Here is a 114,707-nt window from a genome sequence, read left to right on the forward strand (position 1 = left end):
ACTGCCCCTCCCAGGGGTACCTAACTCCTAAATTTACTGGGACCTGCCTTTCGTATACAAGCCAGCCACCCCCTTTGTCCAGCTTACACATCAAACCCCTATTTCCCCGGCCTGGACCATCCCAGGTCAGGTACCAGGCAATAGAGAGAGCCCCAACTGCTACAAAACCTGCTGGAATTATTCAAACTGTTTGCCCTGCCTGCCTGGCCTCCCCTAGAAACCTGGTAAAGGCTGTGGCCCATGCCTGCTCTTCCTGCCCGAATCTGGAGCTCTCCCCTGTGGCTCCGTGTGGCATGGCAGGCCCCCTTCTCCTGGGAAATGTAAGTCAAATTATTCCTTCGGTGGCTTTGGCCTTTTCTCATGGGCACGCAGTCACCTCCCTAAATTAAAATCCCGCGGTACGAATGAGACCATCTCAGAGTTGGTACATCGTAACTTCCACCCAGAGTCCAAAGCAAGTCTGACAGCACTTCGGAGCATGAATTTTACTCCTCATCTAGGAAGAACCACAAAGGCATGTGTGGCAAAAGCTTGATATGGAAGCAGGTAAGGAATTGGAAGCAATGATGTTTCCTGCCACAAGACGTTATCACCGCCACATTTTTTAAATGGTAGCTAGGAGCTAGTCCAATAAACCATCTTTCTGTGATCTATACAGGGGAATGTATATAACTTTACTGAGAGCATTTTAGAATCTAAATAAATGGAGACATCGACCATGTTATTATACAAAGTCCCAAAGTGTAAAGATGTCCATTTTCCCTAAATTAATGTGTGATCCAAAGCAAATTCAAGCTAAGAAAATTGGGGGTGCGGAGGAGGGAAGAGCAAGATGAGGAGTCTTGGCCTGAATGGCAAGATTTACTGTTAAACTACAGTGATTAAAGCAGTGTGATGTTGTTACAGGGGAAGACAAAGGCAAAGGGGCAGCTCAGACAGCCATGGACTTATGAATTTGTGGGAACATTCTATGTCGGCAGACACTGCCCATAAGTGATACTGGTGAGTAGCTTAACCGTGTTGAAAATTGAGATTAAAATTTAATCCTACTTCATATCACCCATAGCATCAATTCTACACATGGTTTAAAGCACTTAGTGTGAAAAATTAATTTTAAAATGCTAAGAAAAAGGCATAGAAAAAGATGAGTCTGGCCTTAGATTAAGAAAGCATTTGTTTTTAAAATAAAACCTTTTAACCACAAAGTTTAAAATTTAAACTTTTAAAAATCAAATGGCACCACTACAGAACAAGCCACAGCTGAAAGAAAATATTTCCAATTCATGTAACTGAAACAAATGAGTCTTCAGCTTATGCAACATCTTTAAATCAACATTTACAACTGAATAAGAAAGTAAAATAGCCCAAGCAAAACTTTGGCAATAAGTTAGAAACAGACAGTTCACAAAACAGACAGGAGGAGGAATGAATGACCAATTAAAATACAAAAAAAAAAATCCTTGGGCCTCCCCGGTGGCGCAGCGGTTGAGTGCTGGGTTGTGAAGCTGCCGGCAGCCTCTGCGGCGCAGGTTCGATCCCCGGCCACCAGAAGAGGGTCCTGCATGGCTCGCAGACCCCTCCTGCCGCATGCTGCTCCCCTCAGCAGTGTACTTCGGTCCTTCTGCCTGCTCTGCTCCCCGCTCTGGCTCTGGTGAATTCTCTCACCCTCCCGCGCTTCTGACTGTACCCAGTGCTTGTATAAACAAAACAAACAAACAAACAAACAAACAAATAAAACATGCCTCTATAAAAAAAAATCCTTTAACTTATAATAATTTGAGGAATGCAAATTTAACTTTAATGAACACATTTTAAAAGTTTTCAAATTCTTGATGAAGACAGAAGAGAAAAAATCTAGAACAAAAGGAAAGCTAAACTATGATCTAGGTTAGGAGATTAATTAATTTTTCATTAACTGGTTAGACATGCTGAAAGTTCTAAAGCTCTTATGAAAAACAATCAACCAAACAAGAAAAGTTGGGCAAATTCTGACATGGAGGAAGGTTGGTCTTATGGGAAATGAACATATATTTTAAGGCAAGAATAATTAAAAGATAATACTGGGGCCTCCCCGGTGGCGCAGTGGTTGAGCGCTGGGTTGCGAAGCTGCCTGCAGCCTCTGCAGCACCGGTTCGATCCCTGGCTGCTCCCCGGCCTCCGGAGGAGGGTCCCGCATGGCGCGCAGACCTCTCCTGCCGCCTGCTGCTCCCCTCAGCAGTGTACTTCGGTCCTTCTGCCTGCTCTGCTCCCTGCTCTGGCTCTGGTGAATTCTCTCACCCTCCTGCGCTTCTGACTGTACCCAGTGCTTGCATAAATAAATAAATAAATAAATAAATAAATAAATAAATAAATCTTAAAAAAAAAAAAGATAATACTGGCACATTACTAAGTAGAACAATGGAACAAAATTAAAAATCCAGAAATAGACTCCATATGGCTGGAAATATAGTTAATGATAATGGTGACATTACAAATCCATGGAGGAAAGTTGGATTATTCAATAAATGGTATTAGAACTCTGGGGTAACCATCTGGGAAAAAATACTGTTATACCCATATTTCATACTTTATGGCAAGATAAATAACAAATGAGTCAAGGATATAAGTGACAAAACAGAAATCCTGAAAGCACTATAAGAAAATATGGAAAATGTTGGTTTTATAGCACAAATCCCAGAAGCCATGCCATATGTATCTGTCAGAGTCAAATTAGGTGACAGAAACCATACAGCAATTTTATTAGCAGGAGGTTAATATAAAGAATTTTCAACTACATAAAACTGCTGAAGGGGTAACAGAAAATGATGTGCATGAAATAATAAGAAAGTCTTATATACTGGTCTCTGCCCCATCACCCCACCCCGTTGGCCCCCGTTCCAGACACAGAATTCCTTAAACCCGTGTAATCCCCTGAGGGGTAGAGGTGCTGGGAGCATCTTTTGTTCTACTAGTTGGTCTTTGACCCCTCTTCTTGGTCCAGAGCTCCTAAAAGCCTGGAATTTCCTGAGCGTTAGGAGTGATAAGGGTGTCTTAGCAGAGCTCCTAAGTCCCGTGGAATTTCCTGGGGACAGTAGTGTCTTTTGCGCTAATAAGGCAAATCGTGGTGGGCTCCTTGACGGGGACCAAACATGAGTGGAACTTGGAACTTTCAGCCCTAATCCCTATCCTCCGGGGAGGAAATGAGGGCTGGAGATTGTAGCCTATGATGTGATGAAGCCTCTAAAAATTCCTCAAGTACAGGGCTCAGGGAACTTCTGGATTGGTAGAGGGCAGAGCGCCCCAACTCCTTAGCAACAGAAGTTCCCACCCTCAGGACTCTCTGGACCTTGCCCTCAGTACCTCTTTGGCCATTCTTCTCCAGTCTTTCTTATAAACTGGTAAACAGAAGTGTTTCCCTGCATTCTGTGAACCACTCTAGCAAATTAAGGAACATGAGGAGGGGGTCATGGCAACCCCCAAATAATAGCCACTTGGTCAGCAATTCAGATGACCACCTGGACTGGTCATTGTCACCTGACAATTGGAGCTGTCTTGTGGTACTGAGCCTCACCCCTGGAGCTGTGCTTACTCCAGGCAGTCAGTATCAGAGTTGAGTTAAATTTCGGTACACCCAGATGTCATGCATTGAAAATCAGAGAACCACTTGGTGTGGGAAAATACACACATTCGATGTCAGAAGTGGCGAGCGTAGTAGCAGTAAAGCAAACAGTCATTTTCTTTGTGTACATAATGGGAAAAATAACAAATTTTATTTTCAAGCAAACTAGGCAACATATAATCCACATCTCTAAAAATGCATAGAGGTGACAAGAGCTGCTCAATGCACTTCGTAATCTTTCCAAATGTTGTGAAAGCCCCTTGGGGTGGAGCAGAGAAGTAAAAAGCAAAACAGCCAAAGGGGAACAGGTCTCAGAAGCCACCAGCGTGAAGACTTCCTGTAGGTTAGAGGCACAACCTTAGGTGATAAATCAATGTCCCTGCGTGCACCAAGAGCTGTGAAAGTGCTCTTCGGGGAAGTGAAACAACCTAGTAACAAGCAACAGGAGACAAAGGCTGGCACAAATGTGTTCCTTGAAGCAACCTCCAACACATACGTCAACTGGGGAAATTCAAAGGCATCCAGCATGAAGGCAAAGAGAAAAGTGGCTGGAAATTACTGCACAGCTTACCACTCACAAAGGCTTGGCAAATAAGCTGCCGTGAAAGAAATGAAAAGTCTGTCCAAACATTTGGCCATTACTTAAAATGATTTAACGAAGAAATAGCCTCAGTGAAGGAGGAATATAAAAAAGAAATATGTACTTGAGGGCAGAAACAGCGAGAAGGCAATCAGAGACAATAATACTTGCTCTTGTTTTTTTGCTTGTCCGGTTTTGTTTTCTGAAGAACTTTTATTGTTTTTATGTACAGCAGATGCAGCAGCCTATCCTCACCCAGCCTTTGCTTCTTCTCTTGCTTGGTCTCTGGTGTGAATTTATAGGCCAGTTTAAGCTGCTAATTAGTTATTTGGGGGTCCAGGTCCCAAGTCTGGATGGACTGGCTCACAGCACAGGTGCTCTCAGCAGCACGTGGAGAACGGCCCTCGGCCACGCAGCGGGATGGAAGGGACATTTGATAAAGCGGGTGAGGTCCCTTTTGGGTGGGATGTCCTGGCTGGTGCCAAAATTCTCGGTCCTCTTCTCAAACAAGGGACTTAACACTTCCTGGCCTCCTGCTTCTTCACAATGGCAGCAGCAGGGCCTTCCCCTTGGGCCTTTTTCCTTTTGGTATCTTGGGTAGCTGCAGGAGAGAGTGATCTTGCATTTTTGTAGAACTCAGAAAAATGGCCCAAGAAGAGAAACAGTACAGCAATCCAAGGCAGGAGAGCAGGAGGGGTTATAAATAGAGCCCACAACACAGTAAAAGAGCCAGGGGGTAAAAATGCTATATGGAGAAGGGGGAAGTGAGGATGTAACAAGCACATACTCCCCAAAGAAGAAAAAGGAAACAATGGAACTGAACAAATAGTGCAAGAAAATGTTCCTGAAATAAATTAACATTCTGTGTACTGGAGAAATTGATACAAAATGATCACTGCCAAAACATATTAGATGCTAAAAATACTTAATCTCTCTTCCTCTTTCTCTTCCTGTTTCTTTTCCTTCTCCCTTCTAATCAATTCAGTCCAAAGGTCATTTGCTGGCACCAAGCAAAGCGGGCATGTATGTTGGGAGTGAGGGAGAGCACTGCTCTCGGAGTAAGAAAATACCAGAGGCTGAATGTTTGTGTCAGCCCCAGATTAGGGTTGAAACCCTAACCCCCAATGTGGTGGGAAATAATGGGAAGTAAGGAGGTCAAGGGAGGGGACCCTGAAGAAGAATTAGTGCCCAATGAGAGGGACACAGGGAGCTTCCTGGCTCTCTTTCCGCCATGTGAAGACACATCTGAAAGTTGGCAGGCGCCAAGCTGGAAGAGGGCTTGCACCCAAAAGGAGCCAGGTTGACTCCCTGCTCCCAGACGTCCAGCCTCTAGGACAGTCAGACATAGATTTCTGCTGCTCAGAAGTTGCCGGAGTTACCTTGCACAGCGATACTTCGTAGCAGCAGCCAGAACTGACAGGGACCTGTCCTGGGATGCTGCAGGGGGTGGGGGGTGCATTGTGGGGAATAACTGACTGGCGCAGGTATCAGAGCCCAAGTGGGGTAAGGATGCCAACCTGGACTGAGAGTGAGGGGCTGGGCACACTGTGTTGGGGCCTAAGAATGTGAGGATGGGGTGTCCCCTGGTGGCACAGGCGGTTGAGCACAGCACTGTGAAGCTGTCCACAGCCTCTGCAGCGCAGGTTTGATACCAGCCGGCCGGCAAGAATCCCACATGGCGCAGCAGGCCTCTCCTGTCTCGCCCGCTGCTCCCCTCAACAGTGTATTTCATCAGTCTGCCTGTTCTGTTCCCCACTCTGTCTCTGGTGAATCCTGTCAGTCTCCCGCACATCTGGCCTGTACCCCAGTTCTTGTATAAATAAATAAATAAATAAATCTTTAAAAAAAAAAAAAAAAGAACGTGAGGATTGTATCAGCACAGGGTGGGAGGCAGCCTGCAGGGTTAGGTAGCCCGACCCTGCCCTGGGCATGAGGAGCAGTGCAGGGTAAATGGTTTTCAGGCTTTTCTGCCCTCCCACCATTAGCATTGCCCTACCTGGTCGGGCACCTGCAGTTGTTACATGTTATAAGCTATCTTGTTTATTTCTGTGGGCCATGGGAGGAGTTTTGAGATAGTAACCAGGAGAAGCAGAAGCAGGAGAGAGGAGGGGATCAGGAAGCCAGAAGAGAGAGAGAGAGAAGGCCAGAGTGAAGACTTTCTGGGGGCTACGAGGCCTACACCCCTGCCTGGCACCCCTGCCTGCTGTGTACCTGATTGCTGCAATACATGTACAGCTCAATAAAAGCCTGAGAAAGCCACCCAGGGCTCCAGGACTCTCCTATACCCCATCTACACAGATCATAGAAACCTGCTCAGTGCCCATCCTTGCACTACAAGCAGCTAGAGCGAAGGGGCCAGTGACACTCAGTAAAGCTCAGAAAGGGCAGGTTGTCAGGGCCAGTTGGTCGGTGACAACAAAGGCAGGTGAGGAACCACGGGAGGTAGAGATGTAAGTGGAGAATAGCTACCTGCCCCTGCGCTAGGGAAGCACGATGCCCGGTTCAGTACAGCACGGGCACTGCCCAGCATAACAGGAGGCCGAAGGCTGCCCTGACCATGAAGTTGACCCCAGGGCTGCCCATGGAGACCAACACAACTGCAAAGACAAGGTGTCAGCTGATCTGGGACACGGTGCTTCAGGTCAGTTGCCCTCCCTGCCAGCTGCCCCTCCCCCTGGCTCTTGCTTGCCATTCTCTCACTTGCATTTTTCGCTCCCTCCATCTCAGGTGTTCAGTAGACACCACTTCCAGTTCGAGGCAGGTGCTCTGGGCCTCCTACAAGAGCTGATGATAACAGCAGCCCTGGAAGGTGGAGCCAAAAGATAAGCAGGCTACTCTAAGGACCTCGGTCCCAGCTCTGTCTGGCACCTTAGTGACTCAGACCTGTGTCACTGCAGGGAGCTGTGTGCCCAGGACAACTCAGCCATGTTCCAGAAAGGGGAATTTTTTCATGCAAGCGCCTATACTCACTCTCTAAAGCCACTGGTTTAGATTAGTTGAAGAGGATTCTGTACAACAGGTCCTCAAGTAATGTCTTCTCTTTCAATCTCATTTTGTTATAATGTTATGAGAAAAAGAAAATCTCAATGGATGTTGAATAAAACGACCCTATTGAGGATCTGCTGTCATTTTAAGTCATTTCACTTAAAGTCACAGTTTCCAAGAACCTCTCCACGACATCAAGTGAGAAGTTACTGTACTTAAAAAGCAAAGGCCGGGCCTCCCCGGTGGCACAGCGGTTGAGCGCTGGGTTGCGAAGCTGCCCGCAGCCTCTGCAGCACCGGTTCGATCCCCAGCTGCTCCCCGGCCACCGGAGGAGGGTCCCACATGGCGCTCAGACCTCTCCTGCCGCCCGCTGCTCCCCTCAGCAGTGTACTTCAGTCCTTCTGCCTGCTCTGCAACCCGCTCTGGCTCTGGTGAATTCTCTCACCCTCCCGCGCTTCTGACTGCCCAGTGCTTGTATAAATGAATGAATGAATGAATGAATGAATAAATAAATAAATAAATCTTAAAAAAAAAAAAAAAAAGTAAAGACCAAGCAATTGAGGAAGGAAAGACAGAACTCTTTGTCATGAGCAGATAGCAAGAGGTGCTCCTTCCAGGCCAGATAGCACGGGGCGAGGTCACAAATAGGAAAGTCTCAGCATTTAGGGGGAAGAATTCGTGGACATGACCAGGACAGAGAGGCTTGCCTCGGTCACTTCACACTTCTACGGCATGAAGACACTACATTTAATGGCAGATGGACATTCTCCCACAGTGCTGTAACTGGAGGTGCTGCGGTGGTGGACATGTTCTCCCTCTTTCTTAACACAGTAACACCAGGTCCATGTGGCTACTGAGCACTTGAAATGAGGCCAGTGCAACCAAGGAACTGCATTTGTGATTTCGCTTAATTTTAGTTGATTGAAATACTTAAACAGGCACACGTGGCTTGTAGCTGTCATACAAGACAGTGCAGCTCTCAAAAATTTGTTGATTGCTGGTGCACGGTGAGGGATGCTGGTAGCTGTCAATTGTCTCAAATCATCTAAAAATTATCCCTTTGTTAAAGGACCCTTCTTAATTTGCATACATCAAAGGCATGGGGCTCTGGAGTGGTGTGTAGGCAAGTTAAGGAACTCAGCTGCCAAGAGTGGTCCAGATGGTGGTGCTGAGTGGGCAGAGCAGATGAGAAACCACTGGCAGGAAAGTGTTCCCCGGCACATCATGGCAGGCTGCCATCTCGAGTTTTGAAGGGGGCTGTGAATGGGGAGTTGCTAAACAGATAGCACTGGATCCCAAAGGCATTGACTTCCCCACTGACCCCAATCCTCCAGCAACTTCCCCCAAACACCTGCCAGATGGAGGCTGAAAGAAGAGGCGTTTTCAGACCAGCACCCCTGGGGTTCTAATGCACAGGAAGTAACTGAGCGAGGGGGCCAGCAATGGGGAAAGAGGACTCTTCATGGGAAATGAGGGGGTAGAATGAGCTCAACAGGAAAGGGAAATTATCGGTGTCTGAGGTTAAAAGAACCCAGCCATTTCTGAGACCCCTCTAGTGAGAATTTATTCATGTGTGAACAACATGCTTTCCCCTGTTCCTGCACACCCCTCAGGAGATAAAAGGCTCTAGAAACTGTGAGCCATAAACCTGGGGGGAGATGGAGGGAGGTTGACCCCATAGGTGAGTGGGACCTGCGCCCAGAAGAGCCAGGTGGAAAGTAAAGTTAGTGAGTTTAGAACAGCCAAGGTCATTGTCGTGGCAGGATGGCCACTGAACAGTTTTCTGATCAGGCAGACGGGTAAAGGAGAGTCCTGGAGCCCTCGGTGGCTTTCTCAGGCTTTTATTGAGCTGTTACATATAGAGCAGCAACCAGATACACGGCAGGCAGGGGTGCTGGGGAGCCAGGAGGCCGGTAGGCCTCCAAGCCCCCAGCGAGTCTTCATTCTGGGCTTCTCTGGCTTCTTTTGCGCCTTCTCTCTCCTGCCTCTCTCCGGCTGCTGCTTCTCTTGGTGACTCTCTCAATACTCCTCCCATGACCCACAGAAGTAAACAAGACAGTTTACAACAATGTAACGACTGCAGGTGCCCCATCAGACAGGGCAATCCTAATGGTGGGAGGGCAGAAAAGCCTGAAAAACCATTTACCCTACAGTCATATGGGGGCTTCCTGGTCTAAGAGGCCTGGAAAGGCTGAGGCCTGGCCTGCAGTCTTCTCACGCTTGTCAGGTCCTATAGCTTCAGCGGGGGTTGCTGTGAGGCCACCAGCAGGTTGTCACCCCTGGTGCAGGAGGGCAGCCCTGCCTGTACCCGTCTGCTCTCAGCAGTGGGTCTGGGGGACAAAGAGCAGCACCTCAGGACCAGGCACTGTGTTCACGAGCCCTGTGGGCTGCTGCCCTCACCATGAAACAGGAATCTTAGTGCCTCGTAGGAATTTTTCTTACATTTTTTAATGTATTTCACTTAAAAAAACACTTCAAAAAATTTTTTTTAATTGATGCAACATTGCTTTATGGCATGATATAAGTTTCAGATGTGCATCATTATAACTCAACATCCCACACAGGAAACGTCTCTGACCCAAAAGTCCCCACATCCATCAGCCTGTGGATACAGATTCCCTAAGTCAGGTCTCCTGCTCTTGTTCCCACTTGCCCATTCTGAGCTCCAGGGCCCTGACATTTTCTCTGAAGTATTTTGGGAGGTTCTCATGTGTTTGCAGACCAGTCTGTCAGCCACAGTCAGTATCTGCCCCCCCACCCCGAGTCCTCCTCCAGGTGGTCCTCTCTCAGCCTCCCCGTTCATGCTCCTGGAGTGAGGGCACCTCAGCTCCTCCCCAGGGGCGCTGCCCCTGCTCAAGACCTTGTCTGTCCCAAGAATGGCCTCTGCCATGTTTCCAAAGTGCTGACAGGTGCAGAGGTGCTGGGCTCCAGGAAGAAACGTCCTTGATTTTGTGAAATACTTTACCAACGTAGCCCTGGGACAATCCGGCTGTTTCACCCAAATATCCAGACCTCAGACACCTGTCACTGCCAAATAAGGTCATTTTTTTAATGAAAAATCTAATTTCTAATAATAATGAGGACTTCTCCCTCCCACCTCCTTCTCTGTGAGTTGGAAGTCCAGTCATGATGCCTCCCTGCAGGCATTTGAGGCCCTGGGATACTTTGCTGTCTGTGATTTACTGTCCTGTCACTCAGCAGCTTCCCCAGCCTCAGTCACGCCCCTGGTTCCCAGAGGCTGCCAAACGCCAGCCTCTGGCCAGGCCTGGAGCAGGTCCAGGTTCTCTTCACAGCACTGTTTACAAATAGGCCCTGAAGAAGTGTGCTGAACTCTGCTGAGAGAGTTCTTACATATATAGAAGCTGAGATTCTGCCATCCATAGACATGGCTCCTCCCTCTAATGGCTCAGAGATAGCGCCCCCAGAAACGCGATGATGTCCTTCTTCCCGTGAGAACAGCTCCAGACCCCACTGCGCTGGTCTTTGTCACAACTCAAGAAGGGTTGCACAGGCCAGCGGAGAGCCCCAGAGTCTGGGAACCAGATCACCTCGCCTTTGTGTGTTCTTAGCCTCACCAGCTGCTTCAGATGTCCACCCAAGTGTTCATGGGGGGCTTTACCCCCTCTGGCTGCCAAGGAGAAGACAGTCATCACTCCCGGAGTCCTGTGGAGATCTGAATGGCTCCAAGGCCAGTGCCACAGGGTGAGTGGGCGAGGCCAGCCTGCAAGTCCTCAGGGTTGCTATGCCCTACGGATGTTGTGTAGAGATCCCACTGCCCTCCAGACCTTGACACCCGGGAGAGCCTCTGCCAGAGTCTGCATGGCCCCTGGGTGTGGTGCCCAGGCTCCAGTGTCAGTGGCTGATGTACCTTCTCAACTCCCCACATGACCGGCTTATAATACAGCCTCTCCTGTCTCTACCTGAAATGGCCTCACCCATAGCCAGCACCTCCAAGTACCCTGCCCCAAAGAAATATGATTTGTTTCATATTCCTACTGAAGAAGTGGTCTTCCTTTACCCCAACAGGCCACAAAGCCACTATTGGGGCAGGCTCAGGGCAGCCAGAGTAGACCCTGACAGCAGTGGAGTCCAGAGCACAGGGCAGTGGATGGCGATGTCCTTCCATTCCTCAGGTGTTAGCAGCAGGCAGAAGGGCGGACTAAGAGGGCCTCTGGGTAAGGCGCGTGGAGAACACCTCCAGAGGCTGCACAGTGCCTCCTCTGTTGCCAGCAGCCTTAGTGACATGACACAGGCAGCCCTGATCCCTGCTGGGGCTGGGGGGTGGGGTGGGGGGAACTCCAACACCTCAGCTGCCTTCCCCAGGGAGAAAAATGAAAGACTCCAAACTGAAGGTGCTCTGGGCACTCTCCTGAACCCACATTTTGTGTGGCAACAATGGCAAAATGGCAAGTTTAATGGTAAAATGACAAAATACAGACTACTTTGAAAATCTCCTTTTCCAGGCAATATATAAAGCAAGAGATACTAGCAAGAGACCCCCTCCCTGCTGCCCTGTGGTCCATATCGCAGGAATCTTCACCTTTTAGAATAGTCCTCTGAGGCTTAAAAGCATGCATGGCACACAGATGGCACTCAGTAAACCTTCACCCAGTGAGTAGATGACCGGAAATCCAGGCCTTCTTACCTGTAGCTACTGGCCTCATAGCCAAACAGGCAGCTGCGTCTCTATCCTCTGTGAATAGGGAAGATGTTCATGCCTTCGGAGTCCAGGCTCCTCGAAGGACCTCTATGGGACCTTCCCGGTGCCCTCTGCACAAGTCTCACTCGGCATGAACAGAATCAGGTCTGGAAGGCCCCTGTGATCCTCTCGTTTTTACTAGTCTGGGCAGAACCTGCCCTCACTCCCGTCAGACTGGTTTGGATGGCTTCATTTCTCAGGACCTGCACTCCTAAAGACAGTGTCATAAACGCCTCACAGTGTCACGTCTCCCACAGCTTGGCCTCACTTTCCCGGGGGCAGTGAGGCAGATCTAGATGGTGCCATGCAAGGGGCAGCACCCTCCATAAACCTGTCTCCTCAAGGGACAGGAGAAAATCCCTATCAAAGGTTTCCCCCCTGATGCTTCGGCCATCATGAGCAGACACCGCCCGTGAGGAGCTTCACTCTACACACACTTCCCTCAGGCCTTCCCCAGGTCAAGCACTGTTCAGGAGCCGGGAACATGAAAGCCCCTCCCTCATGGACTCACTTCCTCCCTCTATGTCAGCTAAACTACATTGTCAATAATTCACTTTGGGCCACCAAATTGGGGGGGAGGGGAGAAGTCCCTATACTACGCAATTCTCAATTTTGTGTGGCAACAATGGCAAAACGGCAAGTTTAATTGTAAAATGAGAAAATACAGACTGCTTTGAAAATCTCCTTTCCAGGCAATATATAAAGCAAGAGATACCAGTAGATTCTCCTTGACAGCATGAAATGATGGAGATTTATATTGGAGTTTAAGAGCATAATTTGATTCTTGGACTCACAGTCTTAGTCACCGCAATGGCATGCTAGTCATCTTCTGGGGTTGTGGAGGTGTGGTGTGGAGGAGACAACACAAAGTCTCCTGAGCCACTTTTCCTTGCCTTAGAGGTGTCAAAGTCATAGATCTCCCTGTCTCTAGAAGCCACCTTTTTATCTTAAACCAAGCAAAATTACACTCTCCTCAATGCCCAAGTGTGAGGAGGAATAGATAGGGCTTCCCCCTGAGAAACCCAAACAAGTTGGGAGAATCCCACCCCAGACGAGGTATGGTCACATTCAGAATATGAATATTCTGTCTCTTTAATATTCAGTTGGCCTCTCATCTAAGGCTCAATACAACACAGAAGATGACAGAATTGGCTTCACACACAAACATTCCAAGGATACAATACAAACAAACCCATGACTTATCCAAGCTAGATTTACTATCCAACACGTGTCACAATCTATCTACCCATTGTTTTACTGACTGTCATGCAAAACAACAGGTAGTTGAGGTTTAGCTGACAGTAGTGTGTTTATTTTGCACAGGTTTTAGAGTAAGGAAGTGGAATTCAAGCCTGCAGGAGCCATGTTCTCCCTCAGAATACCACCAGAATGACAGAAAGAAATTGCGGGAACTACTTTTTGAGATTTGAAATAAAAGCAATCAAGAGAAGCTCTACATGAAACAAGGAATTAAGAATATCTAAGAAAAATTTTCCTCATAATATTGAAAACAGGAAATGGATAGAAATCAAACCTCCACAGACATACTTAAGGAATAGGGAAGGAAGAGAAACGAGGGTCTGGCAGCTATGCCCGGGCTTCTAGGGAGCTTGCTTTGCTTTGGTGTTGAGACAAGGTTTACCTGCAAGTCTTGAATAAATGCCTTCACTCACTTTTGCATTGAAACATAGACATGATAGATTGATAGTCAGCTTAGGTGATAATAAAACATTAAAAGGAGGGGAAAAAATGATGACTGGAGAGTAAAGGAAACTTTGAAATCAAAACACCATTGTATTGTGGCTGAAAATTGAATTAGTAATATGGAAAAAAGGTTTGATTTAATCATGGTGAACTTGGAAGAAAAAGACAAAGATATTGAAGCAATTAGCAAAGAGATGACCCAGAGGGAGAACAAAGATGTTTCAAATAAGGATAATGATTGTCCCTGAAGTAGAGAATCTGTCCCAGGTCAGTGGAAAGATATTCAGAGATATTATACTGAAAATTTCCCTGAAAAGATAAAAGAAGTTAATTTTCCAAATATAAAGGTTACATTGTAATATCAGGAAAATCTGTTAAAGTCTGACTGACAGAGATATGGTTAAGACATTGAATTTCAAAAGTATGGCAAAAATTCATAAGTAGGTTAAAAATCAAATCAGCCTCAAGCTTTTCCTTCAGACTCTTACAAAAAAGCAATGTCCACAAAACAGCAAGGGGGAAAACAGCAAGACCAAGAATAGTTGTTGAGCAAGGTCATAAAACAGGAAGGCATTTTCAAGCACGAAATAACTTTAGAAATATGAAGCTATGATGAAAGATTGCAAATACACACAAATTCTTTGTAATTTCTTCCCTCAAAAGGTTGAGCGTTTCTTCATCTTTTAAATCTGAGCTGGGCTTATCATTTGCTTTGGCCAATGACTTACAGAGGAAGGGACATCACATGAGTTCTAAGCCTAGACCACAAGAAGCCTTGCAACTGCCATTCTCACTTTCTGCCACCATGTGAACCAGCCTGAGCTGACCTGCAAGAGGGGTTCACAGGAGCATCTGCTGACCGCAGGGGACCAGAACCACACAGCCCCAGCTAAACCACCAGCTGAGGGCTATTGGCTAGGTGAGCCCAGGAGTCACTAGCCCAACCTCCCTAGTGAAGTGGCTTAACCTACCAACTCCCAGAGTTGAGATCTAGGGAATGATTGTTGGGGGTGGTTTGTAACCCAAGTAAAAGTTGACTGACACTTGACAAAATCCATACATCCAAATCAAAATGAAGTCAGAACTGGAGATGCAATGAACAATAAATACATCCAAATACCAAAATTACAGAAAACCAACAGGGAAACGATGGACCAAAAAAATGTCAATATTATAAAACCCTGACAAAGTGAAAACTAAAATAAGCAAAAAACTTAGAAAATACAAGAAAGAGATAGACATGAAAGTATGCCAATTATTCCTCTTAGCTGGGAATTCAGTGCTAACCAAGATTGAAGTCTGTAGTTTGAAAGTTACTCTGGCCTATTGATGAGTCTTACAATTTTTCTTAACCTCTGAGTGACCTGTTATGAATTAATCCCTCGTGCCAGGAAGAAACGTGCATCTGAGCAGTTATTTCCATTATTCTTTTTTTTTTTTTTTTATAGAGGCATGCTTTATTTATTTGTTTGCTGGTTTGTTTGTTTGTTTTGTTTATACATGCACTGGGTACAGTCAGAAGCGCGGGAGGGTGAGAGAATTCACCAGAGCCAGAGCGGGGAGCAGAGCAGGCAGAAGGACCGAAGTACACTGCTGAGGGGAGCAGCGGGCGGCAGGAGAGGTCTGCACGCCATGTGGGACCCTCCTCCGGTGGCCGGGGAGCAGCCGGGGATCGAACCGGCGCCACAGAGGCCGCGGGCAGCTTCGCAACCCAGCGCTCAACCGCTGCGCCACCGGGGAGGCCCTATTTCCATTATTCTTTTAGTTAAATTCAAGTAAGAATAGATTCAATACTGTATTTTTTCAGTACTGTATTATTTCAAAAATAGCGTGCACAGATTGACACTGTTCCTGTGACTGTCACTCTCTGTGTTGTTCTCTACCCATCTTTCTCTCTATATTTATGCACGTGAGAGTGGTAGTCACCAAGTACCGATGTTAGTATTGCTGTGATATTAAACTTGGGATGACAAACTTTTCTGTATTTTTTTGAAATTTTTACAAAGGTTTTTGTATTGTTTTAAAAAAGCAACAAAGACGAAAAATGTTTATAGGAAGTTTTACAAGCAGCCCCAGTGGAAAGGGGACGTTTGCACAGGGACTATAAAAGTGGCCTTGAGCTCGAAGATATGATCTATCTAAACTGGTGGTTCTCAAAGGCTGCACATTATAACCACAGAAAAGCTTTTTAAAAATATCAACGTCCAGGGCCTCCCCGGTGGCGCAACAGTTGAGCGCTGGGTTGCGAAGCTGCCCGCAGCCTCTGCAGCACCGGTTCGATCCCTGGCTGCTCCCCGGCCTCCGGAGGAGGGTCCCGCATGGCGCACAGACCTCTCCTGCCGCCCGCTGCTCCCCTCAGCAGTGTACTTTGGTCCTTCTGCCTGCTCTGCTCCCCGCTCTGGCTCTGGTGAATTCTCTCACCCTCCCGCACTTCTGACTGTACCCAGTGCTTGTATAAATAAATAAATAAATAAATAAATCTTAAAAAAAAAAATCAATGTCCAGGCTTCAGCCTGGACCCATTAAATCAGAATTTCTGGAAGGGAGGCTGGAAGCAGATACGGTTCAAATGTTCCCGCAGGTGATTCTGATGTGCAACTCTGGCTGGGAACCACTTGTCTCAACAGGCCATACAGACACATTCCTAAGATGCAATGTGTGTCGTTGGAAAATCAGGACACTCATTCCATTCTATGCCCCCTTCAGCCCACAGGAACAGTCTAGGGACTTGTTTACTAAGAAGGAGAGATAGATACTCTGGGCAGGCTTACTAGCACAGGCTGGGTTCATTTGTGGTCATCAGATGCCTGTTAGCAGGAACTGGGGCAACACACTTCCTTGTTAACATCTGGAAGGAGAGAGAGACACTGGCTTTTTCCCTCAGATACTCTGAATTCCCCCAGAAACTCTGAGTTGGCACCTTTTTAGGGCTCACTGGCTCAAAATGGAAAAGGCGTGCCCATTACAGGGCCACTTCCTATCAAGTGAGATGGAATTATTGTGATTGGCCTACCATTGCTTCTTAAACTTTATTGTGTCTTGTAGAAATGCAGATTCTGAATCAGTAGGTCTGGCAAGAGGCCAAGAATCTGCGCTTCTAACAAGCCCCCGGGTGATTAAATAGCTGTCAGGCGTCAATGACAACATCCACCTTAAGTATCAAGCACACTGGGTATTTATAGAATCTGGGGAGGGCATTCTTTCCTGGTAGGTAAATCTGCAAGAGAAGCCAATTATAAGCAGAAGGTGCTTGATGAGCAAGGCCAGATTACAAAGCATATGTGAAGGCACAGAGCAAGAAGCTGCCACGGTGCATCAGGAACCAATTGTTGGAGACAGACAGTGTCACATCAGTGAAGGGCTGGGATTTATTCTATGCTCTGCAGAGCACAAAACTCCTGAGAGCTTTTCCGTGAAAAAAAGTCTTCTAGAGTGAAATTTATTTGGGAAATGTTACTATATGCCTCACTTGGACATTTACAACACGTGTTTTGATTAAAGATGTCAAGGTGTCTGGTAGTGTAGGTGTCTTGCCAGAATGAAATAATGCCTTATAGGCAGAACAGGGCTATGTAATTTGTGGAAACCAGTGTGAAACGAGGAATCCCCTTTTCCAAAAGTGATGACAACTTTCTAAATGGTGACAGCTGAACATTAAATCAGCTGAGGATCCCTGCTAAATCTTGGGTCCCTGAAGCTGACCCTGCTCATGGGGATATTGGGAGCATTAACTGAGACAACATATGATAGTACTTTAGTTCTTGGTGCTAGACACAAAATTAGTAACTGTGGTAGACACACAGCATTTAGTTAGGACTCTTGGTTATAACAGAACCTCAGGCCATCTAACTTAGGCCAAAAAGCAGAATTTATTATAAGACCCAGGATGTTTTTCAGAACTAAGGGCAGAGGGGCCAGCAAGGTACAGAAACACAGGGGACATGAAATATTGTCAGGCTGCTTTTTCTCTATCATTACTACCCCATGTGGATGGGGTCCCTGTCCACATGGCCAAGAGCCCACAACCTTCCCAGGGGGAGATGGAACTCTTAGTCCCAATTCTATTTTCTGAGGGTAGGCCTCCTTTGGCCCAGGCTAAGCAACTGTGTATACAGACTCTTCTGCTAGTATCAGAAGATAAATGGGGTAGCAGAAGGCAGGCAAAATATGTATCTCCTAGTATTTACCATATTTACTCCATCACAGGACATTTGGTTGTGTTTTTTTTTAAAATAGTTTTCTTTGCTGTTCATTTTTGTACAATATTTGATTTCTCCCCTCACGTGTAGTTCCATAATTCTCCCACTACCTCAGCACCCGTGACTATCACCAAGTCCCTTGTCCTCTTCTCTTCCCTGTTTTGACCCCTCTCCCGCCTCTTCCCTGCTGTATGCCTTAGATCTATGGTTTCCTGAAAGTTTTGTCTTTTTCTTGACTCTTTGTTTCCCTGTATCCCCTCTATAAGTGAGACCATTTTTTTTTTTTTCCTTCTGGCTTATTTCACTTAACCTAATCCCTTCCAGCTCCATCTGCAAATGGCAGATCATGGAACATTTCTTAAAGGAACATCGATTATCACTGAACAAAACACACTTGGGAAATGTGTGGGTAAAGAGAATGCAATGGAATGACTGAAGAAGAGGTGTAAGTACCAGGAATCAGATGCCCGTTTTTGATGGCAGTGAATAGAAATGCTGGGAGGCAGCATATAAGAAGGCTAATTGAGAGCCTACTACAGAAAACTAGACCTGGAGGCAAGGACCGTTATTAGTGGAGACACAAAGGAACTATTTCCAAAAATATTTATGAAATAAAAATATACAGGCCTGGCAAGTTACCTATATATAGGGAGAGGTGCACAAGAGCAAGAGACAGGGATGGGTCAAAGGACTGATTCGGGGAACTGGACAGTGGCAACACCAAACTGTTAGAGAACGCAGTGGATGGTGCTCACAATCAACTTGGTGGTAGAAGGTGGAACTTTCCAGACTCCATCTATCCCCTGAGGTCCTGGGGAGGGGGAAAGGGGTAGAGCTGGGGTTTCCACAGTTTTTAAGCCAGTGGGGTTGATGAGAAAGGAACCAAGCTGGCTCTTTGGCAGTTAAAGGGCTGGGGCATCAGCAGTTAAAACTGCTGGTGATGGGGGCGCTGTCTGTGAGAAGCCATCAAGTTACCATGTGTGACTTTGGCTTGGACCTTGATCTCTGCTCTGAGGACACTATCTGGGATACCACAGATGGCATCTGGCCATGTGCCAGTGTATGCATTCTCCCTCTCAGCTCTCCCTTTTCTCACTCCCTGTGTAAATGAACTCTGTTATTTTGCTTCTCACCATGTGTTTGCTATGGGGTTGTGTCCTGCACACAGGCGAGAACCCCCCAACTCCTCTCTTCCTTTTGCTCTGTTTCAGGGGTTTGGAGCAAGCTCAGTTTCAACATTTGTTACCAGGCGGTACACTCAAATGGAAATATCCAGAAGCCGGAAAATTTGGGTCAGAGGTAAAGGCTCGAGAGGGGTTTCAAAGTCATAGACTTTCTGGTTAATCATTAAAAACCGAAAAGCTCATGAACTCAACACATAACTATTCAGTGCCTTGCTATGACCCAGGCAGTGGGGGGGACACGCAAGAACAAAACACACAGGGCCCCTGTCCTGGAGGAGTCTATAGTTGCCCAGGAAGACAGACTACATTCAGCAAAGTAATTACAAGGCCCTGTTTTCGGAAGCGCACACTGTCAAGAGCAGGCTTTGTGCAGACCATGGAGAAGTCAAACCCCGCGCCTGTCCTGCGTCTCTCAGATGTGTGCCAGGGAGGGCCACGGGCTGGGCCTCAACTCTTGAATTCCCACCATCCAAGTCATGGGTCTGGCCAGCAACTCGTGGGCTCGGGGTCCCCAACAGCAGCGGGGTGTGCGGGGCGCGCGGGCAGGACACGCGTGGCCAGGGCGCTGGTGCGGCTCGCTCGCCAGCTGAGGACCAACCGAGTCCTTTTGTTTCACCCCAATCAAGCACTGCGACCCGCACCCCGTTAAGCTGGCTGCCCCCGCCCAGGAGACGACACTAGACGCAGGCCGTCCACTGGAGGGGTCGCCTTTACACCCAAAATGGGGCTCCACGCGCCGCCGGGGGAGCGTGAAGGTGACACCCAAAGGCGAGCCCCGGGGGCGGGGTGCAAGGAGTCCACCGCGCTCGTGGGCGCTGACACCCGCGCAGGCCGTTGGGGAGAGCCACGAGCCCGCCACCCGGGGGGAGGCGGGCAGCGGGCGAACTCCGAAGTCTAGGCCGCCTGCGGGGCAGACAGAGCCGCGCGCAGCGTTCGGAACCACCGCGCCTGCGCCGTCCGACGCGGGCGCGCGCTCCCGCCCGACGCCGCCGTGGAGCCCGGAACCAGCGGCGAGCCCGCAAGGGGAGGGCGGGGGAGCGCACGCCGGAGGGACGGCCCAGAGCGTGCGCACGCGCAGAGCTCCCGCCGGCCGGCGCCCGGAGCGCGGGAGAAGCGGAGGAAGCCTCTGAGAGCAGCCGCACCTCGGTGAGCGCCCCCCTCCCTTTTCTCCCGGAGTGCCTTGCGCGCGCCCGGTGGGCGGGGGGGAGGGGAGGGGAGGCGGCGGTGGCAGCCATGTTGTTGTGAGTCTCTGTGTCTCACCCTCGGTACTTCGGCGGTTCGGAGGAGGAGGGGAGGAGAAGGAGGAGGTGGGGTGGGGGGGAGGGAGGTAGGTGGAGAAAGAAGATATTGCCGCCACCGAAGGCGGAGGAGGGGAGGACGGCCCAGAGCCACGCCGCCGTGTGCCCAACGGTCGGTGTCCCCGGCTGAGGCAGCGCGGCCGCAGCAGCCCGTAAGTCAGGGGGCGCCCGCCCCTCTCCCCGGGCCCCGGGCCGCCCCCCGGGCTTTGTGTGGCGGCCTCGGCGGGGGCGGCCCGCGGCGGGAAGGCGAGCGCGGCCTGCGGGGTGCCCGGGCGGCCGCGGCCTGGGGGCCGCTCGCACAATGCGGGGGGCGGGGGGCGCCGGAAGGGGGTGTGCGCCGGCGCGGGGGGGCCTCGGGGCGCCGCTTCCTTCCCCCCCCCCACGCGCCCCTCGCGGCCGGCCCGCGGGGCGCGCTGGCGTCCGCGCCGTGGGGTTGGAGACGAGCTGGCCGCCCCCGGCCCGTGGCCGCGGGAGGGGGAGAGGCCGGTGGACCCCGAGAGGCGTGCGAGCTGGAAGTGGGTGAAGAGGGGGGGGGTCGGTCTGGGGAAACCCGGGAGGGGGTGCTCGGGGCCCGGGGTGTCCAGGAAAAGCTCGCCGTGGGCAGGTGTGGGTGCGAAGGAGCGACCTGGGCTCGGCTTGTTAGGCGCCCGGGGTAAGGGATGTATTTTTGTTACTGGGGCAGATTTCGATACTAAGAAAATATGTAAATTAAGCCCGAAGAAAGGATTACACGTTTCAGATATCTTCGCAATAGTTTTGCATTTGAATCGGGCCAGATTTGGGGGAAAATGAAATGGTTTAAAATTTTATCCACAAACGCGCTTGCTTCTGAGCACATAGCGAGGGGGGGGACCCACTTTTTAAAAGCCTTTTATTCTAATATAGTTGGACATGGAGGGGGGTGAGTATTGAGGACATAATTAGGTGCAACAAGACAATCAGGTCAGTTAAAATCAGGACTTAGTACTTAGGAAAACTGGTGACAGATTTTATTTTTTATCAAGGTTTTTAGGGGAACCTTTATTAGAAAAACGGCCTTTAAATGTTTAAGAGAAGTGTAATTAATACCTGTAAAGGTATTGTATGTCAAGAAAAGAATTTGAATAAAGGGAGTTACCTAAGGATTTTTAAAAGCTTGTTTACTGCTTAGATTCGGGTTTAATAGGTGACTCTTCACCATGTGACCTGGAGTACTGGAGGATGGTTTAAGGAATTCTGGCTAGGAATCCTGTTAAGGTATAAATATTTGTAATAGGCTAAGTTTCTGTCCTTATTCTTAGTCTTTTAAGAATAACCTGCTTTTAAAAAAATGATTTGTTTCAACTGCACTGTCATAAATAGTTGCTGACATTTTCCTTATTGCAACAATGTCTGTAAAAGGCCAATTTTGGGTGAAATTGAGTTGTTTAGAGTTTTCGTTTGGTGTCCTTGAGGGCAGTTTTTGCAGACAGAGAAGGTTTACTGTAGTAGAAAAGTTAAAACTGTGTGTTCCGGTTTATTAGCCTTTTAATTCCGTTTTCTTATTTGCACAAGTCTAGGTATTTTACCTTGGATTTAGATTTGCTATTAACAAACATCTTCAAGTAATTTAAACTGTTTAATTATAATACATGGTTATCTCAATTTGAGTCCAAAGTTCGTAGATGTTTCAATATTTAGTAACATTTCAAGTTTTTCTGAAAAGCCTGCATTACCCTGCTGCCATTTTTAAATTGGTCTTGTAAGGTTACCACTTTAATGGGCCAATTTTTCTTAGGCATTACAAGTATATAAATCAGATAATTCAGTCTTAACACAGATACTATTATTAGGATGTTGTTTCTCTTAAACCATCCAACTTGTGTATAAATCTTTCTGGTGTTGAAATATAATTTGTCCTCCTGAGTACTTACTCTTTAGCAGAAGTAATTATGATCAGAGATTTGGACCAGGTGTAACATCTAAAGCCAGTTCTGAGTGCCCAGACTCTCCTTTTTATAGACACTGACAGGATCTTCATAATTTTAAGTGGGTTGCTCCAGTCTCTCGGACTCAAGAGCTACATCCTAATTCAAAAACCTTTGATCTTGGGTTTCTGAGATATGAAAATATTCTGTATTTTTTCATAGTCTTAAGACTTGTGGATATTGAGCATTTGTATCATAATGCTTTGTCTGGCTTGCATTTACAGTTTAAGGCCATTTTGTCGACAGGTGTGAATAAGATAAAAATTGCACTGGTTCAATCGATTTGTGATACATTAGATTTCTTGACCTTTTAAGAAGGAATACATAATCTGACTTGCTCCTCTTGTCCTCCCTCCTCATTTCTTTCCTTTGATGAATTTGTAAGAAGGAGCTATCAAACATGGTCTGCCCCTTTCCTCCCTCCCTCTCTCTTCTGGAGTCTGCCCCCTGCGGAAAGCACTTTGTTCTGCTTCTGCATGAGGCCACCAAGGATAGACTCTGCCCCTTTCTGAAGGAGGACCATGGTTGTCCAATGACTGAGTTAGGATAATTATGGGGTGTGGTGTTAGGAAGCCTAGTTGACCTAGGTATAAACTATGCCTGCCAGTGTAACTTTATTAGTAATAAAATATTTGGATTGGTATCATTCTAACCCCTGTTTCTCCCACCATTTTTTTCCTCCAACCTTTTCATTTAGTTTAATAGTGACCTTTATATTTAACAATATAAATAGAAGGCATTTTTCATTTAAAATTGATTGCCTTTGTAGTGTAAAAAGTGAATCTACAAAGAAATACTTTCAAATGAAACACGAGTTACATAGAAAGGTGCATGTTAAATTCTTCTTTCCTTCAGAGTTTCAGCTAGCAGTGTGTTTAGAGACATAAAGGTGTTTTTTTCTTAGTGACTTTTTCTTCCAGTAGCTCAAAAGATCCAACTCCTTCCTAATGAAAAATTAAAACTTTGCTAATAAAACGCAAGTGTCACCTTCAAGAATTATTTCCATTTGTAATGAAATCGCAGAAGTTTTCATTGATACTTTTTGAAGAAGCTTTATTTGACCCTTGTCTCCTTTTTGTGTTTTTCTGAAGCACCTTAAAGGATTTTTGGTTATTCAAGCCTCTTGGCAAAAGAATTGTTTTATTAGTATATACCACCTCTGCAAATTTAGCGACTGTAATGCCAACAATTTTCAGTTTACATATGACAGATTTTTACTTAATTACTTCTTTTCCTGTTCTCTTGTGGATGGATTTTAGAGTACTGTATATGTTATGTGCGTGTCCCAGGATTTCACTGTAACTGCTTGCTACAAAAAAAGGGGAAGAAATGTGAGAGCAGAAGGGATAGTAGGAGTGTCAAAATATTGTGATTGGTTGCAAATGGAACAGGGGGAAAAAGGCAGTTGTCATTATTTACCTAGGGTAAAATGCATATTTGTACCATTAAAAAAAAACTCAAAAAACCTGCTTCCTGGGAGGATTTTGGTGAAGTTAACTATAAAATGACACTGCAAAACTTCCTGTTCAACACCTGCCTAGGAGAATAAAATCTGCAATTGGGAAGGGAAATGGGGGGTTATATAAACATACACATGCATGTGCGCGTGTGCGCGCGCACACACACACATACAGAATACTGAAACACCAATAGATTTGTAGAGAACCTAGTTTAAGGGCAGATTTTAATTGTTTTTATTGTGGTAGGTATGTCAGTAATAGCAAGTTGTAGGTCTGAAAGTAGCGGTCTTCTATTGTAGGCATTATTTATGAAAGATTTGTTAAGGGAATCAGTGGAAGGTAGTCTTAACTGTATAAGATGCAACAGGTTTTATTCATTCAAAACAAGTATGTTTTTATTCACTCATTTAAAGAAGGTAAATTAGGGTAGAGGTATACTGATCCTAAGTATAGGCCTTTGCTAGGCTGTCAAATCATAGGTAGAGAAAAATATGGTCTTTATGATTTTGTTGTACATATATATAAGAAGTACTTTAGTCTTCCATTTTGGTGGCTGTATCATTGCATCTATAAGGCATTTCATCTGCATTGTTGTTTTAGCATAATAAATGTAAGAAACATTTTCTGTGGGAAAACTTGAATCATTAAAACCAATTCAATGTAGATTATTTCAAATTTTCCAGAGGATGATAGCTCCAGGTTTTGCCTTTAGGTGTTTTCTTGACCCACCTTTCAATTGAAGTCTAATTGCTTTTTGTCCAAAGGGAAACAGAGCCTGCCCTAGCAAAAATAGGGAGTACTCTAGGATCTTGCTAATTCCTAAGTTTGAGAAGATATTTATGGAGTATTCTTTGAAGATCATTCGTTACTCTGCATATTGTATCCTTTCATCAAGATACATGATGTATCCTTTCATCAAGATAAACTACAAAAATCCTGTACATATTTTTTTGAGCTTTGCAGGCCTATGTCATACTAGACTGTCCATAATGGTGGTGGTATGTGGGCCTTAAGTTTATAATAAGGGCCTCCCCGGTGGCGCAGCAGTTGAGCGCTGGTTTGCGAAGCTGCCCGCCTCTGTGGTGCCAGTTTGATCCTCAGCTGCTCCCCGGCCACCGAAGGAGGGTCCCACATGGCGCGCAGACCTCTCCTGCCGCCCGCTGCTCCCCTCAGCAGTGTACTTCAGTCCTTCTGCCTGCTCTGCTCCCCGCTCTGGCTCTGGTGAATTCTCTCACCCTCCCGCGCTTCTGACTGTACCCAGTGCTTGTATAAACAAAACAAACAAATAAATAAAACATGCCTCTATAAAAAATAAAACCTATAAAAAAAAGTTTAAAAAAAAAAAGAAGTTTATAATAAGGTGGAGAGGAAGATAATTAAATTCATGATTACAGTGCAGTATGCTAAGGACCACAGAAGTGGTGTTACAAAAAGTACTATAGACTGACCTAAGGAGGCATGGAAAAGCCTTTCCCCAAGAAGTAAAGCTGGGTCTAAAAAGTCTTCGGGAAGTTAAGTAGTCAAGAAAGTGGTGAGCACATGACATTCAGCCAGAGGACTTAGTATGTAGAGGGACCCTGATCCCGGAGGATGGCAGAGCTTAAAATGGGGGTAAGTAGGATAACTGGAAAGATAGTTTGGGGCCCACCAGATTTAAGAACCTTATCTAATTTGGACAGTCCTGAGGACTTTGGAAATCCAAGACTTAGACCATATCGTCCTGGAACCTTTACAGAATTGTTGTGTTATTGATATCCCTGTGTTGTGCTATAAGTTAGGCTCATGATTTTTCTTATGGAACTGACTATAAGATGATGAAATCTTGCATCTGTTAAGCGATGTCATCGAAGCTGCTTCTATTATAAATCTGTAATACCGCATGTAGTGTGTTAACAGTGCTACATGATATAAGAAATTTCTTTTAAAGCTTAGTGCTAGAAATAGGGTTGCCTCTAAGGAATTTGTGTGTCTTCTTTCTATGGATGAAAATTGTATAATTCCCCCCCCCCCTTTATCTTTTGTCTTCGGAAATTAAGTTTAAAGTTTACTATTTCTGTCATTCATTGTTATTTCCTTCCTTAAGATTAGTTTGCTTATTGTGTCTATGAAATACTTTAGTGTGCCATCTTCCAAAAATTTTGAGTGAATATAGAGTATGTTTATTTACATTATACTCAAGAATCTATTTCTACCACAGACCTTTTTTTTTTTTTTTTTTTTTTGGTCTATAAATTAATACTTCTGAAACTAATATAGATTTGGTTTCACTTTTAGAAACTGCAGCTAAATGCTTGGGTTTTTGTTGCTGTTTTTCAGGTAGTGACTTAGAATTTCTTTTTAAATTTCAGTATATTTAGAAAATTCATTTGATCATCACACTTAAAGGTTACTGGGAAACAGAATCATCAGTTCAAGGTTTGTTCTTGAGTATTTGAAGAAGTTTAAAAATCACAGTTTATACTGATCACCTAAATGATTCCTCTAATTTAATTAAAAGATTTGTATGACTTGTTTTTCATCAGACTGTTCAGAATAGTCATAGTAAACTAAACATACAAGCATTTTGAAACTTAGTTAAAAGTCATAAGTTATGTCATAAGTCATGGGTTTTGCTAGTGAAAAGTTACAAAGGTTGAAATGGTTTATATAACTTGTTCATTTTCCTTTGTTTTCTTAGAAGTGACTAGAAATACTGCTTCTCTGAATATCTTGTATTTACAGCAGAAAGTTAAGATACTTTGTTAAAGTTAAGTAGCTTTACTTGTAACTTCTCAGAACCTTTATTAGGCTAAAGATACAGAATGAGCTCCAGAATTAATGTCCTGAGCTTGCAGATAGACAAGTAGGTGCCGTAGCAGCATATCTTAAATATATCGGACAAAACTTATCGTGATTTAAGAACATACTTTGAAAAATTCTCTTCCAAAGGAAAAAAAAATCCTTTCAAAACTTTGTTAAAGTCTGCTGCTAAAATGGTTATTACTTTTTCCCAGATGTCTCAGACAATGCATTCAATGACTTCCTTTATTTAGTTCTTGGTTGCAACCTAATTAATATTTAAGTTATTTCTCCTGGGTGCTACATTTTAATTGATACTGTATAATGATTGAAAATAAGCAGATAGCTGAGACTAGCCTTGAGTTGTTGGATATTCTGCCTAATATTAATATGATTTGAAAACAAGGTCATTTGTACTATATTCTGTAATAAAGCCTCTAAATGTAATGCTTTTAAACGCTATTAATATATTGGTAGAACCTTAAAAAAAAGCTTATTTTGTTGGCTTCAGTGAGCCTTACAACACTGAAAAACACAAGGATAAAGAAAGCCAGCAGTGTCTCTTCCTCTACCAAAGTTATGTTTTATTTTTAACATACTGCCCTTCTGTTTTTTAAACAAAAGCAGTGTCATGATAGATCATAGCAACTTGGTGTTTTTATTTAATATTATGGCATTTTACTCTATTAGTATATACAACTTTAATTTTAATAACTTATCATTTTTCTTTTCCCCCAAGCTTTACTGATTTGCATTTTTATACATAACTGTGTAATTTGGAGAGTACTGCCTCAGACCTCTCCATATGTGCACGTGCTGTATTCGTCCTTCACTGAAGCGCCAGTGCCAGCGCCCTGTCACTTTCCTTCCCTTTTTCTCTCCTCCCAATACTCCCGCTGTGTATTTTCACAGTCTAAGAACTGTTTTTGTTGTGTTTTGCCAGTTTAACAACTTAAATTTTTAGCTCATTGTTTTTTATATTGTTCGACCGTTTTTTCTGCGAGTTTAGGTTGTTGAGTTTCTATTTTTGAACAACTAGAAGTAATGCTGCATCAAATATGGTTAAACAGCCCATGCTGTCATGTTGGTATGTAAGGTGTATTCCCACAGGAGTAACAGCTGGGTCAAAGGATTTTTTTGTGCTTTTTAAACAAAACATGTGTTCACTTACTGTGGGTCATCAAGACTTTAGAAAGCACTTATATTTCAATTTCATGTATTAATCTCATTTAATCTTTGCAATAACTATGAGAGAGACATTGTTGCTTGTATATGGTGAAACAGGATCAAAAAGGTAAAGTGGTCTGAGTTTTCACCTAGTTGTAGACAAACATGAAACTATGTAGGTCTTTTGATTGTACTTTCTGTTTCTGTTACACCAAGATGTCTTACACTAATGAAATCTTAGTTGGAAAACCACTAGTGTTTGTGGATGTAGTCCTTAGGAATGGGTGATATGATGATATAAGAGGGTAAATTTTGTACAGAGAAGTGTTTAGCTGGAGACTTTTTTATTCAATTTTTATTTTAATTTTGTATCGAAGTATAATGGAGCACTTTTTTTTTTTTTTTTTAAAGACAATCAAAATCCATGTCCAGACTAATTCAGATAAGTTTTGGGTTGGTAGAAATCTGAGTATTTGTAGTTTTTAAGTTTTCTACATAGATTCTGATGCACCTTGAGCACTTAAGAGCCAGTGGCCCTAAATTGCAGTTCTCATGTCCTTTGGGGGTACATGAAGAGTTTCCCAGATAGTAGTACATTCAGTGTTCTGGGAATCAGTTATGTCCTTGCTGTAAATATTAAGTAGTTGGGCCTGTGTTCTATTCCAAATCTTAATATGTTTTATCTCAGATGGTTAAGCCTTTAGGGCACCAAACTTAGAGTTAACTTCCTTTAGTGATAAATCTTACTCCCTTTACTGTTAGGAATTAAACAGCATAGAACTGGAGCATTTTGGCTTCCATTGAGATTTTCCCAATTCAGATCCGTGGTAGTCTTTTTTTTTTTTTTTTAAACCAGGTCACCTATTTCTTCCCTAACTTATTGTCAAAGAATGCATTACAAAGTGAAAGCAATACTATGACATACTTTTGTTACTGATTCTGAAGGGTCTTTGTCTGACTTTCACTCATTAACCCTGCACAAACTTTGAAAGAGCCATTAATTGGTTTCAAGCTAGGAACTTCTATTGTTCCCTGGGAGGTGTGCAACTGCCCCCATGATACTCCCTAGTTGAGCAGTGGGTTGTCCTTGTTTTATGGGATTGATCTGCCAGGGCAGTGTATTGGCTGGCCAGGGTTCTGTAAGGAGGATTGGCTGATCTGGTTTTTGCTTGGGTTCAGAACCTTTAAGCATCCACAGGTGCTTTACCTAGTCTTAAGTTTACACACACACACACACACACACACACACACACACACACACACACTCAAATATATTGTGAGGTGGTTTTTTTGGGGTCATGTTTTGTAAGTATGATTTGGTTGACGCCACTTTTTATACTTTAAGGAATATATCAGAGTAGGATAGAATGAATCTAGATGACATAGAAAACTAATTACTAACCATTTAAATGATCAATAACTGATTTTTTTAAACCCAAAGTGTCAAGAATGTATGGCTAGAGATACCATCATAGGTATTCGTTATCCATGTAAATACTTGTATATTGCCTTTAAAAACCTTTGCATGTTTACAAATAAGACTAGGGTGAGAGTATTTTTCTTTTAATTGATGCCTAGTTTATTGAAAAGATGTTTTTCTCTTATGTTTCTTTATAAGTCATGATGCATAGCTGTGTTTTGTAAAAATTGAGTGGGAACTAGTCATGATGTAAAGAAGATAAAACTATGCTTACTCTTTTTTCTTAGATGTGATTATTAAGAGTTATATGCCACTCTTTCTCATTGTTTTCCATTTCTACCTGGATTTTTTTTTTTTTTTTTAAGATTTATTTATACAAGAACTGGGGTACAGGTCAGAGGCGTGGGAAGGTGAGAGAATTCACCAGAGAGAGCGGGAAGCAGAACAGGCAAACGGACTGAAGACACTGCTGAGGGGAGCAGCGGGCGAGGCAGGAGAGGTCTTCCACGCCATGTGGGTTTCTCCCTGGCCGGCTGGGAATTGAACCCTTGCTGCAGAGGCTGCGGACAGCCCCACAGCACACTGCTCAATGCGCTGCGCCACTGCGGAGGCCCTACATGGATTTGTTTTCTACAAAAGTAGTATAATAGACTGTTTTTCACCTTGTGTTTTCACTTAGTATCCTGAGCTTATTTTCCCATATGTGCATAAATACATCTGGCTCACGATACTTAATGGATGCATGGTAGATAATTTAGTCCGTTTTCTCCCTCCCCAGCCTTACTATCCATTCTTTTGGTCTCTTTCCTTATTCCTACATTTTATAGAATACTGTCATAATCAGAACTCTTTACAAAACTTTTTTTTTGGTCTTATTTCTGATACAGAGAAATTTTGAAATTTTTTGGAGAAGTTGATATTAATACATTGACAAATACCAAGTAAATGCCATGGGAATTTAGTTAAAAGATTGCTTGAGGTAGGTTTTAATGGAGCAGGTGACTTTAGAGCCAAACTGAGGAATTTGTAGGATTTGCACATGAAGGGAAAGATGGCATAGAGCTAGCCAGAGGACTGAAATAGTGTAAGCCACAAATGTAATTGGGAAGGAAGGGCTTTTACCTTTCCAGACTTGGTAGGGAAAGATGAGCATTTGGAGTCTTGCTACTATCAAATCCTCTGCCATCTTGTAGCTTGTAATACCTAAAGCTATATACAGTACCACTTAAGTTACTACAGCAACCTACTCTTAGATTATCAAATCAGACACCCTTATGTAGTGATGTACTTAGGTGAATGTGCTCGTTTTTAGGCTGGACTCTCACTCCCAAACAATATTTCTTTCTTTTTCTTTTTTTAAAGATTTGTTTTATTTATACAAGAACCGGGGTACAGGGCAGATGTTGGGGGGGGCGGGGAGCGGTGTGAGAGGAGTCACCAGAGACAGAGGAGGGAACAAAACAGGCAGAATGACCGAAATACGTTGCTGAGGGGAGCAGCAGGCGAGACAGGAGAGGTCTGCTGCGCCATGTGGCTTGCTCTGCGGCTGGTGGGGATCGAACCGGCACTGCAGAGGCTGCGGACAGCTTCACAGCGCTGCATTCAACCGCCTGCGCCACAAGGGAGGCCCCAAACAATATTTCTTCTGACATATTTAATTCTTCTAGGATAGACGGATTTCCTGATAGGTATAGTAGGAATGCAGTACCAGTTTTGCTGAGCTTTAGTCTTTATGATCCTTAGCATAAAAATGAGTTATGCCAGATAAATTCTCTTGTTCTTTTAGGAGGCTAGTGACTGATAAAGTTAGTTCAAGGTTTGTGTTCATTTGGGAGTCAGTTTTTAGGGGGAAAAGATTCACATACTACTTTTCAAAAACATGACTGAGGAAGTAATACGTGATTAAATTTATGTAACAACTTGGACCCTAAGTCAAACCACTTGTGGAGTATATCCACATTTACAAGCTGCCGTTTATAAATGTGTTTTCCAAAAAGGGATTTGTCCACATTGTACCTGTGCTTCAAGACCCAGCTTAAATTCCACCTACTACTTCATGTGGCTTTCTATCAGGTTGTTACATGGAAATTTATAAACAATATTGCAGTGTACTCAGATATTTATCATTCACATTCAACAATGTGTGAAATCTTGTTTATATACATATTTTAATTTTTAGAAGAGTATTCTAAGCAAATCCCAGACAACATACCATTTTAAGCATAAATTCTTATTTATGAAGACGTCTAGCAAAATTTAATATCACTTAATACCCATTCTATATTTAAATTTCCCTGAAAGTTTTTTTATACTTGATTTGTTAGAACCAGGATTCAAATGAGGTTAACACAATATATTTGACATTTAAGCCTCTTTATATAATAACCATTCCCTTTAAAATTTCATACCATAGATACATTACAGAAACCGGTAAATTTTCCATTTCCATATTCTCAGTTGGACAATTACTTGTGTTACTTGTTATTTTGTTCTTCTGTCTCATATTCATGACAAAACCAGTATTTAGATTTAGCGACTATTAGTTTGAAATTTTGTGTGTGTGTGTGCGCGCGCACATGCGCACACATGCGTGCTTTAAGGTAGTAATTCTTTGTAAGTGATGGTGCTGTGTCATATGACATCATGAGACATTTCACATCTGCTTGTTCCACTTTTAGGATGGCTTATTAAATCACATAAAATGTTAGTTTAGAAATACTGCTTTGATAAGGGTTCACTTTATAATTCATCTTGGATGTCATTCAAGCCACTTGGTGTTACTTAACTTTTCTAGCATATGTCGTATTAATTTCCTAAGTTATTTGACCTGCTTCTCTTCTTAGGTGCTGCTTAAAAAATGTCAAAAACTAGCTTTGATTGAGGTGGTTTTCATGTGTAGATCTTTTCTAAGTATTTTGTTTTTCAAAAGAAAGCAGTTTTCCTAAACAGTATTTTATTTCCCATATCAAGAATGCCTTGTCATCTGAGAATCTTTGTAAGGACTCAAATATAGAGTAATTATTTGAGAGAGTTGTAAGGGAAAACTGTAATCTTATATTTGCATAAATGTAAATATATATTTGCCTTCTGGAGCATGGGATATCTGAGATTTATCCTTAGATGCCTAAAGCATTCGCACATAGAAATAGTTGATGGTTTTATTTAATATTAAAAGTTCTGGTCCTGAAATAATCTAACTTCTCATCTTAATTATGAAATTTTAGCTAGTAAGAGTTGTTGAAGATTTCTGATTTCTGGGAGTCTGTATGTTGATAACACAAATTTTTTGCCAATTTCATTCAAAATGTAAAAGTTGATTTTTACCTTAACTATAATTGAGTCAGTAAATGCTGTTCTTATGTAGTCTTGTTCACTGATCTTCATAATTTCTATGCAGTAACTAAAGGCAAAGGACTAGATACACTACTGTGTAGAGATTATACAGCTGCACCCTGTTGCACTTAATCAAATAGTGTATGAGGATTTACAGTTGCTTACATTGTTTCACAAAGAAGTATCTCATGTCAAAAGTTTATGCAATACTCCCACGAAGTACACGGACAAATAGCAAATATTGAAAACTTTTCATGCACATTGTTGCTCACCCACTGACCTCAGTGACTTGTCCAGTGCCACTAGAAAAGTGTATGATTCCCTTCATGCTCCCAGAAATAAATTGCTAGGCATTGAGTTATTAGAAACTCCTCATGTTAAATCTTTGTAGATTAATGGTCGACTCTACATACCTAAGCCCGGATTTAGGTTTACCTAAATCATATGGACAGGAAAGGTGATGCTAAACAAATTGATGATATTGGCATGTTTGCAAAGTGATTTAATTATGTTGAAGAGAAAGTATTCTTAAGACGTATAGCACTTGTTTGTTTGCAATGGATGCCACTAATGCGCATGATTATGTTCATTAAAAACAGTCTCAGGAGAGTGGCTACTGAGACTATTTCATAAACAGTTAAATTTACCGTTTGTATGTATTTATGTAAATCAATTATGTTTTTATATAATTTTGTTTTTGTATTGCTGCATAGGGTAGTAGCAGCCTGTAGGAATACAGGACCAGTGGGAGAAGTGCCAATGGGAAATTGCTCGTTTTATTTTTGTGATTGTCTATAACAAATGCCGAAAGTCTCAGAAAGAGCCTTTAAAATGAGCATCTTGTATTAATTAAGTCACTATCCATATATTATTTGATTTCATGATCCAGGTTTACATTTCAGAAAATATGACAGTTTTTACACAGTATCCATTGAGCTTTTAGATGGCTGATCTAGCCCCTTAAACCTCCAAGTTTCATTCCTCCTGTGATCTTAAAATTAACTTCTACTATGGCCATAAATAGAAGTAATTATAATACTGTGATTAGTGTTCTGTGGTGGTAAAAAGTGCTTCCATACCATTTGTTGTAGCTCTGAATGGTTTTTCCACAATTTTTTTATTGTAGGCCTATAGTAATGAGTTGAATAAGGTGTTAGCTAAGAAAATTTAGTTTTCTCAATTATATGACTGTACTTATTAGTGCATATCTCTTGTTCTTTATACAAACTATTTGTAAAATAGTGGAATATGTATTAGCAAAAATGAATCACAGCATCTAACCAGGTTTTTGAGGTGCTTTATGTTTCTCACATAGTTACAATGCTGATTATAAGGAAAAAAGCTGATACTGTTAATTTTAGAATTCAATGAATATTTGTTCTTTTTCTAAGAATCATAATCTCAAAACAGTAACTTTTTAATTTATATTTGCCTCGGGATTGACCATGTTGTGATGTCTTTTATAGTAACAAATTTAAATTATAATTGTTCATTAAAAGAAAGAATATTGGGAAAGTTTCATGATCTAATGGGGGGGGGGATGGCAGACTACAACCTGATACATTTTGGATATATTTTCTTGTCAATTTGAGATTGTATAAGTAGTTACTCTGTTGCTTACCTGAAAAGATTGTTCTGTTTCTCCCTTTGAATTAATCATTTGGGGTAAAATTCATTTCTAAATTCTTGCTTTTCCTTTGCTATCAGGCCATACCAACATTTGTAGTTATAAAGGGTATACATAGCAGATTGGCCTCTTGCAAGCATTTTGGAATCCCATTTAGTGGCTTATGTGTTACCCCCACCCCTGTATGGAAATTATTGCTGAAAAGCTGAGTATTATTTCCTTTCCAGCCCAGTGTTTTACCCCTTTTTTCCCTTTTTTCATTACCTTCCTCATCGTTATAAAATAAATGGTGTCATCCAAAAGCTAAGATCAAGTTTTATTGTGATAGGTTTTTTTTTTTTTTTAAAAGCCTTTCTCCTGGTCATTTAATATAACAAAATCTTCTCTGTTTAAATGTAATCTAAAATCCCCTCTACAAGAAAAAAATGCATGGGGATAAATGAGAAAGTTGAAAGTAAATCCCTGTCTAACTTTGGTTTGCTCAAATTTGAGAGTGAATTACCTGCATTTGATTCTCTGAATAGTTGAGAGTAAATGCATTAGAACAGAGGTCAAAAAACTGTGTAGGGCCTCCCTGGTGGCACAGCGGTTGAGCGCTGGGCTGAGAGGCTGCCCGCACAGCCTCTGCAGCGCCAGTAGGTTCCCTGGTTGGTCCCCCCCCCCCCCCCCAGGGTTCCACAAAACAAACAAACAAAAAAAAAACTGTGTAGCCTTCCAGCCAGATTTGGCCTATTTCCTTTTTTGGTCCACGCTCTAGGATTGAACTTTAGATTTTTGAGTCATCAGAGGAAAAAATCAAGAAAATAATTTCTTTTGTGAACATGAAAAGTATGTGAAATTCAAATGTCACTGTTCACAAATACTTGTTATTCATATTTATTCATTTGATATTGACTGTGACTACTTTTGTGTCACAAAGGTTTTAAAAGCTGTAACAGAAGCTGTATGGCCTGCAAAGCTAGTGTTTAGTGTATGGCTTTTTACAGAAAAAGTTTTTTGACCCCTGCACTAGGGGCACGATTCACCACAAATGTGAGAATGGAGCGCGCTCAGTTACCCAGAGATTTTTTTAACTACCACCTGATGTATTTGGTGGAGCACCAATGGAAACATGGAAGTCACCAAAAAAGGGCTTCAGTGAAGACCCTCCCCTTCAGTGCTTTACTCTTGAATAGATCTTTTTTAAAACTTTATTTCCCATTTTATTCAGATATAAATGATAAACAACTATGAAAACTTCCCTTGTTATGAGAACTTTTAAGATCTATATTAGCCCATTTTTAATTTTTTAAAAAGATTTATTTATTTATTTATTTATACAAGAACCAGGGTACAGGCCAGATGTGTGGGAGGGTGAGAGGACTCACCAGAGACAGAGCAGGGAACAGAACAGACAGACTGATGAGGGGAGCAGCTGGCGTGACAGGAGAGGTCTGCCACACCATGTGGGACCCTCGCCGGTTGGCCAGGATCTAACCAGCGCTGTAGGGGCTGCGGACAGCTTCACAGCACTGTGCTCAACCTCCTGCACCACCAGGATAGGCCCCCATTTTTATTTTTTTTTTAATCTCCCATCACCATCACTCATTACCCACTAACCCTCACTCCCCCCTCCCCTTTCAACCTCAGAAACTTCAGTTTGGTTATCAGTGTTTTCTTTTTAATTATTTTACTTTGTCAGCTCGTCTACTTTGTTGACATATTATTCTTACATATGAAATCATCCAGTATTTGTCTTTACTCTCTGGTTTACTTTAAATTCCTTTATCCTATTCCCTGAGTGGGCACTTAGGTTGCTTTCATGTCTTAACTGTTGCTAATAATTGCAGCAATAAAAGTTATGGGACATGTAATTTTTTTGAGTTGATAATTTCCAGCGCTCCAGGTAGATACCCAAAAGCGAGTCTGCTGAATTGTATGGTGTTTCCATTTTTGACTCTTTAAAATAGGTCCAGATCACTGTACACACAGATCCAGTGGCTGTACAAATGACAGTATCCTGTCCATATCCTTGCATATCCTCTCCCATGCTTGCTTTTGGGGAGTCTTTTTGATGTATGCCAGTAGAGAAAATATGTCTAGTACTTTATGCCTTTTTTTTTAATAAAAATCTTCCTGTTTATAAATTGTAGTTTTATTGTAGATGTGTAATAAAATAGATAAAATTTGATGTGTTCCTGTTAGTGTATAGCCTGAGGGGGAACCCCAAATTTGCGTGCTCAGAAGGGATTCTGCCATTTGCTGCACAAAGGAAAAAACATACTCTTAGCGCCAAAGAACTTTAATTGGATAAGTGTGCACAGAGAAGGAAGAGAAGAAAGGACAATGGTTTTCCAGTAAAACACCCAAAGTTATCCATCTCCTCATGGGGAAATACCCAGCCAAACAGGGTTGGCCCCAAGTGGGGCCACTGTGGCATGAAACCTTACCAGAAGTCTAAGGCACCTTCTGGCAGGGAACCACAGGAAGGGGGCAAAGGGACCAGGCAAGTCTGGGACTAACAGAACACTAAGTACAGATCCAGGGGCGTGGACTGCCGTTGTCAGCCTTCCCGTCCTCGGTGTCTTTCACCCACATCTCTGCCAGGGGTCCCTGTGTGTCTTGACTGCATGTGTCTGCCGTGTCTCTCAACTCCCTGGTGCAAGCCCAAAGCTGAGAAGCAGGTGTGCCCTTTTTCTTCATGTGTGTCTCTGCACCACTGTCTGTCCGCTCCACTTGTCTCTGCCAAGTCGTCTTTAGCTTCCCCTTCTTGCTCCACTCCACCTGCCTAGTCAGGCAGGGAACATCAAACCTTCCCGGGTTGTGGAGATTCCCCTCTGTAACTGATGACTTGTAATGACTGAATTTGGCCTTCTTTCAAGTTTTATTTATTGAAGTGTAATCGACATGTAACGTTAGTTTCACATTGCAAAATGTTCACAGTAAGTCTGGTTAACATCCATACCAATATGTAATTATGTTTTCTTCTGAAAAGCATTTTTAAGATTTACTGTCTTCACAACTTTCAAATATGCTATGTACAGTGTTACTAACTATAGTCACTTTGCTGTACATTTTCACCCATGACTGACTTTATGACTGGAAGTTTATACCTTTTGACTTCTTCCTTCATTCCCCCGCCTACCTCCGAGTCTCTAGCAACCCTGTGAGCTTGGTTATCTGTTGAGTCTATGTGTGAGATCATGTGGAATTTGTCCTTCTCTGTCTCGTTTTGTCCTTCTCTGTCTCATTCTTTATCCATTCACGCATCCATGGGCACTTCAGGTCTTTCCCTTTTCAGTCTTAACATTATATGCATTTTCTTGATTATAAATTCAAATATTTTTCATAGCCACATGGTATTCCATTTTAATACTGTTGTGTCACTGTAGTATTCCGTGGGAAAGTTACGCAGTTTGTAATTTCAGGATCTGTTAGCACTTACTCTGAACACCTTTACATGGATAATGTTATGTTTAGGTTTTATTTTCAAACTTGATTTCCAAAGTTAGGGGAACTGATTCAAGAGTTACAAAGCTATATATATATAATATATATATATTATATATATAATATATATATGATGCTTTCTAAAGAAAGAATTGTAACAGCGTGTCTCTTTGTGTTTCTAAGAGGTATTTTCTTCTTAAAGCCTATTTAAATCTTACAAGTAAACAAACTTGGATATCTGAGGCTCCAAATGGCTCCAAATTAAAAGCAACCTAATTGGAAAGGTCAGAAGTCTGGCTTTTTATATTCGGGTCCCCACTGTTTCTAGTGCAAAGTCAGTTGGGATTCATATCATTCCCCGCGGGGGTGGGGGGTGGGGGTGGGCACTGTTTTAGACAATGTTATCTTTACCTGCTTTCAGAATTTTTGTTTATCTTTGGTTTTCAACATTTTTATTATGTGTGTATGTGTGTGGGTATAGAGTACCCCCGTGTTTTATCTCCAACCCAGTAAACTGTTTTAAAGATACTTTACAGTTTAAGAATTTCCATTTTGCTATTTTTATAGTTTTGCTTTCCCTGCTGAAATTCTTTTCATCAGTATATTTTTCCTTTCATCTATGAGCACAGTTACAATAAATAGTTGCTCTTAAGATCTTTTCTAATTTAAACCTCTGGCTCATCTTGGGATTGGTTTTTGTTGACTTTTCCCATTAGTCTAGATTGTCTCATCCTGTTTCTGCTGTGTCTGGTGATTATGGATTGTGTTCCAAACTTTATGATTTGCATATTGGCTTAGTGGCAAATATTGCATTCTTCTTTGTTTTTGTTTTCCTATGACTAATGTGGTCAGCAATAGACATTTCTGCTTTTTAGTTCTTTCAGCGTTAGTTGGACTGCTTGGAGTCTGACCATTCACGGGTTGTTTAGGGATTGTCTAAAATCTGAACAGAATTTATGTACAGAATTTGGTTGTCTCCATTCTGAGGTCCCCTCCTCAGTTTCAAGCAACTCTGGTTGCCCCAACCTTCTGTGTTCTTCAAGCCGAAGACTGAGTTTTCTCCACAGATGTTTTTTGGTGCCCTGCATCCACGTTGTCTGTCTTCAGGCAAAAAAGCAATTAAAAATACTTGGTGCCAGTCCTTTCTTTTAAGTATTTTCAGTTTTCTTTCAGTTTGTTTTTTAGTTGTTTGTTATTGCCTTCAAAATGTTACGTTTTGTAGCATTCAAAATAGTTACCTACAGGAGGGTGTGGTGAGGTGTGGGAACTATTCCTCTGATTACCAGAAAACATGTGAGGGCTTGTTTTAACTCATTTTTTCATTGCAAAATCTTACACATTGAAGATGCACAGTAAAAGTTTACTGAATTGAAAGAATGTATGAAATGTTTGCTTTGTGAGAACTAGTAGTGCTGTTAGCTAATGTGCTACCTATATTATCTTTGATATGGTATCAGATCTTTTGCCCATTTTGTAATTGTTCTCATTGTCTTTTTAAAGAATTAAAGCATTCTTGATACAAGTTCTTTATCACATGACTTACAAGTATTTTGCTCAGTCTGTGGCGGGGGTAGGGGGTTCTTTTATAAATATCTGGTAGATAGAGCATGCTTTTAATATTGGTGAAGTCAGATTTTTAGACATCAGTTTTTCTTTTACGAACTCTGCTTTTGATGTCAAACAGGAGGTCACACTGTTTTTACATCATTTTTAGAAGTTTTATAACATGAGTTGTTACATTAGGTATGTGATTCATTTTGAGTTAATTTTTATATTAAGGTGTAAGGTATGTGTTGATGTTCGTTTTTTCATATAGACATGCAATTGCTCAAGTATCTCTTGATGAAAAGCTTTATTTTTAGCTTTTTTTACTTTTATATTTAGCTTTATTTAATAGATATTTTTTGAATACTGTGTGTTAGGCGCTGTTTCAAGTCTTTTATGTTATTTAATTCAAGTTTCCCAGCAAGCCATGTGGAAGCTATTGCTGCTTATCTTCACAAAAGAAAATTGAGTTTGCCCTACATGTCCAGAGTTACGGAAGTATTTGTGCCAGAACTATAATTTGAGTCCAGTTCTGTTCCCTTGTAAGCCATATTAAAGAATTGGAATTTCATCTTTAAATCAAAATTAAAAATGTGAAAGTCATGATAATGTTACGGTAACCACTCCACCTTCTTATCTGAAGTCAACAGAGATTTGAAAATGTGTACTAAATAAGATTATTTGAGAGACAGTTTCATTTAACTTTTATTACAATATTTTTTGGTAATCGTTTGCTTTGCTTGTGACTTTGTTTTGTGACTCTTACTATACCTAATTTATAAATTTTACTTATTTAGGTATGTTTGTGTAGGAAAGAACATAGTATATGTATGTAGGGCTTGATTGACACAGTCTGGGATTTCAGGCAGTTTACAAACTGGGAATCTTGGGATATATCCCCTGTGGATAAGTGGGGGGAACCTTCCATACCAAGTGGAAAGAGGACTAAATTACATTTTGGAGATTAGATTTAGGATGGAAAGATAGGAGAGGATTGCAGTATTTTAGGTAAGAGATGATAGTGGTCTGAACAACCAGACAACTAGAAAGTGCATAGATTGAAGTGAGGTAGAAGGTCTATTTCATGAACTGGCGTATTGGTGTATTGTGTCCAGTGAACTGGATATTGATGTAAGAAAGGAAATAATTAAGTTATAAATGGGGAGGAAAGGTGAGTTGGAATTTCCTGTGATACCTTCAGGAAATGGAAAAAAGAAATAACTGGACATTTTGAAGGGGAGTGTCGGGGCAGGTTCTTAAGCATCTCTTACAGTTCTCAAAAGTTATGAATGGATAAGGAGTGAGAGACACATAGGGGTCTATCAAGAAGCAGTTGGAGACTTAGAAAAGTGAAAAGAATTTTAAGAGACAAAGTACCAGTGGAAGACAGTGCTGCAGGAAGGGAGGAGTGCTTTGTAATCTCAACACTATGGCTCGTCAGAGTGAATGGACTGGGGGAAATAATGGGATTATATCAAAAAGTGGGACTATATTTTAAGGCCCTTCAGTTTTAAGACTGAATTTGTAGTGGCTTCAGTCTTGAGTGGTTTCTCCAACAGTATTTAACTGCAGGAGGCAAAGGGTATCTGACTCAAGAACACATTATCACATGAAAGATAAAAAGCAATTTAAATTATTAGTTAGAAATACAAAGATAGAAAAATATGCTTTCACTTGAGAAAGAAAAGGAATTAATTCTTAAGGAAACTCTACTCAGTATTTTAATTACTCTCAAGCAGAATAAGTTATATGTTGCTTTGAAGTAGATAGAACAGAATCACTTAAATAGTTTCAGTGAAAATTTTTATCATGTTACAGATAACATGTGCAAGTAATGAAATGCTGAGAAAATTTGAAAAATCTTAACTGAAAGAAGTAATGCAAAATAACAGTTGTCTGGAACTAATAAAAACAGAATAATTGTATTTTACTACTTGAACTTAATTTTCCATGCATTGTTTTTGTCAGCAAACTACTAGTACAGGTTTCTTTTGGTGCACAGACTAACCCAAAACCCTTGACTCCAGGTTTTTTCCCAACCTGTCATTTGAGCTGTTACTAGAAAAGCCTATTTTCATAGAGAAATCAATTCTTGTTCATCTCAGATCATCTAACATCAGTAATAGCAATATAGTATAAAAATAGTTGATGTCATTTATTGTTAAAATTTTTCTTTCCACTAATTTTTGTTTTATTCAACAGGTCTGATCTGTGGATGAAATGAATCATGATTTTCAAGCTCTTGCATTAGAATCTCGGGGAATGGGAGAGGTAAATATTTATGAATACTAGAATGTATAGCTCTCTTTATTTAAGCCATCTAGATTTATTTTCCCATTAATTTTCTTGAGATTAGTGATTATGTCTTTCAAATGATACAGAATATTTAAATACCAGATTATATAATTCTGTGGTGATTTTCAACCTTTTTTTTTTTTAACCTTTTTTATAGTTTTTAGTGAGATTATTTCTGTATAGTTGATTTGATTGACTTGGTTAGATAATTTTGGTACTAAGCTATAATTATTTGCTCCTTGTCTTGCTTTTTAATATATGTATGCTGTTTACTTTAGCCACGCTTAATTGTTCATGATTCTCTTCCCAAAATCTCTCCTTGTTCACTGTTTTAATATACTTCTAATCCTCCAGTACTACTATAAAAAAGGTTCCTGTCTATAAAGTAAAATTAATTACTTCCTTGTCTGACTTTTCATAGATTTTTATATATACTTTATTATATTATTGGTTACAGTTTGTTTTATATTAGTCTCCCCTGTAGATTGTCAGCTTTGAATGACTAGCATATAGTGGGCACCCTAAAGTTTCAAATGGATTTTATCAGCCCTGTTAATCTGATACTTTCGTTAGGGCATCTCATTTAACCTCAGCAATACATAATTTAAGGTATCAAAAATAATTTAGTTTTCCTTATACCTAATGGATATTTAGAAAACTTCAATTATGAAAACCCTTATGATCACATCTTTTATAGTATGGACTTTGATGAAAGAAATTAACAGTGAACAGACCTAACACATGTAATTAACTTCTTGCTCCTGGAGATTATTTTACTTTGGTAGATTAGAGACCTTCATGAGACTCACTCCATCCAATGCTGTGCTCTTCAGATGCAGGAAAAGAGTCCAGTCACTCCTCTGGGCCACAAGAGGGCACCCTGCAGCTAGCTAGCCCTTCCCTTCTCCAGAACAGCGTTTTCCAAAGCGTTTGTCATTTTCAGAGGACTGATTTAAGGGTGAGTTAAGGTGCTTAAGCTTAAGTATTGCCAAAATAAACTTGTTAGTTCAGTGCATAAGGTAAAATTCTGGGCCCTAACAAAAATTTGAGAGAAGGAGTAATTTTCAGTTAAACAAAAAATTACAACTTCACTACAGTGCTTAGACATTATTTACACTATGGTTAAATAAAAGGAAGCAGTGGAAAGGGCTTTTGTTTGTTTTCTTTGTCTTAGAAAGGAGAATAATAAAAGCAGGTCTGAACGCTGTTTCAGCCTAATCTATGACAAACGATTTTTTTTTTTTTTTAAGAACAAGTCTAGTCATACCTCTACCTTAATTCTAGTTAGACCTCTAACACTTCCCCAATCTCCATTGTGTATATATTTACAATTTGGCTTTTCTCCCTTCCCTTTCTGTTAATAAATAGTATTTGATCAATCAAAAGAATCTTGGCAGTTTAGAAAAAGTCATAATCAGGAATTATTTGAGGGTGGAGGGAGGGCTATCTAAGGTTTTTGGAAAAGTTGGGAAACTGGGTTGAATCATATTAAATGAAATGAGCTTAAATCTAGGCTTTCTTAATGGAAATGTCAGATATGCAAAGTAAAAGTGACTAGCGTTTAGACTACTGGTGGTGAATAGCAGGTCAGCGCATCTATGACCTTCATCTAGTAAAAATGTATTTTTAAATAAGCTGTTATTCTTTAATTAATATTTTTCTTAATCATTTACCAACTAGCATTGTTACCTCTAAGAGATAGCTAGGAAACCTACTCAGGTTTCTGTCTCTGGGTTCTGTCTCCCACAAGCCTTTCTATCTTTCCTCATCTCGCAGGCAGCAGGGAACCTTCTGGGATTTCCTTCTTTGCCTGTCTCTCTCTCACCAGTCTTCTCCTCCTTTCCTGACAGGTGAGGTTTTTTTGTTTTTGTTTTATCCCAGAATTCATTCATTTTAGTAAATTAAAAGCTGCCTTTAGTTTCTGGCTCTTGAGTTTTCTAAAATTGCTTGTTTTTTAATGCAACATTCTTTTTGAATGGGTTGCCCTATTCTTGACTTTTTCTTTAAAAATAATATTTTCCTTATTTTTTTCTTAAGTTGTTATAAATCTCTGATGTATAATGCATTGTATTTACATATAGGACTCTTTTTATATATACTTTTTTGTAGCTTGTGATAGCTTTACTGGCCTTAGAAGGACATTTTCTTATAGTTGTTCATACAGAAATAGGAACAGTTTGTATTCATCCATTCATAAACTCATCCTTTACATTTTTTCCCTGATAACATGTTTCTTGTCAAAAGACATACTGATTTACATTATGTGGTGCAGCTTTAGAAGAACAGAGTAAATCCACAGCAGGTGGAACTCAGCTTCTCTAGTCCAGTGTTTTAAAACTGTATTGCAGGTTGCTGGGGGCATAGTTACTAGTTACTGTTTACTTGTTACGTAAGGGAAAAGAAGCTCTGCCTGAAATTCTGAAGGGAAACAAGGATTTAATACTAAATCACTGAGTTAATTTGCTTTCTCTTGAGAATATTTTCATAACTTAGTGAGACAAATAATTCTCCCTCTTTCTCTGCTCATTGTGTCTAAACAATAATATTTAAAGAAAACATGAAAGTAAATTTATGTACCAGCATTTCAGGTAGTGTAGTGAAGTGGAAAATGTCCTAGAATAGGAAATAGGCGACTTCTGTTTCCTGTCATATCTATCACTAGTGCTGTCACCTTCAGTAAGACTGGTTACTTTGAAGACAGTAGTAACAGTAACTTTTGCATGAATCACATTTATCACTCAGATGCTCTAGCTTTGATCTAAACTATTAGAAATAACGAATGAAAACTAGGCATTTCAAAAAACTAAATCGTGATCATAGTTTTGCCTACATAAAGTCACTGCCTTACCAATTCTATTTTAAAATTTAATCCACTATAATAAACATCATATGGGCTGAATATCATGGTAATTTTGGGTTGTCAGAAAAGTCACGGCGCATATTTTTCTTTGAAAAACAGAAAAAATGCCTCCTGACTTCCCACAACCGAGTATTTGAAACTGGTTTTCATCGAATCTGGTAGTTGTGGCCTAATACTGATATGGGATCATCATCCTACTGCTACTTTTATATGTAACTTTGGAAAATTTAACCTCAGTTGTGTTTCTTTATGTACAATGGGACTGTATTAGGCAACTGTTCATAAGTAGTAGGATTCATGATATTCAAGCTGGCCCCCCAAAAAAGGCAAACAATTAGAGATGAAATTTCTATAATCCTTTAAAATAATCAGCAACTTTGATGTTACTGAACTACATGTTATTTATGTACCTGCTACGTCAAAGATGCTGTTCCAGGCAACTTACGTTATTTCATTCTAGTCTCATAATAACCGACAGTAGCTTTATTATCACCATTACTTTACAGATGAATAAACCAAAAACTCAAAACTATATATGTACTGGCTCCACCACCACATAATGATACTGGAAAAGAAGTTTAAACTCATAAGTATTTAGATTACTTACAATTCTGTTTCCCATTGAAAGTGACATCACCTAATAATGTTTGCTGGTGACAGTAAGAGCTAAGAATGAAGAAGATTGGGAGAAGTAGTAGGAGTTCAAAACCCTAAGAAATATTTTTCTTTTCTTTTTTTTTTTAAAAAAAAAAAAGATTTATTTATTTATTTATACAGGAACCGGGGTTCAGGCCAGGTGAGCGGGAGGGTGAGAGGATTCACCAGAGTCAGAGCGGGTAACAGAGCAGGCACACTGATAAAATACACTGCTGAGGGGAGCAGCGGGAGCACAGGAGAGGTCTGTCCTGCTGTGTGGGACCCTCGCCAGCTGGCCGGAATCGAACCAGTGCTGCAGAGACTGAGGACGGCTTCATAGCACGGTGCTCAACCGCCTGTGCCACCAGGGGAGGCCCAGAAATATTTTTCTTTTAACAAACGTTTAAAATCTGAAACAGAACCATTCTTGGGTCTTTTGTTCTACACACTAGTTACTAACATCTGTGCCCATCTGTTACGAACTTCCATTATATGTAGTGTCACCTTAAATCCTGATTTGTCTGGATATTTATCTGATGTCAGGCATAATTTTTTAATAACACCCCCTTTCTCAAAAATGTCCCAGTTTTGGATAAATTATATAATTTAATTTAAAACATAGTACAGGCATATAGCTGTAAATCTTTCAAATTCTTAGGATTATGTTAATTGGGTTGGTTAAGTGAATTTGCTCATTATGTATTTAAAAAAATCTGAAGTTTAAGTATACCTCATGTTATGAACTTTAGCAGGAATTTTATATATTTATTTTGAATCAGTAAGCTAGGGTATTGACTGTTTTCTTTGGAGATGGAGAGGGCAAGCTGTAAGTGCTTCTTAGAGGAGAGAATTAAAGAAATGGTGGACATTTGGGGAATAAATTTTGTATGTCCACCCGGTGATTTCTGAATTGAAAGAACAGAGGAGTGAGTTGACTATAAATGCTTAGTTGCTTGATTTTGGTTTAGGGCTATGTGAATTAGGGAACTAATATGAGGTGGTTTTGGATAATTTATCTTACAGATCTTCAAGATCTCTTAACCCTTGTTTTCTGTAATGTGCTTCCCCATTTCTACTTCAGTAAAAGATTCTCCAGGGGCAAATCTCTTATTTTTACTGCTGATCTAATCAGTGTCCTGCTTAATTTTTTTTCCATTGTTCTAAGAATTGTTGCCTTTCCCCATATTTAGTCCATTTAAACTTATTCTTGGCCACAAGTTAGTAATTTAGAAGTATTTGATTAAGTGTGTAAACTGTCACAGTTTTTTCTAGAATGTTGGTAAATACCTTCAGTGGAAGTATTCACTTTATGAACATTTAAATTATTTTCCTATCCATGACACCTTATACCTGTTTACAAAATGAAGAGATGTATTCATAGTATAGTCCTGGTTAAAAGTAGGCACAGTGGGTAAGTGCTGGACTTAGATTTCGTCCCTACATTTGTAGTTTACATTTAATAGAAGTGACCTCTGGATGAAAAACATAGAAGCTTACCGAGAAGACATTGGAATAGTCTCCTCATTTCACTACCTCTGAAAATTAGTTTGTGAGGCGTTTTGTCTGTGATAAATGCTTCTATTAAGTTGTCATACCTTTATTTCTGATTAGTTGTTATTCTTTTGATATTAAAGCATTTTTCTTAGTGAAGTATGGGATGAAAAAGGTTATTCAGGAACCATTTTCTTCTGCCTAAATGAGTATACAGTATTGTGAAGTGATTAACTCGTGTTTTACAATGAATAAATGTTCAGTTATTGAAATATATCAGATATGATGTTTTAATATTGTGTTATCCAACTTTACGTTTTGTTTGAGAGTTTTAAAAACCAAAGAAACAGTGGCTCTTTTACTGGCACCTTTGTTGGGACAGATTATCTTTTAAAATATTTTCATTTTACCCTTCTTTTTTAGTAGCAGAAGTTAGTTTTCTTTGAAATAAAAATACTTAGTTTAACAAAATATCTGTATATTAGGAATGTGCCCAGGTTGAGTTTTTCCCCTCCCTTTAAAGCTGTTTTTCCTGGGTTTTTTTTTTTTCCCATTTCCTGTTTTGATCATAGTACTATCAATTCACTTGTTACCCAAATTTTAAAGTTTTATCCTTTTTTATCCTTTCACCACAAATTTGTATTACTATCCTTTATTATTCTCCTATGTGTCTTAAAGTCATTTTGCTTTCTTAATTCTTTCTGCCAGTGTTTCAATTCTTCTATGGTAGCCCTGTTATTCTCCTAAACTGAGCTTCTTGCCGCTAACCTAAACTATCCCTTATTCTCAAAATTTACAACTTGAGTTGTTTTGTAAAAAACTGTCACCTTTACCAAGCTATTCCCCATTGCTTCACTGTAATAGCAGTTTAATCTTTAGGATGTCTTTTTTTTTTTTTTTTCTTTAGGATGTCTTTTCATGATCTGACCTAGATAGCTTTATCAACATCAGTGTTGACCTTCTCACATTTGTTCCTCTATTTCACACCCTGTTCTGCACACTGGTTTTCAGGTTGTGCTTTTGATCCTGCTTCATTCTGTCTTCCTTGCCTTTCATTCACACTTTCAACACCCAGCACACATACTATCTTACTCTCAGACCCACTTCAGGTGTTATTAGGTTACTTGTTATGTAAGTGTGGGTACTCTGAAGTTGAGGCCACCATGTCCTTAAAAAAGCGACCAAGAAATTTACTGTATTAAGTGGAGTGATAGAAGTCTGTAGGTTCAGTTATGAGCATTAAAAGACTAGGCATCTAATTATGTTCTGAAAAAGGTCCGTGTCTTACAAATGTATCTCCAGTCCACCTCCTCTGAGGTGAGCAACCTCTGTTAGGTAAGGTAGAAAGGAGATACCAGAATGAATATTAATATATGATTAAGAATTGATCAGATACACGTTTTGTTTTTTGTGTGTTACCTATGTGTTATATGTTATGTGTTATGCATGGTACAATATAGGATACATAATACAGGACAGTAGTAGGACCTTGAGATTGTTTTCTCAAAAGTATTTTAGGGTCTTTTCTGTTTGTCTGTTACGCCCTCCATTGCTCTCCGGTTTGATTGATAGATTGCTAACATTCAGGACCTTGGAAGAATTGTGACATTAACTTTCTTTAAATAAATGAAGTAAGAATGAAAACATATTTCCTGTCAGGACACTGTAGGATAGAAACTGATCAAGGTCAGTACTTGGAAGTAGAGGAAAATCAGATGTGGACTTTGATTAATCTTAGGTCTGGAACTGTTAGGACCAGTACCCAAATATAAGTGGGAAGTTACTATGGACAAAACAAGTTAAGTGGTTCAGTCTGAATTTTCATAAGCTTTGAAAACTCACATTTATTGGTGGTAAGTTTGCTTTCTCCTATGTATTAGTGCTTTGTAATGAGAATAAAGTTTAAATGTAGTCTTTCTTTTCCTTCCCTCAAATAGCTTTTGCCTACCAAAAAGTTTTGGGAACCTGATGATTCAACAAAAGATGGACAAAAAGGCATATTTCTTGGCGATGATGAATGGAGAGAGACTGCATGGGGAACTTCTCGTAAGTTACTGTTATATGTAGGAGAAATATGAATTTACTCAGTTTTATTAAAACTGTCCTATTCCCCAAACAATATTGAGAGAAAATTTGTAATGTTTTTGTTGAGGATTTTATAAATCATCACATGCATTTTTTTATATAAATTAATTTAATTGATGGCCCACTTACTGGTTAGAACTGTTTGTAACACTAGTATTTTCCTAAGAATTTTTAAAAAATTATCTCTGATTATAAAATTCTGAATTTTCATGAAAATTGAGGACACTTTAATCATAGGAATTTCAGTCTTGAGTTGTATTATATGATAGTGACTGATTTATCCAATTGCAACTTGGTCTGGTTTAATTAGACATCAGCCACACCCAGAAAGGGAGTAGAATTTTGAGTATCTTTTTTTTTTTTAAACCAGAGACAGAGTGGGGAACAGAACAGGCAGACCGATGAAATACACTGCTGAGGGGAGCAGCGGGCCAGGCAGGAGAGGTCTGCCACGCCATGTGGGATTCTCGCCGGCCTGTCGGGATCGAACCTGTGCTGCAGAGGCTGCGGACAGCTTCACAGTGTGGCGTTCAACCCGCGCCACCAGGGAGACCCTTTTGAGTATTTTTGATAACTAACTGTAAGAGGTGGAAGAGAGACTTGGGTCCAAGAAACTGCTAAGGGAAAATAGAATGGAATGTAAAGGGTGTAACTCACAAGAGTACTTTTGGCAATTAAAAGGCATAGTTACAGTCTTAAAATAGTACTGATTATATTTTTTAGGTGTTTCTGATTAGTAAATTTTGAGAGATGTACACATTAAACTATCACCAAGTATTTAACATAAGTTTGTCATCTTATGATTGTGTTTGCTGGAGCTTGCTTAAGCTATGCAAGATGACCAAAGTACTATAAAAACAAGTTTCTCATTGGTAATTATCAAATTAACTATATATTTTGAGTGTAGAAGCCCAGGTATTTCATTCTTCACCAAGCCACTGAAGCATATTTAAGCTCTGTCTTTAAGATTTGTTAATAAGCTAAAATAATTTGTAAAACCCAAGAAGTTAGAAAAATCTAGAAAAAATTAGTGACTAATACCCCTTTATAGTCAAAATTGAAATGAAAATTGTAGTAACTCTTAATTTAGACAAAAATTTCTCCAAGATACTCTGATTTTCTTTGAATTCTACCAATATGTATGTAATATGGTATGCCAGATAGGAGGATACAAAGATAAATGAGATGAGATCTTTGTCCTCAAGGAATTTTTTTTATTAATTTGAATTAATCTGTATTAGAGTAGACTCAATTTAAATTTCTCAATTATCTGGACTGGGATACGTTTTTCCCATAAAAGGCATTTTCTTTGTAAAAACCATGTATGATTGGGCCTCCCTGCTGGCGCAAGGGGTTAAGCACCACACTATGAAGCAGTTCACAGCCTCTGCAGCATGAGTTCTATCCCTGGCCGGCCAGGGAGCAACCCACATGCCCCTTCTTTCTGTCTCAGTAATATCCTGATTATTTTTATTGAAGCACTTTTATTCTGTTACAGTTACCGTCTCTTAAACCTGTAGTTTCTTTGAGGGCAGGGACTGTTTTGTTTGTTCTTGGATTTCCCCATATATAGCACAATGCCTAACATAGAAAAGGTAAGTATATCAGTTTATGAATTTTGTCTATGAATGGGGTAACTGATTGAATGAAAAAGAGAATGACTGATTTCCTGTGGAGATACTGAAATGGAAATGTTTGACTATGGATTAACGAAAACAAGTCATTAAAAAATTAATTGCAGTTAACAAAATGATGACTGACCAATATAATAATTCAGTTCTTCAAGGACTGAACCTAATATTGAGTATATTGTATGGGTTTAAAAATTGAGCCAGCGGGGCCTCCGTGGTGGTGCAGGCCGTTGAACGCAGTGCTGCTGTCCGCAGCCTCTGCAGTGCTGGTTCCATCCCCGCTGGCCGTGGAGCAACCCACATGGCACAGCAGACCTCTCCTGTCTCATCCGCTGCTCCCCTCAGCAATGTATTCAGTCACTGTTCTGTCTCTGGTGAAATCCTCTTACCCTCCCGCACATCTGGCCTGTACCCTGGTTCTTGTATAAATAAATCTTTAAAAAAAAAATTTGAGCCAGGGGCCTCCCTGGTGGCGCAAGGGGTTAAGTCTCAGCACTGTGAAGCTATCCACAGCCAAAAGTTCTATCCCCACCAGGGAGCTGATCCACATGGTGCAGCAGACCTCTCCTGGCTTGCCTGCTGCTCCCTCAGCAATGTATTTCATTCAGTCCTGTTCTGCTCCCTACTTTGTCTCTGGGGAATCCTCTCACCGCCTCGCACTTCTGGCCTACACCCCAGATCTTGTATGCATAATAAATAAATCTTAAAAAAAAAAAATGGAGCCAGAAATAGCTGGTAGGTTTTGGGTTCCTTTAAACTTCTTTTTTGACAAATCTGTGAACCTTGCCTCATTTTCTTTATATTGTATGCCATTTGCTTTCGAATCTTAAATGTCATTTCTTTTTGTCACAAAAATATGTAAAGGATAAATAATTCCTTTGTTGAACAAAACTAAAGCTTTTAAACTATAGAAGGATTTTAAAAGTTTGTCTTTAGGTGATACTTAGTTCTTTCATCAAACCTATAAAATTTGTGGAGTTATTGCTACTTTTCCCAAAGTCACCCTGTGTTTTTATTGTGGTAAAGCTATGTGTTACGAATCTGTCTGGTACATAACTGTGAGCTTGAGGAGTGCCTCTGCCAATTTGGAAGCAGTTATTTTTATTCTTCAAGGTTTTGTATCTACATTTTCCTGATACGTTCTTGTTTTCATTACAATTGTTATAAATCATCAAAACAACTTTAACAGCTTTCAGGTTAATGTTTTTATCTCCATTGACCCTTTTGATCTGACTTTGGTTCATCTGGGCTTTACCTATTTATTACCAAATGGCTCTTTCCATCTGTAGTCTCAAAAGGTGCCCAAGCCAGTGAGTCTCAACAAAATATAGAACTTGTTATAAAGATTGTACCGTAACATCCAAAATGAAATAGTATGTTGCTTTTTTTCTTATTTTAGCCTATTAATTTGTATGACTATATTTTGTTTAGTTCAGTAGTACAAATATTAATTGTGTTCTTTCTTTCAAATAGACCATTCAATGTCCCAGCCTATTATGGTACAGAGAAGATCTGGACAGGGTTTTCATGGAAACAGTGAAGTAAATGCAATACTGTCTCCGCGATCAGAAAGTGGAGGCCTTGGCGTGAGCATGGTAGAATATGTATTGAGTTCTTCTCCTGCTGATAAATTGGATTCTCGATTTAGGAAGGGGACTTTTGTAAGTATTTTGATAAGAAAATATTTAGTAACTGCTCAGTGGTTACTTGGTTATCTTTAAGTGAGTTTATTTTTCTGGCCCTTCATTGAATTAAAGGAAATTGTGTCACTATTGGAACTCTTGTTTTCTTCACTTGGCCACTTCTTGCAATACTTGAAATGATAGACCCACCAAGGATACTTACAATCTTCACCATGTTATAAAAATCAAACTATTAATTTAAAAATACAATTTGCAAGACTAAAATTACATAGTTGTGATAGTGCTTGATCTGTGCATTAAATAGAATTTTAATCTTATTTGTGGTGTTACTGCTTTTCCAGCACCGCTATAGTTAAGGTTGCCTTAGCCCTTCTGTTATAAATCACAGGTTTGTTCTCAATTTTTTGGACTTTGATAAATTAGTTGACTGCAAAATTAAAATAGAATTTAATGCTTTTGTTGTTTACATGCACTACAGTGTAGTTTTAGGTTACCTTATGGTACCTTTTTTGTGTGTTCTATTAAATATTCAGAATCAAACAGATTCTTTTTCCTCAGGGCACTAGAGATGCTGAAACAGATGGACCTGAGAAAGGAGATCAAAAAGGCAAGGCTTCTCCATTTGAGGAGGACCAAAAAAGAGATCTTAAACAAGGAGATGATGATGATTCTAAAATAAATGGCAGAGGTTTGCCAAATGGAATGGATGCCGATTGCAAAGATTTTAAGTAAGATTTTAAACTTTCTCAAGAAGAAAAGCATATCTCTTTAGGGATTATTACTACTAGTTGATGTGACTGACAGACGTTTTTCCACTTTTGGTTTATTTCATTTCCCTTTGCGCCTTGGTTTTCTGGAATTTTAAAATTTTTTTCATATGGAACATGAATGATATGAGCCATTAAAAAAACTGGTTCTTTAAAAATACTCTAAAACAGTGCATTCCATGGAGTAATGTTAGAAGCTGCTTTTACCTTTCAGCAAATACAGTAGTCTAGATACTAGCTTTTTTCCTCTCTGCTAAAAACTTAGTGAATTTTAAGCTTAACCTGTGAATTTTTTCCCTTGGCAAACTCTTTTTGGGGTTGCTTTTTAGCACCTTTCCATCGAGTTTCTTCTTCTGTCCCTATCCAGTATCTTTCAGAAATTTAAACAAACAAACATGCAAATTGGTGGCAAATCAGTAAAACAAAAAAAATAATTTATTGTTAAAAAAGAATCCCATCAGGCCTTCCCAGTGGCACAGTGGTTGAACACTGGGTTGCTAGGCTGACTGCAGCCTCTGCAGCGCCGGTTTGATCCCCGGCCACTGGGCGAGGGTCCCACATGGCGCGCAGACCTCTCCTGCTGCCCGCTGCTCCCCTCAGCAGTGTGCTTCGTTGGTCTGCCTGTTCTGTTTCCCGCTTTGGCTCTGGTGAATTCTCTCACCCTCCTGCGCTTCTGACTGTACCCAATGCTTGTAAAAATAAATAAATCTTTAAAAAAAAGGAAAAAAAAGAACCCTATCTTTGAAGTCTATGGGGGGAAAAGGGGGAATGAAGAGCTATAACTAGCATGGGATCAGTTACCTTCTTAAAATAGCTGAGTTTGTGCTAATACTTAATATCATTTCTAAAATTAGAAATTAGGGAACATAATTAGAGACTTCAAAAAGTTAGATTTAAGCTCAGAATTCTTTTATTTGTAACTTTTTAGTTTTCTCCTTATGGCAATTGTATTTCTATCCTTTCATCTTAAGATTAGTCAGTGCAGATTTTTCTAAATATTAGGAAGATGTTTTTTCATACTGATTTTCTATACTTTGTATTTCAATAGTCAGAAACTTTGGAACCTATCTGAAAATAAGCTGCTTCTTTGCGATATTGTGTACTGTGGGGTCTCAGTTAATGAGTGTAGGTACATGTGGGTGGTATACTAAGTTTGTTGCCTGTAATTATCAAAAGCATAACAACACTGCTTCTTAAAAACAGTGCAAAAAAGCATCCAAAACCAGTAAACCTCTTTTGACTAGAAATAAATTTAATTTTAATTCAGTTTGTTTCAGAACCTTATCCTGATTTTTCTCTTTGCTATTACCTAATCTTAAGTTTTAGGCAAGGGTATACATTTCAAACTGAGTTGATAAAAGCCCGTAGAGTATAAATTTATAATTGAAGTGTTAATACATCATTAACTATAGCAAGAAAATAGCACCACTGATAGAAAAACAGCTTTTTTATATTGTATCTTCTACTTTTTGCTATCTTAGAGTTGTTTTGTGTGAAAGGCTCTACTCCATATTAATATAAATTTCATATTTATTAGCACTCTTATTTCGTTAAGTTTGGGGTATGTACATAGAATTATTTGTAAAGTATTTCAGCTGCAGTATTTACTTGGCAATGTAAAAACATTACAAAATAATCGTTGTGGCCATTTAGTCACTATACTATGTCATAATTTCTGTGCTAGCACAAAGTTAATCTGTATATTTACTGATACATCATCAAAAAGTACTAGAGTAGGAATCAAAGAACTTTAGTAGGCTTTTGTCTTACTTTTTTTGTCAGTTAATAGATTTTTGAAAGATTCTAGAGTTTTATTTTTTCTTTCAAAATATGTTGAATAAAAAAAGGACGTTTGTTGGGTCTCCCCGGTGGCGCAGAGGGTTGAGCGCAGCGCTGTGAAGCTGTCCGCAGCCTCTGTAGCGCAGGTTTGATTCCTGGCTGGCCAGGGATAAACCCACATGGCTCAGTAGACCTTTCTCCTGTCTCTCCCACTGCTCTCCTCAGCAGTGTATTTTGTCAGTCTGCCTGTTCTGCTCCCCGCTCTGTCTCTGGTGAATCCTCTCACCGTCCCGTGCTTCTGGCCTGTACTCAGTTCTTGTATAAAAATAAATCAATCTTTAAAAAAAAAAAAATGCAAAATTAGATATGGTTAAGAGAGAAAGGAATTTGTAATGTCTTCTGATATTCCAAGGACAGTGGTTGACTTTTATTTTTAGTATAAGATCACTTAGATATCTGGAGAATGATTCTTACAATTAAAGAACTGTTTTTGTAAAATGCTATGTACATGTTAGTATATTTATCCTAATGTCAGATACCTGAAGTTGGAAGCAGAATTAGATAGGTTTGACATCTCACTTGAAAGCCAGGTAAAATAATTATTACTGTTTATTAAATGTACTTATGTTTGATTATACTATGAACTCATGGTTCTTTAAAACAAACACGTCTTTCTGGGAGGGAGGGGATCTTATGTGAGATATTTCTGTAGAAGAAAAATATGTATGAGTGACAGTTGTGATATATGTAGCAATAAGGTTTAGACTATGAAAGATACTGGAAAAAAGAGGAAAATGAATGTGTAAAATTTAGTTAAGTGTTAGTGAATTTCTTGGGAAAACCAACGAGGTATTCAGTAGAGAAAGCTGTTTTTTACATGCAGAATTACGCTTTTCCATTGGTTTGCTAACTTCATTTTTGATATATGCTATACAGTTCCATTTTATTCTAATGATTTAAACTAAAACCATTTAGGGTCTCCCTGATGGTGTAAGGGTTAAGTCTCAGTGCTATCACACTATCAACGCTGTGGCCTGAGTTCAGTCTCCAGCCAGGTAGCTAACCCACATACAAGGCAACAGATCTCTCCTGTTTCGCCTGCCTGCTGCTCCCCTCAGCAGTGTATTTCAGTGAATCCATCTATTCTGTTCCCCACTCTGCCTCTGGTGAATCTTCTCCCCCTTCACTCTCCCCTATCCAGCACTCCTAGCCTATAACCCACTTCTTGTATGCATTAATAAATAAAAAATAAACTAAAACAATTTCGTATAATAAAGAGAAATGAAGACCTGATAGAGGGTTTTCACAAATAGTTTTTGTTGTTGGAACAAGGTCATGTCTTCAGTCTCCTCCACAAAGAAAATGAGCCTTGAAATGATTTGCTCAAAATCATTATGGAATTCGGGGCCTCCCTGGTGGCACAGGAGTTAAGTCTCAGCGCTGTGAAGCGCTCCACAGCCACTGCAGCATGCGTTCGATCCCTGGACAGGGAGCTACCCACATGGCACAGCAGACCTCTCCTGTCTCGCCTGCTGCTCCCCTCAGCAGTGTATTTCAGTAGATCTGCCTGTTCTGCTCCCTACTCTGTCTCTGGTGAATCTTCTCACCACCCCCACACCTCTGGCCTATACCCCAGCTCTTGTATGCATAAATAAACCTTTAAAAAATAAACCTTTAAAAATTTATTTAAAAATCATAACAATTCAGGAGTCAATCTTTTGTCTTAGCTCACTGTTCTTTTGTATTCAATCCTCAAGTCATGAAGGCTGCAATGATCCTTTATGACCAGTTTTTTTCTGAAATATTAGTAAGCAAGATGTTAACAGCAAAATTATGTGCTGGTGCATGGGAGGTGGGTTTTGATTTTAAGCCTTCCCATATTTGTCACTCGATAGCCTTCTCTTCATAGCTACCATTTTGTCAGTGATTTAAGACAAAAGTTGCAGATAGTCAAAGCCTAAATTTTGATATTGACCAATTATCATATCTGTAAAATTGAGTTCTATCTTTATGCTATTCAAATTGGGGAGAAAAAGCAATGATACTAAAATCCAAAACAGTATTCACTCTTAAGAGGATGTTAGATTAGTGGGGAGAAAGTGTAATAAAGTGGGATGGTTTGACATGGAGTGGCCCTGTTTTTGCTTTCTGTATTTTAAAAGACCATTTGTTTTTCAATATTTTCTTATTTTCTCATCTCAACTTTTGACTTGCAACTTTTGATCATTAATGCCTTTCTATTTTCTTTATATAGTCGTACTCCTGGAAGTCGTCAAGCCTCTCCAACTGAAGTAGTTGAGCGCCTGGGCCCCAATACTAATCCCTCAGAAGGATTGGGGCCTCTTCCTAATCCTACAGCTAATAAACCACTTGTTGAAGAATTTTCAAATCCTGAGACTCAGAATCTGGATGCCATGGAACAAGTTGGGCTGGATTCTTTACAGTTTGATTATCCTGGTAATCAGGTACCAATGGACTCTTCAGGAGCTACTGTAGGCCTTTTTGACTACAATTCCCAGCAGCAGGTAAAGAAGCCCCTTCTCTAAAGTTCCTTTTAACTATTTACTGATAGAGCCTGAAGCAGGATGAGGCATTGACATGAATAATAGGAGAGACCTTGAAAACTTAATGTATTGAATAAAATGTCCTTGAAACTTAGAAAGTGATGCAAATATGTGTTTAAAATATACTCTTTCCAGCTTTTGAGACTAATCTTTCTATCAAATGTTTTTCATAATAGCTCTTTCAGAGGACTAATGCACTAACAGTTCAGCAGTTAACTGCAGCTCAACAGCAGCAATATGCATTAGCTGCAGCTCAGCAGCCACATATAGGTGAGTATTCATGAGTTGCCGTTGTGATTAGACTATTCGAAAATCTTATTTTAAAGTGTTTAGAGTGTTTGGTTTTCCTTTTACTGAAAGGTGATAATTTACATTTTGCAACATCTGATTGTGATAAAGTGATAGATGGCAAGGATAAAGATTAACTATGGAAGAGTAGTTTCTGATTATTACTTGTGTCCTTTTTTAAATAAAATCTATATTTAGCACTTTTTTCCCCCCAGTGTGAAGTTAGAGTTGAATGTTGTTTTCAAGTCTGAATGCTTATTTTAAAAATTGTTTGGAAACAGGTATCCTAAGGCAATTTCTTAGAATTCTTTCTTATTTTCTTGTTTGGTCTTTGACCATTAGTCTTTACTGTATTCGTGAATTACTACATTTAAATACCATTACTGCTAGAGACCACACTTTGGTACTGTTTGTCTATGTTGGGGTATTTTGTTTTGTAATTTTTTCATTTTGAAATAATTATAGATTTACATGGTTACAGAGAGAGTATAAAGAAGTTATACAGTATCAGAACCGGGACTATGACAATGATAAATGTATAGGGATAGTTTGTCTTTTTAATCACATATGTAGATTCTTGTCACCATTTTATGCCTGATTATGGCTTAACTGGATTTATTTCCCATTTGGAAATGAGCATCTCAACATCAGAATCTATGGAATAGTGAGGGAAGTGAGGGCTGCTATACCAAATTCATTCTCTTACCTTATATTTGTATTTTTATGTTGACTCCAGAAGTCTTTCCTAGGTTCCAGATTTTATTTCTCGTTTTAACCAAAAATGACCACACATTTTTAGATGTTATCTAATAATAGTGTACATGCTGAACCTCGTCTTTTCCCCCAGCCTTTTTTGTTGCTGTATTTAAGCTTTTTCTCAGTACATTGTTAGAAATACACTGATTCTTGGGCCTCCCCCGTGGCGCAGCGGTTGAGCGCTGGGTTGCGAGGCTGTCCGCGGCCTCTGCGGCGCCGGTTCGATCCCCGGCTGCTCCCGGCCACCCGAGGAGGGTCCCACATGGCGCGCAGACCTCTCCTGCCGCCCGCTGCTCCCCTCAGCAGTGTACTTTGGTCCTTCTGCCTGCTCTGCTCCCCGCTCTGGCTCTGGTGAATTCTCTCACCCTCCCGCGCTTCTGACTGTACCCAGTGCTTGTATAAACAAAACAAACAAACAAACCAGCAAACAAATAAATAAAGCATGCCTCTATTAAAAAAAAAAAAAAAAAAAAAGAAATACACTGATTCTTGTTTGTCTTTTCTTGGGCCATTACAAAAGTTTTTATCTCTTGAGATTTTGTTAGGTTTTAACATTTGGCAGTCTAGTACACCCAGTATTGCTCTTTCTTTTGATAGTTTTAAATGTTTTATTCTTGTTTATTTGCTTTTTTCATATAAACTTTAGAATCTATTTATCTGTTTCCAGAAGATCAGGTTATAGGGTATATATTTTTTAAGGATTTATTTGTTTATGTATACAAGAACTGGGGTGTAAGTCGGAGGTGGCGGGGGGGAGAGAGAGGATTCACCAGAGAAAGTGGGGAGCAGAACAGGCTGATTGAAATACACTGCTGAGCGGAGCAGTGGGCGAGACAGGAGAGGTTTGCTGCGACATGTGGGTAGCTCTTTGGCGGGCTGGGATGAAACTTGTGCAGCATTGACTGGCGATAGCTTGATAGCGCCACCAGGGAGGCCCCTACAGGTTATATTTTTTAAGTAACTTATGGGAAATTGATATCTTTATGACAGTATCGAGGACATGGTTTTATCTTTTGGTTCCAGTCTGCTTTTGTGTTGTTTATTAAGTGCTTTAAAGTTTTTCTCTTATGTTTGCATTATTTCTGGATTTGTTTGTTCTTAGGTATTTTATATTTGCCATTATAAATGGCCTTTCTTTCATTATATCTCTAAGTTGGTATCATGTAAACTCTTGTTTAGCATATATTAAATTTTATGAACATGGCTGCGTTCTTGTGAAACTTATGAAAACCGAGTTTTGTATAATTTCCATGTGTTACAATTTTTTTGTTTTCAATCATTTAAAGTTTTAAAAATTGTTTATGGCTCGTTCATAAAAAATAGATAGTAGGCTGGATAACCAGAAAGACACAAATAGATACACTACATTATATTTTCTATATAAGTACACATCCCTACTCAGAAGGGAAAGAGAAAAGGGTGGGGTTGTTTTAATGGTTGGGGAATTTCTGTAGTGCAGGAAATTGAGAGGGAAATCTATAACAGCAAATTTGTGAACCTGCAGAGTGCTAAAAGAGGGATAGATAAAAAGAGGGCCCACACACTAGTAGGTTGTGGGGTTGGTGCTTAACAACCATGCAGGTTAAGAGGCCCCAAGCCACTAATACAAGTCTTGGTTTGGAAAGTTAAATTTATAGTTTATAGTTGAAGCATTTGCAATACCACCTGATAGGTAAGAAAGACTCTACCTTATAAGGTTGCATCTCAGACAAATGTTACAGTGTAAAGAACAGTCAGAAAGCAGTCATATCATAGAGTTGACACCCAAGACATTTAAAGAAAACATTAAAAATGTGTTCAGAGTGTCCCTGGTGGCGCAAGGGGTTAAGCACAGCACTATGAAGCTATCCAAAGCTTCTGCAGCACAAGTTCAATCCCCGGCTGGCCAGGGAGCTACCCACGTGGTGCAGCAGACCTCTCCTGTCTTGCCCACTGCTTCCCTCAGCAGTGTATTTCAGTCAGTCTGCCTGTTCTGCTCCCCACTCTGTCTTTGGTGAATCCTGTTACCCACCGCACCTCTTGCCTGTACCCCAGTTCTTGTATGCATAAATAAATCTTTTTTTAAAAAAAGTATATTCAGAATCTTAAATGGTAAAGGACTTAGACATCAAAGATCAGAGGTCTTGAATGATAATTGATGTGAATACAATTAAGTTCAGAAGACAACTCTAAGCAAATGAATTTTAAAATGGTGCAAAGATTTTTATTGAATTTTGTTCAGTTTTGATATATTAAAGGCAGCTTTTTCAAATGGCCATGTTGTACATGGGTATGAAATTGATTTTAGAGCATATGACCAGTATTCTACCTTTGATCTTAGCCAAAAGGCCAAGAAGTGATGTAACCAGTATTCTAAAATATCAAATAGATAATAGAGATTAGTTTTTGGGTACTGCTAGGTTGATGGTGACATGTATTTCATATTGTGGATTACAGCAAATTTGAAATATACTATAATATAGTTAAAATTGGGTTTCTGATTCTTAATTTGAAGGTTTAGATTTTAACATACATGCTTTCATTGAATCCTATTTGCGAAGTTAATTTATGTGCACCTAGTTAAATATCCAAAACCCCTTTAATCATATTTTAAACATGAACCTTTTTCATTTCCTTCAACTTGAAACACATCTTTTCACCTTCTCTGTTACCTCTTTTCCAAAAGAGGTAACTCTCAGAAATTTTCCAATAAATTTTTTTGTGCCTTTGACAAAGGATGTGCACAATGCTTCCTTAAGATCAGCAGTTTTTTCTCTTTTTAATGAATATTACAAATGAAATTTTAAAACTCTTTGTTAGCTTTTACTAAATTTATACTGGCATATATCAGAAGTGAGCTCAAAAGTCAGTCTCCAGCTTACCATTCATCATTGTCTGTTGCTTTCAGGGTAAAGTTCACACTATGTAGCATAACCCAGGAAGCTCTTCATAGGCCTTTTGTTCTTATTATAGCTCAAGTTTTTTTTTTTTTTTTTTTAAACCCCCCCCCCTTTTTTTTTTAAGATTTATTTATTTATACAAGCACTGGGTACAGTCAGAAGTGCGGGAGGGTGAGAGAATTCACCAGAGCCAGAGTGGGGAGCAGAGCAGGCAGAAGGACCGAAGGACACTGCTGAGGGGAGCAGCGGGCGGCAGGAGAGGTCTGCGCACCATGAGGAACCCTCCCCTCCTCTGGTGGCTGGGGAGCAGCTGGCTCTGGTGGCTGGGGAGCAGCCAGGTATCGAACCGGCGCTGCAGAGGCTGCGGGCAGCTTCGCAACCCAGCACTCAGCCGCTGCTCCACCAGGGAGGCCCTAGTTTTTTCTTACATGTGCTACAGACCCACTCTCTTCTTCTCACCCTTCCAAACTTGTTAGATGCTCCTCTGTGTTCATAGTGCGTATTTATACTGTATTCTAAATATTGGTGGTTTGCTTTTCTTACTAGATGGAGTGATAAGTGAGGGCAGAATTTTGTCTATTATCCTCATTGAATCCCTAGCTCAGAGTATGGTTCAGTAAAGATTAAATGAAAACTACCATTTAACAATAATAGTTCCGGTTTGAAACATTTATTGTGTCTGTACATTGTGCTCAGTAGTACTGTGTAGTCAATTCATATTCAGTATCACTTTTAATTCTCACAAAAATCCTGTAAGTTGTTGATAAACTTATTTTATAAATGAAAAAATGAAGAACCTTAAAATCAATCAGGTCATGTGGCATACCCAGAGTCACTCAGTTAATAAGAATTTGAACCACTGTGCTCCCCCACTGCAAAGTCAAAATGTTTTTACTTAATGAAGAAAATCATACTTTACATTTTCATTCATTATTTCTCCCCTTTTTAAATACAGCTGGTGTATTCTCAGCAGGCCTTGCTCCAGCTACATTTGTGCCAAATCCATATATTATTAGTGCTGCTCCTCCAGGGACTGATCCATATACTGCAGCAGGATTGGCTGCAGCAGCAACATTAGCAGGTAATTTACAGTGTTCATCCTTGTTGATTGTTACAGATTTAGTTTTCATTTTGGTGTATGCTTTATTTTTGTCTATTTGAATAATTTGACGTTCTTTGGAAAACTTGAAACATCCAGAACGAACTGAAGTTTCCAGAGTTAATTTTTCAACTGTAATACGGCAGAAGAAAGCCTATCCTGTTAACTTTTTCCTCCTATACATGGTTGGTTTACATTTCAGTTTCTAGAAATTTTACATTGACAAACTACATATCTTTATTCTTGTGACCAATCCCTTTACCTACAAAGACAGTACAAACTCCTCAGAAAATAGAGAGTAGATGCTATAAATACTAAAGTCAGGGATTGTGTATGTTAAAAAGCTTCTTGAGAATGAATATCTAAATAGTTTATTTAGCAGTGTTAAAATAAGTACGTTAAGGGTCGAAAAGATACGGTAGGGTTGGAAAGAACTTACTAAAAACTGTCATGGCCCAAGACCATCACTCAGTCTGATATAAAAATCCAAGCTATACAATGTTATATGTCAGTTACATTTCAGTGAAGCTGGTTCCTTTTATGGGTGCTGGTCAGGCACAGTCTTACTGAACAGACTAATTTATCATGTTCTGTTTGGTGGGGCGGGGGGGGGGGGGGAGAGGGTGTTTTAGGTTGAGCTGTTTATAGAGATAGAAATGAGTTAGTGTTAGGCCTCATTTATGTTGGTTATTGAGGCAGGAGCAGAGTGATGTTAGCTAACTTCAAAAGTGTGTTCACTGAAGTGAGGCAGCTGATTAACTTCCATAACTCAAGGATATCACCAACTTTTTAACTTTCAGATATTTGTTCACTGTAGTGAAATGTCACTGATCAATTAGCTGATTTTAAATCCACTTCTGGTAATTGTTTATCATGACAGTAGAACAATTGATCTTTCCCTAGGAGTTTAGGAACTTTTTTATATTTAAGACTTTAAAAAATGGGGGGGGAAACAAAGCACTTCTGTTTCTTGTGTGATATCTTAACAGATTGTAACTACTTTATCATATTCAGTCATTTTTGAGTGTATATCTGCATGTGATTCCATAAGGACATGAACTTTCCTGGTGCCATATAACTGGATGTTAGTATAGTAAAGTGCTGGTATTAGACATGCACAGAGTCATTAACCTAATGGTCTGAAAGGAGGAAAGGAGCAACTTTAAGAGGTTATTAGTTTTGAGATAAGCATTCTAGGCACTGTTCTGGATTTAAGCATTTCTATAATTAATGCTGTCCATTAAAACTATAATATAAGTAAAGTAATAATACAGTTTTTAGTAACCACATCGTAAAACTAAGACACAGATGAAACTAGTTTCAGTAAGTTTGAGTTAGACCAACAATATCCAAAATACTGTAACATGTGATTAATATTTTAAAAATTAACAGGTATTTTCATGCTTCAAAATCCTCTACATTATAGCCCACTTCAATTTAGACGATCTACCTTTTAATTGTTGTCTTTTGGCTATTGTGTTGAACAGTGAGGTTCTAGATAACCTGACTCTCTTGTTTTGATAGTGTATCCTTCATAAATCCTTTTCGGTGTTAATAGCAGTCCACTTTTTTGTTATCCTGTTAATACTAGGCTTTATTTTCTCATTGGAACTTTAGGACATGGTTGTTATGTCAGTCAAGAATTACGACATTTTATTCATTTAATGGTAGACTTACTGGGTGTGATCCTATTTACTCTCCAGTAGTCAGATTTTATCTTTAAAGTAGAATGGATCAAGAATGATTTGTTCTGTTTTTCCTAGTATGCTTCCTTATGTCTATGTTCTTTATGTTTATATTGCCTAGTTCTTTTCTGTCTTGACTTACTGGTCCCAAATTACTAGCCCTATAAGCACTAAAGCAGTGTTTGTTTTTGTGTGATTTTCAATTTCTTTGTGGTCATTGGGACTAATTGTTTCAAATCTGCAAAATATTTTTAATTTCAAGGTTTACAATTAAAATATTGTAGCAAGCTTGGTACAAATATGTTCACTAGTTTTATGTTATAGATTGCAAAGCAAAAAGATAAGTGATTTATTTTTGTAATTCTTAGTAGTCAGAAGATACTCTTTTAACAGCAGTGATGAACTGTACATAGCAAGTCTTAAACTTTATGACATGATATTCCATAAATATATTTTCTGTGTTTGCCAGTTTCACACTCATTGAATAGTTTTGATATTTTAACGTTGAATAGATAGTTGGATAGTTTTAAGAGCCCTGTTGAATAGATAGTTTTAAGAGCCCTGTCAATTAATTGGCCTTCTTGAATTTAATGGCAAATTTCTCCATTAAGAACACTGCTATTACTCCTGAATACTTTTTCTTTCGATAATCAATATTGAATGAAACTTTGTCTTCAACGGAATTGGGAAATAAAGGTGTTGAGTGGGCAACAATTATAAGGACATCTCTCAGCTCTTTCTACTGATGATTTGACCTAATGGCAGCTGACCTCATTTATCTATAAAACTACTGATTTTTTTTTTTTTTTTTTTTTTTTGATGGAATGTTGGGTTTAGGTCCGGCAGTAGTTCCACCTCAGTATTATGGTGTTCCATGGGGGGTGTATCCAGCCAATTTATTTCAGCAACAAGCTGCGGCTGCAGCAAACAACACAGCTAATCAGCAAGCGGCATCACAAACTCAGCCTGGACAGCAACAGGTATTGACCTACTTTCATTAAATAATATCTGAAGAATCTTTGAAATACTGTGAGCAACTTGAATTCAAGATGGTTTTTTCTCCACTTAATTTTTCTCAATATATAACATAATACCTAACATATAATTGGTACACAAGTATTATTTGGGAGGTTTTCTCCCTGGTTGAATGTATTATATGAATTTAAAGACGTGGCTGTACCTCCCTTTCTGCATTTCTGTTACTGAAACATTTTGAAAGCTCACTTAAATGATTGTCACTTCATTTTTTGTGGGCATTTAAATCACTATTTTAAATACTAAATATATTTCTGACCAGAAAAAGGAGATTACTGGGCACTCCCAAGTAAATCTCTTTACTTCTACTTTGGTAAGTTAAAGAGTACAAGTACTAGACATGGTAGTTCCCAGAAATCTTTTAGGACCTGCATGTTACTTGTAAGTTGTTAGAGTTATCATGAGCCAATGATTTTTTTTTTTTTAATGTTAAGTATTTTGTATTATTTCATTAGTAAATCTGTATTTTATTGTATATAAATATGTCCAAAGACCATCCAAAATTTGTTTGAGGTATAAAAAGTTGTCCCAAGATAAATGTTATTTTATTATTTCATTTTTAAGGAAATCATTTGTCTTTTGTAGGTTCTCCGTGCTGGAGCAGGTCAGCGCCCTCTTACTCCCAATCAGGGCCAGCAAGGGCAGCAAGCAGAATCACTTGCAGCAGCAAATCCAACTTTGGCTTTTGGTCAGGGTCTTGCTACTGGCATGCCAGGTATACAGTTGGTTAATTGTAGGAAGTCAAGTAGATTTTAAAATGTTAAATGTAGACTCACACTGAAGGGTGGAACAAATCAAGAAATGTCTTTAAAATCTTGCCTACTTTGCAGTAAACTCTTTAAAACTTAGATGTCTGTTAAAACGATGCTGTTTGTGAGATTTGATGATGGGAATGACAAATATTTAGTAGAATCCTCCACACAATTTTTTCTTATTCTGTTTAATGGCATAAACCATAGCATCTTTCCAGCTCAGGGCAGCCCAGAATTCTCATTGCAGTGCTTCAAGAAATAAAACCAGTTGGTTGGAGCTGGCGTGTAAAAACTTTTGACTATTCCTGCCTTATAAGAATAGTCACTCAGTTAATATCAAGATGTTCATAGCAACATTTTCTAGTTTGAGCATTGTTTAATCTTGTTTACCCACTTACAATGATTCGTTTATTTTTACGACATAGCAAGTTTATTAAGGAAAGGTGAAAAAAGGAAAGCGATGCCTTCATAGACACATGGGCAAGGAGCCGCCACATTTATATTTTAAACTATTGGTATTTATAACCTAACAGCAACATTTCTACTATAATATGCCCATGAAAGCCTAATATAGAAAAAAATTGTAAAAATTTCTGCTCATTGCCACAGTGCAACTTTTTAGACAGGGTATACAAAATACTTTTTGTGTGAACTAGATTGTGATGAAACTAGATTCAAAATTTGTGCTTAAATAACAATGGAAGAAAGAAGGTTTTTTTCTTAAGCCAATAAAAGCATCTGTTTTGTTTTTAAAGCTATATTTGATTATTAATAGGTTATATCACTTTCTAGTTCCTTCTCTGCACTCCTAAAGACTGTCTTAAGTAAATGCTATTTTTTTCACTTTGATATATGGGTAATAAGTAGCTCCTATGAGTGTATAGATTACTTGTTAATGAAATATGATTTCCAGTTTCTTTTAAAGTAACAGTTAAATTTTCCATTCAGATCATTTAGGAAATGTGGCTAGTATATTGGAAAAGATTTTGACTTACATGATTGTTTATTATGTGCTAATTGCTGCTGTATACTTCTGTATGTTATTTTGAGGATTTCTTTTGTTTTTGTATCAATTGTTTTCATTCTGTTCTGAAATTCTAAGGTCTTGGTTTACCATCTTGTCTGTCCCTCTGGATATGGAGATGTTAATACTGCTCTCCCTAAAGTACAAATGATAACAGAACGGGGGCCTTATTGTTCTCCCTTGCTATCCCATCTGTATACTTGTCTCGCTGTCACTGCTATCCTGGAACCATTGTGGATTAGAGAGCTTGACAAAAGCAGCTCTTGGTAAATGGACTGTGAAGCTAAAGTTGTTAGAGATACTTGGAAAGACATGGAGACAGATGTAAAGGAACTGAACTGGAGGTCACTGCTAAGATTGTTCTAGGATCCTCACAGAATTAGCTATAGTTATAATGGGGAAAAGAGCCATGGGATCCAGCAGGTCATGCGTTATTAGATTCTAAATGGGATGAGTGCTTGTGTTTGCTATTGCCTTGTAACTGTTGATAGTCTGACTTGGTACTGGTCCTAGTGTTTACTTATAAATGCTCTTGCTTCCTTTCTTCATACTCAGCTCATGTTATTACTAAAAACATCAAGGTAATTTTTCTCTTTTTTTATCATCTTTGATTTTATTCACTTTCCATTCTATGAGAAAGTTGTTTATTGCTTTTTTGTTTTATTTTGTTCAATGATAATCTTTATATTGGCGATTCTAGAAGAAAGACATCTTTAACACCTTTTTTATCTAAAACCAATTGACTATAATTTAGTGATGATAAAATTTAAAATAGGCAAAACTTTTTTTTTTTTTTAAGATTATTTTATTTATACAAGAACTGGGGTAGAGGCCAGATGTGCGGGAGGGTGAGAAGATTCACCAGAGACAGAGCAGGGAACAAAACAGGCAGACGGAACTGAAATACACTGCTGAGGGGAGCAGCGGGCAAGGCAGGAGGGGTCTGCTCGCCATGTGGGTTGCTCCGAGGCTGGCGGGGATGGAACCGGCATCGGCACTGCAGAGACTACGTACAGCTTCACAGCACTGCGCTCGACCCCCTGCGCCACCAGGGAGGCCCAATAAGCAAAACTTTTAAGGGAAAACAGATTATTTTACCTGAACTTTTGAGCCACAGCATTTAGTCCCCTTACAAATAAATGCGAAAAATCATTTTCATAAAACTGATTAGCGTATTTCTGGCCAAATGAGTTGTAGTCCGTTCACATGATTCCCTCACTCAAAACTTCCTCTCAGGCTTTGAGTTGTACTTCATTCTGCCCAGGACTATGGTTAAAAAGTCCCCACTTTCCCTTAAATTGTTACAAAGTTTCTAAACTTACTGTGCTAGTGAGAGCGTTCACTTGAGAAAATTGATGTTTCTTCAGGTCTCTCGTAATCTTTAGCCTTTCCCTCCTAACTTTCTTCCCTCTCATCCATCAAATCCCTGGTCCTTGTACTATATTGACTATTAACCCCTTCTGTTTGATCCTTTATGCCATTTTGGTTTTAGTCCCATATTTTCAGTCTTTCTTGCTCTGCCATCTCCTTCCCTACTACTACCATGCCTAGTGTACTTCTTCACCCTAAAAGACTTCTCTCTCTTTGCTCGACTTTTAGATTACCCATTAGAACTCATGTTCTTTGTATTTTATATAATTCTTACATCATTTTTCATTTTCGCACAATGTATGCATTTTCATTTTGGATATACTCCCCATACAATTCCCACCTCCCCCTTATTTTGACCCTAATCCCTCCTCTCCTCTTGCCCTTCCCGCCCCCCCCCCCCTATAGTGTGTCTCTGGTTTATAGTTACTTGTTGATTTTGATTTTTTTCTTTATTATAATTAGTCTTTTTCCTGGTCCCTTATTTAGGTTTTCTAAATTCCTGCTATGAGTGAGACCATCCGGTATTTTTCTTTTTCTTTCTGGCTTATTTGCTGAGCTTAATCCCTTCCAGCTCCATCCATGTTGCTGCAAATTGAGTTTATCTTTTTTGACTGCGGCGTAATATTCCATTGTGTATATATACTACATCTTCTTGATCCAGTCATCTGTTTTTGGGCATTTGGGTTGTTTCCAAAGCTTAGCTATTGTAAATAGTGCTGCTGTAAACATAGGGGTGCAGATGCCCTTTTGAATTAATGTTTCTGTGTCCTTTGGGTAAATACCTAGGAGTGGAATTGCTGGATCATATGGAAGCTCCATCTTTGGCAGGTTGAGGAATCTCCACACAGCTCTCCATAGTGGCTGGACCAGTTTGCACTCCCACCAGCAGTGCAGGAGAGTTCCTTTTTCTCCACATCCTCACCAGCATTTGTTGTTGCAGGTTTTTTTAATATGTGCCTTTCTCACTGGTGTAAGATGGGCTCTCATTGTAGTTTTGATTTGCATTTCCCTGATTACAAATAATGTTGACCATTTTTTCATATGCCTGTTGGCCATTTGCATTTCCTCTTTTAAAAAAAAAAAAAAAGATTTATTTATTTATTTATACAAGCACTGGGTACAGTCAGAAGTGTGGGAGGGTGAGAGAATTCACCAGAGCCAGAGCAGGGAGCAGAACAGACAGAAGGACCGAGGTACACTGCTGAGGGGAGCAGATGGCGGCAGGAGAGGTCTGTGCGCCATGTGGGACCCTCACCCGGCAGCCGGGGATCAAACTGGCGCTGCAGAGGCTGCAGGCAGCTTCGCAACCCAGCACTCAATAGCTGCGCCACCAGGGAGGCCCTGCATTTACTCTTTGGAGAAGTTTCTTTTTAGTGCTTCTGCCCATTTTTTGACTGGATTATTTTCTTTGTTTTTGTGGAGTCTCGTCAGCTCTTTGTAGATTTTTGTGATCAGTCCTTTATCATTAGTGTTGTGTGCAAAAATTTTCTCCCATTCGGTGGGGTTTCTCTTTGTTTTGGTTACTGTCTCTTTTGCTGTGCAGAAGCTCTTTAATTTGATGTAGTCCCAGCTGCTTATCTTTGCCTTCACTATCACTGCTTTGGGTGATGTGTCTGTAAAGATGTTTCGCCTATATTTCCTTCTATATATTTTACGGTTTCAGGTCTTACCTAGTTCTTTAATCCATTTTGAGTTGGTTTTTGTGCATGATGTGAGGTAGTAGTCAAGCTTCATTCTTTTGCATGTAGTGACCCAGCACCATTTATTGAAACAAACTTTCTTTGCTCCATTGCATATTCTTTGCTCCTTTGTCAAAGATTAGTTGACTGTAAATCTGTGGGCTTATTTCTGGATTTTCTATTCGGTTCCATTTGTGCGTGTGTCTGTTCTTGTTCCAATACCATGCAATTTTGATTATGATGGCTTTGTAGTATCAGAACTCATATTCTGCCTCACACTTTTTTTTTTTTAATAGAGGCATGTTTTTTATTTATTTATTTATTTATTTTTTGTTTTGCTTTGTTTGTTATGCAAGCACTGGGTGTAGTCAGAAGCGCGGGAGCGGGAGGGTGAGAGAACTCACCAGAGCCAGAGCAGGGAGCAGAGCAGGCAGAAGGACCAAAGTACACTGCTGAGGGGAGAAGCGGGCAGCGGCAGGAGAGGTCTGCGCGCCATGTGGGACCCTCCCTCGGTGGCCGGGGAGCAGCCGGGGATCGAACCGGCGCCGCAGAGGCCGCGGGCAGCTTCGCAACCCAGCGCTCAACCGCTGCACCACCGGGGATCTGCCTCACACTTTTAAGCCCTGCCTTGATTTCTTACTGTTCAGCTTTCATCCCTTAGCAGAATGACTTCCATATTGCTAAATCCATTAGTCAGTGCTCAACTCTTAATGGCTTTTGCAGCATTTGACATTGTTGATCAGTCACTCTTCATTGCATCTCTTTTTTTCTTTGGCCTCCAATACAACATAGTTGTTCTAATATTCTTAGGCTGTTCCTTCTCAGTTTCTTCTTCAACTTCGTTAAGTGAAGTATATACACACACACACAATTTATACTTATATCCATTATAATAAATCTATAATTGTAAAACAGTCAGAATGCTGTATTTAATTTAAAACAACCTTTGCATATGAAGGTGTTGGTCTTAATGGTGAAGTGTAGTCTTTATCTCAACTCAGTTTATTGTACTTTAACAGAAATTAGGCTAAGATGTTTGAAGGCAATAAAATATGCATGCTGTTTTGTGACTAATTTTACTATGCTTGTTTCTGCATAGCCATTATAAAATAAGACTCAGAAGTTGACATTGGATTATACCTCAGTTTATTCTGTGTTTTTAAAAAAGAAAAATATCAGCGGTTGCTGGCACATTTTTGCAAATGATCAGCAGCTGTTAAGCTTAAATTCTTGTCACTATAAAAGGCAGTCTTTCTCAGTCTGAGTGCTAGGAGAGAATTGGTCCTATTGCCTTAAAGTATTCACTATACAGAGTTAATTTCTTTCCCATGCATACATGTTGTGTACCATCTTGGGAGAAGTAGCAAAATTTGCTTGAATCATTCTCTCCATGGTTCAGATGAGGAATCCCCATTGAGAAGAGGTGAACCATAGTCTTATAGTTTTGAATAATACAAATTATCCCCACCTTGTGCTCAGGCTATACTAAAACTAAATTTTATGATTTTTAAACTCTAGCTTAAAAAACTGTATAAATTGACTGTCATGATTTTAAGGTGTCTGTTTTTGTTAAGATTGAATATTTTGAAGAGATGCTTACCAGTGAAAATCTAAAGAAATGCTGGTAATGAGGCAGTTGGTGTGGAATTTTATTAAAATTGCAATAATAAACATTTCTTTAGTCTTCCACTCCTCTCAGAGTTGACTCAACGGTAATACTTTTAGAATATCAGCAATTGCTTACCTGTAATTTCTGTATCAAAGAAAATACCTCATTTTGTGGCCTGTAAATAATGCATCTTAAAATTTAGAGAGAAAAATTTTACATATGCTCTTGAAGTTTTGTGTACTTGGTATAATACCTTAAATGTGTTTGCTTTTCATGCTGTAGCTGTTTAAGGGTTTTAGATTAATAGCTTGCAATAGCTATGTTTTGGCTGACAAGTACATACGTATAAGAGAAAATATACATGTTTTCTGTACAAATGTTTTTTTAATTACTTAATATGTATTTCAATGTTATATAGGCTATCAAGTACTGGCTCCAACTGCCTATTATGATCAGACTGGTGCCTTAGTGGTTGGCCCTGGAGCAAGAACTGGCCTTGGAGCTCCAGTTCGATTAATGGCTCCAACACCTGTTTTAATTAGTTCAGCAGCAGCACAGGCTGGTAAGTGTAAATGGTATTTTCAAGGATAATAATTTTCTGGTGGTGTTTGAGATATCTTTACAATTGAAAATGGTTTTCTGGATAGTTTTAAGAAGTATCTGAAACTTGTTTTACAGCAGCAGCAGCAGCAGCAGCCGGGGGAACTGCTAATAGTCTTACAGGCAGCACAAATGGTCTGTTTCGGCCAATTGGCACTCAGCCACCACAACAGCAGCAGCAACAACAGCAACCAAGCACGAATCTGCAGTCTAATTCATTTTATGGGAGCAATTCTTTGACTAGTAGCTCCCAGAGCAGTTCTTTATTTTCCCACGGACCTGGCCAACCTGGAAGTACATCTCTTGGCTTTGGAAGCAGCAGCTCTTTGGGTGCTGCTATAGGCTCCGCCCTTAGTGGATTTGGTTCATCAGGTAAGTTTATTTTTAAGATGAGTATACTCAAGTGAACATGAGGCATGTGTATGTTTTTTTATAATAAGATGAGCAATAATAGTATGGGAAGGTCAAGAATAAAATAATCACCGTTGGTTTAAATTTGTAGAAGAAAAACTACCTCCTTTAACTCTTTAAACATTTATGAATGCTTAACTCATATCTAGCAGCTTATCCTTTCCTCAGATTTTCCACCTTAAGAATTGTTTTGCTGTAATTTTTGTTTTAGTTAGGTGTGGCCAATATACATTATGCTAATTGGTAGCTACTCCTTATTTTCTACATAATAATAATGTTTAAGAAAGTGAGTATTTTTACACCTTAAATTTCTGGTGTTTTAACATAAGAATTATTTTGTATGCTTATCAGATAGTTCATTCTTATTAAATGCCAGTGGTTCATTATGGTTTTCTTTATTTGCTATAATACCTAAAAATAAAATATTTTAAATAGAAACTCCTAGGAAACTACCAACATCATTATACTTATTTTAGATTAAATAATATAACCTTTACCAGTAAAATTTCATGTTAAAGAATGCATCTTCCCATATCCTCATTTTATATATAATACTTACAGCCAAATTTTAAAGAACTTCACAAATAACCCATAGAAGTTGATCTTATAACTGAGGAAGTAGAATCAGAAAAGGCCTACATAGTCTCCCTGTTGACATACCCTGAATTACCATTCAGGAAACATTAGAGGGGGAAATGGCTTATTACAGTTCTATTGCTACAATTGGAAGCCTTTTCTTGGTAAGACTATCAGACCTCAAGAGATTATATATTCCTATAACATACCTTAATCTTTAATATCTGCTTCTTATCTGTTTCCCTGCCTTATCAAATTATACCTTTTTCTGGTATGGAAAATGGCAAAACTAACATGTGCCAGTCATTATGTGTGCCAGTTTTCTAGGGAAATATTCTAACTTTTCAAATTCGTAGTTAGAAGAGATCCTAGAACAATTATAAACTTTTAAATGCAGGATGCTTTTACATGTGATGTTACAGTGAATTACACTATGGAAACGCCGTATTTGCCTACCACAGAATTACCTAAAGAGTGGGCGACTTCTGAGAGAAAACCCTAGTGAGCATGGACACTGTTTTTTAGTTTGCTTGATTTAGTGTATTTATCCCTTTTGGAGTTCACTGTCTTTACATCTAGCCAGAGCACTCCTGTGGACTCGGTCTTTGTTTCTGGCACAAATGACAAGCATTCTCTGCTACCCCGCCCCCACAGTTGTCCTGAGGCAAACCAAGAGAACATACAGCTTAAAGACAAGCTTTGTAGAAATAGCTGCCATAGGTTATATCCCCTAAATAACCTAAGAAAAATAGAGGAAAGCTTACCCTCCTTTTTCCCTTTCCTAATAAAATATGTCACTGAAAGCCTGGCATAGATTTGTAGGCCCACCCTCTGCCCAGTTCTTGCAAATTCTCATTTATCTGTTAACTAAGATCTTCTCCCCTATATTCTGAAATTGGTTGGCATGAACAGTTTGTTTTCTGCAAGGGCCCTTATAGATGCCTCTTTCCCCAAAACTGATCTTCATGCCCCCTTTATTACAAATGTTGCTTACTCAGTTCTAATTCCCAGTCCTGTTTTACCTTGCCTCAGGGGATATTAACAACTGACACCTCTGAATGTCAGTAAATAGCCTATCATCCTCTGCCTCCTGTTGGCCATGTGTTAGCGTTCATTCAAGTGCTACATGTATGTACATAGGACAAATCTGCCCATTGCTGCTTCACATTTTGACAATTCCAAGCCCATATGAAAGATCTAAAAATATATCAGTAGTATTGTGTGCATGTACACATACAGTAATGTACATGTAGTTATTCTACCTATATGATGAAATTATGAATGCTTATCAGTGTTAAATGGCCCAGTTTATGACATAGCTAGGAAACGTAGCTGTTGTAATACAGTAATTAAATAATCCTTTGTATGACCCATTATTTAGAGAATCCTGTGATAGTTGAAAATGTGTAATCTAACATTTTATTCCCAGTTGATAAATGGTAGTGGCTCCATTGTCTCTGTCTATCTCTTAGATATTTTAGGTGTATTTCATTTCATATGTCATAGTCTTATTGCTGCAAATAATGTAGGCCTATAGAACAACTTGAACCAGGTTGTTTATGTTTAAAGTAGAGCTATTTCTGATTTACTTTTACATGTTTGGCTTGGGTTTCCTTTTTGGAAGAAAATAATATTGCATGTGTCAAAACATGGATTCTTTGGTTATTTGCCAGGAGAATGATAGTGCTGCTGCTCTCATTCGAGGGCTGTTGTCTTTTTCCTTTTCAAATTGTTTTCTGAAATAAATAGGAATTTAAAATGTGGCCATATTTTAGAAAAATCACTTTGACAGTGTCCTTTTAAATTAGCATAGTTAATGTAGCATACAATGACAGTTTTGCCAAAAATACACTCAAGAAGAGCTGTTTATTACATGGTGTTCATATTTATTTTTGCTATTTAAATGCATTGCTACTTAGTATTTCCCTATCATATCTTAAAGTTTGAAATTTTCAGTAAAACATGAACAGTCTTTCAGAAACTATACTGGCTGGTCTAGAAGGGTGAATAGTATTACAATCTTTTGCCTAACACAGTAGTGTGAGCCTGCTCTTTTTTAAATATAATTTTGAATTTGGCAGAAACCAAGGTAATTAAGTTTACTATTTAGGTGTTATAAGCTTAACTTGCACTGCTTATTTTTGCTCTTTAATCTGTACCCTGTGTGACCAATTTAACAATTGACTTGGTTATTTGCCAGGGGAATGATAGTGCTGCTGCTCTCATTGGAGAGCTGAAGAAAACCAAGACCTAGTTGAACTTTAAAATTTTCTTGGAAAAAAATGCCATATTGGTCCGAATATAGAGCTTGTCCTTGAAAAATTTAATGGGTTAAGAAGTAATGTGAAATTCCCTTCGATATAAAAGGCGTTCAGTTAAAAGAAGCCAGTGCTTAGAAATAGGAAAGAAACATACTTGAAATCTGGACTCTTGGTGAGATTTCAGAATTAGGGGTTTTGGATTGACCTTTTAATCACTTAGTAAAGAATTTGATTATCTTGATTTATGTTGATTGGTGGCCAGATTTTGGATTGCTCTTCTGAGCATGCAGAGCTATGTGGTAATGTCATTCTGCCACTCTTTTATCATTTTTTGGAATACAGAAGGAAAAAGGGACTAAGTTAATAGTTAAATTTGGGATTAGGTAAAAAGAATTTTTTATGTAATACAGTAAGGGATGTGATATAATTGTTATCCAAAGGGGGGAAATGCTCATCGTCCTCACATCAGAAGGCCAGAAATATAATTTTAGGGATGGAAGATCCTAAAGGGTAAGTGAAAGCATGTATTTGGTGTGGTACAGTTACAAGAGCTATTAATTTTCTGAAAGAAAGTTACATGTTTTGTAACCCAGTTGTTGAAGAATCAGGTATATATGAAGTATGAAAAGTACCGAGGAGTCAGCTGCCATTTTAGCTCACAGGTGACTAATATTCGGGCCAATATGGATTTAACAGACTGTGGTTTGAACACAATACAGAAGCCAAATCAAATGTGAATGGTGAGGGAAATGTGTCAATATTCTGTTTATCAGTATGATCTTTTCCTCTCACTGAGTTGAAGTCTAAGAATCTGGTTGCAGAGATTAGGATACTACCAAAATTTAATCTTTTGGAATTTAATCTCTAGTGTATCCTAAAGCAGACAACTTACAAATGTAGGATTTATAAATCATACCAGGGTATTAAAGCACAGTAATCATATGTGTCAGTGGTAAATATGTGTGAAATAATGAACAGATGACTGCTCTGTTAAGTATTGGTTACTTTATTTGGGGTGCATTTATACCCTTTTATGATTAATAAGTTAGTATATGTAGTTATCACAGTAATTATCCTCTCCATAATGTTTCTAAAAATAATTATTGTGATCACTTCTGTTATTTCCCAGCAAGAGTTGGGGATAGGTTTTATTCAGTTAACACTGTATGTAATTAGGGTTTTTTTTATTTCTTCTTCAGTTGGCAGTTCTGCAAGTAGTAGTGCCACAAGGAGAGAGTCTCTATCTACTAGCTCTGACTTGTACAAAAGATCTAGTAGCAGCCTAGCACCCATAGGGCAACCATTTTACAATAGTCTGGGATTTTCCTCCTCTCCAAGTCCAATAGGCATGCCTCTGCCAAGCCAAACTCCAGGACATTCACTTACGCCACCGCCATCACTTTCATCACATGGATCCTCATCCAGTTTGCATTTAGGTAAAAAAAAAAAACCAAAACCCTTTTTATTTGTATGTATACATGTAAGTGTGTTTGTGTGTGTGTTTATAATATATGTAAAATATTGAATGTTGGATAAAACATGCCAAATTGCTTTTGCTTTTAGATATTAGCCTTTTGAAAAAATTCTATTTTGTGAAAATTCAAAGTGAGGGTCTAGTGTACAGTAAGGTAAAGACCCCTGTTATATCTTATGTTCCTCTTATGAAATACAGTGGTGTGTTTTTTCTTGTCTGTGCTTTTGATTTGTGTGTGTTTTAGACCATCTGAAACTACTTTTACATGATAGTGAAAGAGAAATTTCACTGTCAGAAGTTTTTGAGCACCTTAAGAAAAACATAAGTCACTTAGTTGTTGAACTTAAAGAATTTAGTTTAGTACAGTGGTTTTTGTTTTGGCTTTGAATGCCTTACCTTTTTACCAAAGGATTTATCAGGGTATATGAATTTAGTGTGTTTGTGAGTTAGAGAATCCAATTTATGGTTTGGTTCATACACTTTTCTTACTTTTGAATATGTCGTTAGCTTAAGGGGAGAAAAAGTGTTTTAGTCTTGTTTACCCTTGAAGTTGAAGTTACCCTGCTTATATCTGTATACTTTAAATTTGCCCCCACCCCAAGATTACTGAAAGGTGGTTACCTTTTTCCTCTCCAGGAGTATTTATCCATGTAGTTAACAGTATATATTGAGTGGTTTTTGAATATCAGAGGCTGTGTTTGAATCCTGTCTCTTCAAATAAAGCATTTCAATACTTTTAGATTTTGGATTTTTGTAATCTTAACAAATTCAACTAAAATTGTGATTCAATGGCTGAATTTTATGTGCTTGGAAATTTACAAAGTAACGTTACTATTGTAAAATCAGTGTATTCACTATAAGTTAGTGATTCTATTTGCCCTCCCCAATAATTGGGGTTGTGTAATTTTTCCCTACTTATCAATACAGTGAATGTCCGTGTAACAAAGGTGTCTTTTGCAGTCATCAGTATTTAAACTTACGTCATTGCAAAATGGGCTAGATTTATTTTTTTCGAAGACTAATTCTCTGCCCCAAATTCCGGGCCTTTCCTCTTCTGGAGAATATTGAATTTATACAACCAATTAACATATTTGGGTGGGATCCAAAAATCTGCTTCATAATACTGTTTGTGTAAACTTTACCCATTTTTAGCTTAACACCTTCATTTATCATTTTTTCCCTCTTAGTCACAGGAACTCCTCAGTTCCTGATTTCTGTTACTTCTGTTCAAAGCCACTTCCACCATCCCCATGTAAGGCAATCCTTTGAAACTTTGAATGGACAAAAATTTGGAAGACAACAAACTTAAGCATAGATCTTTTATAGTAGTTTTTGTGTTTTATTTGTTAAGATTATATTTGTCATGTCCTGTCATTTTTTTCATAGGTAAGTTTCAGATCAGATTCTTGTTGATTGTTATTGCTTATGTTGTACTTTAAAGCCTGTATAGATGGCATTCATAATACTACCTAGCTTGCTTAGAAATGGATCATAAATGACTTTAATTGACTGTAATTAAACAGCAATGTACATATTTTTCTTTAGATTATAAAGAATCCCGCCTCCTGGATGCTTATGGAAGGCATCTAGTCAGTTATGAGAAATAATTACCACTTGGACAAGCAGTTCAACGTCATAGATTGATACATAGTTTAGCTGCATTTTGAAATATATCTCAATACACTTCTGATTGGAATTATCTATAGATTTTCTTTTGTGATGCCCCAGTTTTCCTTTAGCTATAGTTGCAGTATGACTGACTGGCGACATTAATAGGGACTAGACCCTCCCAGGTTGAAAATAATTCAGCAGTCTTTATAAATTTGCTGTTAGATACTCTTCATGGAATAATCTGTCCTGCACTATCCTGTTACTGAGTCATGATTCGAGACTTATATATTCTGTGATCTAAAAAAGTACTTTGAATTGTAGATCCTTGAAGAGAATTTCTTTATGAATCATTTTAAAAGGGCTACTGATAAATAAAATACCTATGAAAATAAACTCGCATATCCGTTTTTTAAAAATGTTATTAAACTCACATGTTTGCATAAAATCATGATAACAGAATTAAGTTTTCAGTTCATTAGAATTGATTGGAATTAATTGATTCCAGGTTATTTTCTTACACAATTTTAAGACATGTAACCCCTATAGTTATTGATAGATCTTCAATTCTACTTTCTTAAAGTACTGGGTAGAACATACTAACATTTTAAATCAGCTCTCCCTTTGCTTGTGCACAGAAAAAGCCTGATAACAACTTTGTGTGTTTCTGGCTTTCAAAAAAAAGAGGTTTCAGTTTATTTAAAAGACAAAGGTTCCTCTTTTAAAAACAATCATAATACATGCCTTTTGAAATCAGTCATTTCTCACTACTATGACTTCCCTATTTGACTTAAATAAGTCTTATTACAGTTAGCATGTTTGAATCAGGGTCCGGACAAGCCCCATACGTTGCATTTATTTGATAAATCTTTTAATCTGTCACCATTTCCCCATTCCTTTTTTTTTTCCCTTTCCATTTGTTGAAGAAACAAATTTGGATTTTCCATATTCTATTGGTGTTTGCTCTCCTCTATCTTCTGTATTTCTGGTAAGATGAAGTTAAATTAGAGGCTTGGCCTGATTGTTCTTTAGTTTGGTTTTTGTTTGTTTTTTTGGCAAGTTGTGGTTCTATATTCTTTCTGTTACAGTGGATCAAGAGACACATGTCTGGTTGTCTGCACTGAGAGATTGTCAGCCAGACCCACTTAATGGCTTTTGAAATGGTGACTTTTGACCATGTTTGTGTATTTCTTCAGAGCTTGCAATATTTCGATACTGTCATTCCTTCTGCATTTATTAGCAGGAACTTATCTGTAAAAAAGAACTCTCCTTCATGAATTGTGAGGAATAATGTTCCTATTGGAGTTAGGATATTACTTGATTTCTTTCTATTTCCTGTGTTTCAGAATAAGTTGATTGTCTGGTAACTCCTAAAGATGACTTTTTTTCAATCATGACCCGTAAGTTGATGGAATTTAGGGTAGTTGATATGCTTCAGTCCATTATAGTGTAAGAGACATAAATTTTAAACTTGCTTTTGATCCAAAAATTTTACCGTTAGGAGCTCCTTAAGATTGGCTTCCATGTTGACTAAAACTTTAAAATCAACACATAAGTTACAAGGGGTTAGAGAAACAAGTGAAAAGCACAAGAGAAGATCTTTAAAGTTAATACTTTTTATCTTGAATTAAAGAGCAGTGTCAAATTCTGGATTTCAGATTCAGTACTGAATATTAAATGACTTATTTTCTCATGTTGTATTGATCTGTGTAATTATGAGGAGGGGGAAAAAAAACTACCTGCAATTGTTTCATGAATCATTCTCTGTTACAAATAACCATCTTATTTAGAAATATATCACTCCCTGTGACAAAACATTAAAAATTTCCAGTATTTCATTCTATTAGAATTAACTAGTTATTTCCTTCCCTGTTTCCTTTGTTTTTCTTCTTTTAATTAACTTATACAATCCAATGTTTATGATGTTTATGATTTCTGCTTTAATCTTTCCTCGTAGTTAGATATATGAAACTTCTTGGATATGATGCATCATTCTGTGTTTTTATTTAACTTTAGAACTTGACAAACAAATGTCCTCTTGCAGTTCATCATTTTTTGCACTGACATTGTTTCCTTAAGAAAGGGATACTAAAAAGTGGAATGCAAACTTTGAACTCCAAGAAATTAGTTATTGAAAGGTGACATCAATTCCAAAGAGTCATTTAAGGTCATGTGTTTAGTAATCAAATAGTGCTTTAGCTTGCTGTGGATTAGAAAATTCCATAACCTGTCTTCTCGTTATCAAAGAAAATTTTAAGTATAGGTGGGATGACATTGACTTTTAGGATCATTTTTCCTATTATATATTAGTTATCTGTTAAAATTGCTGGCCTTTGGCAGATTTAGTCAGCTGCTCCTCTTGAAGTGAAATTCTTAAGAAATAAAGCAAGTATGTCCAAGTTTGGTTATAAGGCTCTGCAGTTTTTTTGTTTTATACATGGTCTTTAAAGGTGCAGAGGGCACAGGGGGGACTTACTGTGAAGCTTTTATTGAGAGTGCTATTATCCTTTAAGTAGTAATAAAAGTTCCCCATGACTAAATAGCATTTGATAGTTTTCTAAAGCACCTTCATATTCATTACCTCATTTCATCCTAATTGCTGATACAGATTGACTGACTGAATGATATGCCCATTAAATAGATGAGAAAATTATAGGTCATTTGAGCCCTAGAGACTTGCCCAAACCAACAGATGACAAAACTGAACCCAGAACACTCTTGTGGCAACTATCCTTGCCTTTTATAGTCTGTAATGAACTGAGAAGTTCATAAAGTATATAAATAACTATTCTAGCCACTCAGGAAACTGTTTAACTTCATAGTGCCCTGGTTTATATATTTTAAAGTAATATACAAGATTATTAGACTTCCAGATCCCTTTCTCAATTTAGTTATTCTTGAGATTAATAAGAAAGCTCTTGCCTAAGCATTTTGAAAATCCAAATATATTATCTGCTCCATAAAATAAGGCTATATTTTAATCATAAAGCAGGCTGCTTGGGGAATGGCTACAAGGCATCATACCCACTCAACAGAATATTATTTACAGGTTCTTGTTCTGATAGAAATTAAAGCACTGCTTTAACCCTCAAAGTCATTTACTTGCTGGTGAGAACGAAATAGGTTGTGAAGAAATTTTTAAATTATATTCTTGTGTGGAGGAGATACTGTTTATTATCTATTATGTTTTGTTTCTGTGTGTAAATTTGATACTCTAGTTTTGGATCACAGTGATTGTTGCCCTTGTATTTTATTCATTATCCTTTAGTAAAATCTGTGACTTTGTGGTTCTAATAACTGATAGTGTTTTCACCAGTTTACTAAGATAATCACACATTGAGTACTAGCAAATACTTGATCTGATTCAGCTCAGCATTGGGGTCTCTTGGAGTACCTGTTTAAAACACCAGGTTTGAGGAGATGAACAATTTGGAAATGTGTGGCAACAGTCACAATTATAGGAATGATTTTGGGGATGATTGTGAGGGTTCTGTTGGCTAGATGCTGTACTTTTCATGTAAAAAGATGGATTATCCCACTGAAATTTTCAGTAGTGACCACATGGAGAGAGACACTATAGAAGAAAGAATTCATAATTTACATATTATCACACCAGTTCACACTAACTTTTTAATTCATAATTACTGGATCTTTTTTATGTGTTCCTGTGAACCTTGATGGTGCGTTCTCCTCTCAACCCCACCCCTTTATCTCCCTGCAGCATTTTTTTTCCCCTTTCTTTGACCTAGACACTCTTTGCCATTGTATATTTAAAATTTTTAAATAGCTTGTAGAATGAGAGCAGAAAATAGAAATGTCTGATAGCATTTTGTGTTTTAAAATGTTTTTTTCCCCTTGAAAGTATATAAATTTTTATCTTTTTGCTGACCTTAATTCTGTTTATCATTTGCTGTCATTTTCCTTTTTTATTCATAGAACCTATGCATTTACCTATGCATTCACCTATGCATTTCAGCCATCACTCAGTTGTTTTTCTGCCCTTTCCTTCTTTCTGAGTTAGTAATTACATCTTCATGTGTGCCTGAAAAATTATTTTAATCTATAAAAAAATTCACCTAAAATTTACATCATTGTACTCTGTTTATAATATATATATATACTGAGTATATACAGGATCAAAAAATAATCTTTGGCAGATGTGCCTCATGAGTGATCTGGAAGTTTCACCAAATAACCTTTTAAAATGAAAGCAGTGTATGTCTAATGTGACATTGAAATTAACTTGACCTTATGTGTTCAGTGTTTTCATGTGAGGTGTTTCCTTGTAGTGAACATAGGAATAAATTCAGTGAAAGAGGACAAGATCTTTTACACTGTAAACTATAAAACATTGACAGAAACTAAAGAAGACAAAATGGAAGGACCTAACATGCTTGTGGGTTGAAAGACTCAGAATTACAAACGTACTTCTTCTAGTAGATACGTAGATTTAGCACAACCTCAATAATTTTTCAGGCCTTTTAGAAGAAATTGCCAGATTGATTTTTAAAATGAAAATTAAAAGGCAGCTGAGAGTTAGTTATTGGATGAAGTCAGGAACTTATAACTTAGCCAGATATCAAAACTTACTATAATTGTTAATTAAATTAATACAGAAATTTTACTATAAAGATAGAAATTTTTAATATAAAATTTAAACATGTGTTATTGTCACCAGGTTAGATAGGTAAAATAGAATAAAAAATCCAGACGTAGACCTACTTTTTTAGTTACCCAGCTCTGGTGAAGGTGCCATCCCAGAGTATATAAGTAGGACAGATGTTTCAGCAGGTTTAGAATAGAGTCAATGGATATCCACATGGGGAGAAATGAACTTACACGCCACATACAAATTTCACTTTCAGAGAAATTATGTAACTTGCTTAGAGTCATGTAATTAGGCAGAACAAAAGTTTTGGGCCGGGTTGAGCTGGTTCATTCCAAGATGTCACACTTCTCAGAGAATGCTTTTATTTCTAGTAACTATCCAAAGAAGACTATGTAAAGGAGTAATGTATATCTTCCTATTCCCTGAATTTAAAATTGTGTGAACTTTTTATAAAATTTTGGTAAAATGAGTTGGTGAGGAAAGGAGTTTGAACATCAGTATATTTGGCTTCTTTATGGTTTTTCACTTGCTAACAATTTTTTTTTAAAGATTTATTTATTTATACACGCACTGGGTGCAGTCAGAAGAGTGGGAGGGTGAGAGAATTCACCAGAGCCAGAGCAGGGAGCAGAACAGGCAGACTGATAAAGCACACTGCTGAGGGGAACAGCGGGTGGCAGGATAGGTCTGTGCACCGTGTGGGACCCTCGCGGAAGGTCGGGGATCGAACCGGCGCTGCAGAGGCTGCGGGCAGCTTCGCAGCCCAGTGCTCAACCACTGCGCCACCGGGGAGGCCCTACACTGCTAACAATTGACCTTTAATACAAATTTAATCTTTTCTACCTCAAGAATCCTAAGTATATGTATAAATAATATGCAACTTGATAACTAATGAACTAAAGATCTCCTTTATGGCATTTTAAATAGAATAGAAATAACAAGCTTAATTTCTGTTAAAACTAATCTCTTTTTATTGGCCTGCTTTGAAAGTTTTGTCTTATCAAAATTATTACTTATTAATGTTGTCAGCCAATATTGAATATCTTCATGTCGGGCTTTTCTTGACTGGCAAAACAGTATTGAGGAAAAGAACACTATCCCTACCCACCATTGTCAAGTTTGTAGTTTTGAGATGAATACAGACAAGTAAACACAGCAATTAGAATAAAATAATTGTGATGCTGTTACCTTCCTGCACTTGAGTAATTCCATTTTATAAAAATATACTGATTCTCTCCATTAGCATTATCTCGCCCCCAAAAAGGAGAAGTCTCTATCTTTTATGGTTTTTTAATAACAAATTTGCCACTGACTGGGTTATATTATGCTTATTTCAGGGTTTGTTTTTCCTACTAGATTAGAAGCAAGGAAGCCCAGACCTTGATCCACAGCTTTGGGGTAAAATCTTTTGTATAATCGAATTTGAATCCGGGAATAGTAGTGATGATGTGTCAACAAGAGTTTTGTTTTGCCTTGTATTTCAGTCTAGGTGCTATCATAGTGGTGTTTTTTTTTTTTTTTTTTTTTCATTTTGTTTTTATCACCCTTGATATTTTACTGATAATCTATTCTTGGACACTGGAAGCTTTGTTTTTAAAAATTATACATAGATTTCTATATTAAAGTATTACTGGGCTGTTTTAAGTCAGTGTATTCTCTGGTCAGCGTTAGGCTAATGGCCTATAGGATACTGTAGTTTGAAAAGTTTAATAGCTCTAGGTTGTGAGGTTTCTCTTTTTGTATGTTTTTGGGGTTCTTTTGTTTGTGGAAGGATTTATGGTTTAAATGCATTGACCACATTACCTTCCCTGTTCAGCCCTCTTCCCACCACTAACAACCCTATCAAAAGAAAAAAGAAATGTGCCTGTAACATTTGTCTAGGATCAAAACTATTCTCCCCATTATTTATAACTTAAAAAACCTTGAGATTGTATATCTCCTTCTAAATGATCAAAACTAAAAAGAAAAATTCCAGCTCCTGCAGTTTTTCCTTCACCAGAATCAGGAAATTGCAACTATAGCTTGATGGCTTACTGGCTGTCACCAAGAAAACAGTTCAGGTCAAATCTGAGAGGATAATTTGAAATATACAGGGAAATACTCTTGCCTACATGTTCCTATTAGACAGCCAGTAGAGCTTACCTCAGTATCATCATGTTCAACAATCACAGAGGTAGTTTTCACTACAGGTAATGATTCGGGCAGTTTTTGAAAACAAATAGAAACGAACCTTTTTGGTATAATAATGGAAATTGGCGTGGAAGCTAGTGATATAAATTACATAATAGTAACTGAGCACTTTAGTTCATATAGTAAAAGCTCAGTCTGTTTAAATGCTCTTGATGAATGAGAGATTATTAAATATCTTCTGTTATGAGGTCTCCATATTATTGGGTTTTTGTTTGTTTTTAAGGTAAAATTGCTTAATTGCTTTTAGGAAAATATTACAAGCATTAGAAATGGACACAACAGATATTTTTGTTTTGTAGTTTGCATCTGATGTTCGTTTACATGTTGTTAAAAATTTACAAGTGTAAAGTTAACATGCTTTACGTTTATGCCTTTTTATATTATACTATTAAAATGATAGTTTATATTTTTAAGTAGAATCACTTTGATTTTTAAAGTAAAACTTCAGTTTTTCCTGATAAAATGTCTTTAAATGGCAAATAGCTAATGATAACTGGAAAACTCCATGTAATCTTAAGCATATTCCATATTTAAGAATAGTATATATGTCATTCATTCTTCGTGAAGTATAAGCAAGTTATAACTGAATTTTTTCAGCTTTTTTTTATTATTATTATTTTTGTGTGTGTGTGGGACCCTCGCAGGTGGCTGGGGATCGAACTGGCGCTGCAGAGGCTTGCGGGCAGCCTCGCAACCCAGCACTCAACCTCTGCGCCACCAGGGGAGGCCCGAATTTTTTCAGCTTTAAGTGAATTATGCAGAGGATGATAAAAAATATAACTAGTTTTAGCTCTGCATGCTTGAGTAAGGTATTTAACTTCTCTAAGCCAATTTATCACATAGTATCTTTATCTCAGGATTGTTAAAAGTAGATCATGTATTTATTTTCTAGGGCTGCCATAACAAATTATTACAACTAAGTAACTTAAATAACAAATTTATTATCTCACAGTTCTGAAGGTGAAAAGTCAAATCAAGGCCATGCTCCCCTTAAAAAAAAAAAAAAAAAAGCTGGGAGCTGTAATGGAAAGTCCTTCCTTGTCTCTTCTGGCATAGCCTCCCTGCAAATGTGGTGATTGACAATCATTGGTTCATTCCTTCACTTTTAGATGAATCACTCCAGTCTGCCTCCATTCTTATGTGGCCTTCTCGCTGTTTGTCTTTACTAATTTTCTTCCACTTAGAAGAAGGGGAGGAAAGGGAACTACTTGCCGTTTTCATCCCCTGGATGAAAGTCCACTATAATCCATTATGACATCGTTTTGATTGCATTTACAAAGACCCTATTTTCAAATAAAGTCAAATTCACAGGTACCAGGAGACAGAGCTTAAACATATCTTGGGGCAGCGGAGGCAGATCAAAATCCAACCCAGTGCAGTCTGCCTTTGGTCGTCAAAAATTCATGTTTGGCCCACATGTGAAATAAAAATGCATTTACCCCATCCCAGCATTCCACAAAATTATAACTCACTCTAGAAAATCAAGTGCGACTCTGCATGTGATCTGTCCTGGACCAAAATTCTCCATCTGTGTACCTAATAGACCTAGAATACAAGTTTTCTGCCTCTAAAATAAAATATTAGAACAGGCTTTGGATGGATAGATAGTCCCTTTCCAAGGGGAAAAATTGGAAGTGTAAGGAATAAAAATTTTCAATCCCAAGCAAGAATAAGACCTAGCAGACAAATCCCGGTCGATTTCAAGGCATGACGACATTCATCTGTGGTTAGTGGTTGTGTTCTGTGCATCTGTGACTCTGCCCGTCCAGTCAGTTTTCATTTTGTCCCATTTCTCCATTTCAGCCCTGTTTGACAGCTTTTCTGCAGAAAGAAAAGTTTCAGTCTTCCATTGATACTGAGAGGATGTCTAGCCAATCCCCTTGACTGTGTCTGGATAAAATATTTTCAAATTAGCTAATTCTGGTTTTCTTTTGCTTAACAGTTCTTTCTTCAAATTATCTTTTGTCTTTTATTTTCTCTCTGACTATAAGCAACTCTGAGAAACCAGGACACACCTACCTTTAACACTTGCTTAAAAATCTCAATTAATTGCCAATCTGTCCCATCTAAGTTCTGCTTTCCACCCAGTGTAACAGTTTAGTTGCATTTTCCACCAACAAGGATTGCCTTCCTTCCATTTTCCAATAACATCTTTCTTATTTCCTTCAGAGGCTTCACTTGGAGATACTTGCAGTATCTTTAGCATTCATATTTCTACCAAGTGTTCATGGCACTAAGACAAGAGAAACTTTCTTCATTATGCTCCTCATATCTCTCCGAGCCCTGACCAGAACTGCCTTTGAAATTGGATAATGAGCAGAGGTCTACAGGATCTGAAAAACGAAATGAAAAGTCCAGGGTTGCCTCAAATAGGTGTTTGCGTAGAAGAACTGGGGTGCGGGATATAAAAGGATTCACCAGAGACAGAGTAGGGAGCAGAACAGGTGGATATACTAAAATACACTGCTAAGGGAAGCAGAGGGTGAGGCAGGAGATATGCACCATATATGGGTTAGCTCCCTGGCATGGGATCATACTCAGGTTGTAGTGGTGATAGTGCTGAGACTTAACCCCTCGACCACCAGGAAGGTCCACATTTTTTTTGTCTTAATAAAAACTACCCACTTAGATCCTGAGTAAGGCTAAGGACTATTTTTAAAGGAACACACAGGTCTGATAGGTTGAGGAGCTACCATTCAGATCTCAGGGAAATGAAAAAGAATGAAGTGAGGCTTGTTTTGTGGTTGTTACAGTTGTTACCTTGGTTTTTCTTCCTTCTTATTTTTAAAGCTTTTTGATTTCTGGTATTTGATAGGGAAGAAGTTTAAATTCTCAAGGAAGTCGATAAAAACGTGGATAATCATAATTATCTCTACTGGAATATTATTGTAAGGCTTCTCCTGCATTCAGTTTTTTCATGAACTGGAAAGATACCCATTAAAATCCCATATAAAGGACTGCAGGCTATTATATCATAAACTCCGGGCTGACAGTCCTGACTTACTAACTGCATGTCACATCACTTTGGGTCCAGAGTTAACTTCATCTGTAAATTAATAGTACAGATCTCCATGTCCCATACACTATTACTCAAAATGCAGTAGGGGAGAGATTATGTCAGTGATGAAGCAAAATAACCTAATAAACCTTAAACACATTTGGTGCAGAATGCATCTGCTTTTAAACTAACAGGAGTGGTATGATTATAGATGATCTGTTTGTTTTTACTTATGGAATGATTTCAGACTTATAAGGAAGTTACAAACACTAAAATAAAATAATTTCAGAATACCCTTCATCCAGTTTTCCCAAATGTTACCTTACCACATTTTCTTTATCATTTTCCCCTCACCTCCTCTATGCCTTGCCCTCTTCCTTCATATCCAGTTTTTTTCCTCATAGTTTTAAAAGGAACTTGCAGATATATTGTCCCTTGCTCATGTCAGTATTTTCTGAAAATAGGACGTTCTTTCATATAACCGTAAATATCAAAGTCAGGAAATTAACTGACACAATGCTATCAAATTAGCTAACTTTATTCAAACTTTGACAGTTATCTCACTGATGTTCTTTATGAGAAAGAAAGCTGGGCATGGGGGAGGTATTGAGAAGAAGATTGATTGATTTGAGGACCCATTGTTCAGTTGAGACTTAAATGTTTGGCGTTCATTTGTTGTGGCTTAATGCTCTGATTTAATCTCAAACTGTCAGTGTTTTAGGACCTCAGCACTTCCGAGGAGTATAGGTCATTTGTTTTGTAGAATCCTCAATTCCAAAATAGGTTTTGAATGACATCCTGTCACTATTTAGACAACCATATTTAAAATACTTAATGTATATTATAATTGGGTTTTAAATGTATGTGTGTGTTTTTTTTTTTTAAAGATTTGTTGTTGTTTTTTTATACAAGCACTGGGTACAGTCAGAAGTGCGGGAGGGTGAGAGAATTCACCAGAGCCAGAACAGGGAACAGAACAGGCAGACAACTGAAATACACTGCTGAGGGGAGCAGTGGGTGGCAGAAGAGGTCTGCACGCTATGTGGGACCCTCACCCTGTGGCCGGGGATCGAACCAGCGCTGCAGAGGCTGCAAGCAGCTTTGCAGCCCAGCGCTCAACCACTGCGCCACCAGGGGAGGCCCGGGTTTTAAATGTTTAATAAATTGTAAGGAAAGGAAGGGATCCTTCCTTGATTGAAAATGTTTCAGTTTTGTAATTTTAGTCTTTTAGAGCTGAACTTACAAAGTTTTTGTAACTCAAGGCGGTTGAGAGTTTTTCAGACATTTTAAGTTGTCAAAGAGTATCAGGAGTTTGGTATTAGAAGCTTATAGAATATATAATCAAATAATATATTTGATTATTATAATTTGATTATTATAATTATTATAATAATTAAAATAATAATAAAAATTATTATTATTAATTATATATTAATTATTATTAATTATTATTATTATATTAAAAATATAATAAAAATTATTATAATTTGATTAATATAGGATATTTTGTGGATATTAATAGGACTACTTGCGTAGAAGAACTGGGGTGTGGGTCAGAGGTGCGGGATATAAAAGGATTCACCAGAGACAGAGTAGGGAGCAGAACAGGTGGATGTACTAAAATACACTGCTAAGGGAAGTACCAAGTAAAATTGGTATTATCATTCCTGGGGGGTAAGTATATATTTTGAATTTAATGTTGAGTATCTAGGATTAAGATGTATGTGTAGGCCTTATGTTTGCGGTAACAAACGGCAGTACATAGATAGTTACAAATAGAGGGGAGGTACTTCTAACACAAATTGGTGCTAGAAATAGGTTTGGGAAAATGACTTGGAAACCAAGTTAAAAATTTAGAGGATGTACTCTAGCAGAATGCTATAGATTTTTAGCATAAAAGGACATCACAGTGGCCATTGAACTAGAAAATATAATTGCTGTTTGTAAAAAATAGGTTGGAATGATGAACAGAATATCCCTGCCCTACAAAAAAGGTTAAAGAATTGTTGGGGAAAACTAATGGACTAGTGATCAGTTATTGTTGTGAACAGTTGATAGAACTATGGAAATAGAAATAATAATGGGACTAGGAAATTGAGAAAGTATTAAAATCTTCCACATTTTAGATTTTTGCATTGGTCATTGAGATAGTTACGTAGAGCTGAAATGAGGATGAAAATTTGAAGTTAGTGGTTTGGGTGTATAAAATGACACTTAAAGATACAGCACTAGAACTTAGACTTTGATGTTATATGGAAATAGTCATGCTCCCTAGTTGTCTTTCAAAATATTTACTGTGTGAATAATAATTGTCAAACATATTTTTAGGCACTTGGCTTCTAGGATGTAGAAATACATACGTATTTTATGATGGCAACGGGACTAAGGATCCAAATTAATAATAATATGTATATTAATCCTGGATTATGGGAAATTCAATGAAGAAAAGTGAGACTAGGGCAGTAGAGACTAGGGCAGTAGTTAACTCAGTTTACTATCCAGGATTATAATTCTGTTACTACTCCGTGTCCTTATAACTCTTTTGGACCTGTAATTTTGCACTGACAGTGTGTCCTTGGCATCATCTCTACCCAGTGGACTGGATTGTATGTGTAGGAATACTCTACGTAGAACTGGTATATAGTAGCATAAAGCTGATAGTGGATTTTGTATATATCCCAATAACTAAATCTGCATTTTATAATTTTATATAGTTTTCTTTTTTAAAAGGACACTGTCAAGTACTTTTAAACTGTGATTTGTAAAAAAAATAATTTCCTGTTTGTGTTTATTTTCGTATCTACTGCTCTTTAATTTTCTTTTTTGGAATAGCATGTAAGTTTAAAGAGGCTTTTTATTCGTTTGTTTTAAATGATCCGTATTAAACTAGGAATAATAACTGTTTATCACAGTTCTGATCTGTAAAATAGACTTATGAGAGATAAGTCTTAAAAATTTAAATTTTAAGTGCATAATATAGATGTGTTATCTAATATTGTGGGTTTTCTAAGCTCAAAATTTTAATCAGTAGGTTCACTAAGAAAAGTTACTTTTTCTTTACACATAAATATTTATGACTCCTTTTTTAGTGTTTCTTAAAAAGTACAGATTTAGCCATTGATGTTGCCTTAACTGCAAAGAAATATCAAACTCTTATTTCAGTAGTTAAAATCTGAGTTTGCTGGATATTTATAACTTGCTGGTTAATGTAACTAGGAATATTGGCGGTTACAGTGTCTGGTATTGATATTAGTATGCATGAAATAAGATGTTATGTTTTAAACTAAGTTTCCAAGAATAAATACAGGTTTTATGTATTGGATTTTTTTAAATTATATTTTAAACAAAGTGGAAGAACAAATATGGGCTTATTTTTCCTGGCTTTCTACTCTCACCCCTACTGCTTCTCTCTCCCCGGCACCCCCCTTACACACACATTAAGTAAATGTGTGAGATTTTCTATTCCCAATTTTAATTTCCTGTTGTAATAAATTAGAAATTTGTGCAGTGACTATTTCTTTATTGACTGAATTTTTAGTTTAACTTTTATTTGTCAAAAATATTTGCTGACCACAACTGCTTTGTTGTAGGAGGACTTACAAATGGTAGTGGTCGCTATATCTCTGCAGCACCTGGAGCAGAAGCAAAATATCGAAGTGCCTCAAGCACTTCCAGTCTATTTAGCTCCAGCAGCCAGCTCTTTCCTCCTTCTCGACTTCGGTATAACAGGTCTGATATTATGCCTTCTGGCCGAAGTAGATTATTGGAAGATTTCAGAAACAACCGCTTCCCAAACCTTCAACTTAGAGACTTGATCGGACACATAGTTGAATTTTCTCAAGACCAGCATGGTTCTAGGTAGGTCATAGTGATTTATGGTATTTCCATTTGCATTTTTGCTTGAAATTGCTACAGTAGAAGAGCCTAAATTTTTCTTTACTAGAATCACTGAAACGACAGAAAAGTTTTTAAAAAGTAAATACCCAATGTGGATTGTATTTTTTCTTTCATATTAGGATAAATGATAAAATGCAGATTTTGAATTTATTTTATACACAATCTTTAAAAAATGAATTTATTTTAGTCTTCCCAGTTTTTTTTTTTACAATGAGAACATTATAGTAAACATGTAACAGTGCCTTTTTATTATTTTTATTACATTGATTATGAATGCATTAAGCTTGCATTGCTCACAGTTGCTAACTTAGTTAAGAATTTAGTTGTGCTTGGTGTATTTTATTTCAAAGACTTTGTTAAAATAGATATCTAGTAACATTGTATGTTATGGAAGCTAGATTAATAACCAGTAAAACATTTGTAACTTTCTCTTTTTTTAAAGATTTATTTATTTATGCATACAAGAATTGGGGTACAGGCCAGAGGTGCAGGGGGTGAGAGGATTCACCAGAGACAGAGTAGGGAGCAGAACAGGTAAATTGACTGAAATACACTAGTGAGGGGAGCAGCGGGCAAGTCAGGAGAGGTCTGCTGTGCCAGGTCTCCCTGGCCCTAATTGAACTTGTGCTGCAGTGTTTGTGGATAGACTTGTAGGTTGCGTCTTAACCCCTTGCACCACCAGGGAGGCCCTGTTACTTTCTCTTATGTGCAACCATGTTCCAGATACCTTGTCAGTCTAATTGTTCTCTTAAATTAAGGTCTTATAAAGAAATTCTTTGAAATTTTTGTCCTTTTTGTTTTAAATCAGCTGTTCACAGCATAAAGTATGTTAGTAGTATTTCTGGAAATAATTTTGTGTGTATAAATGTAGAGGGAGGGGTATAATACTCAAATCAGAAAGATAATTATAGGGGATCATTTTAAATGTACTGTGTGTCATTTAAATTTTCCCCACATAGGTTCATACAGCAAAAGCTAGAAAGAGCTACTCCAGCTGAGCGGCAGATGGTATTTAATGAAATTCTACAAGCAGCCTATCAATTAATGACAGATGTTTTTGGCAACTATGTTATACAGAAGTTTTTTGAGGTAAGCCTGAGTTCATGCTTGTATATCCATGTATCTGCTTGATAACTTAAACAGCTCAAAGTTTAATAATAATCATGTTCTTATAAACATACACTCTTGTAAAAAATGTTTGTAAATCATATATCTGATAGTGATTTTATATCTAGAATAAAGAGCTCCTAAAATTCCAACAACAAAAAGACACTCAAAAAATGGATAAAGGACTTGAATAAACATTTTTCCATAGAGCATTATAAATAACTAATGAGCACAGGAAAAGAAGCTTAACATTCTTAGTCAGGAAATGTAAATCAAAAACAGTCACATTCCACTTCACATTTACTAGATTTACTATAATAAAAAATTGGAAAATAACAAATGTTGGAGATGTGGAAAATTAGAACCCTCATACCATTGTTGGTGGGAATGAAAATGGTACAGTCGCTGTGGGAAACGGTTTGGCGTAGCTAAACATAAATGTAACATAGTTGTGTAACCTAGCAGTTCCACTCCTCGGTAACTACCCCAGAAAAATTGAAAGCAGGGACTCAGACACCAGTGTTCATTTTAGCCAAGAGGTAGAAATTTTTAGCCAATTCATAATAACCAAGAGGTGGAAACAACGCAAGTGTTCAACAGATGAATGGGTAAACAAAGTGTAGTGTATGTGTGCAATAGGACTATTCAGCATTAAGAAGGAATGAAGCTTTGATACCTGCTGCAACATGAATGAAGCTTAATGAAATAAGCCAGATACAAAATGACAAACACTATAGGATTCCATTTACATAAAATAAATAGACTATGCAAATTTATAGAAACAGTAGATTGGACTTTGAAGAGTTGAGGGAAGAGGAAATGGAGGATAATATATATACCATTTGTTCTGGGGTAATTGAAAAGATTTAGGTATAGATAATGGTGGTGGCTACACAGCAGTGTTAAATATGATTAATACCCTTGAGTATATACCTGAAAATGGTTAATATGACATTATGGATTATATTTTTCACAAAAATATTTTTAAATATATGGGCCTGGTTTAATCCTGATTAATGTTTGAAAATATAAAATATTGGGAATGAGTCTTAAGTGAAACAGTTAATGAATAAAAATATGGTCTTTATTTAGATTTGTTAGGTTTAAAGTTTTATGATTTTGCTACTTTTTAGTTTATAAGTAAACATCTGTGTTGTTGCTTGACTTAACCTATTTCCTCTACAATTATGTCAGTATAGAGTTGAGAATTCTCTGGTCTAAATGTGTGGCTCAAAAATTCGTTATATTAAAGATGAGGGGAGTTTTGCTTGTTTGAGGTGAAGATTAAGTTAAAATGTTTACTTTAAAAGAATAACAAATGGCTAGTATGTTAGTAACAAGAAAATTATTTGGTTAATGACTTAACCAAAACAAAAACATAGTTTTATTTCAAATATCTCTGAATCTATCTTAATTAACCTTCACCTAAATAACCTCATCCCTGCATAATTATCAAATGTAGTATTTTAAAATTTGATTTAGTAGACTGCAAACAGTGGTTGTTCAAATTTAGTAACGTAATAATTATTGTCACTTATGGAATATTATTTTCTTTTCTGTCAGTTTGGGAGTTTGGATCAAAAATTAGCCCTGGCTACTCGTATTCGTGGTCATGTTCTACCGTTAGCCTTGCAGATGTATGGCTGCCGTGTTATTCAGAAAGCATTAGAATCTATTTCATCTGACCAGCAGGTAATTGTAAGTTAAGACAAAATCTTTGCATTTTATTTAACTTCTAAATTATTGCTTTTTTATATTATAATGTTGAAGTAAAACATTAAATATTTTCAGACATCAATATATTTAGAAATCAGTCATAAACAGATTTATATAACTCTTCAACAGCTTTTCATCTCTAAAAATAAACGAAGATATTTGAGTACCTACTCTGTGGCAGGAAGAGTGCTTATTAGATAATGGGTATTAGTGCTGTCATTGGCTTAATGTGATTTCTGTGGTAATAGTGATACATTTTGCTGTTTCCAGTATTTAGATTGTACCTTGTATTTCTGACATGTAACACTCAAAATGTAGAAACCATTTGCATTCCTATATATAAATTTTTTCAAGTCTCAACAGGAAAAGTCACCTAGAAATCTTAACAAGATTTATAGTTCTTTTTTCAAAATTTATTTATTTATGCATACAAGAACTGGGGTACAGGCCAGAGTTGCAGTGGTTGTGGGGGTAGAGGATTCACTAGAGACAGAGTGGGGAACACAACAGGCAGACTGACTGAAATACACTGCTGAGGGTTGTAGCAGGCGAGACAGGAGAGGTCTGCTGCACCATGTGGGTGGCTCCCTGGCCGGGGATCGAACTCGTGCTGCAGAGGCTGCGGATAGCTTTGTAGTGCTGTGCTTAACCCCTTGCGCCACCAGGGAGGCCCAAGATTTACAATTCTTTAAGAGAAAAGAGAACACATAAATCAAATGGGAATATACCTTGTTCTTTACAGGAAGAATTTAAATATTTTAAGTTAAAAAGGGATTAATGCTGTTCCAGTCACGTACTCAGGGAAATTTTCTTGTAAACGATCAAAATAATTTTTTTAATTACTTGAAATGACAAGAATATTGCAAATAGGAAATGAGAACAAAATGATGTGATCTGCTAGTTTTTTTTTTTTTGTCTTTAAGGATTTATTTATTTATACAAGCACTGGGTACAGTCAGAAGCGTGGGAGGGTGAGAGAATTCACCAGAGCCAGAGCGGGGAGCAGAACAGGCAGACTGACAAAGTACACTGCTGAGGGGAGCAGCGGGGAGTCCGGAGAGGTCTGTACGCCTTGTGGGACCCTTGCTGGCCGCTGGGGATCGAACCTACGCTGCATAGGCTGTGGGCAGCTTTGCAGCCCAGCACTCAACCACCACTGGAGAGGCCCGATCTGCTAGATTTTTAAAATAAATCATGAAGTACTGCTTACCACAATTTGTATGAGATTAAACAAATGATTAAAATGAAATTCATAACCCAAGTTGATTCTATTTTGTATGTATTACAGTGACACGTAATAAAGATTAAAATAATTAACTACCTCTTAAAAGACATTGATAATTAATAGGTTTGGAAAGAAACCACCTTTGACTATCAGTCACATAAAGTTAAATCTAGAATTAAAAGCAGTTATAGATAAATGGATGGCTATGTATGTATGGATATATATGCATTAATCACAGCATTGAAAATCTGTGTGAGGCACTCCTTGGTGGCGCAAGACACAACCTATGGGGCTGTCTGCAGCCACTGCAGCACAAGTTCAATCCCTGGCCAGGGAGCTACCCACATGGCGCAGCAGAACTCTCCTGACTCGCCCGCTGCTCCTCTCAACAGTGTACTTCAGTCAGTCTGCCTGTTCTGTTCCCCACTCTTGTCTCTGGTGGATCCTTCCACCACCACCCCCACGCCTCTGGCCTGTGCCCCAGTTCTTGTATGCATAAATAAATAAATAAATCTTTTTTAAAAGAAAAGAAAATCTGTGAGAAAATTTTTTTTTTGCTCCAAGAAGCCATGAGTTTTAGAGTAATTGAAGCTATGTCACAATGGAGAAAGATCAACAAATTTGATTATGTAGAAGCTTAGAAATTCTCTGCCGTAAGTCTCAAATTGGTATAGATTCTTTAAAAATAACTAGAGACAGGGCCTCCCTGGTGGCACAAGGGGTTCAGATGCAACCTATGAAGCTGCCTGCAGCCACTGCAGCACGAGTTCGATCCCCAGCCAGGAAGCTACACACATGGCACAGCAGACCTCTCCTGTCTTGCCTGCTGCTCCCCTCAGCAGTGTACTTCAGTCAATCTGCCTATTCTGTTCCCACTCTGTATCTGGTGAGTCTTCTCATCCCCACACACACACCTCTGGCCTGTACCCTAGTTCTAAATAAGTCTTTCAAAAAAAATACTAGAGACATTTAAAGTCTAGTATTTGAAAATATAACACTGGGAGTAAGCCTTAGATAAATCAGTTCATAAATAACGGTAATAGTCTGTGGATTCTTCAGTATTATTTTGTAATTAATCCATTATGTTAAATTTATAACTAAACATCTGTGTTAACAAGATTCCCACACCATTATATCAGACTACCAGAGAGATTTTTGGATGAGAGCTATTTTAAATGTCAGTTTACATACTAGGTGTTGTGAATTTTTGCACATTATTGTTCCCTATTGCACGATAAAACTCAACAGATTATTTTGTGGCTACCTTTATTTTTCCCACAGGATTAATATTTTTATCTAACAAGTTCTCACATTCATAAGAAAAAATATGAAAATCATTAGCTAAAAGAAAATGCACATAGTGAATAAAGCTTACTATAAGTATATTTAACCTTATTCATAATCAAAGAAATAAAAACTCTCCCAAGAATCTATCCAAGTTCTCAAAGGTTTCAAATAATAAAAGCTATATTGAAACAAGTTCTTAAGGTCATAAAAAAGGAAGAGTAAAAATGCCCTACAGTTTTTCCCATAGTTGAGATAATGTATTAAGAAAATCACATGGACCATAGTGCTCGATTCCTACCTGTGTTCACACATTGGAGAGAGACTCAGGTAGCCATTTAAAGTTAAGAAACAGCCATAGAATTCTGAATTAGTTTTATTATCAGCTGAGAAAGATGAGTGGGAGATGTATATATCGAAAATTTAGCAGCACTAGGTTTTATTTCAGCAAGTATTGTTTGCTTTATAATCCTGCAAAATGTTTTACTAATTCTCATCTTCAGTGACTTCTGCTAATTTCACTTGGGGAATATAAAACTTTAAATCGCACACAAAATTTTGAGTATACTTTTGTCTTCATTTCAATATTTTTAATCCTGTTAGTGTTGTTTGATGAGGTGATTATTTAAATATCACCTTCTCTTTTACAGAGTGAAATGGTCAAGGAACTAGATGGTCATGTACTCAAATGTGTGAAAGATCAGAACGGAAACCATGTTGTACAAAAATGTATCGAATGTGTTCAGCCACAGTCACTGCAGTTCATCATTGATGCTTTCAAAGGACAAGTAAGATTGACTGTTAACTTCTAAGTAGTTAGCGTAACTATTATATAGAGTTTGAGTGTTAACATTTTCTTAAGTCACAAGATAATACCAGTACTTTCATACAAAAATAAGAGACAAAATAGCGAGTGTGCATTGACTTCTGCCACTTTCATAGAAGCAGTGGAAATGTCAGTTTAGTTTTATTATTTTAAGAAGCAGAAGATAACCACCATTAGTACATAAGCCCAATAATGTTTTCCAAATTTCCTGGAGAGACTTAAGACTGTAATAAAAGGCAGAAAATAAATAGCAATTAGTAACTAATATGTAGTAACTAATAGCTCTTAATTACAGTAATACCCCTCCAGCCATTCTCATTATTACATGTTCTCTATCTTCTGTAAATTCCTTTTTAATCAAATATCTGTAAGCTCTTAAACCAAGCAACCCACTTCTCAGTCTTTGCTAATACTGTGGTGGTCATATAAAGATGAGTCCCCCACCCTTCCACTTTAAAGTAATTCATCATGTCATCAAAAATGTTTATGCCTCATAGAACTTTGCAGATATGTCAGAAAATGAATGTAACTTAGGGATAGAGCATATGACTACAAAAATATCAGAAAATGAAAATTTAATTCTTCTAATTGTTTTAAGGTATTTGTGCTCTCAACTCATCCTTATGGCTGTAGAGTAATTCAACGCATCCTTGAGCACTGCACTGCAGAGCAGACCTTACCTATCTTGGAAGAACTCCACCAACATACGGAACAGTTAGTACAGGTATAAACTCCCTAATAATTTGAAATATTTATATACTTTTTAAAATGGTCTGGTTTCTTTTTTAAAACTCTGTAATTGTTAATACACTGTTTGAAACACATTGTGAGACAAAAGTCTGGTGTAGTCTCCTAACTATACTAAAGTGTTTTTAGGGAAATGATGCATGTCTTTTTATTTATTTTTGGCAGTTTCTCAGTGTATCTTTTTAAATTTTTTTTTATTACCAATTTTTTCCCTTACATCGTTGTAGTCCCCATAGTTTTCCCACCGTGGTATCGCCCATGAACCATCTGTGTGTCTTTTTAAAGAATAATCATTATTCTTATGGAATGGCTTAAGGAAATTAAGATTTACATATCTATACTTAGGATCAGTATGGCAACTACGTCATTCAGCATGTGCTGGAACATGGTCGACCTGAAGACAAGAGCAAAATTGTTTCTGAAATCAGAGGGAAGGTCTTAGCCCTGAGTCAACACAAATTTGCCAGGTATTGCAATATTTTCTAATTTCGAGGGTCAGTTCTTTTTAATGTTTTGGTTTTTATTATTAAGTACAGAAATGCGTGTAGATTGTGATCTGTTTTTGTTTCTGTTTTTGTTTTAGTAGTGGCAAAAGGATATATAGATAGACCATTGCTTTTATACCTAAAAAAATCTACAGAACACATTGATTTGCCTACATTTAGTCCATATTTTTTATGTGTTTAGAAAATTTTATCCCTTAAACCTGTGTGTAAATTTTAATATAGTATGTTTTCATGAGTGTCTCATTCCTTTAATGCCCTATTTTTTATTTTATTTTTCTTTTTTTAGAATTTTAAGAGACTAGTGATTAAACTTGAGGATGTCAAATATGGGATCTCCCATTATACTAATTTTTGTTTTAAAAATTAATTACAAAAGGGGCCTCCCCGGTGGCGCAGTGGTTGAGCGCTGGGTTGCGAAGCTGCCCGCAGCCTCTGCAGCGCCGGTTTGATCCCCGGCTGCTCCCCGGCCACTGGAGGAGGGTCCCACATGGCGTGCAGACCTCCCCTGCCACCCGCTGCTCCCCTCAGCAGTGTACTTCGTCAATCTGCCTGCTCTGCTCCCCGCTCTGACTCTGGTGAATTCTCTCACCCTCCCGTGCTTCTGACTGTACCCAGTGCTTGTATAAATAAATAAATAAATCTTTTAAAAAAAAAATCTAAAAAAAAAAAAGATTAATTACAAAAGAATTCCATCCTGACTCTTTTGTTCTTGCTATAAAGGAAAAAGACAAAATAATTCTTTTGTGTATGTTTAATTTTTAGCAACGTAGTAGAAAAGTGTGTTACTCATGCTTCCCGTGCTGAGAGGGCTTTGCTGATTGATGAAGTTTGCTGCCAGAATGATGGTCCTCACAGTGCCTTATACACCATGATGAAGGACCAGTATGCCAATTATGTAGTTCAGAAGATGATTGATATGGCTGAACCTGCTCAGAGAAAGATAATCATGCACAAGGTAATACAGTTTATAAAACTTAATATAGATACTTCATTTTGTATGACTTTAGGCTATGCATTCATTAACCTCTGTAGGCTTTCATTTTCTCTTATGTCTATAACAGGAATAAAAGAAAACTAAAGTTAATTGACTAACCTTTGACAGGTATACACTTATATTAAATTCTTAAGGTAATCTCAATAAAACATCCATTTCTCATCTATTTACCTAGTTTAAGCATTGTTCTCTTTCCCCATCTTATTCAGGTATATATGATTTGCCATAATAAGTTGGTTAAACACTGACTTTGAAGTCTAATTAAATTTTTTCACTAACTAAATCTGTTTTCCTAAAGAGAGAATTTGTTGGCTTGAATTTTTTTTTTTTTTTTTGCATATAGTGGTAACGACTTCAAAATGTTTTCTCTCTGAACCCACTTCCTAGAATCTAATGATCTTTTAAGAAATTGTTGATTTGCATAGGTAAATTTACTGCTAAAATGACTACTGGAAGAAGTAATACTTGAATATTTATTCTGAGTCTTTTTCTAAACTTACTCATTTACAAACAGTAGACAGTACATACATAACCTATTTGGACTCAGCTGATATAACAAGAATATGATGTTATGAGATCATAAAAGTATTTTTTATCTGATTTTTTTAATTCTTCAATTTGATATATTAAATTTTCTTAAATACAGTAGTGGAAATACACATTTATATAAAATTTCCAGTCATAGTTTAAACAGCTACATTGTTTAATCAATATATTTATGACATTTGGATTATTTCTAACTTTTTAACTATAACAAGCTATGCTTTATCTTTGCATAATTCTTTTGTCTGATAAATTTCTAAATATACAGTTGCTGGCACAAAGTGTATATAATAAGCATTATACATTTCAGTAGTGCCAAGTTGCTCTCAAAAACTCTAGTACTGGTTTTTACATATCTGTCCAGCTTATGAAGAGTATGCCTATTTCACCATTGTTTCATCAATACCGTTATTACTTATAAAATCTTTGCCAATTTGGACAGAAAAGATAATGGTATGGGTTTTTTTGTTTGGTTGGTTGGTTTTTTTTGCATTTGCATTTTATTTTATTTTTTTTAATAATAAATTTTATTTTTATATTCCCCATACAATTGCAACCCCCCATGCTGACCCCAATCCCTCCCCTCCCGCCCCCCGCCCCCCAGAAAGTGTCTCTGGTTCATAGTTTTTTGTTGATTTTGATTTTCACTTATAGTTATTCATTTTCCTGGTTCCTTATTTAAGTTTTCTAGATTCCTGCTATGAGTGAGACCATCCGGTATTTTTCTTTTTCTTTCTGGCTTATTTCGCTGAGCATGATCCCTTCCAGCGCCATCCATGTTGCTGCAAATTGCATGTGTTTATCTTTTTTGAATGCTGAGTAATATTCCATGGTATATATGAACCACATCTTCTTGATCCAGTCATCTATTTGGGGGCATTTGGGCTGTTTCCAAAGCTTAGCTCAGCTGCTGCTGCCCCCTCCCCTCTGCATTTGCATTTTAAAAACTAATGAGATAATGAACATCATCAAATGCATTAACTTCCATATCTGATTTCTGGGTCATTGTCTTTTGCTGCATTTTGTATTGAATTTTGTTCACCTGTTTCAAACTATAAAATTCTGCCTTTTGTCAATTCTATAAGAGTTTAATAGCTAGTAGTAGTGACACTTTTCTGCCATGTTTGGAGCCCCTCGACATTTGCGTTGTAGTAATAGTTTTCAAGTAGTTGTTTATTCATGGTGAAGAGCTTTAAGATTAGAAGCCTGGAGAGATTGAGTTGGTCAGAATTACTTTTGTGAACAACTTTCTGTGGATTTGAATTTTAAAATTGCAGCTAACTCTTCCAAATCACCCAGATGTGAAGATGTTTTTTTTTAAGAAGTGAGAAACTAAAAATCACTTAGATTTCCTAAGCAGATACTTGTCTTTCAGATTCGACCTCACATTACTACTTTGCGTAAATACACATACGGGAAGCATATACTGGCCAAGTTGGAAAAATATTATTTGAAAAATAGCCCAGATCTAGGGCCTATTGGAGGACCACCCAATGGAATGCTGTGAAGAAAAAAGAGAAAGAAGAGGATGTGACCATGTGAAAAGAGCGTTTCTTTTGTGAATTATCAAAACACAACTCAGCTACGAATCTTCAAATTTTTTTTAAAGCAAAACTATTTATTGACTTTATTCATCCATTTGTAAATTTTTTAAGGTTCTTGTGTATATTTGGGGGGTGGGGGTGGTGAATTATAAATTATATTCAGCCCTGAGTGGAGACCTATCAGATTGGATTGCTGGCAAAGCACAGAATGCCTGTATATGATGTAACTGTATCAAAAAAAGCTGTCACATATTTTGTAAATTTTTACCTTGTAAAGTCACAAAAATAGTTTTTAAAGGAAAAAGTACAGTATTCTTTTAATAAACTGGCTTGCAGTCTGGTAGGTCTACGGACCCCATAGCACAACAGGTTTATAGAGATGTACATAGAAATATAGTCCTTATTTTTTTTTTTGTCCTTTGTGTGAAGCCTTTTATAACAGATTAACAATCAACTGCATAAATATTATTAATATTTTAAAAAGGAAGTTAAGTTGTATTTTGGTAATTCACAAATTATCATGCAAATAAAAACTCAGCAAGTAAGACAAGAAGTAAATGATTTGGGATGAAAAGAACTTACGTTATCTACAGTGGATGTGGTTTTAATACAAATACTGCCCTAAAACATGTCTGGCCATGTACAGAAGAAATATTGTATATACTTACATATGTAATTGTTATAAGAGATAGAAAAAAAAAAAAAAGAACAAAATCACGGTGACACTTCCATCCAGCTAAGTGCACTAAATGAAAAGTTAAATGCCATTTTTAACTTTTCAGTTTGGTTTGCAATGAGAAAGAGTGAAAATTTGTATATTGTTTTGCTTATAGAATTACAAGGACGTGTTGAGGAAGTGTTGAGCTTTATTTTACTTTTTCATAGTAGATTCTGAAAATAGGAACCAGATAGAGGTGAAAAGGGGCCACTGAAAAGTGAATTTTGATAGCTCAACATTTAAGCATGATTACATATTCAGATAGCTTCTTTTGCTTCCTATAAATATATGCATTGTGTGTGTAGTAATAGGTGTAAGTTTACACTTTGAAAGCAAATCTTGTTTCAATGTTATTATAAAAGCCTTGCTAATTTAGTAGTGATGCTTCCCTTGGTTGTACAGGTGTACATTTGTAAACCTTCATGCTGTAAATGGAATTTGTTTTATCTCTTTGGGAAACATTCGCATTTTAGTGTACATTTACGTCCCTGCCCTCTTTGACCTGGCATATAGTATTGTATAATGTAAATTTATTTCTCCAAATCGAGAGTGATTTTTTAAAAATTTTTTATCTTTATATGGTTTCAGAAGTATGAACCAGCTTTCTTTTTATTATTGTGAGAAACATTTTGTTTTATAACATAGTTGACTCTGTTAATATGGACATGCTAGGATTTGGATCACTTTCAAGAAGTCAGGGTATTGTGCATAATAGAAAGTATTGGACTGAGATATTTGGTTACCATGGAGGCCAATGCTTTTTCCATCTTATTAAATGTGATGTGACTTTTTTCTTTGTACAGAAGAGTACTGTATTTTTGAATAGCCTACTCCCAAGTAAGAGCAAATCTGTATGATAACATTTTTTTCCTGGACATAAGACATTATAACAGTAACATGATGTACATTTACAAGCGGCCTTATGTACATTTCCCAACAATCTTTTTAAGGCAAAATTGTGACCATATGTGTATAATTAAAATCGTTTTTAATCCTTTGCCTATGAAAATATTTTGGAAAAAATACCTTGCTTTGTATATTCAGTTTCTGAGAGATAAAGAAAGTGCTTTGTATTTTGTTGAAGTCAGTATTTTGTATAAAACATTTATGTTGACCCACTTACGTTTATTGCTGAAAACTAAAACGAACCATGCTAACTCTTTTGATTGAACCTGTAAGGGATTTTTTTATTAGAGGTCTGCAGAAGAAAAGCAATCTTCTGAGCGTAATATTGAATATAAAGGTTTTATCACCTAGCTGTTCATATCATGAACCTGAAAATAATGGCATAAGGTTTGGGGTGCCAGGCGTACTTTCTCACGTTTTTCGATGTTGAGTTATTCTAGTTTTCTAACCCAACATTCCATGCTGAGGCCATTAAATCTAGCCCCTTGTCACTGTCCCTTCCCTTGGTCGCACTGGTTCATCCGCATGTCCCAGTCACAGTGGCAGTTGCTTCCATACGCCGAGCTCCATACACAGCTTCCACCCTTTCCTACTTTGTTTGGGCAGCCTCAAAGTGTCTTGGCCCCATATGGAACTTTTGTTCCCAGTATTGACTCCTGTTTTCAGGATCAAAGTTGTCCTTGTTGGAGATTGGTAATGACTTTGCTGTATTTGCACAGTTGAGTACCTAGTTTTCCTTTATCCTTACCCTCTGTTGGCACAGGCAGTTATCTCTGCATACTGAGAAAGGCCTAGAGAATAATTCATCAGGAAACAAGGTTCCTGGTTTTGCCATGTGCTCCAGTGTTACCAACCCAGTCTTCCCAATATTTCAGGTCCTGTTCTATCTGCTAGTATCAGAATTTTATAGTCTGCCATTTTGGTACCCACCTCCCTAAATTCTACCTTTTAACAAATTGGCATGGAGTTTTGGTAAAATCTGAAAATGACATTTCAGAATAAAGAAACTTAATTGGGCAGAACTGCTTAGGCTTTACTCTCGAGTGTCTCCTTTTGCTATGGATTGTTTCTGGACCAGTTTGTCTAAGTCCTGGCTCTTATTGGCGCATATGAAATAATGTTATCTTCACTTCTTTGTATATTATGTATAAATTAGAAAATGAAAAATGTGTGAATAACATTGTATGAAATAAACCTGGTCTTGTGTTTTTCTCTAGATAAAGCAACCCTCGGTCTGCAGTTCCGATTCACATTGCCCATTCAGGTTCCCTCTAACTCAGCTATTATCACATGGGCGGGGTCTTGGGCCACGGATCCCCCTGATAGTACTAATCCTGTCTTTTAATGTTCAGGATCTTTGTCTAATTGTGTCATTACACGCTACATAGGATGAAATAGCCTGTTTCCTTACTGATGGAGGGGCCTTCTTCAAGGTGGTTTTGTGGATTAAATTCAATCGGGTGTCTTTACCCACAGGAGTTTGTTTCCTTTCCACGTGCATTCCCACAAGACAGTTTTTCTCCAAAGCAAGGTACAGCCTGCGTTAAAGCGTGAATTTCCAGTTCACCTCACTATTTACCCTGTAACCTTGGCTGTGTTAACTTCGCTCTGTGCCTTCATCTTTACCATGAGTAATGTTTTATCTCATTGGCTTTATGAGTTGAGACTATATAAAAAGATACCTAGAAGCTAATTCTCATTAAGTGCTAATACTTACCCAAAGTATGGAAAGTAAGGTCTCAAAGACAAGTTTACATACCCAAGTTGATAGCATTATTCACAGTAGTGAAAATGTCCTAACAACCCAAGCGTTCCTGGGTGGATGAATGGATAAAGAAAATATGCGCACACAAAAGGAACAGTTTTCAGCCTTCAAGGAAATGTTGACACCTGCTACAAAATAAATGGACCTTGAGGACATTATGCTAAGTGAAATAAGCCAGTGGCAAAAAGACTTAGGTATGATTGCCTCTAATATGAAGAAGCTAAAGCAGTTAGATTCTTTCCGTGTAGAAACTGGTGGGTGGGAATGGAGAGGGACTGTCAAATAGATGCAGAGTTTAGTTTGGCGAGGTGAGAAAGTTCTGGAGACCATTGCACAGCAATGTAAATACAATAATGTTATTTAACTATACACTTAAACATTAAGATGGCTCAAAAAAAAAAAAGTCAAAGACCCTTAAAGACACCAGCCTAAATTGTCTTGGGGATGACTTGTACTGTAAATCTCCAAGAAACATACAATCCCTAGTTGAGTAGAAATTTCACAGAGCATGGGGCACAATGAAAGTACCTGAGTCAATGCTACAAAACTTTGATACCTTAAAATAGAACGATAGTGCACACAAACCCAAAACATGGGCAAGTTTCATTTATGCATAGAGGTAAAAAAAAATTCCTAAACAATATGTAAACCAGTTGAACCGAGCAGAAGCAATGCCTTATGATCAGGCAGAATGCTTGCCAGGAATTCAGGGTGGTTCAACATCAAGTTTTATTAGTGTAATTTATTACATTAACGGATAAACAGGAAAAATGTAGTCATAAAATAGTAAGAAAAAGCAATGACAATCGCCACCACTGGCGGAGGTAACTCGGGAGGCCCTAGGCAGTACTCCAGGAGGAGCATAAGAAATTTAAGTGCTAGAAAGGGGATTGATAGGCCTGCTTACCTGAAAATCCAAGAGGGCCAAGTGAAAAAAACTAGTAAGAGTTCAAGAAATTGGCCGGATGCCAGCCACTGCAGCTTGAGTTCCATCCCAGGCCAGGGAGCAACCCGACGTGGCACAGCAGACCTCTCTCTAGCTCGCGGCTCCCCTCAGCAGTGTGTTGCAGTAGACCTGCCTGTTCTGCTCCCCACTCTGTCTCTGGTGAATTCTCTCATCCTCCCGCACCTTTGGCCTGCACCCCCAGTTCTTGTGTGCATAAATAAGAATAAATTGTTTCAGAAAAAAAATTGGCCAGATGCACGATTTAAAAAACTAGTGATAGTCATACCTTTTCTATACACCAAGTTAATTTTATTTTGGCAGTAAAAAATCTAAAAACCATGAAAAGCAAAGAAGAAATTTGTCAATGTGAAGAAAGTAAGCTGTACTGGAAGAGGTTGAAGAAGACCTTGTCAATAGAGACACTACACACCAGGACAGGAAACTTCCATGTACATTTCTCGCTGGCTAATCAGGTCTGGTGTAGGAAGTCGAGGCCTGGCGCCTAGAACATTTTGTCACGCTATAATGTCTCATCTGCTGTGAAACAAACCACCCCCAAACCCAGGGTCTTCCAATAACAGCTTTAAGGGGTGGGGGTTGCCTCAACAGGGAGAGGGTGCACAGATCAGCAAGGCAGCTGGTCTCTGACCAGGATTGACTCTCCAGCTAGAACTTCCTTGGGAGCTGTCAGCCAGGACCCCCCACACTTCTCTCAGAAGCCTGGGGTGTCCCTCCTCCAGAAGCCTGGTTTATAAAGGATTCGTGGGGGGGGGGGGGTTGGGTGGAGAGATGTTCAGGTAAGTACCTCTGACCCTGCCTTCCAAGGACCTCATAGGCAGGTGTCAGCCCCCAGCAAGTCCTTCAATCTCAGGAACAGATTTTCCTCATCGGTGAGACCAGGGGCGAGTGTGGGGTGAGTGCGGGTGGGCCGCGGACGTCACGCGGGGGAGGGCGACCGTTCGCGTCCTGAAATGAAACGGGAGCCCGGGCACGTGACCCGGCCGTCCCCGGCGGGTATCGCCCAAGGGAGCTGAAAACCTCCATCCGCCCAAAATCTGCCCCAGCTGCTCCCAGCAGCCTCCTTCCTAATCGCCCCAACTTGGACCCAACCACGATGCCCTTCAACAGGCGGGTCCGCAGACGCGTCCAGATGCGCGGATCTTCGCGGAGAAGGAAGAGGCGGCGCCGCCGTGGAAGCCGAGGAGGACCCGGCGCCGCACAGCCGCGCGGGCGGGCCGGGAAGGCGCAGACGCCGGCCCCCCCGACGGCCCGCGCGCCCGGGGCGGAGGAGCAGCGCGGCCGTGGGGCTCGGGGCGCGCGAGCGGCGGAGGGTTAAGGGCGGCGCGCGGGGACCCTCCAGGAGCGCAGCGGCCCCGCGTGGCTGTGACGGGCGCGGCCGGAGCCCACGGATGCGCCGGGGCCGCGCGGGGCGCCGGGCTCTGCAGCGGGGAGCTGCGTCCGCGCGGCTGCTCCCCGAGGGGGCGCGCGCTGGGGAGCAGGGGAAGGCGGGGGCGCGAGCGTCTCTGCCTCCGCCTCGGGCGGGACATTCACCCGCCCGGGCCTGGCAGTTGGGCCCTCGCGGGGCGCCCCCCCCCCCCCCCGCCCTGCAGAGGCGCCGGGCACGTGTCCCCCGGCCGGGCGCGCCCTCGGCGGGAGCCGCCGTTCCCCCCGGCGCCTCTGCGGGGCGCTCTGCTCCGCGGCCTCAGCGCTCCTGCCTCGGGCACCTCCCCTCGGCCCGCTCCCACCCTCAGCGCGGGGGTCCCCCGGCTCTGACAGCCCCTCATAGCCCCTCCCGCGAGGAGCTGCCGGGAGCAGCTGAGCGGGGGCAGCGCCGCGGCAGGATGGCGAGGCCCCGCCTTGGAGAGACCCGCTCGCGCCCTCTCCAACCGCCCCGCTGCGGGCCCCGCGCGCTCCAGAAGCGCCGGCAGCTGCGCGGAGAAGCCGGGCAGGACCCCGCGGCGAGGGCTGGGTCCCCGCGCGCGCGAAACCACCCCCGTCGGAAGCGGAGGGCTGCGCCCCCGAGGTGGAGCCGGGGCTGGGGCGCACAGGGCCACGCGCAGGGCGCGCCGCGCCAGGGCAGGTGCCTCGGGTGGGGCTGCAGAGTCTCCCCCACGCCGGCAGAGGGGTGAGGGGGAAGCAGCAGGAGGGAAGGGGGAGGAATTTTACTTTTTCCCCCATTGACCTCTGTGCTGTTTGACGTGTTGATAGGAAAATGTAGTATTGCATTTTCTAAAACTTGGGTGACTCCATGGAGGTTGCTTTGGAGATCCGCCCCGGCCGCGCCCCTCGCGGGGATGTTCCCACGCACGAGCAGGTGCGCGCGACGGGAAACCCTGGCAGGACCGACCCATCCCGAGCCCCTCGCAGTGGCTGCTCCGAAGGCGCGACTGGGCGACGGGACGAGGAGGCTTCGAGTCTGATGCTACTTGCACTGGCGCTTTTTGATTCATCATGACAAGCAAAGAGTAATAAATGCTGACCAGTCTTTGGCAGGAGGCCCGGCGCGCACGCCTGCCGGTCCCCGCAGCAGAGAGGGCTGGAGGAGTTGGGGGGCGGGGGGCGGCCCCTCCAGACCTGGCCAGGAGACACGCAGGAAGGTTGTCAGAGGGGGCTCCCCACCGCCGGAGTTGGGGTCCATGGCCCACTCTGCCTTCCCAGCAGAAGCCCCGTGATCTGGTTCCCAGCGCACAGGCACGGCCCAGCCTCTCCGTGGCCCCGAGGGCCTTGTCCCTTCTCCCGCCACTCTGGGCACCCTGCGCAGGGGCTTCCTTGAAACACCCCAGTCTGATCGCCCGGCCTCTGTTGGGTCCTTCATCTTGAACGAGTGTCTGTGGGTCCATGTGCTCCGACCCAGATACAGGGTGGGGGCTTTCTCCAGTGACTCCACGGTCGGGCCTGATAGTTGAAAGGATTCCTGGGGAGTGCTCAGCCCTCCATGCCAGGAGAGGGAGAGAACCGGCTGTGGTGCCCCCGGGGAGCTCCTGGGGGTTCTGTGTCAACAGCAAGTGCCTTCCCCACTAGGCCTCAAAAAGTCAGAGCTGGGGGGGGGGAGATGGGGCAGGCGCCTGGCGGTCAGGTGCAGAAGGGACCATCTCGCCTGGAGGCTCCCTGGGGGTCCAGAATGCCTCACGCTGGTGATTCCTGTTCGCCTGGCATGGAAAGTGGAAGGAAATGATAGATGCGCTGGTCACAGAGCAGCAGCTCCTTCCCCCAGGGGTGAGTCAGAGGGCTGTGGGCTCCTCAGACACCAGGTCATAGGTGTCAGCCGCTGACCCCACCCCAGAAGGTGGCTCTGAGGAACCTGCCGGCTGCACCTGGGAGGGTGTGGCTGGCCCGGTACACCCGGGCGGCGGCGGCGGGGGAGCTTCCTGTCCAAACCTTCATCCAACAAAGGTTCTGGCGGCCAGAACTGAGTCCAAACCACAGGGGAGTCCAGCCCGTGACCTGGGCACCCAGCGCTGGCCCTGCCACGTCACACGCCCGCGGGCCCTCTGGTGCCGGCCGTTCACACAAGCCACATGGAGAGACGGGGCCACCACCGAGGGTTTCCACAGTCTCAGGCTTCCTCTCCCTCGCCCATCACGGGCCCCTCACGCCTTCTGCTGTTCTGCCCCAGTCTCGGTCCCGCCCCACCCCCGTCTTCCTTGCCACCCGCTGGCTGCCTTTCCTTGTCCCCCGGCTCCCATAAAGTGGCCAGAAGATCCTTCTCACTGCAGACCTGACGAGTCCCTCCTCTGCTCTGACGGGCACGGTCCCCTCATGCCCAGGTCGGCCCCTGACCGCCAGAACCTTTGTTGGATGAAGGTTTGGACAGGAAGCTCCCGCCACCGCCTGGGTGTACCGGGCCAGCCACACCCTCCCTCGGTGTGTTACAGGGCAGCCCCGATATTGAGCGGGTTCCTGGCTGCGGGTCCTCACCCGCGCGCTTACAAGGGACTTACGAATACTCCACTGCAGGCGCCCACAAAAGGTTCATACAAGGTTTATTGACAAGGGAAAGGGAATTAAGGAAACGGACAACTCAGGGAGAAAATAGGGAAATAAAGTCTTTCATGCGTCCTCCCCGATCCGCCGACCTGGAAACCCAAAGGCACTCTCCGAGCTGGCCGGACGCTGTGAGCTGGAGGAGAGTCAAAATGGGGGGGAACCCCCCCAAGCCCACGTGTCTGGCTTTATATCCACCTGGCTGCTGAACCCCACCCTCAGGTCCCAGCCCCCTTCCCTTGGGTGGTGATGGGATGTGGAGTCCCCAGTGTCTTTGGCTTTGGCCTGGGCTGGGGGTGGAGTCCACAAAGCCCGTATGGAGTCAGCTCTAGGACAGCCTTTTCCCCCCTAACAGTTGCGGCCCAAGGCTAGGCAGGCATCTCCATCTGACCTAGCCAGGGGTCTGTGCCCAGCACGTCCAGGCCGCTGCAGATGCTTCCAGTTCCTGAACTTTCAGAAACTTTGTTTCCTTGCCTGCTCTTTGCTGGCTCCCCCACCTGGAATGGCCCTTTGCTCATGGAAATGCACTGTGGTAGGTTGAATAATGGTCCCCGGAATAGCCTGTGATGTTACCTAACACTGCAAAAAAACAAAAACAGGGGATGGGTGGGGGCGTATGTGCAGATTGGCAGGTGATTAAGTTAAACATTGAAGCTGGGGACGGCATCCTGGGTCACAGGCTGACCGGCGTCCCTACAGGACGGAGGCGAAGGGAAGATGACGGCTCACGGAGGTGGAAACCAAGCGAAGACAGCGACAGAGCAGAGAGGGATTTGAAGAGGCCGACCTTGCAGACCCGAGTGACACAGCCACAAGCCAGGGAGAGCCGGAAGCCCTCGGCAGCTGGAGCAGGAGACGAGCCTCCGCGAGAGACTGGGCCTGCTGACAGCTCCATGTTGACCCAGCCAGTGAAACGGCTTCAGGACTTCTGCCTTCCAGGGTGTGAGAGAGCAGCTGTGCATTATTTTAAGGCACAAATTTATAGGACTGCCTTAGAGCAGCCCCAGGAAACTAATACTCTTCTAAAATCCTCTTTCATCATATAAAGACAGGTCCGGATGGCGCTTCCTTCCTCGCGCTCGCTCCCAGTCCACCCACGTCTGGGAAACCTTAAGGAACCTGTTCTCTGCCTTCTGAAGCAGCTCTTGCCTCCGGTGCACAGGCCGGCATGGCATGTGCGTCTTTCTTTCACAATGATTGTTTATATCTGTTTCTCCCCAAAAACTGTGACCTCCTCAAACACAAGAGCCTGATATTTTCACTTGGTATCTGCAGCCTCCAGCCGGGGCCGGGGCCCAGGAGGCACTGCGCTGCTGTCACACTGCCCACTGGCCACCCCAGGGGCACAGTCAGGCATGGGATTCCTAGGGACAGCGTTCCCCAGCACAGCTCCGAGGGGTCACGGGAACGGTGTCCTGGAGCTGGTCACGCCGAAGCTCTGGACCCGATATAAATGAGCGAATTATGCTCCACCTTCCCCCACCCCTAAAAGCTGATCCTGGACGGGGTCCCTTGGCCTCCCTGGCCGCATTGGGTGGTAAGCGCTGTGTCCCCAGGGAACTTCTTTGGCGAAGTTGGGACCTGATTTGGATGTGTAAATTTCAGTGATATTTACAGAGGATCTATACTCTTTCCCTGCTGACATTCTACCAATCACGGAAGGCAAGGGAACTATAAGTTAGAAATGGGTGGGTGACCTGGGGAGGCGGAGAGAGTGCCGGATGCAAAGCCAGTCAGTGCACGGCAACAGCCAGTCACTCCCTGAGCAAGCGAGAACAGACCACACGCAATTCCAGCTTCTCAGTCTCTGTGAGAACAAACACATCAGCTGCTTTGAAAAAACAAAAATTCACTGCCTTTGAGTTCTTCATGTCACACAGCTGACAGCAGGCGTGGGTGATGGGCTTCCCTAGAGACCTCAGAGGTCAGGGCATGTACCCTCCCGCTCCCACCCACCCCCAACAATGGGGTGCCTCCCTGGTGGCGCAAAGGGTTAAATCTTAGCATGATGAAGCTAGAAGCTATTGGCAGCCTCTGCAGCAGGAGTTCGATCCCTGGCCAGGGAGCACCACATGGCACGGCAGACCCCTCCTGACTTGCCCGCTGCTCCCCTCAGCAGTGTATTTTGGTCAGTCTGCCTGTTCTGCTCCCCACTCTGTCTCTGGTGAATCCTCTCACCCCCACCCCCTGCACCTCTGGCCTGTACCCAGCTCTTATATGCATGAATAAATAAATCTTAAAAAGAAAAGAAAAGAAAAAAAAAGTTCACTTCAGCACAAATTTGGGACACACTAGCATCTGGGACACACGTTCTTGGCTGGCTAACCTACCTTTTAACCCACAGGACTCCCCGAAGGCCCTGCCTTCAACTTCTGTGGTGCTACCCTGCTGGATGATCCCCAAAACCAAGGCATTCAGAGACCTGGAGCACCCTGATGAGGAGCTGTCATCCCCCACAGACAGACTTGGGGAAATGGACCCCAGAAGGAGAGTTAGTTGCCTGAGTCCCTGCAACTAGGAGCTGGGGCCAAGGCAGGGCTGAATGCTGTTTGGGGTGGGATCATCTTAGGGCTCTGCTGGAGGAGGGGGCTCCCTCCGTGCAAACTGCTGGCTGGTTGGGGAGCCCAGCCCTGCCTGTGTAACCCAGGACCCAGAATGTTCAGTCTGTATAAAGAGAAATGCTGGAGACTGAGAGGCCTAGAAGGCCCAGGAGAACTTCTCGGTTCCCGTGTCAGGCCAGCTGGGGCCCGCCTTGTCCTCCGCCCGGGAGGACGGTCTCCAGGGCCTGGTACAAGGTCACTGGAACCGTCTCTCCTGCCTCCCAGGCTGCAGGCAGGGCCCGGGGTTCGTCCCATTTTCTCCGAAGACGGTGCGCTGTCCTTGCAGGCCTTCCCCAGCCTTCTCCACGGAGGCGCTTGATGGGGATGGCGAGGGCGCAGCGACTCCAGGGGCGCTTCTCAGAGCTGCAGACTGGCGGTCACCCAGGAGCAAAGGGTTTGTTTCCTTTTAGCTCAAAGGATGAAGAGAGAGGGCATTGTTCTCTACAGAAAGTTGCAGAAAACTCTCTTTCCCCGCCCCTCCCGAGAGCGTCCAGCTGTGCAAAGCGAGGTCCCGAGCTCCCACCCAGCAGTTTCCAGCACCCCGAGGGGAGCTCGCGGACGCGCAGCTGCGGGAACCTCTGCAGGGGCAGCGGCCCCACAAGGCGAACCAGCGAAGGGAGCCGTCGGCTTAAGATCAACGCGGGGCTCCAGCAGAACCCCAGAAAGTGTTCCCACCAGCATCTGGGAGAGTAACGCACCTGGAGGGCGCTCCGTGCTCACGCCCAGAGGGCGCTGCAGACCGGGGCCCGCCGGCGAGGTCCGCGGCCTCCCTCGCGCCCCTCTGCCAGACCGCCCCTCGGGGCCCGGGGCCGGGGACCGGGGGGTGCCTCGCCCCCCCCTCCCGGCGCCCACGTCTGCAGCGGCCGCCCGCGGGAACCACCTCTCGGCCCCGCGCGGCTCTGCCCGGGCGCCCCGGGGGCGGGGCTGGGGCGGGGCGTTCCGGGGGCCGGGCTGCGGCTTTGGGGGCGGGTCCGCGGGGGTGTGGCCTGAATCTGGCCCCAAGACCCGGCGAGGTGGGGGTGGGGGGCTAGTTCTCGCCACGGCTAGGGCCTGTGGGTTTATTCTAAGGCGGAGCTCGGCGGGCGCGGAGCGGGCCGGGCCGCGAGGATCCCGCGGCAGAGAGCGGACCGCAGCCGGCGCACCCCGCGGCCCCCGGACAGCCGCGCCGGGGCCTCGCCCGAGGGCGCGCAGCCTCCCCGCGGAGCCGCCGGGACCCCGCGCAGTCCGCGCCCGCGCCGGTCCGGGCAGCATGGGGCGCGCGGCGCTCTGGCTCTGCCTGTGCGCGCTGGCGCTGCGCCCGCCGCCGGCCCTCGCGGTGAGTGCGGCCCCGCCGGGGCGCGGGGCGCGGGGCGCGGGGCGCGGGGCGCGGGGCGCGGGGGCCGGCCGGGCCGCGGGGCTGGCGGCGGCACGTGGAGGGGGAGGGGAAGCGGGACTCGCCTCCTTCCCGCGCTGACCCGCGGGACCCGGGGACCGCGGCCCCGACGCCGGGCTGGGTCCGGATCGCCTCCGCCGTCGGCGGGCGCCGCGCGGGGCTCGCCGCTCCTGGTGGGGGACCGGGGCGCCCCACGGAGCGGACCCGCCCCGCCGCCCCGGTTCTCCGCCTGCAGAGGGGCGCGGGGCCCGCCAAGCCGAGGCGGCGCCGCCGGCCGCCGGGTCTCTCCGCCGGCCTCCCCCGGGTCACGCGGGCCCGACCCCCGCCGGCCCGGGAGGAGCGACCCGGCCCGCGCGCCTCCCGCCGCCCCTAATTCAAACCAGACGCGCCAAGCGCGGGCGCCGGGTCCTCCGGCGGAGG

General features: G+C 40.2%; 1 protein-coding gene across 9 annotated transcripts; it reads left to right on the forward strand.

Moving 5' to 3' along the window:
* Positions 1–20,048: 20,048 nt before the first annotated feature.
* On the forward strand, positions 20,049–103,711 carry PUM2 (pumilio RNA binding family member 2). Of its 9 annotated transcripts, none has more exons than XM_037528458.2 (21): positions 20,049–20,095; positions 41,155–41,223; positions 48,172–48,280; positions 51,424–51,611; positions 52,152–52,321; positions 56,394–56,664; positions 56,880–56,973; positions 61,582–61,707; positions 64,248–64,390; positions 65,031–65,160; positions 71,299–71,442; positions 71,559–71,852; positions 75,928–76,164; positions 91,198–91,465; positions 92,464–92,593; positions 94,175–94,309; positions 97,487–97,624; positions 98,261–98,386; positions 98,755–98,876; positions 99,678–99,870; positions 101,828–103,711. In XM_037528458.2, the coding sequence occupies exons 2-21, from the start codon at positions 41,173–41,175 to the stop codon at positions 101,957–101,959; spliced, it is 3,201 nt and encodes a 1,066-aa protein (XP_037384355.1). In that variant the 5' UTR covers positions 20,049–20,095; positions 41,155–41,172; the 3' UTR covers positions 101,960–103,711. The 9 variants fall into 9 exon arrangements, with proteins under 9 accessions (XP_037384355.1, XP_037384356.1, XP_054557316.1 ...); XM_037528459.1 differs by lacking the exon at positions 20,049–20,095 and adding an exon at positions 20,158–20,190; XM_054701341.1 differs by lacking the exon at positions 20,049–20,095 and adding an exon at positions 20,158–20,190 and having other exon boundaries at positions 94,175–94,303.
* Positions 103,712–114,707: the final 10,996 nt, after the last annotated feature.

The sequence above is a fragment of the Talpa occidentalis genome, unplaced genomic scaffold (genome assembly GCF_014898055.3).
Source record: "Talpa occidentalis isolate TD23 unplaced genomic scaffold, MPIMG_talOcc4v2.1 talOcc4.5, whole genome shotgun sequence".
In the NCBI taxonomy this organism is placed as follows: Eukaryota; Metazoa; Chordata; class Mammalia; order Eulipotyphla; family Talpidae; genus Talpa; species Talpa occidentalis.

What these genes read in the sequence shown, in the direction of transcription:
- PUM2 (XM_037528458.2), top strand. Translation starts at nt 41,173, where the DNA reads ATGAATCATGATTTTCAAGCTCTTGCATTAGAATCTCGGGGAATGGGA. An exon ending in GCCGATTGCAAAGATTTTAA is followed by an intron (nt 52,322 to 56,393) that starts GTAAGATTTTAA and finishes TTCTTTATATAG; the next exon opens with TCGTACTCCTGGAAGTCGTC. An exon ending in TTCAGCAGCAGCACAGGCTG is followed by an intron (nt 71,443 to 71,558) that starts GTAAGTGTAAAT and finishes CTTGTTTTACAG; the next exon opens with CAGCAGCAGCAGCAGCAGCC.